The sequence below is a fragment of the Anomalospiza imberbis genome, chromosome 22 (genome assembly GCF_031753505.1).
Source record: "Anomalospiza imberbis isolate Cuckoo-Finch-1a 21T00152 chromosome 22, ASM3175350v1, whole genome shotgun sequence".
NCBI classification, from domain to species: Eukaryota; Metazoa; Chordata; class Aves; order Passeriformes; family Viduidae; genus Anomalospiza; species Anomalospiza imberbis.
In genome coordinates, this window is record NC_089702.1 from 84953 (window position 1) to 226521 (window position 141569).

A 141569-nucleotide genomic window follows, 5' to 3' on the forward strand; every position below is an offset into this window, starting at 1 on the left:
GGCCCGAACCCGGGGGGGCTCCGCCCGCTGCAGCGCATCACTGGGGCGGGGGGTCCGGGGATGAAGTGGGGGAGTGGCAGAAACGAAGCCCAGCCTGGCCAGGGCATGCCTGCAGACATCCAGGGATGGCTGGCTCCCCCAGCAGGGTACCCACGCAGCCCTCCTCACACTCCGAGTGGTCGCAATGCCCCGGTACGGGGCGGAGGGTGTGGGGGAGATGCCCGCGGTGCCGCCGGTCCCGCTGTGGGTCCTCAGCGTGGGACACCACCTCGCCGGGGAGAGCAGTAAAGGTCTGCCTTGAACTCTCACCAAACATCGTCGCTTGCACCTCTGGGTGCTGGGCAGTTATCTCATTCCAATCGCAGCCAGCCCAGCTGGATCCTCCTCCATCCATTCCTGTGGCATAGAGCTAGGCAGCTCCCAATCCAGCTGTGGATGCTGAAGTTGGATACGGCTCACTGCACTTTCCACCACAAGCCCAGTGCCTCCAGCCATAGGGTGCTGGTGCAGCTCTCCAGCTTCTTGTGCTCTGCTTAGGGCATGAGACAAAGAACATCCACAATATCCCACATCCAGGAGCTGAACATAAAAGGCTTTTAAAGAACTTTTAAACTTTTCTTTTCACACCTCCACTCTAGCAGGGCTGCCCATGGCCACAAAAGACACCCAAAGAAGGCAGTATACATGGAAAACACTGGAAGTTGGTATATTCCTGGCTTTTTACATCCATTTGGTGCACTTAGGTGATGCTCATGGTGCCCATTCTTGTGGGAATATCCCTAAGGCTGTAGAAGCCTCACCTTCTCAAACTCTCCTGGGATTTGAGCAGTGTAGGGAGGGTCAGTTAGTCCTTGACATAGACTGTGCCATACAGATTCAGGGGAGATGATGCTTTTGAGGAGACCAAGCTGATGGCAGAGCTCCCTTGAGCAAGGAGCAGGATCTGACCCCAAGATGGCACAAATCCCTGAGTGGGCGAGAAATGAGTGTGAGCCAGCCATGTTTTGGCTGTTCTTCAGAAAATAAAGGAATCTGTTGTTTCCCAGTGAGGCAGGAAGGACCTCCAGGCTGGTACCAAGGATGGGCTTTGAGGACACAAACCCTCTGGAGGGGCTAATAAAGCACATCAGCATCTGGGCTGTTGGTTTTTCTAAAGCAGGGATTATTTTTTAATTGAAGCAGCACTGAGAGAAAGGCCTTGCTGGCCCCCATGGCTGCCACAGGAAACAAGCATGACAGCCCAGAGGAGAGGAAGGAATCATCCAGATCCTCTCTCCTATCCCAAAAATTTGCAGACCACTACAGGGGGATGCCACCCACTGAGACATCAGTGGCTGGACATGATGGGGCTGTGAAGTCCCATGAGTGGGACCCTCCACACATCCTGGACAAAGCTGACATCCCTTTCAAGGAAGTTGAACCCATCAGAAAGAAGGAACATAGCAGAGTCAAAAGGCTTTGGATTCCACGGAGCATTGCCGCTTCCTGGCCTGGTTCATTCTGTGACTTGGAGGCCCCTATGCTGCATGTGATTAACAGATAATTAGCACTTCTTACAACACAGGCCAACAGCTCCTTACCTACTCTCTTCCTAATCCAGTTTAGTACCAGTTGAGTCGATACTCAGCAGTATCAGGAGGAAATATGTTTTTCCCTTGGGATATTTCCAGGCTGACTGACCCCTCTAGCCCTAATGAGTTGCTGCCAGGCAAGGACAAGGGGACATGGCTGCATGCAGGGGATGGCCAACTGCACCTCTGGCCACAATCTCAGGAGAGCTCCTTGCCTTGGAAGATCTATTTGGAGCAATGGGCTTATCCCAGGATTACCCAGAACTTGGGATATTCAGTGTCAGTAGCTGATTCCCACAATTGAAGCATCTGTATCTTGTCATTTAATTGGAAAAATAAATTCTGGGTTTTGGCCAAAGCAATATCCCATATAGGGAGTGGTCACAGTGCCAGGACTGCAGTGGGATGGGGTGAAACAGCATTGGCTCGAGTGAAAGTCATCCTGGAGAAGGTTTGAAAAACATTTCTGGAGATAGATCCAAGCAACATGCCTGCCTTTGGCTGGAGGTCTGACCTGGTCAGGAGAACTTGGGAGAAAGCAGGTCAGTCAGGATGCTCAGCAAGTTGCAAAATACGTCACCAACATGGAGTGGGACCCAACCATAGGGGTGGGGGAGAAACCTCAGATTTGGAGCTGGGGTGCTCGGTGGCAGTGAGGCACCCCATGACTTACTAAGTTTGGGGCTGTCATGGGGCACGTTTGGTGTTTGCTTATGCCAGAGGCATTAAAGGAAATTATTTGGGAACCTGTGGACAGCATCTATAGCCTTCAGAATTTTCTGAAGGAAGGGTCTGGCCATGTCTGAGGACTGGCAGGTTCTATGGGTCTATTTATTATATGACCAGGGAGGCAGCATATCCTGCTCTGTTGCAATCTTCCAAGGGTGTTCACCCCAGCCCATGGCTCTCTGCAGGACTGAGGGCTCCAGGAGAGCAAAGCCCTGCCTGTGGGCAGCTGCTGTTAGAGGGACTCTGGTGTCAGGGACTTTGCTTTGCTGGGGACCAGCAGTACCTGCCAGCTTCTGCCAAGAGCTCAGCATTGCCTTGGCCTCATTCTGGCCCCAAATAGGACTGGTTGGGCCAAGATCAACACTCACCTGGCAGGCATTGTGCACTGAGGTCACTGCCTGGGGAAGAGGCCGTCTTGGCATCTGCTGGCTCCTTCTCCCTTATGCCGGCAGCAGCAGCAGCAGGGAATGGCCATGTTGCTGTCTCTGTTGGAGACAGGCAGGAACAGCTAGTCCAGCTCCCTCTCCCAGCTCCAGGCTTTGCACCGCAGGCAGTGAGGGTGATTGGTATCCTCTCACTGGGATGTGAGGTTTGGTGGGGAATCCCATGGGGGTACAGCAAGGGACTCATCCCCGAGCTTTGCATTTGCACCCTTCCCTTTGGGAGAAGCCTGGGGACATCATGCAGAGGCTTAGCTCCTGCACAGCCCCAGGCATGTTGGTTGTCATTGGGGCCCCATACTGATGCTCCTGAGGGTTTCAACACCGCAACAGTGCTCTCAGGCTGGTGGCTGAGGCTCCACCAAGCAGGGAGTGTCGGGAAGTACCTCCTGTTTTCGTCCCATGCTCCTCCCCCAGGAGCTGAAGTACAATGTTTGGGATCAGCCCCCTCAACACTCAGCGGCCAGTAGAGGGATCCTGGCCAAAATGAAGGGCCTTTTCTCTGCCTCCAGCCCAGCCGTCCCTTTGGCTCTTGCAAGGAGCAGATGGAGCTTTGCCAAGGTCCCTTAACGTGCTTGGTCAGCCTCATTCCCCCCGACCTCCTTCCCAAATTTGCTGTCCCCCAGCACTGCAAAGGAGGTCCCTTTGTGGGCGCCCCACATGGCAGCTCTGAGACCTCTTTGCTGCTCTGTCTTTTGCAGCCCTGAAAAGTCAGACAAGTTCAAGCTGCAAATAATTTATTAAAACCAGATGTGCTCACTTGGAGCTGCCATGAGGAATTTCAGGGCGCTCCAGCCTTATGAAGACCAGCACCAAGATCCTGGCCTTACACTGTGGGGGCGAGACAAGGCTGGGGGCTGCCCAAGGAGAAGTGCTGACTTCTGAGCCTGTTGCCTCTCCTTCCTGCCTGGCTTCCCCTGGAGGGCTTCTGGAAAGGGGCAGAGAGAGAATTCCAGCCATTTACAAGAAATTTTCCTGTTAGAAAAACACTTGCTCTGCATGACTCAAGAGCAAATTGGCAGAACTGGGCTGCAGAATGGGGAGGGAAAGTAGCTGGAGAGTAGTGGAGGACAGCATATGCTGAACAGCATCTTCCTCCTGCCAGAAGAGGGTATGGGACCACAGAGCAGAGATCTCACCCTGTTCTCTGGCCCTTTCCAGCAACAGCAGCATGGTCCAGTTGGCTCCGAGTGCTTCATTTCCACCTCTGCCGCTGCCTTACCTCATAGCCACAGGCATGTTCCCTTCCACTTCCATCCCTCACCAGTTCCTTTAGCCTGGAGGGGTTTTGGCATCAATCCCAGCCACTCTCCTGGGTTTGGGTGTGAGTGTGTGGGTTTTCAGGATCAGTGGGAGCTGGGATGAGCCAATGCTGAACAAAGCAGGTTTGGAGTCCTGATCCTCATGTGAAGCTGAGCCAAGAGCAGGGCGGTTGCCGACAGGGCAGTGCGTGCTCGTGGTTCCTATGCAGCCAGAGCCTTCAATCGGGAGAGGAGAGCTCTAGATTTTTTCTTCCCCTGAATGCAAAGCAGAGCCAATCACTGTATAACTTTGCTGCTGGTGTTCCCCAGGGCAGCCCAGGTGGGAATTGGAGATCTGGCCTGAACATGAGGCTGAATCTCCCAATCTTCATCCTGCTGCTGCTTGCAGCATCCCTGCATTTTTATCTTAATTCCTGTGGTTTTACCTCCATCCCTGTATTTTAACCCCATTTGGACCATTGCACTGCTCTGCACCATCCCTACAGCCCAAGCAGGGAGAATGAGAAAGCAGCTTCTGGCCAGGGTTGCCTGGGGGCTGGTGAGCAGTGCAGATGGTGGATAACCTCTATTTTCAGGCTTTTCTGAATCAGCTTGAAGAACTTCAGCCACCCCTTCACTGAATGTGTTTGGAAATGAGTAGCAACACAGTGAGTGAAACACAAGCTGCAGCTGAAGGTGGAGGGAGAAGAAAGACTACAGTAACCCATCCCAGGAGGAGATGTACAGAGGGAGCACAGAGGAGCACAGAGGAGCAGGGAAGAGCACACGGAGCTGTGTCTTGGTTTGGAAACAGGTGTCTGCTAAGGAAGGCAGGAACCTCCCCTGAAATGGAAAAATGTAGACCCCTTCCCTCCGAATTGTTATAAAATTGAAATTAGGGGGGACTCTTAGGCAAAAATATGGGAGCAGGAATAACAGTTATTTATTAGGGAAGAAAATAAAAAGATAAAATAAACAATGCAGTGAACCAAAACAACACTGACAGAGTCAGAATACAACCTGACACCCTGTTGGTCAGGGTGTTGGTAGCAGTCCAATTGGGATTGTGGCTTCAGTCCTCCTGGAGGGACAGGTATTTTCTGTTGGATCAGTGATCCTGTAGAAAAGGGTGGAGTCTTCCTGCAGTGGAAGAGGCAGCTGTTCCTCTGGGAAAATCCAGCGCAGAAAAAGCTGTGCTTGTGTCCCAGAAACTCAAAGACTATATATGCAGGTAGGAATGCTTGGCCCTCTGGGCGGAGCATCTCACAATGGGATGTTATAGTTCTTATCAGTTAGGCAGTGACACTCAATGGCCCATTATCAGCAGATGTCTCCCCGGAGGGGAGGGAGGATTGATTGTGGAAGAGATAAGGAAAAACTGCCCACTTAACACAAGACAACTGTTATTCAGATGGCAAATGAATACATCTTGCTTCTCAATCTGGGACAAGCTGGTGGTAGCAGCAGCTCCCCACCATCAGCACATTCCAGCAGTTTCTCCTGGCCTTCACATCCCCATGCAGCTAAAGCATGGAATGGGAGTGTGTCTCAGGCCTGCTCCCAGAACAGACAATAGTGTCCTTGTGGCCAAGAGCCTGCTCCTGGGTGTGAATGTAGGAAGGGGAGGCCGAGCTGCTCTGCGGTTGTTTGGCCTTTTGCCCCCACCCAGGGTGATGTCCACGGGGGCACCCAGCTGCCCCTGAGGGCAGCACTGGGGTCAGGGAGAAGCAGGGACCATAGGAGAGCCACGTGCAGCTGTGGAAAAATCAGTGTCTCAGTGCAAAGATGCACCAGCATGTGGTAGCAAAGGTTACCTCCGGGCTTGGTAGGAGTCAGGGTTGTGCCTAAATTATGCTCCAACACACTCCAGTCTCCTGTTCTCCTCCAAGCTGTGAGTATGAAGGTTTAGTTTAAGGCTGCTTGAGCCAAGCCTGTGCAGCACCCATAAAAACAGCATCCTCCAGCAGCAGATCTCAGGCAGACAGTGGCAGCAGCTGCAAAGCCTACACTGCGGGTTTGCCAAGTCACAAAATATACTGGGACTGGCCCATTTAGTAGAGGGAAGCTCATTTATAGCATGACTCCTGTTACATGTATATGGGATAATTCATGCATCTAAAAATGTTATATATATCTTATATATATATTGGTAAGAAACAGTCTTATAAAAAATTTTTAAGCGCACAAGTCAGTGTCGGGGATTGCACCACGGTGTCGAAACCACCTGGACCTCATTTGCAAACGAATGAAAGGTAGCTAGCCTTCCCCAAGGTAATCTGAGGAAGGAGGAACTGCCCAGATGATTAATTAAATATCTAAGATTGAGATAGCCGCAGCCATCGGAGAGATACATCTCAATACTGGATTCCAGGGAACGCAATCATGGATGTTCATCGCTTCCTGGACATGGTTTTGTTCAGTTCATCAGAGAAAGAACTCCACATGAATATGTGAAGTTCTGAAAGGAAGAAAAGGGACTCTGGCTAGGGCAGAATAGACCGTATAGAAAGTATAAAAACCGCTCGGGCAGGACGGTCCGTGTGAACATAGGGGACCCTCTGCTGCAGCGGTCAGACCTGCGTCTCACCCAGTTGCCGATACCTGGGCTCGGCCCTGACCCTTTTTTATTGGATTGTGGCCATCTCGGACCGAATTTCAGTCGTGTAATAAAAATCTACTTTTATTAAATATTAAATTTGGCTCGATTAATTTTTAGTTATAACACTCCCAACTGTGAATGTAGGAGGCGAAGCAGCCCCTTGGTGAATCTTGATCCTGCAGGTGTCAAGGTGTGTCCCCCGTACACATCCCTGCACATGTGGGCTCCTACCTACCCACTGCAGGACAATGATGATGTTGCTGACGCTACTGAAGCACCACTGCTGCCTCTCCTGGCCCAAATCTGTCTCACATCACCTGAACTGGAACAGGGGGCTGGAAATAATCAATTGCAGCAGCAGGGAGGGAGTCAAGCTCACTCAGTGTTTGGTTTCAGTTGCACTTACTGAGTTTGACTTCAGGCACAGTGAAGGTCAGGTCAGGTTTGCAGAGTAACCTGGGGCCTGGTGACTGTTCATCTGAGGAAGCAGCTCTGGAGGCAGGTACGGCCCTGGCTCCTCAGGGATGCCTGTGGAGGAGCTGGATGCGCCAAGGACCCCAGCACTCCCCACTCCAGATACAAACTGACTCAACATCTTCAGCTGCCACCATCCTTTTAAATTTTCTGTTGTGTATTTTTGTAAAGTTGACAAAGCCCAGCCCCAAGAAATTAAAGGAGCTGAGTTTCATCACTGCTCAGGGTAATTATTGTGGGTGACTGGGAGGGGAGACTTGGGTGTCCATGGGCTGGGGAGTGGATGGGAGGTTGTGACCCACAGATTTTCAGCAACAGAAAAGGTGTTTTTTTAATGTCCTCAACATATATGGCTTCTAAAGGGCAGCTGCTATTCTACAGGAAATGAGGGACAAATCCACCCCAGCTTCCTAATTTATGTTCCAGGACAAGATCAATATCAGTAATTGACTCAGAAATTTTCAGCAATCCCCCCTCTGATGCAGAGATCTCACTGCTCTGAGCTATAGAAGGTGGTATGGATGAGGGGGTACCCTTCCTCATCCTTCTTGTGTAATCTCTGCAACCACTGCAAGAGAGCTTATGCCAGTGCCATGAGCAGAAAAACAGTAAAAGCCAAGCAAATCAGTTTCTTAAAACTTATTTTAATATCCATATCTCATCTGTTGGGTAGAGCCAAAACAGTCTGGCCTGGTTTAAGTTACAAATTCTTCATACAGTTTAAGTAAATGAACAGTGTGGCAATAGGGTCTGTTATTGGAAGTGAAACCCATCTTAACAAGGGAAGTGTTGCAGCCAGAATTCTACCAGGGTTCTTCCCTGCTATCAGCCCCAAAAAGCCGTCACTGTCCCCTGGCCCTGAATGGGTGTCGCACAGCAGGAATAAATGCTTTTGACACAAAACTAATCACACCCACAGAGATGCACACACTGTCTGGCCAAGAAACAATGGGACCAGGATAGAAAAAAAACCCTTTTAGAATTCTCCCTGATGTGGAGAGATAACAAATCACCAGTTTTGGCAAATGGAATGAAGCACCAACCCTGATTTCTCCTGACAGAGGCTGAATAAACATATTGAAGCTCCTTGCTGGACAATTATCTTCTGGCAGCAGGCATGGAAAGGGCTAAGAGAGGATGGCTGAGGATTTAAAGATGCAGTATTTCTGTTCTTTGTATAAAACACTACAGCAGTTTAGACACCATCCTAAATGCAGCTGCAAGAGAGTAAATCCAATTAAAAGCCCAAGAGTCACTACAAAAATAGTAAGAAAAATCAAAGCAGCAGAGTTCTCCACTTTCCTGGCCTGTTGCTTAATTCCAACAGACTGCTCCATTTCTCAGTTAACAAGTTCCTGATCAGGTTTAAGCACAGTATTTGCAGATGATGGCTTACAATAAGGCAGACAAGTGGCAGTTCTGAGTGCCTGATGGAAAACAGCACTTGCCAGGAGATGCCAGTGGGGTAACAGAGCCACCCAAACAGCCCACAGGCTGCCACAGCTGTGGGTACAATCCTGGAGGTGTCCCAAAAAGGATCCCCCAGCCCACAGTAGTCCAGGAACTGGGCTGGGAAGTGCGCACAGGGTGGTTTGTTTTTTAACCACCATCCTGAATTGCAGTTGTGCAGGGCTCATCTCCCCTCAGGGACAAACCCTGTTACTCGACACTGCATCTTTAAATATTTCTGGCTAAGAACTCCTGCCACATGTTAGGAGCACTCCAACCTGGCTGCCACATGTTCAATTGCTGCATTTTTTGTGTTTTCAGTTTTCCTTCTAAGTGGGAGGGAAAAGGAAGCAGAGTGGGAGGCTCCCATTTCACAGCAGGCAGATCCAGCTGAAGGTACAAGACCCCTCCACACAGATTACAGGAGGGAGACAATAATTAGGGTGTCTGCTCCTTTCAAGAATATTCATTCTCTGCCATCTGAAATCAGATGCAGTGATGGCATCAAGTTTCATGAGTCAGCAAGTTTGAAAATTGTTAAGGGAGAGAGGAAGCTTTGCTGCCAAGTCACCCAACATAGAGGAGCAGACAAGGCTTCAGCTTCAGAACACTCTAACGTGAACAAGATCAGTAGAGAGCTGTGTGGGCACAGATCACACCTGTGACACCTGAGCTGTGCTTCAATCCCCACCTGCTCTCTGCCTGCCAGCCAAGATCAGGCTTACAAGCGTGGAGAGCTCAGTATGAGCATGATGGACTGGGTCTGCAAAACCAACAGCACTTCAACACATTAAAATGGTGCAACCGTTGTGAAAACGATGAAGCAGCAGCTGGGACCTTGTGGCAGCCTGAGCTGTGATCCACTCTAATCACAGAATGATGCAGGCCTGTTCTCCCAGGGCTTCACCACCCTCCTCAGAAGGTAAATCATTCCTAAGAGGCCATCCCAAAGGAGCAGAAAGCTGCACCAGCTGAAGAATGGACACTGCCACAAACCTGCTAATACGGGTTTCACTGAGACCAGAAAACTGTCTTCTTCCAAAAAATTGTTATTTTAAAAAAATTGAAATTAATTAGGGGTAAAACACTAACTCTAGTGCCATGAACAGGCAGGATCAACTTTTTTCCCCTCCAAAGGGCAAAGAGTCATATACCATCCCCAGCTGAACCTTGGTGCTTCGAGCTTTTCAAGGAGATGTTACCTAAACTTTATTCAAAGAAAAAGAACAATGTTTAAATATCAACACTGGACTAGCCCAGTCTTTTTTTCCAAAGTCCACATTCTTCATATGAAGCACACACGGCGTCCTGGATTCCCCAAGGCTGCATGTTCAGAAGTTCACAGTACATGGAACCATGTCTTTTTGTATTTTTTCTTGAGCTTCCCCTCCTTGCTCAGAGCAGCCACCCTTTTGTGGTCACTGACTGGATAAACCTCAAGCCATCTCCTATCCACATGGCTTGGCCTAAATGCTGAAGGCTTTCTTGATGAGAGTTGATGTTGTCATGCTCTATGGATGGAAAAAAGCAAGAGAAAAAAGCACCTGGTACAGGTTTCTTGAGACCCTTGTGGATTCCTCTGTTCCAAAGGTGTTTCTGAAAGTCATTTTGCCGGTTTCTCAAGCAGTTTTTGGCTTATTACTCTGTCTCAGTTTGAAGAGCTGTTATTGGATGATCCAGAGGTTGAAGCAATTGCAGCTCCAGCTGGGCTGCTTGTGGATACAGATTTGCGGATGTGAGGCAGCAAGTAGGGGTCACAGGCCAGCTGCTGGACATCTATCCGGTCCTCCTTTCGATAGGCCAGACACCGCCTGATGAACGCCTGCAGCAACCCAAAGCCAAAGCAAGAATTAGCTTTTATGACAGAAACAGGGAGCTTTTGACTCTTTGGGAGCGGGGCCAATGCGGCAACCCCAGTGCTGAAATTCCTTCCCTAGACACAGCCCAGCTCTTGCACTAAATCTCATCTTGTACCAGGAGAAGCATGGGCAGAGGCACCCAGTGTTCAATGATCAGCCTGACAGCTGCAGTAATCATGGAATCACAGAATAGTTTGGATTGTAAGGACCTTATAGCTCATGTCATTCCAACCTCCCTGCCATGAGCAGGGACACCTTTCAGTAGACCAGGCTGCTCAGAGCTCCATCCAGTCTGGCCTTGAACACCTCCAAGGATGGGACATGCAAAGCCACTGATGACTGTGTGATAGGTGAGCATTAAACACAGGACTCCTGATGGTTTTATGAAAATCAGGAGGCTGGAACTGCCTGTGCTGCCTGACCCTCAAGCAGATTTACCTTTGCTTCTGGTGTGACCACTGGCTTTGGAGGGAACTGCACCTCAGTAGCTTTCAGAATTGTGTTCTCCTGCAAAATATCCTGTTGTGACTGGTTGTGACCAAAGGGCTACCAAAAGAAAGAAACAAGTTGTTAAAGGTTGGTGACAGGCATAAAACCTCCATAGCTCTACTGTTTACCATCACCTGACATCAGCATTTTTCCAGGCAAGCAGCCCACAACTGCTGGGAAGGTGCTGCAGATACCAGAGGACCAGGACACATTGCTCCCATGCTCAACTGAACAAAAGGGATCAAGCTGGAACATGCCTGGCTTGCCCAGCAGGGATCTTCACCTACTTCCAGACCTTGTGGGTCTGTTACAGTATTTGTCATCCATTTGAGCTGGCAGAGATTCACCCACTCGTCTCTGCTGGGCTGGTTCCACATGTCTGATGACAGTACTGAGCAGCACATGTGTGTCAGTCCTGGCTTTCACAACATTTAGCTACCAGGGACTCCCGAAAATAAGAACCCATGGAATCCTTTCCCTTCTCCGTCCTGTCTTTCCTGTTGTCATAAAGCTGACAAATCACCTTTTCCTGATCCACACTTCTCCCTTCCAAAAAAGCCATCCTAAGAACTTCTAAAGGGGGTCTTTGTATCTACTTTTTTTCCCCACCAAGCACTTGCAGCCATCAAGACCAACAAAGACTCAGGGCATGGAAAGTGTCACAATGAATGACACACCTGTCCTGCCCAAAACAGCCTCAGTGGGAACATGCCTGGTGGAAAGAGATGCTCTGCAGAATGTTTTTTCTGAAGGAAATGCTAAAGGTAGAGGACAACACAGCCTAGTCTATGCTCCCCACTTCCATTAGCAGGCACTCTGCCCTGGAACTGATGGCAAGGAGACAAGGTAGCACATTCTAAGTCTGTGGAGAAGGAAGCAGAAGCCTGGGTTGCCTCCCAAAAGGTTTGGAAAACACCACTAAGAAAAGAAATTAAACGCCTTCTTACCTTTCTGCCATAAAGACACTGATAGAAGATGACTCCCACTGACCAGACATCAACTTTATTTGAAATCTTTGGAGGTTCTTTCCCAACCACAAAACATTCTGGTGGCAAATACCTGATTAGAAGGAAGCGTTAAGAAGTTATGAGCAGCAGCTTCAAGTATTTTCCATTATTTCCTTTAGAACAGAAAATTCTATGATCAGATACTGGCCTGGGACTCAAGGGTCCCATTTAATTCCTGCGCATCTCTGGGCCAAGATCACCAATGCCTACTCCTTCTGGTAACAGTGATCCCAAGGACTCTCCAGATACTCATGTTCTGAGCTAGTCAGCACAGTCAGTTTCTTTTCACCAGAGCACTAAAACAAGCCGATTCTCTTCTATCTTCAGAACTCGTATTTGCTGTTGAAAAGGCTTGGCCAACAATTCCACAATGAAAAGCACACAGCCAAAACACATGTTTTTAGAAATACAACGCATGCTTCAGTTAAAGACACTCAGCTTCACTCAAGGTACAGCTAGTTTCATTTTTAGGAACAAAACAAAGCTGTACAACACAATGGCCCAACAAATTTTCTGTTGCCCATGGTGACATCTAAGAGTCACATTTGGTGGCACTCACCAAGGGTGATACAGCAACACTTGGCACAGAAGATAAAGAATTGCTGAAAACATGACATTCAAGTAAAGCTCTGGCTATAGACAACACCGTGAGATTTACATATTCTTTGAGACCTAACTATGGATCTTCACCTCCTAATTTCAGAAGAGTACTCTTTCCATCTCCCTGAATTTCCAAATAGGTACAGTATTTTCCTCATTCTTGCTTAAGATGTGAGATGGAGCCACTCTGGACTGTGAAAGAGCAGCCAAGCCCCACTCCAGAGCTCGCTATCTCAGCAGCATATGCAGCTTTTCACCAGCCTTTTGAATATGAGCTAGTTTTCAAACACTGACCTGTTGAACAGTGAAAAGCTGCCAGCCTCAAAAGGAGCTGTGTGACAACAAAAGCAGTTTGCAGGGTCTCAAACCTCCAGTGTTTCAAGCTATCACAGCTAATGGCAGCACACACAGAGCTGACACACTTCCAAACCTGTTTATAAACTGTTCTTGATCTTAACTTGCAAATGCCCCAGGCACTGCTTACCAGTAAGTACCAGCCCCCTGCGATGTCAGCTCCATGCCATCAACTGAGTTGTAGCTGTCATCATCCATAATTTTGGAAAGTCCAAAATCTGTGATTTTTATCTCTCCACATGCAGTACCATTGACTAGAAGAATGTTACCTAGACAGAAGAAGGAAACAGCCCTTAGGATACACATTTAGCAAGAATAAAATTGCATTGAGCCCTTCACTGCACAAGGACAAGAGACCTACAGTGAGCTGCACCAGATGTTTTATCTCTCAAAACACCGAACTTCAGAGACTTGGGGACAACCAAGGGCTAGAGCTGATCTGCTCATCTTGAATGACCTAGCACCTCATATTGCTTGGAGCCTCCAGATCCTTAGCCCTGTTAGCCAAATGAGCTTCAAGCCCAGGCTATTTTGATCCCTCATAAAGGTCTTGTTGGAAGGGCAAGTCAAAAAGGAGGATTAAGGAGAGAAGTACACATACACAGTTATGACTCATTCTGCCCAGAAGTTCTGACTTGCCCTGTCTTCTCAACATGCCACAAACTCTCCTTCCTGACAGTGCTCCTCAGTGACTTTCTAAGCTCAAAAAGGACAATGACTGCTTAGGCAAGAGTCTTTCATAAGCCCATCAAGAAGTCAAATCATCACTGTTTTTCTCCAAGCCTACAATAAAGTAGCAGAACTATGTGTGATGGCAGCGGATGAATCACAGCTCTAGGCAGCTGCAGGCAGAGCTCAGACAACTTGGGAACAGCCAGAGAGGAACGGGGTCACTACAACCAGTGCAACAGCACCATCTCCTGTACACATTCCTCATGCTGATGCAACAAACCACATCACAAACCAGTTACACAATGCTGATGAGGTGCCACCAGTACAGGGAGACAAGCCAGGGATAACTGCCCAAAGAGATGGATGAATTTACTGGACTAGGAAAAAAGCTATGTAGCCAATATGCATCATCCCAAAATGTAGCATTTCCATTTTCTCCCTTGTGGCTCTGCCCCAGTGGTAGAAGGAAAATATACAACACCATTTCGGGAGGATCTTCTACCCCGGCAGATGTAACTGAATTAACTCAAAGGCAAACCTGAGCAGTCTGACTGTGTGTCCTCAGCTTTGGGAGCTGACACACAATATGAAAAAACAAACATTTCAAAATTAGCTTCTGCAATCAAATTCTCAGCCAGATGATTACAGAAAGAATAAGCCAGAAGAATGGGAACATGAAGCACACCAGTAATTGTGGGAGCCTTTATGAAGCAGTAACAGAAGCTCTCAACAGCAGAATACAAACAGGACATTAAGAAAACTAACACAGCCGCTTGGTGACTCAAGGTCTCATTCTTGAAAATTTACACCTCCTTGTTTTACATGTTACACCTCCTTGTTTTATGTTGCAATTCTGGCAGACAACACCCTTTACACATTTTCCAAAGGTTCTATGCATTTTATGTTCTTTTTTCTTGTTGCAAGTTAGCTTTCCCAGACAGCCCTGTCTTCTTTTTGCTGTCTGAACAAAGGAAACTGCCTCATATTACACCTGCAACCCATTACATTTCCTTAGCATCTTTAAGCATGTCAGCACAGCATACCTGGTTTAAGGTCATAGTGTATGATGGGAGGTTTGATTTCATTTAAGTATTTTAAAGCATTCACAATCTGCATAATAATGGATCGTGCCTCTTTCTCTGACATTAGTTTGTGCTGTTTCAGGTAGAAGTCCAGATCATTCCCCTCACAGTATTCTAACACTGTACAAAACCTGAAAGAAAAACAGGAGTTGTTGCAATTAAGGCACCTGATAGAAACCAGAACACTTTGTTACTGCTTGTCTGTAACTCACCCATTTGGCCAGATTAAGAGTCCTTCAGCCTATGAATCCCTTTCTAAAAGTAAGCTACCAGGAGCACAGGCCTCAATGCTCAACAGTACAAAGGTCAGAGATCCCCCATTAAACACCTAGAGGCTGAAAGCTGTATCAGCTGTGGCCCAGGGCCAAGAGCAGGATTTACCAGTAAAGTACCACATCTGACAGAATACAATACATTGGTTTGTGAGATGGAGTCTCTAGAAAACTAGTGCACACTGGAAGTACACCTTGGTTATCTCTGCAGTAAAATCTAACATTGGTGTGGACACCTTCTGGACTTTCCTGGAAAGTTTTAAATACTTTGCCTTTAGTGAATTGGTCAAACCCTGGGAAAGGACAGAGCAACACAACTTACGAGTCAGTATCCAGTGAGAAGTAGTCGTATAGTTTAACTATTCGAGGGTGATCCAGTTCTTTGTGAATTCTGTACTCTCTACATGCATGTCTGAAAACAGCAAAGTCTGAGCATTAGTCATACAAGTGACTTAATTCTAATTTCTCCAGATAGTGAATCCAGACATACCACACAGCATCCAGCTTCAATCAAGCCCATGCATGTTCCTCAGACAGCTTCAGACAAATCAAGTGAAGAAGGAGCTGCACAGAACAGCTCTTGAGAACCACAAAACCCCAGTGCAGCTCCAACCCTGGCAATGCTACAAAATAAAATAACTCATCTTGATTAATGGTACTGCTTGCCAAAATAGAATAGGCTCATAAATCCTTAAGAGATCCAAGAGAGCTGAATACTAAAATCAGCAAGTTCTAGAAGAACTCCATGCTTAACAGCCTAATTTCCAGGCTTCAAATTCAGCTTCATTTTTCCCAGTGACTTGTTGGAGAATTAAGAACACAACTTTATCTTGGAAGTCCTATGGAGAAGGCTTGGCTGTCACTCTACAGTTATCTAACCCATGGCATTAAGGAGTAAGAGCTACCAACAGCAAAAGGCTTCCAGTAAAGAATTTCTTCCTAATATTTAATTTAACCCTGCTCTCTGTCAGGCTGAAGCCATTCCTCCCTTGTCCTGTCACTCCAGACCCTTGTAAATAAGTCTCTTTTCATCTTTCTTGCAGACTCCCTTCAGGTAGTGGAAAGCCACAATTACAATCACTTATTCTAGGAAACAAAGGGAAGGGGGAAGCTTCCAGAGAGCACAACGCAGGTGTGTACCTGAAAGATGGGGAGGAAAAACCATTGCCCTTGGAACTGCTTGAACATTTCAGAGAGAAGCCACTTCAGCACTTTCCTCACAGAGCACTGATGCTTTAAAATGCAGAGGCACAGGGCTTATACAAAACTTTCTGTGTGTACGTACACATTTAAAACATTTCTAATCTGACCAAAACTTTTGTAAGTAGTTACTGGGACAGAAAGTGGCTTTTGAAAAGTAGAAAAGACAGGAAAAAAATTGGCAGCCTGCTCACAGGCACTGTATAACCAAATGCAGGAGGAACTGGGAAACATTTGCTTTACACTACTTTACAAACTCACTTACTTGTGATAGTTTTCTTTCTTCTCATCCCTCCAGTTTTTATTTAACTGGTGTATTTTCACAGCTACATATCTCTGTTCTGTTAAATCAAATGCCTACAGAGAGAAGAGCTGAAAATCAGTAAGAATCACAGGCTCAAGTTAATACTGCAAAAGCAGACAAGCTCTAACAAACCAATATCTCCACCCAGGAAATCAGCATTAAAACAGTGAGGGAAAAGCAAACCCACATTTTGATTTAATAAGCTGCACTAATGAATTCAAGCAACTCTGAAAACAACTGAATATTCTGCACTTTGATCTGACCTTCCCCATGGGATCTAACTCACACTGCATTGACTTTGTCATTTTACTACCAGAGTTACAAAGGGACTAGGAAGACCAAATTACCAAAATATAGACAGTTTTTATATTGGGAAAGACCCTGCTATTATTCCCCCAAGTCCAAAATTAATTTTCTACACTTGGGTTAATAAAACACAACCACCAAAATACAGAAGATTTTTCAATGCTTTGTTTCACTGGTAGCTCACCTCTCCAACTTAAGAGCATAATGTTTCAAGCACATATAAAAGCTGGAAAATTCAAGAACTTAGCAGAGCTGTGTGATCTTGTGCTTTATCCTTCCATCTACTTCTTTATTATTTAAACAGTCCTTAAAGAATGGACCTCTGAAAATGCACTCACAATGCAATGCAGAAATCTTCTACCTCGCCTGAGAGTAGCAACAATAATATAATGATTTCCAGGACAGGACACAATGCTGTGGTAAGCAAACAGGCATAATGTGTGTTCATCTCAAAAGTTGTCTACTTAATTCCTAATGCTTAATAGATTAGCCAAGACCCTGGAGAGGAAGAGCTAAGCACTTCTTTGTTTTAATAATAGTTACAACTCTTAAGAGCAGGCAGGTAGGAAACATTCATGCCCTCTTGCTTTCATCTGTGGAGCCAAAACTTTCTGCTTACTCAGCAAAGCACTTAGACACAGCTCACACTTCCCCCCTCCCCCCCACCAAATCTGAGCAGTCTAGTCCCCTTAGTTTAGGTTCCTATTGTTGTGCTGCATCAAAACAATAAAACCATGAAGTTTCCAATATTTGCACTGGCATAATTATTTCCATTCTAGCCAAATTCAACATGAATCCCAAACTTCTGAGTACAACTGGGGAATACTGAGAACTGGAATAGCTCTAAGTTTAATAGTCAAGTAACAAGCACCAAAGTATCCCAGGTCTTGGCTGTTAAAGAGTGCTGACACCAGGAATCCTCAGCTTTAAGGAATTCCCAAAACTACACACAGTGCCCCCTGCTATTTCAGAGGGTAAAATGAAGGCACAAGAAAAAGAGGCACAAGAGCCATATGCCCCTAGGAAGTACAGTCTTTGCATTTATTATTGGCCCTATTTTCACTTATTTATAGACACGTTCAGACTTGCTCTGCCATCTCAGTAAGGCTTAGCCACTGCAGGTATCTGTGCATAGCATTTGAAGAAACAAGTGGTTTGCTTCTCTGTCTTAACAAAAATGGAAGACTTGGTGCAACACTTTTTGACACGTTTGAAGGAAATCTGACCCCTGAGGACAAGGCCAGCACTTGAAAATCTCAACTCTGATGTCTAATACAAGCCAGATGCACCATGAGCTTTGTACTCCTTTCTTCCCTTCATAACTTGTACAGCATTGAGAAAACAAATGTAAAATCTCTGCTTCCTGCAGATCCAGATCACATCAGATTGCCACTTCCAAGTTACCTTATATACTTCACTGAAGCCACCTCTACCCAGAAGATGTAGCAATAAATATCTATCATTTAGCGTTGGATGGTCTTTAAATCTGGTAAGAAAGACACAGTTTAAGAAGACAGAAATAATGATCTTCTCTGCGCAATAAATTACAGCTACCACACAGCTAAGAAATGACGTTTTCACTTTCAGACAGAGAAATATAATTGTGTTAATGACTGACAAATTTGATGCTATTTGATCACACTGCACCAATGAAAGTCTATTTAAGGATGCCTTGATGCATGTGGAAGCCTGTCTTACGTGAACTTCAAGCTTCACCTGTACCACCCCACAATCAAGGGACTATTGAGTTATAACATCAATTTAAAAAGGATTAAGTGAAAGATTATGAAAAGATTGTTTCTTGTTATGAAGAGAACAAATAAAAAATAAATTTAAGTTCTTATCCCTGAATCCCATGTGCTTACTGTGAATTATCTTCATTGTGTATCCTTTTCAATTCCCTGATATGCAGATTTCTAACCCTCTCTAGCCGTTCCAGCTCTGCCTGGATCTCAGCTTCTTCCTGCACAAGGAAAAACACAACACTCTGTAAGGTACTGCAGGTAGTGTTTCCACCTGATTTATGGAAACACAAATGAAATTCCACTTCTGAAGAGGTTATTGGCCTAAAACTTGTCTGGGAGATCAGAGAGATGGTCAGAGTCAATTTGCAGTCATGTGGTGCGCAACAGGAATGAAAACTGACTGGGCAGTTCTGTTCACACCTACACTGACAGGAGGAGACATTTCTTTACACCTCCTTGTTTATAATATTTTCTGTAATTAAGAAGCTTTGTTGCTGTGGTCTTGCTCCTTCCCTGAGTAAGTGCCATGCAGATGTTTTTGAAGGAATTTCAGTTCTGGTGGGACAAGAGAAAGAAGACAGCCCTCAGCAGTAAGAGCAGGGACGTCATGATGACACATGGAATAGGGCAGCATCTGGACAGGATGGGCAGTGTGAGAGAATAACATTATATTCTACTAGTGGTAACTGCTCAAACAGGTCAGAGTGTTCCTCAATGCCACGTGGAAGTTCTGTTTGTCTAGCTGGAAGTTCTGGTGCCCTGAGAAATGACATGAGAGTTCACATCACTGTGGCCAGGGCTGCAAACCCCAATTCAAACGTGCTCCCTGAGCAGTACAATTTGTGTATGTGACTCAGAGGACACTGTTACCCATCTGTCTTGTGACTCTGCTCCTTCCCTTTCCAACTGGTTCTATTTTTAGACATAAAGAATGAGCCAGTTTCCTAAAGTGGAGAAGGATAAGCACAGCTTCAGACAATGCCACGATCCCAACACATGACTTCATTTTCCATTAAGGTCTATTTCCAAATGGATTCCTCCATTCCAGGGTGGCATTGTTATACCAGGATAGATGGACCTGCAATATAGGAGCTATAGAGCCAGCATGCCTGCAGCATTCTCCAGCCTCTGTCACTTCTCTTTGTTCAGAGGTCAATAAAGCATAATGGGCAGACTGCCAGCAGATTCTGGGTGTGCAGTAACTTTCCCTTCCACAGAAAATAACAAGGAGTACAGACACATTAATGAGGCCTTGCATTCAGCTTGTGTGTCAAGGTTACAGGAAAAAAACTAAACGTAGAGCTTGAGCACCACCTGAGAAAGGAAAGGGCACTCCAGCAAGATATGTACTTCTTCTTTGGGTAATTTCCAAAAGAAAACTCCTTGGCCTTAGCAAATCAGGAAGTGGCAGAAGACATCTACCTTTTTTCCCCAGTATTTCATCTGTTGAAGTGTCCCAGAAAATGTATTTATAGGTCACTGCAATCACTTTCAAGGTAACCAACAGCTTATCTAAATATAACCTCACCTGCAGGTACAGTTCCTACTGAGGCCAAGGTATTTGAGAACAAATGCGCATTGCCGCTGCCTGAACAGGATTGGTTTGCAACAGCCAAAGAGATTTTACTGGAGTGATAATGTTGGTTACTCAATATTGCAAAGAACTGGAATAGTCAATGACTTGCATTCTTTTGTTGTGTTTTTATAATTTTCTTCCCTTAGTCCATTCCTTACTGTTCCCTCATGTTATACACATTCAGAGTCCCCCACCAGGCAGGTCACAGTGACAGAAGATGTATCAAAAAAGTAAAACTTCTGCATGAAATCTTAACTGTAAGGACAGAGAAAGCTATTTATTGAAGCAAAGAACATCTTCTGTGAATATCACCGCCTCAAAAAAATTATTACAAAATTCTGGCTATCCCTTTCAAGTCCAAAACCCTCTTGATTATCAAACAAGTACTGACCTCTACAGAGAAATGCTCTTGTTCACAGAATACTGCACAAAAAGCCTTTGTTGCAACTAGTTCTTACCTTTTTAAGATGACCTAGTCGGAGTTTGAAGATTTCCTCCTGTTCATGGTATTCTGCTAATGTTAACCTGCACGAAAAAGAAAGACTCAACACATTAGGTTTCCAAACGTGATAAAGTGAACAATCTGCAGAATGCACATTGCCAGTGGAAGTAACAACTCCACAGAGTAGATCAACAGCCAGCATAAACTATTTTAGATAAATTCTGCAACCTATATTTTTTAATAATCAGTGTAAAGGAGAACAAAAACTTAAACCTGAACAATATCCATTAATTTCAAATTCAAGTCCCTAATAACACCTATATAGGCTACTGATTGACTTTTAATGAAGACAGCTAAACCATAACATAAATATAGAAAAGTGAAGCCCAAATATTCCACATCTTATTTTTTCCATGTGAAGTTTGCTTTACTGACTCATTTTCAAATTTTTCTTTGTAATAAAAGCTGGATAATTCAATCCAGCTATTCACTTTGAGACTAGAAGCACACCTGGCCACACAGCCACTGCAAACAGAGCAATGACCTGGGATTCAGAACTCTTTCCTGTTTCAAGTTCTGCCAAATGGCTTCCAGGGAAACCTTCGGAAATTTACTTTATCGTATTTTTGACCTCATGGATAGTTACGAGGAGCAATGGGATAAGGGGAATAACCCCTATTTTATTGATTGTAAATTATGTGCAAAGTTTCTGCTCTAGGTGGTTGGTCAAAAGAAGTTTCATAATATTTTTGACCTCTTTTCCATGCAAGCATGCTACGTAGGACAAAGCACAGCCTTAAACTAAAACAGTGACAGAACCCATTGCTAGTGAAATGCAATGACACACTGAGGTCTTTAGGACTAGAAAAATGAATCGCTATATTAACTGTCTCATTACTACCAACAAGAAATTTGGTAAAAGCATCACATGTGAACGCAAAGCTACGACACACTTATCATTTGCATCTGTTCACTCTGTAAACATGATCTGCGTGTGACAACATACAAATAGCTTCTTTTAAACCTAAACTGAGTTCAAAGCATATCCCAGGAGGATTTCTGCAACAGCAATCATGCTCTACACAGTACTTTCACATAAGGTTAGTGCAGAAGACCTCCAGAGCATCAACACCTCTACTTCTTTCAAGGGGGACCGAGTCTGGTGTCTATGCAGGGAGACCTTACTCAGTAAACTGAGAGGGGAGCACATTCAGCTCATCAAGTGCTCATCTTGAAATGTCCCAACTTCCCTCTGTTGATAATGAAGAGAGTCTAGGTACTTGAAACAAGGCCTAAAGCATTTACCAGATAAATTTAATGAAAAACTCATAAGCCAAGTTCCCTATGAAAGAATCTTGAGCAGAAGGAACTTTTACTACAAATTAAAGATACATAAAATACAAAGCCAGTACCAAAGATGGTCACATGCTGTCTCATTTCTTACACAACTACTGACGGCCCTGAGCTGGACTTGAGGATCCTCGGGAGTTACCTTCAACTCAGAATATTCTGTGATTCTATGATTCTAATTCACACACACAGCCTGAATTTTAATTAGATTCAGATAATCTAAAAGACCGTCCCAAGAGTTTAGGTCTTCGTGATTCTGTGATTCTTTGGTTGCTGTTGTGTAAAGAATAAAGAGAAAACTGAATAAACCAGCAACAAGGTTTGCACACATGTTCGCGCACAAATAACAAACACCATCAGTCTACTCACTAGAGCAGTGATGTAACAAGCACCACCAGGCTAACAATGCCCAAAACAGCTGCCTATCACAGTAACCATCACAAAAATCAAGGGGGCTCGGAGACAAACACAGCCTTGTTTCACAGAAACGTGCTAGAAACACCCTACCTACCTCTAGCACAGCTGAAGGCTGCCCTAATGAATCTCAACCAGCCCCAGCAGAATTAAAAAAACTCTTTTCTCAGTCACAGGCCAGAAAATTCATTTTGGGAGAGCTTGCGTTTAAATTTGCATCACAGGACCTTCCTCTCCTTTTTAAGACACAGTAGCAACCATAAACCACAGAGGAACCAAAAATAAAAAAGGAACTTGGCTGTCTGCTTCTCATTCAACTTTTAGAAACATTTATATTTAAATTGCCTAAAAATCAGCCTCTGTAGAAGTTCCACAATGAAAAGCCTCTCTCCAGAAGTCATAAAATTTTGTTCCTGATACACAATGGTCCAACAAATGCACTTACTGGATAACTAATGATTATCAAGCAGTCAGTCAGTCCAGTTGCTACAGCTGACTTGCAAAAACCCCAGTGTTTTCACATAAGCTACAACATTCCACATGAACCATATCCATACCCTGGCAAGCAGTTTTTATCAAGTACCTGACAAGAACCTTTCTAAATCGAAAATATCACCCTAAAATGCACCAGTGAAGAATGATAAACCAGCAAGAAACAGAGAAAAAGTCTTGGGAACCCAAGAGGCTTCCTAGCAGAGCATGGATTATGCCAAGGCAGGCTCAAAGCACAAGCAGAAGCATCACTGACGTGACCAGGATTCCCAGGGCACACCAGGACCTGTGCTGCAATGTCTCCAGAGTAAGCCACGCTACAGCTGCACCAAACTGCTGGAGAAAAAGAAGCCCACAAAAATGGGGAAAACTCATCCTGCTCTTTGGAAGTGAAAGATTGCCACAGTGAATAGCAGTGTTTCAAAAATGTCCATGTACAGACATTCCATTTGCTTCTCCCAGCTCAAACCTGGCAATAAAAAGGACGACTTTAAAGTTTTATTTAGTTCTTTTCAGGTTCCCTTGGCCAGAATGAGGGGAAAAGGTCTCCAACCAACTTAGTTATTTGCAGGAAGCACAAAGTGCTCTCCAACACAACCCACCCGATCTGCAGGTACCTGTATCCCACTCTGAGGGCACAGCCCTGGAGCTGAGGGCTCCCTGAATATCAGGATTCACATAGCCTTGTGCCATCTCTGCTGAGACTGTAAAGGCAGTGGGAGCTTTTGCTTCACATGTCCTTTTAAAGATTAAGACCAAGAATTCAACGGGCTTCTGGAACTTTGAGGTCAAGTCAAACCCAGGAGATTTAATAATGAAAAATGAAAAGTGTCAATGAGGGTTATGGCATTAGCCTACAGCAAGAAAATTAAGTCTATAGAGGGAACTAGGAGAAGGTAGGGCTAAGTCTCTGACTAAATGTATTTCCAACTCACAAAAGCTTCTGAAGAAATAATGTTCTAAATTTCTTTCAAGCCCCAGCTTTACTCTAGAAGAATAACAAGTCTCTTAGAGCATCAGGTAACTTCAAAAGAGGCAGGGGGAAAAAAAAAAAAAAAAAAAAAAAGAGAAGAATAGCACTCCCACCATTTCCCTGAGTCAAGTATGTGTGAAGAACTGTTTTGGAGAACAGGCCAATGCTCAATGCACTATCTCCATAGAGAGCATCTTACTGCTTCAGCATCCCAAATGAATAGTTTCAAAACTCTTAATTCAGAATTCTCCACAGTAACTATACAGAAATCAAGGCTTCTAAATGTGTACAATTTTGTTTTCCTTAAAAAAAGCACCACATATACCCTGATACTGATACCAATTCTGAACTTACAACACTAAAGTCAGAACCCACTTTTCAAACCTGACCACAACAGGAATACTGAAAAAATTACTGGACTCATAAAAAAATAAAGTTAAGCTCCTACATAATCTGGACTTGGCAATGATCTTTATTTTACTTCAAAGCACAACTATTTAGAACTGGAGCAAGATGTTGGTGAATGCCGGGCTAATGCCACAACATTCATTTCTGCATGGAGCGAAGCCTGGAGGCAAGGGCAAGATTCCATTTCCCAGGAGATATTTTGTGCTCTAATCAAAGCATGTGGCTTTGCCATGCACCAAGAAGGCCACAGAACCTACGTTTCATTTTCTGCTCCATTGGTCTTGTTCTTGCGCTGCTTCTGCTCGGTGCTTGCTGGAGGGGTTTGGCCCATTGCGGGTGGCTTCCGCTTTGCTAACATTTTTCGTTGTCTTTCTATTTCTTCCCGCTGGGAATTTATCCTTTCCTGTTGCCTGAAAAGCAGAGAGGAAAAAAAGCCACGACAGATAACTAAGGGTGCGCACTTGGTTGTCTTCAGCATCTGTTCTTACCAGATTGGACCCATGAATTTCCAATCATTTGCACTTGTAAGATTTGTAACAAAATATTTTTGTACAGAAAAGGGAGATGTGCCAAACATGATGAGTCAGAGTTTTAAAGGTATTTTTACATAAAACGGGATTCTTTTCCTGGCTCACAGAAATCGTTCATTAAGTGAAAGGTTTAATTCATGCAGAGGACATCCAAAGGAGTTGATAACCCCATGGAAACCTAGGATCCATGGCATGTCACTAACTTTCCACACACTTTTTCCTAAAAGTCTCTGTTTGAAACCTCAGATTTTCCTGTTAAAACTATTCCTGAAGTCTGGCAGTGTCTGAGAAAGTATCCTTAAACTTCAAAAGTACAGTTAAGCTATCTTAAATTCTCTGGAATATAACCAATATCATTCCCAATTTCACTAAGGAACTGTCTCTCCTCCAAGATAAAAATACTATCTCAAACATTTTACAGTGATAAAAGCACACTTGAAATTTCAAGTCTAAATGACCTAAGCATTTGCTTACCTATTTCCCTTTTAAAAAGGGACTGAGACTGCAGGTAAGTATTCCAGAAGTATTTTTGCCATGACTTCCAGCAGAAACAAAGGAAGAATTATGAAGTCCCTAATCTGTGCCTAACAAGAGCTGCACCTCCCTATCAGACTACAGAGAAGTGGTGTGATTTTTAAGGATCACACATAACTCTAGTGCAAATAAATTGTCAAGTCCTACTTAAAGGTCTAGACCAGGTGGGAATTGACTGGGCATTTCCATTAACATACTGCATAAAGGGTCTCTGATCTTCATTTCCAGGTTTCTGCAGCCCCTTTGATCACTGTTACCAGAAGGCAAAACAAGTTAAATAGTATGGATTTTCTCTTTCAAGCTTCTATACTTTCGAATTAAGGGGGGGGAAAAAAGGGCAAGCTAATTAGCCTACTTTGACTAATATATGCAAGGATGCAAATCAAATTGACTCACAATATATGTGAGATTTTGGTCCACCCTTTCACCCCAAGCACTACACAGCCAGGTGGATGCACTGAAGATTCCCAACAGGTAGCAACAGTTGGCCCAGAGGCCAACTCAAACCATTTCATTCCAGTTCAAGTCTCTGGATATTTCAGCGGAAATGGATTTCTCACTTCAGTGTGAAAGAGTTCCTCGTTGTCAGGAGTTCCTATCTGATCCTTCCATGCATCAGTCACACCATTCTCACATTCTGATGTGCAAGACATCACACACAACTGGTAGGGTTTTTTTCCCATTTCTGCCTCTCAAGTTAAAGACAATCCTGTTTGTCCTCACTTGATAAGGTTCTGGAAGGCATAACCATCTGTCCACTGCTCGGTGAAGGATGCGCCATGCCGCACGGTGGTGAAGTGCCCCAGCCTCAATCGATCCTGCATGCTCTTATCTCGGCATGCCATCTTCTCCTGCTTTGACTGAAAGCAAAATAAAGCCACGTAAAAATACAAGCCATAAATTACTAAGGGCTGTGCTGCATTTTAAATCACCACCAATTCTTTCGCCTTTCTATTATTTCAGTTCTGAAATATTTCAGATCTAAAACCCAGCTGAATATCATTGATCAAATTATTGCTGGTGCTTCACACTGGTCTGGCAGGTATTTGTTCACCTCCATCATGACATTTCAGCCTCACTCTTCCCTCCTGATGACTGCCTGGGCAGCTCATCCATCCTATGATCAGTTGAGATCAGCCTGGCAGTAGGATTAAAAACTATCTCTTTGTATCAGTAGCTTAGATAGACTGCAGGCCCAGCTCTGACCAGGCCCTTATTCAGGAGATGAATAAAGAAAATGTACCTTGAATCACTATTAAGACTAAGATACAGTGATCAGCCAGCTTAGTCCTAGTCTCGTACATGTGCAGAAGTGACACAATCTCAGCAAGGTCATCACTCTGGAGAGGGGGAGCCCTGCTCAGCCAAGAACAATCAGCTCTGTGACAAAATCAACTCAAACAGACAGCATGTCCCAGACAGCACCCGGGTAGTTTTGCCCATCCAGTACCCACAAACAATAGGTATAACTGGCCAACAGGTGAAAGAGCAAACAAACCCCCACACTATTTAACAACCAGGAAAGCTGGAAATCTTTCCGTAATGAACCAGGCTGGATGCTGGTGAACCTGGCACTGTCCCCAGTGTGTTGTTTTCAGTGTTACACAAAGCAACGATTTCCTACTTTGCCATTTGAAAGAAGGTCTGCATCACCTGCCCATGTCCCAGAGTGTATCTGTAATTCCACTGCACAATGGGACACTGCTCCTGCATTCCCAGAGCTGCACAGCGTTGCATTTCAAGCATATAGGTTTCCAAATCAAGCAATGCCTGCTGCATTTAGAGCTCTTTCATTTAAGCAAGAGATCACTCTGCCACTGTGGAAAGAGACCAAATCTGAACACTGTGAACCACTTCAGTCTCTGGATTACATTCCTATCTGCAGAGAAGTAATTCAAGACAAAATTCAGGTCATCTTTTATCACTGAAGCAACAGGAGCAGGTTTTTACTGCTAAGAAAATAGAGATATTTTCAAGGATATGAACTGTGGCTGCAGAGATGTCCCCTGCTCACCTTTTCTATAAGAAGCTTCTTGCTCATCGTTACACATCGATTCAACCGCTCCTTGTACTTCTCCAGCATCTTCTGCTGCTCGTCTATCTGCCGTCTCAAATCACAGTTGGCCTAAAAGAACAGAGAACAAAGCCTGTGACTTCAAACCACTCAGAAGAGCCAAACTAAGCATCACTTAGGAAGAAGTTTCTCCATCGAGCCATGGGGATCAGATTAAAGTCAGAAAACCAGCAGGATAAAAGAACAGGTTTTGTTTAGCAAAACATCCAAGACAAACTCTTGAGTTTTTAACTCACTCACATCTTAACACCCCTCTAGAACAGGGAAGTTCTGTCATCCTGGTTTACATGTAAGGAACTAAGGTACAAAGAGACTAAATACAAGCAAAAGTATATATATATATATTTTTTTTGTTAAGCATTTAAGACCTTGCCACAGCAACCAAGTCTCAAAATAGCTTAGTCATTGCTGGACTATCCTCCCACTTTAGCAATATTGGCAGAGTAAAAGCATGGGGGAACTCTTTGTATTTTCAGGTAAATTCTTGTTTGAGTCACTTTCCATCAGCCCTTCTACACAGACTGCTCCCAGTGGCAGCTGCTGGTTCACACCATCACAGCATGCAGAGGACTGTATGTGCCACCACTTTCATTAACAGAGTTAAATTTAACCATTTCCCTTCCAACTAATAGTCTGGTAAAAGCAAAAATAACAATGAAAAAAAATCTATTTCCTGCTTCATGGATTGTTTCCCACAAGCATACATGTGCCTCATGTCTCCAATGAGCTTGACTGAGCTCTTTCAGGTGCTGAGACCAGACACACACAAAGTCTTCCCTCTACTCCCTTTAATGTGCTTTCTAATGCTTTTCAACACTTTACAAAAGCTCCCTCTCCCAACTGATGAAAGCTAAGTCAATTAGAATTTCTCCATTAATACAAGATCCTTGGTTTGAAGGTACTTATCTTTTACTGAAGAATACTAATGGGTTAAGAACTTTATTCTTTTTGTTTGGCCAAAGGATATTCTCATTGCTATACATGTCCCTGATTCTCCTGAATGAGCAGTTCAGAATACGGCTTCCCAGACTACTGAGAGGCTAGTGAACAGAAAGCAGAATCAGCTCCTAAGGACTTAGAAGAGGGGAGTAACTGGATGGAGGGAAAAGGGAGTCACCATCCCTGGAAGTGTTCAGAAAATATGCAGATGTGGCACTTAAGGACATGGTTTTGTGAGAACATGGTGGTGCTGCTATGTTGATGGTTGGACTCTGTGATTTTCAAAGTCTTTTCCAACCTCAGTGATTCCATGATTCTGTGAATTCTGCAGAGAAACCTGTTAGGTTAACCAGCAAAATACACAAGTCTGCAACAGATCAAAGGGAGGCCAGCACTGCTGAGGACACAAACAATTGAGCTACAACAACTCTGCATTGTACAACCCTGGACACTGCTTAGGTTCAAGCAGGCCCAAACAGGGTCCACAGGCCAGACAATCATCCTGCTGGTAAGGGATAATTGGATTTGTTTTACCTTGCAGGTGTTGGTTCTACACCTGGTAAACAAGCCCCTGCTCTGTAGCCTGGCTGGCACAAGCATTCTAAGTACCTTTAAACAGCAGCATTTAGAAGAGTTGTCCCACTTTAAATACTTACTCTTAATAAGTCATCTATCCTCCCCTCCTTCTTCTCCAAGTCAGAGTTCTTACTGTTTTCTAGCGCAGATATTTTTTCCATTGTGAGGTCAGACTGCAGGGAAAAATCACCATAAACCATGTTTAAGACAAATGGATAATGTTTTGAATATTCAGCACTAAAGTCCCAGCATAACCCCCTGCTGGGTCTCAGAAGAACTGATCCCCTGCATCCTGGCATTCAGGGGAAGAATGTTCTCCATTTTTCATTTTGTTGTTGCATGGTGGGCTCCTCCAGCACAGGAGGTGCAGTCAGCCAGCACAGAGCTCTGAAGAGCACAAACTGGTAACTCTTAACAGCCTAAAATATCCTCTGTGTCCTGTGAATTTTACATTTATAGCTGAGTTTTGCACACTCTTTGGTGGTCCCTATGAAGGAGGACTTGCACAGAAAGAAGGCTTAAGAAAATAAAACCCACACCAAATCCCAGGCCTTAGATGGAGTATCAAATTTATGATCTTTCATGAGCACAGACAACCATCAGCAGAAAAAGACAACACCTGTGGGCTCTATAGTGGTCCTGACAGAAAACACAGGTATTCATCTTAAAATATTGTAACAGATTGACAGCAAGAATACTGGGGGCAAGCTTTTGTTTCTGATAAACTGATGTATTAGTACCCACTGGGGACAGGAGCTTTATAGCTTTTGAGTGAAAACTATCTGGAAAGTTTTATGGGATGCAGAACATCTCAAATACCTTCAGTGAAGCAGTGAAGTGAGAGTTATACCTAGGAACAGAAGACACACACTATATTCTATGAATATTTCAGATTCAGCACTCCAATTAAAGGGTGAGGGAGGGAAAGGATTCAGTATGTACCTGAACACAGAATCTAAAACAGTCAAGTCAACATAGAGGAAACTCTCCAGGACTGTATACACAGATTTCCTGCTTGTGGTTAGCAGGCACCTATTCCATTTCTGAGAAGAGATTGCAGAGGCTTACCTGTGGAGTTGTTATATAACTATTCTCCAAAATTCAAGCTTGCCTGGAAGCCAACACCATGGAATAAGAGACAAACCTGGCTGACTGTTGCTTCTCAACATATGCCCCAGTATGGAAAAGCTCAAACAGAGCTCCCGCCAGCATGGCACATCAAGCAAGATGGGTCTAAATCCCAAGAGACAAAGAGGTGGCCTGGGCAGGTCACCTCACCTCTGACTCAACTTGGTGTATGCTTCCTTGCCTGCAGGAAAAGCTTTGCCATGGGAGGCACTGTGCAGGACGTCTCTGGAAAACCTGGTGCAGCTGGTAGCCAAACAGCAGAAAGTTTCTTTAGTAAGTGACTGTTATTTCACTTAGACAAGTGCACAGACATGCTCACCCCATGTCAGATAAAGTCAGGATACATACCCTTACATGTGACTTCACCCAAGTCACCTCAGAGCACTCGGGCCCTAGCACTAACTGAAAACACTGAGGAAATCATGCTGATTTGTTTTTGGCACTGCCACAAATGATTCAAGCTGGGAATCATTGAAGTTTATCTATTTTTTAACTCTATCAACTCCTAACAGGCTTGGAAGGGAAAAACCAGGAATGTGTACAGGACCTCCTCATGCCACCGAACATCTTCCTAGATTCTTTCCTGCACATATATGCCCCACCTAGACCTCTGGGGAATATCACGAAGCTGAACACTGGCAGAAAGCTTGTTCAGATAACATCTTGGTAAGAACACAGACCTTGTGTTAAGCACAGAAGAAAATAAAACCACCTTGTTTTTTCCTCCAGGCGGGACCACTGTTTTAAGCATGGGTGTTGGAACAGCAAAGATTAACATAATCTCTGGCAGGTTCTTGAGTTGTGGCATCATTCTTACACACAGACCTCTCCATGCACTGTCAGGAAACAGGGATCTTCCCAAGCCAATTTTAACAATACAGATGACAAATGCGACCCTAGTGACAACATAGAGCCCAGACTTGAGCAAGTACCCCCAGAGAGGGGATTGCTGTCCTTGAAGAGAGAACTTGTACCACCTGCAGGGTTAATGGAGAATGGACCTTCCCAGCAACAAAATCATCTCTGGCACAGACTGGTGTGAGGAAATGACTGTTTAAAAATTGCTCAAGGGAAGACAGAGAGAAATCTGAGATGAAAATCCAAAGAAGACTAAAAGCAGGCTTGGAGAAGAGATAACCAGGTGCACTGCAGATAAAGCCGGGCACCCTGGTAAGCAACAGAAGATGACACAGCTGTAAGAATCTCAGTAATTTAAAAGGTAGCAAAAAGATAGCAGTGCAGTCAGAACAGCTACTCCTCTTACTAACCCCAGGTCAGTGAAGTTGCTTGGAAGCACTTTCAGGAATACACCATGTTCCACCTTGACAGGACAACTATTCCACAAGTGGACTCTGCAGAGGTCAAAGAGCTGCCAGCAAGACTGTGGTGATTTGTACTGTACGCAACGTGATGCACCCATGACCCAGCACCTGAACAGACCCAGAGCCTGAACAGAGACATTCACAACTATCACTCAGGTTTCCTTCTCACCTTCACTTCCAGAGGAAGAACAATGAGGATACAACAGAGCAGAAACAGACAGAGCTGAGGTGCTCCTCTCCCAGGCACAATCACATACAGCTGAGAAACTGCCCACAGCACTGACACAGAAAAGCCTCAGTAGGAGATTGGACAAACTCTAGCAGCAGCAACTGAAAACACTCTTTACAGGATGAGGAACAAAGCTCAGAGAAATTAACTTAATTCAGCAGTTACAGATGGAGTTGGGAATACTGGCTCTTCTCACTGGAAGCATCATGTCCACTACCAGCGGCACCCTCTAGCACAGCAGACAACTGCATCAAGCTTCAACCTCACATCCAAGAGCTATGTTGTCTAGTGAGCTATACCTGTGACTGTTTGTGCTGGATGGAAATCTGTTTTTGGGAGGTGCAGGAATGCTCAGTGTTCCCTGATCCGGTAGAAGATGGGCTGCCTTGCTGGGCCTGTAAAAGAAAGTTGGGTATTGTTACATGTCCCTTAGCACGACCACCAGTGCCTGTGCAGATACATTCATCTCCACACTGGAGCTGCAGTCTGGCCTGCACCACACTTTCATGCTCAGGTTTAAGGATGCTTTATAGATACAGTTCAGTAAAAGCAGAATCAGTTTCTCCCAAGAAGCCTGGCCCAACCTGCTGAAGACAAAGCTTTTAAAAGCCTGATATAATTCACAGCAGCTAAGATTAAGCAAGGCTAAACCAAGCACTTCTCGCAACAAGACTATACTTCAATCTTTTGCTTTTCTGCATCTATCACGTTATCCTCTCGGATGACATCATTTTGATCTAGGTAAGATTTTGAGCTGTTACCTTAAAACTCATGCCATTTTATTAAAAAATCAAAGCCTGGGACTAAGAACTCTTCAAAAGGAAGATGAACTTACCAGAAGGTGACAGCAAAAAGAAAGCCGCACTTGGGCAGAAAAGCTTCAAATTCCCCATCCCTTAACTAGACACATGCCTTAGGATTCAAATCTTTTCGGAGCTGCTCACCGAGACAAAAGTAAAACAGAGGCCACCTCCCCTCTGTACCAGCTGCTCATTCTCTAGCCGCTGCTTCGCCAGCATCACCGACATCAGCGTTGGCAGAGCAGAGTGTTCCTCCTGCGGCTCCTTGGCTGCGCTGCCGTCTACCCCATACAGCGGCTGCTCCACTCGCCGCTGCAACACAGTCAAAAAACAGACAATGAAGTTGTTTTTTTTTTTAATTAAAAGAAGCGATTCTCTGACTCTGCCAAAACTGTTGTCAGTGAAGCAGCAGCTCAGGAATGAGCAGGCAGCATGGTGAGGATCTGATAACTCACACAGGACTCCTGCAGTGATTGTTCCAATGGCAGACAGCAACAAGGAAATGAAGTTAACAATTGAAAAAACCCTAACAAATGAACACACAGGACAAATTTCCTTGTCAGTTAACACATCCTCTTCCTTTGCAAATACATGTGCTTCAGAGTCAGTGGAGCTAAATAGATTGCAGGTCCAAAAATCTACATTGGGATTTTGGTCAAATCATTTACAATTATATTTTTTAATGTTTCTTAAGGACTCATTTTCAAACAGCCAATTTCATGATATGATGCTATTCTGGTAAAGCAAACTGAGTCAGAAACGCTAAATGGCAGCAACCTAACCATGTCTAGGACCCAGACATCAGGGTATGCTCAATTCTATCATTACAGCTGGGGCCCATCTCCTGCAAGATAAGCGAAGTACTTATTCATTCCCAAAATCATTTAAAGGTCCATTACATCTCTTAAGGGCCAGCTCCTTTCTCCTGTAGTAGATTAGTCTTCCAACTGTGGTAGAGGAACTGAGTTTAACAAGAAGAATCATCCGAGCTACACTGATTACAGCACACGACATCTCAATGCCCTGGTTTCCAAAGCCACACTATCACTGCTAAAACTTGGCAATCTGGGTAATAATCATGCAAGTCCTTCCAAGCTGTAACTCCAGGCCAGGCAAATGCCTCCAAGAAAGCAAACAGTCAGGTCAGGCTTCATTTTTTCTTAAAAATGTAAATTACAACCTGTTTTCTGGTTAACATTACCAATTCCAAGAGTGTGTTTCCTTCCCCAAAAGAATGCTTGTGCCTGAGAGCAGCCTTGCAAGAGTCTCAAGTCCTGCAGATCATTCTAATCAAATGAGAAGTGAGGCAATTCAAATCGGCCAAGAGATTTGAAGAGAAGTAGTTACATCCTGAGGCCATTACAATTATTCTGCAAGTTCTGATTGCAGAAATTTTCCAGTACAGTACAGATAAATTCAGATCTGGAGGAGGTTTCACATATCATGTGAAAGACATTTTAACACTCTGCTTCCTTCCAAGATCATTACTAACACCTGTAATGGGTAAGATACTCAGTTTCCTCCAGTTTTCACTCATCCCCCCATTTTTTGGGGGATTAGATCAAACCATTGACATTCCTTTTGTAAGGAGAAGACAGATCTTGCAAAGGCCCAGAATAGTTTGTTATGAATAAGTAAACATCCCAGATTTAGCGGCAAGAGCAAAGAACAGAAGATAAGCACCTGTGAAAGGAGACAAACTGGCCTAGCGGAAACTAACTGTGACATCAATATTCAACAGAAACACTCTGTTTAACTTTTACCTACTCCACATATACAAGCATAGAAGAAGAAAATCAAAGGAAGAATCTACTTGTCACATTGTGGGTTATCTAATCTGCTGGAATATAGAATTGTCCCTAATCCCTCACACATCTGCAATATTCAGAGATACTATTTCTTCATTAACTTCTCTTTAAAGAGATGTATTAGTGAATTGATACATGATAACATGAAAATCCATTCAATTAGTAAGATGTATTTTAATTTTTAGAAACATTAAAAAGTATCTAGAAGTGTATGTGAAGCTCTCCCTTCAAGCAGCATTACAAAGCTTCTGACCTCTATGAACACAGGGAATTCTGAGTAGTGTTTAGTGTTGGGGTTTAGTTCAGTACATTCAGGAACTGCGCAAAGGTCTCTGCAGAATAATGTGATCACTAAAGACTTTGCATTTGGCTTTGGAAATATCAGTCTTCCCCACAATGTCTCCAGTCTTTTGTGACACTCAACAAATGCTGAAAATTTTTAAAGAGGGGCCCAGCCAATGGTCAATACTAAAGCCCAGGCAACAGAGCCTCTGAATACTGCTTTGCTAGTTGCAACAAATTTTTTTAGCTGCTCTGTCCTAAAATGGTTTAAAAACACTGGTTATTTCTTCACATCCAGACCTCACAGAAATGCTACAAGTAAAGTGTAATTTCATGCCAAAACCCAGCACCAGCTGGGCATGTACACACATTTCTCTGGAAGCTTTTTCTAATGCCCCTTGCAAGTCATGTGCACACGAACAGAAGTAAAAGGCCTTCCCAAAATAATTATGGTGGGGACATTGTTCAAGATACCCAAGGGATCCAATCAAGATCAGAATAATCCTGACTAGTGCTGCACAAACACACAACATACTCCCAACTCCATGGAGAAGTTCAAGTGCTACAGTAGAATAAAGGGTAACTTACAGGTCAGTTCCACCTTTATTAAGGACTGGCATCCCTCTGTACTCAAACAGAACATTAGAAACATTCATGCTGTATAATTTAAGCTCAGATCTTCATGACAGCTACGGCTGGACTAGCCACTGTCTCAGGGTCCTAGACATGGCTTTGCTCTCAGAACCCAGTTTCAGATTTAAAATGGAGAACAAGCCAAATCACTCACCAAGAGACATTTCCCTGTCCAGAACCTTGTATTACCTGTTTGAAGCATGGCCACGAAGTTAACCGATGCCGGGCCACCAGCTGTGTCCCCAAGAACACTCACCGGCAAGGGGTTGGACAGGGAATGCTGTGGAGAGGATCTGGCAACGGGCGGCACGCTTCTACCGGGACTGGTTCCTGGGCCACTGCCCCCAGCAAACTGGGTACACAAACAGATTTGATCATCAGGAATTCCACAGAGGTACTACATTTAACCAAATTTAACACAGACAGAAGAAACACATTCACCTTAAAAACAAAGCCGTATAGGCTTCAGGGAATAATTTACATAAACTGAACAAATTAAGAGGAGAACCTTAACAGTTCACGCAGAGTTTTCAAAATAAGGGAAGTACCTAAGACAAAAACTTCTATTTGCACCGAGTACATTTCCTTTGTAATACAAAAAGCTATAAACCTGCCTGCTGGGCCATATATCAGTTACTTACTCTCTGGAATTAGAAAGCCCATTCCCTGTGAGGAGAAGTGTCTGATGTGCACTCTAAGAGTGGTAGGAAATGCTCATCTCCACTGAAGCACCTGTGCCAGTCATTGTTAAGAGGCAGGACAGGTAAGGAGCTGGGGAACTGCTCCATTGGTAAAGAAACCCCTACAGCATACTGCTCATAAAAAAATGTACCCAGGAAAGAAGTAAGCACTAATAAGCATTTAGTTTCTGACTCCAAGTTATTCCATAAAATAGAGAGCAAAATTAAGAGAAAAGCTACAGCTCTGGATTGTGCAGACCTAGAAAAACTTCAGATATCATGCAGTGCAAAAAGAATACTGAATTTAGAATGTCCATCACTGTTTTGGGGAGGGGTCTGGACCCTATGGCACCAGGCTACCATGGGAAGTTTTTCTTAAGAGGGAACCCTGTAAACAACTTCCCACTCCAATCAAGAGGATTGTGCATGTGGGCTCTTTTGCAACACAGGATCCTTATCAAAACTGTTTGCAAACCTAGAGATATCCTCAACTGAGATACAGGTTCCATAGGAAATCAACCTCAAACCCCTCAAACCCATACTTAAGTGAAAAAATGCCCTATCAACTGTTCAACTAAATGTTAATTTAAAAATAAATTTCCTCATGTCCTCTACCTAATCAGATATGAACATATCAGCCTGACATCATCAATCCATGATCCCAATGACAGATCAGTAACACGTCTCATTACAAATTTCTATGCACAGATTTTGCAAAATGTGAATTAAGGCAGATTTGTCAATGAAAAGATTCTTACCTCAAAATAATCACTAATTTTATGTCCTCTAGGAGTGCCTTTCCCTAAAAAGGAAAGCAAAGGATTAAAATAAGAGTTGTACTTTAAAGGAGAGAAGTTACCATGCCATCCTAAAAATCTCCTCCTACGTTTTGACACTCCTTTTCCTGTTCAGTGCAACACCTATCACAACAAAGCTTCCGCACAATAAAAGCCCGCCCCAGGGTTACAGCCCTTGTGCTGTTTTTGGAGGCTCTACAGTTGACAATTCAATTAACTCTCCATTCCAAACATGTCAGATCCAATCAAACAGCATTTGCACTTGCTGAAGTACTTAGAAAACACTAAAGGTCTTGACTGTTGCACAGGTTCTCCAAAATTTCCTTCAAGATGAGGAGAGAGCAAAGGGTACTTTTACTCCTCCGCCTTCAGATAAATTACTGCATATTAGATCTCTCACAAGCATTCCTGTAAGAGTTTGAGAGATAATTAGCAGTGGCTTAACATCAGCTCATTAAAACCTAGTCCTTTTTTCTTACTATCATATTATCAAAGCAGTTCTGTCAACACAATTCTCATTCATTTCTTGCTGAAGAGTGAAAGAACTCAAAATCTGCCCCTCTGCCCATTTGCTAGAAAACGTGAACTTGGATTGAACACACTGGGTTTTCTACTCAGGACAGCACTGTCTGCTTGGGCACAGCTTGTTCCTGATTTGTTGTGGTGAGAACTTGCTCCAACAAGGCAGGCATGTGTCTTGGAAAGCAATGAAGAGAGTGCAGGCTGTATTCTGAAGTCTGGCTGCTGTATATGTAGCAACACAGGACCAAAACAACACTTCAGAGCAGAATATGAAACCTCTGGGCAGCCTGTCCCATAAAAATGCAAGAGTTTGTACAAATAAGCCAAGTATTTTCCTGCCAATAGAGATAACAAGGCTCCCAGAAGAGAATACACCACCATGGAGTAGTTTATAATAAGCTGCCTGACACACCCTTGAGAAGAGCCATCAGTTTCCTAGGACACTGCCTGTGCACATTGTGCCCAAGTTACCAAGCAAGTGGCAATCCTATGGCAGGGTTGGAGCATGGATTACCTTGACTGGTCTCGTAGGCTTCTGCTTTTCTCTTCCTATTCCGCTGGTCATTCTGCTTTTTCTCGGGAGTCTGTTAAACAATACTTCAAAATTAACGTTACTGCAGTTATTCCAAGATTTAAAGAAAATGTCCAAACACAATGATCTGTTCCATATCCCCAGTGGCCGTTTCATTTCTCTGCTTAATTTGTTTCTATGGTTGGTACTTAAAGAAACAGCTGCTCTTAAAGAGTTGCTACCTTCTCACAGATGTGCTGCAGGAGGGAGAGAATGTGGTTAACAAGGAGGTAATTTATTTTTTCTATTTCAGCTGTTGCAAGCCAGTGACCTTACAAGGTTAGCAGAGCAAGCTCAAACATTTATAAAAGCCTATGTAAACCCCTTCAAGGTGGTCATAGTACTGGTCCAAAGGGAATAATGACGAGAGGTTTAAGTACTGACATCCAAATCTGCAGTCCAATCACAGCCTCTTAACCAATTCACTTTGTCTGCAGGTAATGCTTCTTCTTGAAGCCCACTGCAGATGGCTGCAAGAACTATCCCAGGACAGCAGGCAGGACAAAGCCATTACAGATGCAACAATTCACCTAAGCTTCTCTTTGCTCCTCAACAGCTCTCATTGAAGTCATAGGTCAGTTGCATGTGCCATTTCTGTGAGCACCCAGAGACCTGATGGGCAGCTGATCAGTGGATTTATGCACAATCAATTTATTTATGCACCGGCACAACATGGAGCACAGCTGACAGGCTTGAGGGCTCCAAAAGTGTCAGGCCTATCTATCTGTATGAGGCTAGCAAGCCTAAAAATGAGAATGGAGGAGACTGGTGCTTTCCCCCTCATCAGGGTCACATCTGTGGTCAAACCTGCTGAAGACATTGGGAAGCACTGCTGGAAGCAGCTCACTGAGGTTGCTAGAAAGAGATGTCTTGTCATTCTCATTACCACTGTCATTTTAAAAACATCTCTTATACCAAATAATTCCCAAGCTGTATGTTCTCCAATCACTGCAGCCACCACTGAACCATAGCCTGGGGGTGGGGAGAAAAACACTGTGCAAAACACAGCTCTGGAGGAGGGAAAGCCATGGCCAGAGAGTCTGTGGTAAACCTAAGTTTCATGCTCTTTGGAAACCCAAATCTCAAGTACCCTCTGTAAAGATCTCTACCAAGACTTACACATTCTAAGCACAGAAATAAATCTCCCTCCTTTAGTAAGATAAAAAGGATAAAGTTGAATCTAAACCTGGCTGTGTTGCCAGTGGGCGCTGGACATCTACAGCCCCCTGTTACCAGCTGGGCACTTGCAGAGAGAGAGCTGCCTTGGTAAGAGGATGGAGGGGATGTTAAAACAAAGATGGTTATTGTGTCTGCAAGGTACTTTTTTAGAATGAGGGGACTGAAAACTCCAAAACTACCTAGAAACTTGCTGCTCCAGCCCCTCTGTGTGTAAAAGTCAGTGACATTGCCTCCTCAGTGTGTAGTTAAGAGCAGCTCCTGAACAGCGTTGGCGTGACTCTAACACCACAGGCTCCATTACAGCCTCCATGGAGCTGTGAGCATATTAATGAGAATCAGTTTAAGTTGTTTTTCCATTCAAGTACTTACATAAGAAAAATTACACAAAACATTATCTGTTACAGACTGAAAAAGCAAGGAATGGGAGATTTGAGTATGTCAGCTTGGTCAATTTGTATCTCTCCACAGAAGTTCATTAAAAAGAAAAACAATTAAAAGAATGAATACTCAGATTTTCACTATTAACTACACTTACTTTATGGAGTTTAAGATACTGCATTCCCAAAAGCCCCTCATACCCGTATTACCATATAATAGAGGGAAATATGACCCAAAACTTACCTGGTAACTACGGGGGAAGTTCGTAAGAAATGCGTAAGAAAATGCAGTTAAATTTGAGGTTTTGGCTTATTAACACAGAATTTTAGAATAAAATTAGATTTAGATTTTAGAATAAAAATCCAACTACAATTCATTTTGCTGCTTTAATGAACATTTTGAAATAGTTAATCCTAAAGAAGTGAGACTAACCACGGACAAAACATCAATTTTCACCTCCCCACACTTCCACAGAATAACCCATAAAATGCTCTGCCTTGTACAGGCTTAGGCAAACTCACATTTTTGATAGATATGGCAAACTTTACCATTAATGCTCTCTGGCTTTTTATGTGTATCCAAAAATGTATCCCAGTGAGCTGAAAAGAGTTTCGCAAGCTGAGCTTTATGAATGCTTTGTTTGGGACTGGGTAAAACCTTCCTGGAATGGTGGGAAGCTTTGAGGAAGAGCTTCACAGAGAAGTTGAAAGCCTGCAGGGTCAAGCTAAATACTTCCCTGGTCCCTTTCACTCTCCAAACTAAGATGACTGTCACTGACTCTCACAATTTCTTCCGTGCTTTGAGATGGATCATGTTCCCCAAGCAGTTGTGCCTGCTTACCTCCAATTCTTTATCACTCAGAGAGCCCACGCTGCACAAGCTCTGGTTGGAAGACTCACTATTTAACGGACCCTAGTGAAAATCAAGCAAAGACTGTTAAAAACAACTTCCCTACAAGGCAGACCCATCCTAAAAAACACTGAATCTCTGGGCTAACTACTATTACAGCAGCACCACGGGTCAAACTCCCAGACAGGGGATGGGGCACTAAGAGCCTTCAGAAGCCATTTGCAGCAGGACAGTTGGATTGTTCAACAATTTTTTCTCAGGATAATGATCTAGCCTCTGGAGTATTTCTGCATCAGTTCATTTCCTAACTGGTCTATTTACCCACATCCACAAAATAGCCAAGGTGGTATTTATAGAAGCCTAAGGCTTAAGGAAGAAAACCCGATTTGTTGAGTAGCAGGAGTTCCAAGCTCAGCTCTCTAGGCAAGCATCTGCTTGACCCTGAGCTAAGCATTTAGACGCATCTTCATCTGGCAAGCCAGCTATTACTGTTACAGAAAATGGCTGTACCACTGATTTAAAAGTGTCATTTTATGCTTTTTTCAACACTAGGAAAGTGAACAAGTGAAACTTGTGTTAACAGCAGTACAGCTGGTACCCATAATACCACCTTTCCCACTTGGCTATTTTATGGACCCATGTGTGACCTGCCTGCAGAGTAGCTGCTCCCACCTGGCCAAAGCAGAAACTCAAGAGATAAGAAAAGATTTACCAAAATTGTAACCAGGTACCTCAAGAGTCTGCTGCATCTTTGCAGGCTCTGCTGGATACACATCTGCATTTTTACATATCGAAGTAGTTTCAAAATTATTTAAGATCTCTATTAAAACTGGTTTTAAAAGGAAAAAGTGAATCATGCAAAGTCACTGTGTTTTATCCTGACACAAAAGTATCCTCCTACAGATCTAACTTAAGAAATTAGACAAATTTGACAAAGATGTAAAAACAAGATTCATAATTAATGATGGAATGTATTAACAGGAAGAATGACATGATAAAGCCAGTTCTCCATTAATAACTTGTGAGCATCTTTTCCCCAAGATGCATTCTATTTTAACATTTTTAACTTTGCAGTAACCACTTCCCACCAATCAATCTTTCCTCAAAGAAAAGCCACTTCTCATTATACACTTGAGCAGAAGACTCCAGTGGTGGAGTGGGGGAGAAGCCTTAACACCACAGAGAAACCCCACACTAGGCAATTTTTGAATAGATTAGTTCCCCCTTCCCTGTATAAGGGACAAACACCACTATGAAATTGTAACATAACCTAGCTCTTACTAACCGAAATTCCCAAGCAGGCATGTGCTGAAAGTAAAGGTTTACCTTCTGTGTTCACTGTGAGAGTTAAATATCAAATTCAGTTCTCCTAAAACAATATGCTCAGTTGCTTCAACAACAACAACAAAAAAAAAAAACCACCAAAAAACCCCAAAAACACCAAAAAAACCAACCCCTGAATAGCTCAAGTAACAGAACATTTAGGATTCCCTTAAGGAAAAATTTCAGGTGTCCATTCTTTAAGCCATACTATTATCCCTTCAAGGGATCACACAAATAGCTCAGGACCAGAAAAAACGTTTCACCTCATCTTTTCAGCAATAGCTTCTTTTAAGCAAAACAACAGGCTCCTTACCACCCAATGTGATGACTCACAAATGTTATAGGTACAACTCTTGGTTATTCCAGGAATTTACTCCTGGGCCAACAGGACTTAACAGAAGTGCCAACACTAACCTTGTAAAATCTTATGGCAAGTGGCAACAGAAAGTGAATCCTTTCACCCATGAAAAAACTTGTTTATGAACTGCACAAATGCTGCTCTCCAAAATCTTTCTGTTCTCTCAGGAACTCCAACCCCAACAGCACATCCGAGGCACCAATTAACCTCCTGTGCCAGGTGAGAACTCTGAGATACAGGAGCATCTCTCCAAACAAGTGTTTGCTGGGCTTGCACTGGAGTTCTGACATAATAAAGATGAAAGTGAAAGTTGTTTCCACATTTGCTTAAATCTCGCTGCCTCCATTTTGCAGATGGATAGCAAATGACAGGAGCAGCTGCTTCAAAAACATCACATTTGAACTTTCCATGAACATTATGACTGAAGGGGAAAGTCAATGGCTTACATAGGACAATTCTTCTGTAAGGCCCTTGTTTTCTGGGATCACCTGGAGAATAAACTGATGGGACCACTTATAGCTAGAAATTATACTAACACTTTTTGCAGAAATACAAGTTTATCTTGTCCAGTACAAGAAATCCACTCAGTCTGCACCTGAATGTAAAGTTCTGGGAGGCAAGCAGCTGGAAAAATGCCTAATACAAAATCCACAATATTTTTCTTACTTCTAGGACTGCAAGTACCTGCACTGACTACCCTGCATGGGAAATTTTTAGGTCTACCAGCTGGAATCAAAACAGTGTCTTGCATCAATGAAAGAGGAGTTGAGTGCTGGTCAGATTCTTGAACAGAAAAAAGCCCTTTTTTTTTCTTTATTTTAAACCTTCCTCTAGAACCTTCACTGATGATGTGGTAAAATTCAACTCAGTGCAGTAGTAGAAAGGGTGAGAAGGAACCAACTTCTTCATTATGGAACTGGAACAGAACAGCTTGTCATTGTCTATAGGTATCTAGCAATTTCACTGTCACATGTATTGATTTGTGAACAAATGCATAATTAATTATTTGTAGACATGTTTTTGACCATAGAATGGATCAAATGCATCACTTTCCCTTTCCCCTGCTTACATTTAAGAGGACATTGACACTTTTCTTATTCTAAAGGATAAGACCTTTACAGAGAAGAGCTGAACTTGGCAAAGTTGGCAAAAAGTCTTGTCTTGAAGCATTTCAGCTATGGAAACCCAAATTGTTCACTATAACGTGCTGTACTCAAAGCAAAAACGATGCAATACTTAGGATGCTTCATACCTTGTGCTCAGCTGCACCTCTTCTCATGTAGTGTGCCAAGAGAAAGGAAAAGCAAGTTTTCCTGATTATCCAGATAACATGGGGTTATACGTGAAATTAGGTATCGACTGCTTATAGCAACAAGTTTAGGCATGGATGTGAGAAACCATATAGCCAAGTACATCCGTTCAGCTAACCGTCAGTTAGTGTGCCTATAAAAAATGCTTCAAATTTATATTTTATCATTCTTGACTGTTTAACTCAGCAACTGACTTGGGATAAATATTCAGCACTTAATTTAGCATACCATTTTTAAGTGGACATGACACAAAAGGAATTAAAGGAATGAATGTGAATTTTGGGAAAAAAACCCTGAAGTAAGCAAAGAACATTAACATGAGTATATTGCCAGGGAAGTAGCATAATGAACATGCAATAGTTTATACAGAAAAGACTTATGAATTTTATTCCTGATTTTTCTAGAATAGACCACTTAGAGATAATACTGCACTTCTCTGCTCTCACTTCCAGCCCACTAATCCACTGTGCCCTGTCAAGGCAATTGGTGATGGGGCTCAGCAAAAATTCAAAATATGTGGGTCATCTGAAATAAGCTAATAGTTCCTATAGTATTTACCCAAATGACAAGCACAAGAACAGTACACACTTCCTCCTCCACAAGGAATTTCTCTCCAAGATAAGTTGGCATGCTTTCTTCCCTTGTGATTCACCGATCAACTGCTGCTTCAAAGTCTGTGACCTACCTATGCACAATAAAGCCTCCATGTTGAGAATTGGATTCAACAGCAGCAGGCACTTTGAAGACTCCTATTGAAGACTTCTACTCTAGAGGCAAGAATTTAAAATCTGGCCACTCACAGGAGCTGGTTACTCATTTCTCCCTTCGCCAGAGCCCCTGGAAAGCTCGCAGTGAGGCTTCAATGGCTGAGACTTCTAAAGAAGCAACTTATCCTGCTAATAGCTCCCACCAGATCATCTAGAACACCATCAAGCTGACTCAGCCCCCTTACCATCTCCTGCCTCCCATGACTTGTGCATTTCTACAGCCTCCCCAAGTCCCCAGAAATGATCCATCACTCCACAACTCAAGCTGGGCAACCTCCATTTTGTGCTTGTACTGAAAGGGAGCTCTAGGAATTCCAGCAGCCCAGCCAGAGTCTCTAACACTGGCTTACAGCAACATGCACTGCAAAATTCTCTTGCTGCATAAATGAAGGAGACATGGAGATAGACATGCTTCATTACCTCAAGCCAGGATAACCAAAGTTCTTCTGAATTCTGTAGCAGATCAATGGATTTCAAAGGCAAATAGTCAATCCTTCGTTCCACTAAAGGTTAGTGCTGACTCCACACAGGTTTACACCAAAGTGAAATGGTCAAATGGTTTCACAGTTACTCTGGTCTAGTGCTACTGTGCAAGGTTAATTTACATATTATTATCTTATTTCAAACATCACGTAAGTATGAGAATTACAACCTGCTTTTTAACTGGACTTTCAGAAAAGCTCAGTATTACTGCTGATAATGAAATCCCTGAATCACTGAGGTCTTTCTGCCACAAGAAGTTAATCTACTCTCAGATGTTCACAGGTAACCCCCACTCTATCAGATGGGCAAGCAGATTTGCAGTAGGATTTGCTTGGCTTCCATTATGCTTCGAGAGTTCTCTCTGATTGGAAATATGGTATTTTTATTTTACTGACCGCAAACCAGACAGAAGGGTCACACAACTCATTCTAATCCTCAGATCAGGAGCAGAGAGTTTGACAGCTATTTAAGATTTGACAACTATTTCTGGTCTCTAGCAGCCAGACAACACATTTGAAGTAATGTTGCACACAGAAGCATCCAAACAATTTTAAAGTACCTGGCATAAAGTCCTGCCAAATTCTGTGGCAGCTGCAAAATTCAATTCTAAGTTTTAAAACTCTTATTAACTGGTTCTTCTCATGGACTATGACACCAGTTGGGGACCACCACTGTGCAGCGCCACTTCCCTCCAAGGAAGACATGATTATTCTCAAACACAAATTCTCAACATGGTAACTTTGCTGATAAAACTATTGCTGAGTACATCACAAAACTGGAGTTACTGAAGTGATCAAGACTTCAAAAGTTACAGAGAATAAGTAAAAACCAAACTAATACAAGCAAATACTGTTCTTTATGAACATTTTTTTGGCAGCATATATCCTGTATCATTACCTCAGAGCAGAAGGAAAGGGAGCACTAGCTACCAAGACCAAGACTTTTTCAATTCTGGCACAGTCAGATGAATCTACAAGATTCCTACAGCCCAGCTACACTCCCTAGACCATTCATCCCTTCAACCATTTTAGTTTAACAATAAAAGCGGCACACAGAGCTTGGTTCAGAGATCTTTTGAAAACCAAACTTGTAGAAGATACACGTGCTGCTGTGAGGATTCACCCTGGTTAAGCCTGAGACAGGCTGTGTACAAATACAGGTTCACCCATCACAATTACTTATTCAAATCCTTAGCCAGGAAAAGTCTGTGGAAAAGACACAAATCCCTTCAATTTAACCCAATTGATATCTTAAAGGCAACACCCAAATAGGAGGAAGGGAGGCAGAAGATGAGAACAGACTAAATTAAACAATATTATCTAGAGAAACAACTCACATTTTTGTCTCCTGGGCCTCCTGATCCAAGGAAGATGTCTAGTCAACATAATGTCTCATAGGAATACACTTAGGTTTTCCCAATATGTAAATATAAACAGGCTAAATAAGCAGGAACAGTCAATGTCAGTGTCATGTGTTAATTCAGGGACTTGCTCTGGGAATTTGGGGAAGAATAGCACTTCACCATATGGCAAGAGCAGACATCTAAAGCATCACCAGCTTTATGAAGCCATCTAGTGACATGGGTGAAGCACAGGAGTGTAACAGTTGCCTAGAAACATTCCTTGCTCATAAATTTGATTCAATGAATTAACTCCAAGCTTGTAGTAAAATACATTCTTCAGCTACTAAGTAAGAAACTTCATCAGAGACTTGCAACAGAATTTTGAGGCTTTTGGAGCTGCAAATGACCCTGGTCATTGGGTTGTGCCTTCAGCTACCACAGGAGGTGACAAGCACACAGCTATTTCCAAAGTAGTTTAGGATTTCTGTCCTCTACTATTGTTACTGGAAAGTTCTTCCAGAATCCCATGACTCTGATGGCTAGAAGCTTTTTTCTAGTTTCCAGCCTGAAAACTTGTTCTAGATCAGCTTGCTCTCATTCACACCTCAAAACACTTACAGCTGCTCTTTAACAACACAGAGGAACTGTGGAATTGAAGCTGAAGTTGTATTAAGGTATAAAATGAAAGCATTCATTTATACAGGTCCAAAATATATCCTGTGCCTCTAAACATTAAAGAAAGAATCCATACACAGCAAGATACACCCAGCGTGAGGAAGGCAGGGGCTCAGTACAACCACCTGCTGCCTTCACCCAATCACATCTGAGATGACATTTCTTCCTTTTATGCAATAAACAGCACCAGATACCTTCCATCCCAGGAGGATGGGCCAGGGCCTGTCCCACTAGATGGCACTCACTTACTCCACAGTTCTTTCCTTAAACATTTCATTGGAGCCAGCTAAAAGTCCTTGCTGAATAACACAAAATTGTATCACAGCTTTCCCAATATATTCCCTTTAAGACAGTGACCTACCAATGCCAGTGCGGAGCATGACGGACGGAGGCTTGGGGGGGTAGGGAGGGAATTTGAAGCACCAACCTGGGAGGGAATGTAGTAGCTGAAATTAATATTGCAACCAAAATTTGCTGCAACATAGTAGAGTCATGTTAATTTATATCAATGGTTGGCTGATCTATTGCAAATTAGCAAGAATGCAAGTAAATAAATAAATAAATATATTGTTTGCAGTAAGTGTCATGCGCTTTAACAGTTTACTGGCTAGTACAACGTAAAACCACGTAACAACAGGTAAAAATAAAACTCAGTAAAAGAACAGCTTTACTCAAAGTGAGGCCTCCAACAAATGAGGCTTTTTTCCCTGGATTGCTTTAGAAATGAGTTTTCAATATTCACCCCTACAGAAAAGGGCATGTACTTTCTGCTCCAAACATACTGGAAACATAATTAAGATTTACTTTCCTGTATCTCTCAAAGGTTATTCTTTTAAAAGGAAGAGTTCCTAACATTCTTTGTGAAAGCTGAGTACATTGGCACTGCTTTAAAGCTATACCAGTGTCTATGCTTTTAGCTGTTCTAGTAAGACGTTTGGGTTTATCTGTACTGGTACAGCTAAAGATTCTGAAGTGACAAAATGGAGGAAAAGAGGCAAGAAACAGGTGATAAAGTACATGAAAAGTTGTAATGTTGTATGAAACAAGATCACAGTACAGTAAATACCATCAACTTTCATGCAATAAAAAGAATACCTTAAGTCTTAAGAGTAGGGGAAAAGATAAAAAATCCCCACACTCTTACTTCAGCAACTGAAATTGTTACCTCAACTTCTGGTGTTAATCTTTTCTACAGCTGAGCATTTGGCTTCCTTGTGCTCTCTTCCCAGACTCAACTTTGTCTGAGAGGCAGAGCAGAAAGAAAAGTGAGAATTCAAACAAAACTCTTTCAAGTTTTGAATCACTTTGTGTTTTTCCAAGAAATGCAGAAAGGTTTTATCTCAAAATAATTCTAAGTGGCTTCAGAAAATCATATATGATGTGTTGCTTTACCTTCATGTTCAAAATTCAGTATCTCCCTCAAAAATTAACTCATTATCCCTGACCTAGTTTAAAATGAGTTCTGTCACCACTCCACTTCATTGGTCAGAAAGACTGACATTAACACTACCAGCACCTTGAGAACTCACAGCTTAATGCCAGCACACCAAGCAATGACACAAGGTTGTTTCTCAGATGCTTTGCTTTAGATAGCTCCTGACCAAGTGGAAGCTGTACATGAGGATAAAGATGGGATTTTATTGGCAGGTTGTGGATCAGACACAGGAGAGCTGCCATGCAAACACTTTTTTTGTGTGCTCCATGTGATGGGGTAGACAATTTTAGCTCCTGCATCCCAAAGAATAGGACTCAATGTTTCAGTCTGGTTATGGTGTATCCAACACACAACACTTGAAACTGTATCCCATCAGCAGCCAAATTCAGCTCTCAAAGGTATTCTTGGAGAAAGAAGAGCCAGATGAGATTCCCACTTCCACAAAGTTGTCATGGAGTTTTTTGGGCATACAAGCTGCCTTAAGATGGAACAATTCCTAAGAACTTAATTAGATCCCAAAATCTTCTGTACAGCAAAACATCTGCTCAGAGATCCCATTTTCATTCCTCTCTAACATATTTCACACATATTAGAGCTCAAAACACAGCAAGTGACACAATTTTTTTGCAAAGAAAAATTATCCATGTAGAAATTAAAAAACTCAACCAAAGCACAAGGCATGATGGCTAGCCAAGCAGTCATATCTGTCACCACAGGTACTCACACTCACCTTGGCAACCCCAACCCCGGTGAACCTGGCCTCCAGGAGCTCCTGCCTGCGTGGGTCCAGGCTGTGCAATTCTTCCATCATTTCTGCTGCTATGGAAGAATAACACTCAGATTATGCAATGCAAGGAAAGGAGAGAGACATTTAATATTCTGGGCCACTGACGAGACTTAAAAGTGCCTGTTCTGCAGCACAACCGTGTAGAGAGCATTTTCTTGCAAGAGAAATGCAAGATTACCATGTAGTAACAACATGACTTTGCCACCATATTATAGTATTAAAACCATAACCCTGCTGGAGTCTCCTCTCCTCTATTGTATCAGCCATTTCAAGATCTCTAAATCCAAGAAACTAATTATGTCACGTTCTCCCACTGGATGCTTTATTAAAACGAAAACATGGGACCAGAGTGTTATGACTAAAAGCTTCAGAGCTTTTCATCTGTGCTGCATGACTAGAAGAAAAAAAAAGCAACATTCTTTACCCCATAATTTATTTTTGGCCAATCCTGGAAATACTCGAGCTCCACAAACTCCAGATTTCACTGATAACAGCTTTGCTTCTTCCACAGAGTGGGATTATAAGAAGAAAATAATGTATGATTAAACCTTTTAATTTACAAGGTAAAGCATTAGATACTTCTAAAATAACAACAGCTTTTACACCCTGGATGTACCTGGGGTACCTCTTGGCAATCCAACACTATGGATGCCTTATTTGAAGGGTTAAAAATCTACCCTGCATAACTATGTAAACAGGTTAAAAATCAGGAAATACATAATTCAAATCCGGAACTGAGAAAAAATGGGACAAAATTCACTGTTCATTATAACTGTGAATCACATCTTCCCAACAGCACCAATCAAGTTTATTTCCAGAAATGTCTGTTCCAGTTTCATTTTCTGGACTAAGGTAGGAAAAAAAAAGGCCAGAAACAGAAGATAAAGATTTGCTGTGTAAAGAGCATATGCAATGAGGAAAGTTCTTGAAGGGCAGCAAGTGCCCTCTAGAACAGGCAGTGCACAATTCTTCCTTTTATGAACTGTCCATTTTGTCCCTGCTGCTTCCTCCAAACGCTGCGGCTCCAAGTCACAGGGGCAAAGTGAATCCATCCGGGGGCATTCTCAACTGCTCTCCCAAATCAGTCCCAAGCTGCAAAAACTAATAGGATCTTAAACGTCGTTATCAAACAACCATATTTCTGCCACGGGCTCTAAAAGCCCAACAAAGCTCTCAGCCCAGTTTTCAAAACAGGAAATCTGAGCAACGAGGAAAATGAGAGACAAGCCGCAAACGCCAAGATGATCAAGTGCTCTCAGGGCTCTCGTCCATCATGAGGCGATCATCCGCAGAGAATCGCATCCCCACACAGGGATGCTGCTCTGGGGACGGAGCTGACACAAGTTCCCCCCGCCGGGGGCTGCTCCGGGACCCGTTGCACCCCTACAGGCAGGGCTGGCATTTCCTCCTGTCCTGGGAGGAGATTTCCAGTACCCCTCTCCTACCCACTCGGGACGCAGAGGCACCAGCCGCCGAGCGAGCAGCCTTGCCCCGCTGCCAGCTGCTGCACCGCCTCGGCCTCTTCCTCCTCCTCCTCCTCCCCTCCAGCACCGCCTCAACCCTCATCCCAAGGCTTCGCAGGCCATGTCCAACCTCCGCCGCCCCCAGCTCTCACCCCCGCCCGCCAGGCCGGGCCGGGTCGCGGGGCCTGCGCTGCTCCGTGCCCGGCGAGGGGCCCAGGCCGCGCTGCCGCCGCCCTGGCTCTCAGGCCGCGGCCCTCTCACCGTGACCTGGGCCGGCCCGCGGTACAAGCCCCCGCCACCGCCTTCCCCGTGGCCGCCCCCACCCAGTCTCGGGCCGGGCGAGGACGAGGCGAGAGGTGTCCCTACGCTGCCCCCCGCCGCCCCTGGGGGTCTCACCTGGCGCTGCCGCTCCTGCCACCGCCGCCCGGCCCAGCGCTCCCGGGGCACCGCGAGGATCCCGCCACCGCCGGGGGCAGGAGCAGCAGCAGCAGCAGGAGGAGGAGGAAGAGGAGGAGGAGGCGAAGGAGGGAGGGAGGGAACCTGCTGCGGCGGCGGTTGCGGCGGCACGGGCGGGAAGAGGAGGCCGGGGGCGGCTCCGCGGCCTCCGCCGCGGGCACCGGGGCTGAGAAGGGCGGAGGGGAAGGGTGGCGGGGGGTGGAGAGGGAGGGCTCCGGGCTGGGGGTAGGCCGCGGATCCCCGGCCTCGCGTGAGGGGCCTAGCCGGGCTGGAGCGCGCGCGGGCCGGCGGCGGCAGGACAAAGGCCTCGCGGGAGGACCCGGCGGCCAGGTGGGACGGGCAGGCGGGGCGGGGGGTGCAAGGGGCCGGCGGGCGCGGTGGGGCCGGGGCAGGTGCGGCCCCTCGTCCCTCCCGCCCCGCGGCGCTGGGCCCGGCCCGGCCGATGGGGGCACACGCGCTGGGGAAACCGCGCCGCGTCTCGCGAGACCTGAGCGGGGGGAGGGGGGGTCAGAGGGGGCGTGGCTTGAATGGGGTGGGGCCTAAGGGGGCAGAGGGCGGGGCGGGGGCGGCAGGTGGGGGGGTCAGTGGGGCCTGGGGGTCAGGGCAGGTCTGAGGGGGCAGGAGGAATGGGGGGGCGGGAGGTGTCACACAGGGCACGGGGGCAGCAGGGGCCAGAGTCCTACGGGATCCGGGGTGGGGCTTGGCCGTCATGAGGACCTGCAGGTCAGGGCAGGTCTGAGGGGGTAGGGGGCATAGCAGGTGTCACACAGGTCTGGGGGAGCAGCAAGGGCTCAGGGTGGACCATGAGGTTACGGGATTCGGAGGGGCTGAAGGGGCAGCAGGCTCAAGGGCAGGTCAGATCTAGTTTCAGGATGGGGACGGGTCTGGGTGGTACTGGGGAGTAATGCACGTGTAGAGAAGAAGCAGAGGTTCAGAGTCCCATGGGGTCAGGGTGGCTGGGGTGGTAGGCACAAGGTGGGGTCAGAAGGGCCTGGGGGTCAGGGCAGGTTTGGGGGGTGCAGGAGGTATGGAGAGCGGTCATACAGGGCTGAGGGGCAACAATGTCAAGGTGGACTATGGGGTCAGGGCAGGTTTGGGGGGTGCAGGAGGTATGGAGAGCGGTCATACAGGGCTGAGGGGCAACAATGTCAAGGTGGACTATGGGGTCATGGAGGGATGAGGGGGCAGCATCCAGCCTTGGGGTGAAGTCAGGGCTAAGGGTCAGCAAGGTGGGGGCAGGGGGTGATCACAGGTGGCAGGGCAGCAAGGATCAGGGTGGGCCAGAGAGGCTAGGGCATGACAGGCACAAGCAGGGGGGGTCAGATCCAGCCAGGGCCTGGGGGGTGGGGCAGGGCAGGCCTAGGGACATGTCACCACCAGGGGAGCAGAGGCTGACCTACCCCCTGCCCCAGAGAAGGGGGTGCAGGTATGACATCCATGCACCCCCTAGTTCTTCACCTCCTCTCCAGTCTCCATTTTACACACCCACGAACAATCTCACTCCCCAAACCACCCTCATTCCCCCGAGGGAGGGTGCAAAGGCACCTCAGCACCCCCAACTCACCCCGCTCCATCCTTGCCCCCTGGAAACACCATCTGGAATGGGCTGGGCCCCCGGTTCAGGGCTGATCCAACATGTATATCACCTGTGAGACACAACCCGGGTGCCTCAGCAGCCCCCAAGATACACAGTCCACTCTCGCCTTTCTAAGGCCAAACTGCTACCACACTCAGGAAAACGGGCCCCAAAATTAATAAAGACAGGGCTTGTTCCGGCTGGAATGGAGCAATTCCAATGCAGTTCATTTGGCTCATTGCAGGCGGCAGGGGCAGGACCCAAAGCGCTGTGGGTATTGCACCCCCTTGCTCCAAGGCTGAATCAGCTTTCTGAAAAGCAAACAAGCAGGAGAGGATTGTTGGGAAAGGAAGTGGCCAGGCCTGTCCAAGGGGAGGCAGGCGTGGATTAGCAATGGGAGCGGAGGTTCCAGGAGCTCAATAAAGGATTTGCCAGGGCTGAGAATGCGGAGAGACATCCGTCACCTCCCCTTCACTGCGTGACATCGAGCGATTTATAAGCAAACCGGAACCGACTAGTTTGGCAAAAGGAATGTGGAGAGGAGCCGGCGGAGCATCGTGGAAAAACTGCTCCTCCAAGGCGATAGGGGAAATTGTGTTATTTTAAAATTGCTAATTTATCGTACTTTGTTAAGTTGGTACAACAAATGGCTCTGGGAGTGCTGCCTGCTTGTGCAAGCTGCTTTTCCTCTGCTTTAATCTGTTTTTTTTTTTTCAGTACAAGAGCCACTCCAGTTTCAGCTCCCGCTCAGTAAGTCACATTTTCAACACGATCAGTGGCAGGAATTTGTAAAATAAATAATTAAATAAATAGTGGTTTGTGTCTATGTTGGGTTGATTTTTTTTAAAGAAAAAATCCTGGAGTAAATATTCCATCAGCTGGCTGCTAATTACAGCCATTTAGGGAACGTTAATTAGGACCACTTGCAGTGAACATTGTTCAAGGAGGTTTAAATTTCATTTCTGCATTTCAGTTTAATTTTGGGTAGAGAGAGGAGAAGTTGTGGAAGCTGTTACACCCAATAAAGGGACTTACTGAACCCCCCAGCTCTTCTGGACTCCACTGCCTTAACACCTCCAACTCCAAAGGGAGCAGTTCACCCCCTCGGATTGCCAGAACTGGACACCAGTAACAACCAATCTGTGGTACTGTCCCCCACCTTTGTGTTTTAGGGGTGATGGGGGATCATTTTGGTCTAAATTTTCCTGTGTTTTTTGACAGCGCTTGATGGGGCACTTTCTCCTCCTTCTCCATACATTGCCAGGGACTGCATTGCCAGGTATCACAATGTCATCAGTATTTCCATGTAGGCCACCAGAAGAAACTTTTACTGTCACAGAATCACAGAATGGTTTATGTTGGAAAGGTCCCCAAAGCCCATCCTGTCCCACCCTCTACCATGGGCAGGGACATCTTCCACCAGACCAGGTTGCTCTAAGCCCCAGCCAACCTGGCCTTTTACACTTTCAGGGATGGAGCAGCCACAACCTCTGTCATTTCCTGATGGTCGTTTGCTCACTGTCATTTTTACTGAAATCACAGACCAATGCCTCTCTTCTCCTTCCCTCCAGCAGGACCAAATTCCAAGGGAGAGCCTCCTGGAGAATCCTCTGCAGCCAGGAATGTTTTCCAAGACATCCCTTTATGCACCGCTGAGTTCCAGGCCTGACAGAGGACCCATGGCAACAGCCCTGGGCTCTGCCGGGTCAGGCTGGAACAGGAGGTGGTGACATCTGATAAGGAACACATAAACTGAGGTTGCACTATCCTCCTCTTGTGACTCCCCCTCTCCTGTCCTGCATTCCTCTGAAATAACTAGGGTTTCCTCTTCTCACTTTCAAATTCAGGACTGGGGCACATCCCCTTCAGCACATTCTGTAAAGGCAGCCCTTGTGTTTTGCAGTCCAAGTGCTCTGCTAGCTCAGCTCTGCTCCTGGGTGTCCAGCAACTCATCCTCGGCTGTAGTCATATCCTTCCTGACTCTCTTCTGTTGCACACTCAACTATGGTCCTCTCCACCTTCATCCTCTGAAGAGCAGCTCAGAGCAACACTTCCAGCTGCAATTTCCTTTCCAAGATGCCAAAATTGCACCTCACACCAGACATGGCAGCTGGTCCCTTTGTGGCACAGAGAGGGAAGGAATCAACAAGTTGTAACTCTATTTCTGGCCGTAAGCAGGAATTTCAGAGCAGCCTTTAAAGATCCCACTTGATGTCAGCAGAGTACAGGTAGGTACAAGGGACTTTAGAAAAGTTTGTCAGATAACAGTAGGAAGGAAGTTACTGGATACATTTCCCAGTGATCTCAGAACTTTTTCCTCCTACACTCCATCAGGACACAGCTCTGAACGGGGATGCGCTGCACAGCCCAGCCTGGTACACCAATTCCAACTGTGCTGTGCCAGCACATGTGAGATTGGGCTCCCTGCAACAGCAAAGGTCTCTCAGGTTAAAATATAATTATCAGTGTTGACACATCACACTTGGACTACCTTTTATGACATGTTCTCTCCTGGGAGCTGATCCCTCAGGTTTGGACTCAGCAGAGATTTGGTGGAATGATTTTTTGTTTATGTTGGGCTTTTTTTGTTTGTGTTTTTTTGGTTTTTTGTTTTTGGTTTTTTTTTTAATGAGAAAAGCCAACTTATCCAAAGGTGCTTCTGATCAGAAAAGGTCAGCTTGTTTCTGTTCTTACAGGGAAAGGTTTGCTCTTCAAAGTGGCTGGAATATGTAAATAGTTCATTTTGTACAGGAAATTTTCTGATTCAATTAAAGATTCTAATGTCAACTTCTAAGATACTACTTCTAAAAGCTTATAAAGCCTCAAAACTAAAACAATATAAGGTTAGAAATCAGGATTCTGTTGACCTCAGCTTGATTTTTCCCATCATATTACAGTTAGGGAGCAATTTCTGTGTACTTCACATTCTGGCCCAGCAAGAGAAGAGACTATTTGGACCTCCAAGAATTCTCATGCAGGAAAACTCCTCCTTCCAGCCCACACCTGAGTGACATATGAAACTATTCTGTTTTCCCCTTTTCTCATTAACTTTTTAAGAATTCCTAAGCTCTGGTCCTTTCAGAGGAGCTGGTTATGAGTAACAGAGTATGTACATGGCTGACCAAATATTATCTCATCCACGGGGACAAGCCAGCTCCTCCAGCATCAGCTCTGCCAGATCGCTCCTGTGCACATCCTGCTCTCCTGCTCTGCCATCAACCAGTGTTAATGTCTCTGATTACATTGCTGTGGTAGCTCTCCTCTTGTCTCAGCCTCCTTGGATGTCAGTAATATCACTAGTACACAGCACTTGTGTCATGTTTTGAAGAACGACTCAGCTGCCACAGCCATTTTCTTTGTCAGTGGAGCTTGGAGCTCCCCTCCACAAGCACAGCATGCTCAGCAAAACAGCAACAAGACCTGCCTTCCCACCACAGCCTCTCTGCTAACCCATGTTAGATTAGACCAAAGTTGGGTAAGATCTTACAGAGATTTTAGCAGAGCATATAACAAGTTCCTTCTGCCTTCAATTTTGAAAAGATAAAATGTCAGAAAATTCTGATCTTTTTAATGTGTTTTTGGTGACTTTTCTTTGTCTTTGCTTTCCAGGCTTGTGGAATACACTAACTGCATTTTCCCAAGCATTTCTGTACTGCCATAAGGTCTCAAAATCTACTGATATAAGGTACACAGCAGAAGAGCTGAGATTCCTCAGTGGTTCTAGGACACAGACAGCTGGGGACTGGAGAAACCAACAAATAGCCTGAATTTTTAAAATGTAAAAGCTGGCATGAGTGATCTCAAATCCAAACATTTTGTAGCACTGGGGAAAAAGAAACCCCAACCAAACCCCACAAGAGTACAACACTCAACAGGCTTTATAAGATTTTAGCACCATGGGATGATGTCACCTCCAGGCATCACATCCTGAAGAGGCCTACCCTTGTCTGCACAGCAGATAGTGTTAGAACTAATGAGGCATGAGCTGCCAGTGAAGATTTTTCTAGGCTTGGGGCATTCAAAACATGTCGCCCTTGTGCAGATTCTTGTCTATTAAGGGAAGGGCTTCTGTCACACTAGGAACATTAAAAGTGTCTTTCCTCATTTTCCTTAGGGAGACAACTGGTATTTGAGCGCCTCAAAGATAACATGCCATTGCCTGACTCCTTCCTGAGGCCATTCCAAGAGTCTCCACCCTCCTACACAATGGAGTTTACCTCTGAGGTTGTTCCTGCCCCTTCCTCTGTCTACACCTTCAGGTACCGCATTAGGGAGGCTTTGATACCCAAACCTAGTAGGAAAGCATCCATGTCACTCAGCCTCCACAAAAGCAGCAAGCCATGTGCAGCCTCAGAGCCCTGATCCAAGGCAACGTGTGCTGCTGCTGGAGGAGGAAGGCAGCTGTGTGCAGGCACCTGGAATCGTGCAGCCACCTGGAACTGCGCCACCGCCATGGCCCAGCTGAGGGGAAACAAACCTCGCAGACAGGAAAGGAACACCTTTGCGATCCCAAAGCACACAGCACTGGAAACATCTGCTGGTTCTGCAACCATCTGAAACAATGGGATCCTCCTGAATGGACCAGCAAGTCCTTCCCTGTCCTTGCTCACTCTTGGATTCCCAGAATACAAGAGGGCTTTATTCTCAACAGGGATTGCCCCCTGCTTCTCTTTCTTCTACATAAAATGGGCAAAACTGTGGTCAGAGATGGGATGGAGCTGAGCTGCAGGCTGTGGCACGCACCTGCAGGAGCACATCGGAGCACAAATAAGCACAAGGCAGCACAGAGAGGCTTGTCTCTGCCTGACCTTGGAGGGAGGAGGTGCCACGTGGCAGAGCCAGGCAGAGAGGAGCCTGCCGGAAGTTGACAGATGGGTGAACAGCTGTGACAACCCCATAGAAGGACAATATTTCTTGATATCCTAGAAGACCTCGTTCTGCCCTGCGTCATCAGGTGGAGCCGTGTTGCGGTGAGCAGCTGGAGCTGAGTGGGCCATTTGTGGTAGCGTGTTCCCTCTCTATTTGCCCTCTGCGAGAGTGTGGCAGCAGCAGCAGAGGCAGCAGCAGGAGGGCATGGGGAGTCGCAGGGGCGCAGTGCTGTAGCGGTGGTGGTGAGTGCAAGGCGCTAAGCGCATGGTGGAGAGCACGTGGCAGGGCTGTGCCACGCTGGCAAGGATGTAGCACAGCCAGGGGATGACGGCGAACGCTGACATACCAGGTCTGGTGGGATGTGTGTGGAACCAGGAGCCTGATGGCACTGGCAGAGGCAGTGCCACGTCCCTGCTCCCTGCACATGGCAGGGTTTGCCAAGGGAGACGAGGCTGCCATCTTCTGCAGGGGTGGCTGCAAGCTCGGCATAAAGTTCCTGAGCTGGTCTGTAAAACTCTGCTGTTTTTGTTACTCAGAATGTTGCCACAATCTTGGAGCCTATCTCAAAGATTGCTTTTTTACCACAGCACCTTGTGACTCCCTGGATTGTTGTAATTGCTTTTTGTTATGGATGCTCTTGTATTTTTAAGTAATTTTTTGCTCTTGTTAAAAACTAACTTTTATGTTTTCACTAAGCTGTAGATTTTGACGTGACTGTTAATTAGATTTAAGGTTAACTGGGTGATGGTATTATATTTCTGGATCCAGACAGCATTAATACATAGAGTTTTTATGAAGGGCTTTAGTTGTAAGATAATTATCTAATGTTACTTATATGCATTATTTTGGTTACATTAATAAAGGTTTGCTTGTAGATATTTTGCGGAAACCCTTCCAGTCAAGGCTTGGGCCCTGGCCTAGCCCTGGCCCTGGCTAGTTAGGGAAGTATACCATCAAACCCAAGTATTTCTGCGCTAGAAGTGTAATCAATTAATTTTGACTTGCTGATTTGGTCTTATAAAAGCTGGACCCACTTCTGAGGTAAACTTGGAAACCTTGTCCAGGAAAGGTTTTCCAGGTCCTCACTGTGAAATGGGTCTCTGTGGTGGCAAACAGCAGGCCTGTATAAGGCCTTGCAGACTGAATCCTAATTTGGTCCGACATAGCTGTGAGGAAGCTAACAGCTTTTCATGAAAACAGAAGCCTGTAATCGCGAAAACCAACTTGTTTCCCTGCAAAAGAATTCTACAGATTAGGACTGTTTTCTTGTACCTGTTTCAACAATCCCAACTGTCTCAGCAAAATAATGAAAACTGTATCTCACAAACAACCCTTTCTTTCATGTAGACACCTTGTCCAAGACTGACCAATTACTATGGGGTAACAGCTTATTAGTGACCAATAGGGGATAGACATGGGAGGGTTTATAAAACTATATGAAGGGATATATAAAATAAGGTGGTAGCTTTTTTCATGCCTTGAAAGAGCGTGTCTTGTCTCTCTGAAACGAGGTCAACAGTGACAGGGCTCTCCAGCGATGGCACGCTCTGGGTGACGGTAAAGTATTTAGGCAGTTAAAGGTATTACCTTGCTTGTTTTTGCTCAGTAGTGCATGTTGCTTTGTAGATGCATTGTTTTACTGGGTTGAAATATGTTCATGTTATAGTTGTTAAAACAAAAAAGAGGGAGTGTGGGGATGGGCTATATTCCTCACAAAGGCCTTACATGTTCTTAATTTTTACAATCACATTCAGAATGACCTAACCTCCGTCCAATGACATTTTTGTGAATCACAAGCTCACTTAGACTTACTAAGAATCTTGAAAGTAGAAAATGAGAAGGACCTTTTCCATTGATAACCTGGGGGCAAAGTTATGCTTGTGTTTTCACAGATTCCAGTCCATGATGGGTACCTGCAAGAGTGATCCAACCAGCCTTGGTTGTTCTGGCTTTATCATCAACTTGTAGGGAAGCTGAAAGAACAAGATGAATGGAGCTTGTTTGGTTTGGGTTGTGGGCCAATGTTGGGATGTTCTAATGTTGGGAGTGTTTTGTTTAGTGATTCTTGTTTGTATAAAACAAAAAAGAGGGAACTGTGGTCAGAGACGGGATGGAGCTGAGCTGCAGGCTGTGGCACGCACCTGCAGGAGCACATCGGAGCATAAAGAAGCACAAGGCAGCACAGAGAGGCTTGTCTCTGCCTGACCTTGGGGGGAGGAGGTGCCACATGGCAGAGCCAGGCAGAGAGGAGCCTGCCGGAAGTTGTCAGATGGGTGAACAGCCGTGACCACCCCAAAGAAGGACATTAAGAAAGCGTGTTGCTGACGTGGCAATGTGTGATCGGTCGCTTAGTGAGAACTACCATAAAAGGAAATACTGTGTCTTGAAGAAGTGTATAAAAGCAGCTTGTTTCTTTGAATAAATGACTCTGATTCCTCACTGGTCTTAGTCTGTGCCTCAGTTGTTACACATAATAACACTCTACCTTACAGGGCTTTGGAAAGCACTAATTAGACAAACTGCTCTGAGATTTGTCTAAGAGAAAAATTAAATCAACATCTTATTATAAAACTGGAGTTACTGCACACACTTTTTCTAAGTATATTCAGCCTCTTTGTGAATGTCTGCAAATGCATTCCAACCTTCCTAACGAGGCTCATCTCAATAGGTAAGAAGTCACTGCAGATGTGGAAAAGTCAGATTTAGTTTTCTGCATAACCTCCACTGACCTCTTCACATCCACTATTTGCACCGAATGTGGAAAAAGCTATGTGGCTGTGTAATTACAGACTGCAGTGAGATGCCACTGCCCAGGTACTGCTCCCCAGGTGAGGGGGATATGCAGCATGCCTTGAACCTGGTCCCAGGGATGAAGGAGTCTGAGGGGAGATCAGGCAATTTAATCTCCAAATGAGGAAAGCTACATCCAGTGACTGCGGGGAAAGGTGGTACCTCTCTCGTTACACCTGAGCAGATCCCCTTGTGTTCCACACACAGCACAGAGGTGTGAGCCTGGCCCCTGCAACCAGGGACTACCAACAGCAGCTTCCTGCTTCACAGGAGCTGAAAGTAAGTTTCATATTCCAAAGATATGGCAATCCCCCAGAACTCCCTAACTTCCACATAACATGAAATTGCAAGAGTTACAAGGGTCCTTATCCAAAGACAACCTGAATACAGCAGTCATGCTCCACCCCAAAATCGAGATGCTGATCCATAGCATGATCCCATGCTATGTTTGTGCTTGCAGTGAGCATTTTTTGGGGTTAGCACCAGAGAGCACAGTTTAGAACAGCAGGGTCCAAACCTCACCAGGATTTTCTTCTTTCCTGGAAACTGCCAACAGGCTGGGAGCTGCTGGCAGGTGCTGACATGTAAGACTTGCCAGTGAGCTTTGCCATCACTGCTTTCCAACCGCTGCCATTTCCTGCTCATCCCACTGTGGGTCAAAGACCAAGAATAAAAGCCTTCACTGGCACGACAACTGCCATGCCATACAATCCCTGGGCAGGAGGGAAGAGCAGAGGCACACATGGCTCAGATTCCCTTGCCTTTCCCTGCCTGTGTTCCAGCCAAATGTCCAGGCCTGGCTCATGCTCTTCTGACTCATGCTGTATCTTATTTAGTTCAGATCAGCACTCAGAGCTGCCTACAAAGGTAATTTCCTGCAATATGTCCCACTTTTTAAGCAACACAAGCTCCCATTCAGCCAGCCAGTTATACACAGGAACTTGCTGCCTTCAGCAAGAGCTAAAAGCACAAACTCCAGAGCTTTGCTGGTTAAGCACAGAGCCAACAACTCCTTTTCCTCTAGAGCACTTCACTTCGTAGAATTCCTCCTAATCATAATTTTCCTGGTAATTTCCATCTTGCCCTGAAACACAGTTAAAATCAGAACTTCTGTTGAAGTCAGTGTCTAGGGACACTACATACAAGAATGTGTGCCAAGCACCCCTGTCAAGGAAGAGAAATAGTGACAATAGCAAAAATGGTCCCGATTGTGGCATCCTCCCTCATGGACTTATATTCCCCAATATGGCAACAAACCAAAAATGGTGGCACTTCTCTGATGGACAAATCAGATCTTGTTGACTGATCAGAACAAAGACTGCATGACTCAGCTTCCCTTCATCTGTGTTTACAGAGATGGAAGGATGGTCCCTGAATCTTGTAATAACTTGATCCCTGCAGCCCCATCCTCACTTCTAGGCAGTAAAACCTGTGCATCTTTCAGCAGTGCTCAGGAAAAATAGTTAAGTTCAGTTTGGGGCTGCAATTCCTGTAGGGAATCCAGTGGGGACAAGCCAGAGTTCATCCCAATGTCAATGACAGGAAGAAGCTCTTCCAGCTTTCGCTATGATGCAGTGCCAGAAGCAGCTGGTGTGTGCACAAGGAGGTTCCCTCTGCTCACATGTCTACTGTAAATAGTCAGGTCTCATTTATCCCAGAGCTCTAGAACTCACTGCAGATTAGAAATGTTGGTGGCATACCCAAAGAAGGCAGAACAGAATTATTTGGGAGAGAAGATAATTGTGTCTGATCTCACATGCTCCTGGTCAAAAGAATTTGATGATCGCTGCTATAACAATTCAAATCACTATGGATGACTGCTGTTCTCACTTTGCTGTGCTGTCAGGAAGATAAGGTGAAAGCTCCGACTTGCAGTGGAATTTACAATTTACTTAATTTTGAAGTGATGGCATCAGAAATAACCCTCAGCCCCTTGTTCACATCACCTCCCCAGTTCCCTCCTGCCTCCCAGTTCATAGCCTGTCTGTGAAACCACAATGCTCTGAGAAGAATGGTGTACCTGGGGAGGCAAAAGCTTCTTTGCCCTTCACTGGAGCCAGTGAAGGGAGCCCTCAGCACCACAGCTGGATCAAAGTCCTTTCTGAAGGACTACCTCCAAGTCCAAATCAAAGTCACAGGCTTGACGGCATTATCCCTACATGAAAGGATTATGTGAGGGGTCACAACAGGTGATGATAAAGTTCCCTTCCAGCCAAAACATTCTATGAATCTCCAAGGAAATTCATCATCTTCTAGCAAGACTCAGGACTAGATTTTCCAAAGTGTAACAATGCCTGGCTCCCAGGTCGCCAGGGCAGTGCATGTGAAAAACTATGAAATCACCTTTTCTGCTTGGGAGGTTCATCAGGCCACACTGACATTGCCTGTAAGCCACAGACCACAAGACCTGGAATGCTGGGAACAAAACAGAGCAGAAACGCTCAGAAAGGCTTTAGAGTTAACGTTACTCTGCTAAGAAGGAAGAGGGGAAAAAAACACCCCACTAATGGCACTTAACCTGTCTTTTCAGCATGGTAAAAGTCAATGTGGAGATTTCCTTTGAACATGCTGGAAAGCTAGCATGCTTGAAACCCCGCCTGCTCAGCAGGCCCAAGGCAGGAATGGCAGGAGTTGCTGCAAGTCAGGACCAAGGTACCTGAGCAGAGCTGTGTGGGAGGCAAGGCCTGGAGTGGCAGGAGAGCAGCAGATTCTGAGAGAACAGGAGCTGGTAGGGATTAGTTAAGGAAGCTCAAACAGTATCTGTCTGTAGGAGGCCTGGATCAATTCAAGGCCATTAACTTGTTGCTTTCTGAACAACACCAAGAGAACAGGAAACAAAAGCATGTCGGCCCAGCATGGGCCCTGCTGAGTGACTGCTTAAATACTCCAGCAGAACTAAGAGCATTAAGAAAGGCAAAGAGCCACTTTCAATGGCTCCAGGCTCACAGGACTGCAAGTTTTTGCTTGAAGTCCAAGTTAAAACCAGGCAACTGGGATACAGCCTTGAAAGCACAAACAAATAAGCCTTCATTTTCTCCCATTCAGGAGTTCAAATTTAAAGGGGAGTCCATCAACTTTAGATAAATCATGTTTATGATTAAAAACATATTTTCCTGCACTGCTTACAAACCTCTGGATGATTAATAAGACATTTTTCAAATTACTTTAATTTGCACTAGTTATGCTGATTGTGTACCCCAATATTTTTTTCTTGCAGGGAGATAAAGCTATCCCAGGAGGAGGTCTTCCTTCAGTGACCTAGAGGGAAAGGACCCCAGGGAACTGCCTGAGGCCCCAGTAACACAGAAGTCTGTCACTGAGGTGGTTACACGAGTCATGTCAGGTCAAATCCTCATAGTGCTCTTGCTAAGCCTGACTATGCACCTGGATAAGCTGAGGAGACTTCAGCTTGCTTACCTGCTTCCAGAGGACTTGAGCTTTTGTTTTGCCTAGACCTTGGCTGAAGCATCAGCTTTGCCAGGGAACCAGACTTTGTAGGTTTAGCATGAAAACATAGCAGTGACTGCAGAGCTGGGGTGGGTCAGGCTTGTGCTCAGCAGAAGCCAAATAGGAATCTTTACTTACTGGATTCCCAGAGGACAAGATCTACATAACCACCGCTGGACCTTCAGAGGAAGACCAGACCATTCTACTGGATCACTGCTTCAACAGAACCACATCTATCACTTCAAGAAGACTGCAGTCACCATTTAACGGGACTATCACCACCCTGACCAAGTCTGTCAGGTCAAGCCTGTGTTTCTTGCCTTTATTTACCTTTCCTATTAAAATTGTAGTTCAGATCTGGCATCTCCTGTTGGTTTGTTTTCAAACTAGCACAGCCTCTCTCCTCTAGTTCAAGATAGCAGTTATTTCATAACCTATGTGGCTCTAGAGGTGACAATGTCAAGCTCCAAATACGAGTGTCGGGCTAATAAAATACAGGGGAGCTGTGCCCCAGCCAGGACACACACAACACATCTTGATGCTTCATGAACTAAATTAAGGTAACAGATACCAGCCAAGGCTTTTTCTTCTTCAACTAAAGGGCAGGCACTAGTGAGACTTGTAACATGAGAAGAAAACTGTAGTTCCCTAATGGTGGCCCAGGCTCACACAAGCACATGAGGTTTTTTGTGGGATATGAGCTATAACTGTTAAACTGCTGAAGTTGCTAAGGCTTATGCTCACCAGAAGGCCCTGTGGGAAAGGCACAGCTGCAGGCTGGATGGTTGGAAGTCGCCTGAGGGGTGAGAGGCAGTTCTGAATGAGGAGAGAGTCAGCTGAGTGACAGCTGGAGGCGAGGTTGTGATTGGCTGGAGGAGCGCGTGGACAGTGTAGAGCAGGAAGCTGATTGGGTGACAGGACATATGGACAGCAGCACTGCAGCTGAGCCAGCCAATGGGTGCCCTTCTTCTCTTAAGTTCTGTTAGGCCTCGGTTTGGTTTCAGTTCTGTCTGGTGGAGATTAAAGGTATAAAAAAGGGGCGATTTCTACAATAAAGCAATCTCTTTTGGATGCATAAGGCCATCTGTGCTGCTTTGTTATCCATTGCTACAGAATAGCTGGCCTGAATCGGGATCCTTAAAGTGGTGCAGGGTGTGTGTTATCGCTCTGGTAGCAACTCCCACTGGCTCAAAGGATGGGCCGGCCAGGGAGGTTCTGGGAAGGGATCTGGGGAAAAGGATCTGGAAGAGTTTGGGAAAGAACTGAATCAAAAGAATCAAAAGTGCACGCACCTCACCTAGTATAGGTGAGTATACCCATGGAAAGAATATGGGAGGTGGAATACCTCTGGAGCAAAGCAGGAGCTTGGACCAGGTATGGTGATTCCTACATCAGCAATCTATTAATATGGCTGATGCAAAATTGAGCACCCTGCTGGACTGGGTGTCTAGTCATGTTAAAGATTTCACTTTAATGGGTCCCTTTGGTCAGACTGGCAAGAGATGGAGCAGAGACTTTTTGATGCCACCAAAGATGGCTATGCTGAAGATTGTGAGCGCCTGGCCACATGGGGGACAATCATGGTAGCCATTATGCAGCTTCAGAAGTTAATTTCTCCGAACCTTCAGCACCACCAGACCCCGTATATGACCCCGAGATTAACCCATACTCTAGAGAATTGCCTTACTCTGAGATTAACCCAAGCCCCATAGAATTGCCTTACCCTGATGGAAATCCTTGCATAGTTGATCCCCGCAGTGTGGAGTTCCCATGCCGCAGGTGGGTGGCGGGCTCTCTCCCTGCCCAAAATGGTGATGCAGTAGTCCAGTGTTGGATGAAATGCAGGGAAGCCACCATGAAGGAGGGCGACTCGGCGGGTGTTACAGCCTGCCCAGTAATATATGCGCCAAAATAACACCAGTGTACCAAGAGCTAGACTAAAAAGTAATTAAAGAACTGAGGACGCTAGTAAAAGAAAGCGGCATATCTTCCCAATACGCCCTAAACTATTAGAGTCTATCAGAACTGCGTTTGTCCTCATAGCTCATGACTGGAAAAGCATAATGAAAATGATTCTAACAGCGATGCAGTTTGCAGTCTGGCTAACCAATTATTGAGAACTGTGTACAATCCAGGCGGAAGCGCTGTGAGACAGAAATCCACCAATTGTGATGCACAGCTGACCAGAGAAGGTGCTTTCACAGTCCCTACAGTACAGGCAGGCCACCTGCGTGATGTGCATGATATCATCACTTACCTAGCTTTGCAAGCGCTGCAGCGACTCCCAGGGACAGGTATCAAGTCTAACATGTCGTTCACTAAGATTTTACAGGGTCCGGTGGAGTAGTTTTTGTAATTCCTGGACAGAATTCGTGGACAAGCTGTGCTCTCCTGGCAAGTTGATAATGATGAAGCCAGAGTTATTCTGTTGTGGCAGCTTGCTTTCACAAATGTGAATGAAGACATTCTTCATTCATGAAGATAGGCCTAGAAAGGCATTGCTTGCTGTTCACAACCCACATACTTGTGACATAGCAGATATGGTTAGAGCATGCCAAAATGTGGGAACTACTGCTTATAATACTAACTCTCAAGCAGCAGCTTTAGCCCAACACTTCCAAGTTTTGGACACGCGGGTGGGGGGTTGTTTTAAATGCAGGTCAATGGGTCATTTTAAAAAGGATTGCCCTCAACAAAGGGATAGGATAAAAATACCACCTAGAGATTGTCTTCGGTGTGGAAGAGGGAAGCATTGGGCTGCTGAATGCTGCTCCCAGTACCCTGTAAAAAGGAAGGCTACACAGCCAGGAAGCTTCCGGTGGGGGGCAGGTCTGCACACCTCAGAGAATCAAAAAAATGCAAGGCAAAACATTTGACAAGCAAGCTCCTGCCTGCAACCACAGGCAGTGCAGGGCTGGACCTTGCATCCAGAGAATCAGTAACTCTTATGACATTTTCAGTGCACTTAGTTCCTAGTGGAGTGTGGGGACTCCTTGGTAATAACATCCATGCTTTGCTAATAGGGTGTTCCTCTGCCACTTAAATTGGGACTTTTTGTACTACCTGGAGTTATTGATTCAGATTATGAAGGCAAAATACAAATTATGCTATGGACTCCCGTGCCACCCTGCTTTATACCTGCAGGTCAATGTATAGCACAACTTACTCCCTTTTCCAACAAAACCCCTAGTGGCAAGGGTAAATGTGGCACAAGTAACTTTGGTAGCACAGGCCAGCCACAGGCTTTCTGGACAAGCTCTATTAAAACAACTCACCCAACCTTAACTTGCAGTATAGATGGCAAAAATTTTAAAGGGCTTGTTGATACTGGAGCTGATGTCTCTATTATTAAAAGCAATGAATGGCCTAGTAATTGGCCCACAATCAGCCCACATCAACCCTAACTGCGGTGGGAGGAACACAGTGCCTTAGACCAAGCATTCACCTTCGGCTTGTCCTTGGCTCTGATGGGCAAACTGCCTGAATTGCCCTATTCACTGCCTCTATACCATGCACATTACGGGGAAGAGATGTTCTGGGATAATTTGGAACAACCATACAAAGAGACTCAACTTCACTGGAGAACCTTTTTTCATAGGGGCCATTGATTAGCCATTCCAAAATCAAATACTGGAGATACGTAAACTCACAGGGCAGACTGAAGACCCTGTTTGGGTCAACCAATGGCCCCTATGAAAGGAATGTCTACTAAATTTAAAACAGCTTGTGGAAGAGCAATTGTCCTTAGGCAATATCTGCTCATCTTCTAACCCCTGGAATACCCCTATATTCTGTATACCTAAGCAAAATGGCAAGTGGCAATTATTGGAGGATCTATGGGCAGTAAATGCAGTTATTGAACCTATGGGGGCTCTGCAGCCTGGGCTTCCATCTGCCACAATGATTCCCCTCAATTGGCCCTTAGTAATTTTAGACCTAAAAGATGTTTTTTTCATCATCCTTTTATATCCTGATGATGCACTTTGGTTTGCCTTTTCTGTGCCTACCCTGAATCATGCATAACCAATGAAGAGATTACACTGGACCGTGTTGCCACAAGGCATGAGTAACAATCCAACTACATGCCAAAGGGTAGTCGATCTTGCCCTACAGCCTGTCCGTCATAAATTTCCAGCAACCATATATCAATTATATGGATGACATTTTACTCGCACCTCATGATCAATCCATCTTATGTTCTCTTCAGGTAGCTGTCATGCAGGACTCATCATGGCACTTGAAAACCTGCAATGTGAGTCCCCATGGCATTATCTGGAGTGGAGAATTATTCTGCAGACTATCAGCCCTCAGCCTTTAAGGCTCTGTGTTAAAGACACCCTAACTTTAAATTAATTACAGAAACTGCTAGGTTCCTTGAATTGGTGGCATCCTGTTTTGGGTCTATCTACAGAACTTCTACACCCTTTATTTGACTTACTCAGAGGAAACCCCCACCTGCATTTGCTTTGACAGCTGATCCCAGAAGCTAAAACTGCCTTTGCACACTGTGCTCAAGCACTAGAAAAACGACAGAATTGGAGGTGGGATCCTGATAAATCTGTGTACCTTGTTATAATTGCTAGCAAATGTCAACATTTTGCTGTTCTGTTTCAATGGTTTGTTAATGATGAAGACCCTTGACATGTGTTGGAATGGTTATTCTTACCTCACACAGCAACAAAGACTGTGTGGACTGTTAATGATATGTTCTGGTATTTAATTAAGAAAGGCAAAGAGCGACAACAAACTCTCAATGGCCAAGATCCATGTACCATTTACACACCTGTAAGTAAAGACATGGCAAGAAATTTGGCATGGTTACTATTAGAAGACACTATTTTTCAAATTGCACTTGCAGATTTTTCTGGACAATTATCTATCCATTATCCCTCACATTGTTTATGGACAGAGACAGGTAATCTCCCCGTGTATGCAAAGTGTTGCTGCAGCATGATCCCCGTCCATGGACCAACTGTTTTTACAATGCATCCAGCAAAATTAACAAAACTGCAGTGATTTGGCATGGAGGTGACTCTGCCCAGTGGCATAAGAGGGTATTAATATTAAAAGATGCTTCCATACAAATTTTAGAATTGGCTGCTATCCAATATGACTTTCAGTTATTTTCACAGGAACCACTTAACATTGCAACTGATTCCTCATATGCTGCCAATGTTGCATTCCATTTAGAATCTTCCTATTTAAAGCATGTTAATAACCATCTTTTGTTTACAGAGTTAAGAACCCTGTGGACTTCGATTAACAGCCAGCAGCATGATTTTTATGTGTTACATGTTTGCTCCCACACAGGTTTACCTGGGCCTATTGCAGAAGGTAGTAACTATACAAACATTACTGTGATGACAGGTGCGGTACCTGTCATCACTTTTGCTCAGGCCAAGTTATCTCATGACTTTTTCTACCAGAATACTTGTTCTCTTTACAAACAATTTCAATTGACCTTCTCATAGGCTCGTGATACCCTGTTGTCTTGTCCCTCCTGTATTGGGATTGCTCCTGCTCCTTTAAGAGAAGGTACTAACCCCCAAGGTTTAATAGCTAACTTCATTTGGCAAACTGATATTACCCATATCCCAGACTTTGGTCATTTAAAATATGTTCATGTTTCTATTGACATCTATTCCCATTTCCTAATGGCAACTTCTCATACCGGAGATAAGGCCTGTGATACTATCCGGCACTGGCTCACTTGTTTCACCACTCTGGGCCTTCCCAACACCATCAAAACTCTGGGCCTTCCCGACACCATCAACAGATCTGCCTACACTGCAGAGCGAGTTGGTAACTTCTTGCAGCAATGGGGTGTGTCTCACCATACAGGCATTCCCCACTCTCCCACAGGGCAAGCTATTGCTGAGTGTGCCCACAGAACCCTAAAAACCATGCTTGAAAAACAAAAAGAGGGGCAATTGTGGTGCCCTCATGGCAGACTAGCTAAAGCCTTATATGTCCTCAGTTTTTAAAATTGGGACGAGATGGGACAAACTGCATGCAAAAGACAGTATTCCTTCAACACAAAGGCTCATCTAAGACCTCCAGTAATGGTAAAGGACTTTGGTAAATTAAAATTAACTGGACAAGGGAAAGGACTCCTGGACTTAATGACATGGGGAGGAGGTTATGCCTGTCTCTCCACAGGCCACCAGGTGGAGAGGATTCCATCACGGTGCGTGCGACCTTCTGTCATACCATCCTGATTCTATGTGCATATAGTTGCTATGTTATAAACACGTTACAGTTTTTGAAAAGCTTTTATAGTTATTATTGTTGTCACTGTTATTAATGTTTTTAGGAGTTGTTTAGGTTTTTTCTAGTAGGCTTTTGTTGCCTAATTTAAAAAAAACGGGGGGAGATGTGCGAATATGGGGGTATAATTATTAAAGTTGCTAAGGCTTATGCTCACCAGAAGGCCCTGTGGGAAAGGCACAGCTGCAGGCTGGATGGTTGGAATTCGCCTGAGGGGTGAGAGGCAGTTGTGAGTGAGGAGAGAGTCAGCTGAGTGACAGCTGGAGGCGAGGTTGTGATTGGCTGGAGGAGCGTGGACACTGTAGAGCAGGAAGCTGATTGGCTGGAGGAACGCGTGGACAGTGTAGAGCAGGAAGCTGATTGGCTGGAGGAACGCGTGGACAGTGTAGAGCAGGAAGCTGATTGGGTGACAGGACATATGGACAGCAGCACTGCAGCTGAGCCAGCCAATGGGTGCCCTTCTTCTGTTAAGTTCTGTTAGGCCTCGGTTTGGTTTCAGTTCTGTCTGGTGGAGATTAAAGGTATAAAAAAGGGGCGATTTCTACAATAAAGCAATCTCTTTTGGATGCATAAGGCCATCTGTGCTGCTTTGTTATCCATTGCTACAGTTTTTGCAAGCCTGATTTACATGAATCAAACCACCACTGAAAGGCACAAAACTTATTCTTATACCTGTCGTACCACACCCTAAAAGTAACAAAAGAAAACAAGCTGAGATAAGAGGTATTTGCTGTCAAAGACAGGGAAATACCTTCTGAAAGCCACAGTGTTGGCCTCATCTTAAGAAATTAAACAAGAGTGCAACAATTAGATCTCCTGCAGATTTCAGATCAAAGAAAGTGTCTCATGTGTTTTGGTTTAGCACATCACCATGGCAGGGCAGTTTGTGACCTGGGAGCTGCAGCCACTAGGAAAAACAGGTAATTATTTATAAACCCTGGTCCTGTTAGCTGCTTCTGATCTGCTGCACTCTGAAGGTGCCCTAAAATCAGCATCAGTACCAAACTTTTGAAAATTTGAACACTGCCTGAGAGGAATTGATAGCACCTGAGGTATTGTTTACTGGCTCCCTGGGAGGACATCCTTGTGGACAGTGAGGGCAGAGCAGCATCATTTCCTTTCTCCACAGGTTATCTCCACACCTTGAATCATCCAGGGAAAGCTGGTATAGAGAGACTCACATAGTCTCTCAGTTCCTGCCCTCAGATCAATGTATTTTAACTCCTGGATTGGCACACACCTGAATGACTAGGAAACAGCTGCATAAGATAAGCTGGCCAAGGGATTCATATCAGTGATCAGTTGCAGAGAAGAGCAGGTTTATCCTTTGTATGTTTGTTGCCAAGACAAGAGTACACAAGACAGAGATAAGGTCAGAGTTCTCCTGTTTCATGTGGAAATCCAGAGTATGAGCAAGTCACTACTCAATTTGCTCAGCTGCTGTAAGACACCATCTCTTAGGCAAAACCATAAATAATTTTTAAAACTCAGACCAGTACCATGACATTTAAAGGACTTCCTTCTCAAGCCTGTGCTCTTCAACATCCACATTAATCACCTGGATGCAGAACTTGAAGGAATACTAAGGAAGTTTGCTCTCTACACTGAAATTGGAGGAGCTGTCAAGTCTCTCAGGGGGAGAGAGGGCCTCCAGAGAAACCTTGACAAATCAGAGATATGGGCAATCACCAAATGTGGGAAGTTCAACAAGGGAAAGTGCTGGATTCTGCACATGGGAAGGGGCAAGCCTGGATGTGTGGGTGGACTGGGGAATGAGGCTGAGAGCAGTTGCAGGAAGGGACTCAGGAGTCCTGGTCCATGGCAAGTTGAACAGGAGTCAGCAGTGCCCTGGCAGCCAAGAAGGGCATCTGTGTCCTGGGGCTTTAGGTAAAGCATTCCTGGTCCTGCTCTGCTTTGGGGCAGCCCCACCTCAAGTGCTGTGGGCAGTTTTGTGCACCACAATATAAAAAAGACATTAAGCCACTAGAGACCATCCAGAGAATGGCCATGAGAATGGCGAAGGGCCTTGAGGGGAAGCCGTATGAGGACTTGGTCTGTTCAGCTGGAAAAGAGGAGACTGAGGTCAGACCTCACTGGGATCTTCAACATCCTCCTGAGGGACAGCAGAGGGGCAGGAACCAATCTCTTCACTCTCCTGACCAGGGATAGGACTTGAGAAAATGGCTGGAGCTGTGTCCAGGGAGTGTTAGGCTGGATATCAGGAAAGGGTTCTTCCCACAAAGGGTAGTTGGGCACTGAACAGGTTCCTCAGGGAACGGGTCATGGCCCCAAGGCTTCCAGAACTCAAGGAGCGTTTTGGACAATGCTCTCAGACATGGGGTGGGATTGTTGGGGTGTCCTGTGCAGGGCCAGGAGTTGGACTTGATCTTCATGGGTCCTTCCCAACCCAGTATATTCTGTGATTCTATGATATCTAAAATGCTTGCCGTACTCTCAGGGCATTCGTCCTTAGCAAAACTCACTTGAAGTGATGCCAGGCATGGTACAAGGCACTGAGGTCCTGGGTGTGCAGAACTGCATCACACACAGGTCACCAGGAGATGAAGAGGCTCCAGTCCAAAGTCCACATGCCTCATGGCTGAAGGGTGGTGGGTTTGCAGTACTTGCACTGGATCCACACCCGATACATCGTCATCTGTTTCCCACGGTTCACTTGCAATCGCCGATCAACAAGATTCTGGATTTTTTCCAGCCCAGCTGTGGTGAACAGATGATCTAATTCATCTGGAAGCAAACAGAAGGAAATTGAGGAGACTATCGTTTTTCTGTAACTGATACCTGCTCACACTGAGTGCTAAGCTAAGCTGAAAGATGGGCCAGAGGAAACCCAAGGTCTCACCCAGGCAGGGACATGATCAAACAAGACTTAACTACTTTACTAGGGGAGGTTAACATCACAGTTTTTCAAGTTTTCCTTCTAGCAAAGAAGGAAAAAATTATTTGGAGTACATCTAGAACTAGAGACTTGACAAAGGAAACAGCAGCAGTTTCAAATAAGGGTACTGCTTGTTGTAACCAATTAAGGAACATCTTCTGGCAAGCTGGGACAGAGCCATTCCTTCTTCCCTGCCCAGAGGAATTTCAGAGTCCACAAGAGAAAAGAACAGGATCAGACCTATGCTTTTAAATAGTGGCAGTTAGATCTGTGCTGCCTAGGCTGGAGGGGAATGGGATTCATTAAGGTTAAATCTGGAAAAAAAAAAATCCCTAAACCCCACACCCCGTTGGGGCCCAATTAAAGCACTAAGAGCCCTTAAGGCTTCAACCATTCCACTGGCAGGTAATCCTAACCAAACAAATAAGTCTCACAGTGCCCCAGTCCTGCTGAACAGCAGAGCTTACTCCCAGAGCACGTGGCTTGTCTGGAGTTTCTGTAGGAAAAGTCCGACAGGTCTCAGCTTGTGCTTCTTTATCAGATGCTTTCAGTTGTGAGGTGTTTGCCAAACATGCATTAAACATTAATTTTGTCTTGTGCCAGACAAGACTCGTGCAATGGGGAACAGTTCAGTTGTGCCACTGCTCTAGAACTGACTGCATAGGGGCCTGTAGTGGAGGGACTGGAGGCGCAGCTGGTGATAAACTGGGAGAATAATTGCTGCTAACATCAAAGAGCAGCAGAACTGGAGGGGCTGCCTCAGCTCCATGCTGGACCACACCCTTCTGATTTCCTTATAGGAGAGCAGGAAAATTAAGGGAAGTTCTGCTAAGTGGTATCCACCTCTCTCCCATCATCTGCAGCCAATATACAAGGAGATGTCCTCCAATCCCACCCCTCCCAGGGTAGCAAACACACCAGTCTTCCTCTTAAAAGATTTTCCACTAAGGAAATTGACCATGCCATGCTTGCACCAGGAGCTGACAAGTCCAGGTCACTGTTTAATTGGGAGATACTTAACATTTCACAGTGCTCCAAGAAAGAGGCTGAAGAGATCTAGTGGCCAGTCTGGAGGGCACAGGGACAAGAAGTGGCAAAGAGAGTCAGAGATATGTTTTTTGATGGTCAGAGGCATGTTTCTGTCCTCCTACCTTGTGTGAAGAAGTAGACTCTGGTGCCATCACCTCTCACATAGAAGTTATCAGACAGACACTGACCTAAGAGCAAGACAGATATGAACAGTTACCAGTGACCACTTAAAAATCAACAAGTGCCATCCAACAACAGGCCCTCCAGCACACACTGTGCCTTGCGGAATTAATGAGCTGCCTCCAAACAGGGCAGGCACAGCTCCAGAGAAGCAGAATCTAATAGTGATGGGGCAAGAATTCCCAGGGGAAAGGAAATACCTTTCTTAAACCGAAGTTGGGCGAGATCATAACGGCCATAATCTCGTAACAAGATCATTCCCCCTGGTTTCAGAAGGCGACTCAGTCTGGTCACAATGCACTGCATTCTAAGAGAAAAACAAACCAGAAACACTCAACAAACTGCAAAATCATGCTTATTTCCTTCCAAAAAGATAGAATAAAGTTATATATGTTTCAACTTCATGCAAAGAACTACCCAAAGCCAGCAGCATTCTGAGCTCTCCCAGAGTCAGGTGGGTTCATTTTATTTGGCCTCTATTTTTTGACATTCCCAGATTTTGCTTTTTTTCCTACAAGGATAACATCCTGCCACAGCAGGGATTAACTGCTCTCTCTTACTGATTACAAAAGAATCTCCACTGGTTTCTGCAAAACAAGTAGTAACCAAACTTGAAGAGAAGTGTTGTGAAGTAAAACTAAAGGGAGCAAAAAAGGAGACTAGTGTAGGTTGTAACAATTATCACACTAAGACCACAGCGCTTTCCTTACCTTTTTTCTGAACCTGAACCCTTCCTTCTTGCTGCCTCCCATGTGAGAAATTCGTCTACCCTTTGAGCCTGAAAATCCAGCAGAATACTTTCCAAAGTGAGTGCTCATTGTGGCTGGGGCTCAGAACAGTGACGCCAGCAATGATCACTTGCAGTCACTTAAAATCACCCTGTCCTCTGTCAGAATTGGTTACAACAGCAACAGCAAATACTTGCAAATTTCGTTTTCTGAGGCTTCATGGAAAACTGGACCACAAACAGAACAAACTTTAATTTTCCTTGATAGGAGATTATTAAAGAACTCCGGTTGTAGAAGAATTATTTTCTGCAATCAGAAGGAATTATTAAAACTTACTTCTCTGGGAGAATTGCTGAGAGGACAAAGATAAGAATAACAATGTCAAGACTCTCCTCTGGCATTGGGAAAGGACTTTGGTCATTGCACAGGTCATGGACAAACGCAAAGCAGCGAGAAGAATCATATTCTGCATTGTTCTGTATTTGAGGGAGAAAAATTAAGAACATTAGTAGCAGACCCTGATCTCAGTATTAGATCGACTATATAGATTATTAGTATTATATGGAGTATTTTAACTTTCACATTATCAAGAGGTGTGTCCAGAGATCTGTTTCAGTCTCATTGGACTTCTGTGTCAGGTATGTTCCTTGGTCAGGCAAGGAACAGGTGTGAAATGTGGAAAATATTTACACACAGGAGATTTACAAAGAGCTTTGGTCTTGTTACAATCAATCAGCACTGAAAAAAAAAAAAAAAACCGCAAAACTGGATCCAGGGTTTATCACAATTTTAAGGTCAGAATTTCCACTAACAGTGGTAAGAAATGAGAGATTTATACTGATAAATTGGAAACCTTTACATAAGTGAGAGTGTCAGGGCACCTCTCTGCATCACTGAAATCAAGATTCATTTCATCTACAAGCAGATATTACCTATAAACCAAAAATCAAACTTGGTTCCCTAAAGTTTCAGTCTTAAAAATCGATTTAGACATCTTTTAGAAGTTGCGTATTTTTCTAAAGCTGCTGCTACATATTGCAGAAGTCTCTACAAACAGTGCTTGTGTCAAAACCAGAGGACGAAATAGATGCCGACTGTGGTTCTATGCTCCCCTCTCATCTCAGGAAGTGACTGATTGCATTTGATACTTCATATATTCTCAGTTCTCCCTTGACCTGAAATTTATCAGTGGTATTTGTCCTTCGACTAAATCCCAACCTCTTGCACCACAAACAGGATCCCTCCTCAGCTGCCTGTGCAGAAGCAATTAGACCAAGTTCCCAGAACTGTGGTGACACTAACACACACAAACCAAAACCAGCTTCAGTTCCTGTTAAAAAATAGCCTGAATGTTTTCAAGGTTTGAGTTTGTTTTCAAGTTACTCACCTAAAAGAACACTGTATTGAGAAAAGCACTGTCAACCACAGGGGAAGAAAATCTGGCTGACTTGTTTGCTGCCAATATGACATTTTGACAACTTTTACTTCCCTAATTTCTACAATCTTTGATGGCTCATTTTCCAGATTTCCCAGTGCACCAGGGCTGGCTAAAACCAGAAAGCTGCCAGCACAGCCAGAGTCACTGGCAGCTGGTATAGATTTGTGTTAATAGGCAATTGGCCCCAGATACTCCCCACATTTTCATAAGTTACCATTGAGATTACCTGGACAAGATTCACAGCTGTTGTAGAAAAATCACAGCAATAAACAAACAGGCCAGGGTTGCTGCAATAAATCAAAGAAACTTGTCATTTCTGTCGAGGAATTAAGGAGTGTTTCAAATGCACAAACCCCAGAAATCCTGGACTTCAGTTTTTGTGCAAATCTGGTGGATTCCATTGCCCCTTTATGCCCATTATTCTCATAGGAACTGACTGCTTCCTTTTTCTAAAGGAAAAAGGGCTAAAACCAAGGGCTTCCAAGCTCAAAACACAATAACCTGAAGCTGCAGATGGCAAAGATACCATTTGCATTTGGCTTTTCTCTGAGATTGTCATGGAACATTTTTCCAGTTGTTTTTCAGAGGCTGGTATCTCATGCAGGTAAAAGCCTACTGAGAATTACTTCACAGAATCCCAGAATGGTTTGGGTTGGAAGGAATGTTAAAGATCATCCAGTCCCACCCCTGCCATCGGCAGGGACATCTTCCACTAGACTAAGGTGCTCCAAGCCCTGTCCAACCTGGCCTTGGACACTTCTAGGAATCCAGCAGCCACAGCTTTTCTGGACAACCCATGCCAGGGCCTCCCCACCCTCACAGGGAACAATTCCTTCCCAATATCCCATTTATCCCTGCCCTCTGGCAGTGGGAAGCCATTTCCTCTTGTCTCTACTTACTTGTTGGTTTGTAAAATTGGGAAGACTGTATTCCCAGCCCCACAGCCAACCTGCATAAACAGAGCAGATGTATACATTGAAAAGAATTCCTTCAGCATGTACACACAGATGTTTTTCAGTCATCTCTCTACAGCCATAGAACGAAGAGCTATGCATGAGTAAAGCTGAGAATGGCATTTACCATTCTTAAGTGTCCATGGAAGACCCAAGCATGTTAAGGTCTGAGGAACAGGATTACATGTGTGGGAAACCACTAAGCAAGCTTTTGTCAAAAATCTTAATAACCATCTATACATTGTTACTCTTTTGAAAGCTGTTTCTGCTGGAATCCCAAGCATAACAACCAGTATGAGTCACTGAAACACTGGCAAAGGCCATGGATGAGTTACATTCACTTCCAAAAAAAATAAGAGCAACAGAGAAGTTAAGTTTGCTTTAATTACTCCTTCTGCTTGTTCCCATTTGAAGAGATGATGGCTCACACAACTGGATTTAGGGAATTTGCCTCTGAATGTTTAAAGAATCAGTAAAATTGAAACAGACTACACCCCACGACAGGGGCTTTCTGAAGTTGCCATCTCTTCAGAACAGCAAGAGGTTTTATGGTTTAATATTCATTTCTTATGCCTGTGAATACTTTGCTTGTTAAAGAAACAGTTTTTTTCTATTTTTCTCCAAGAAAGTATTTTCCTGAGCCAGTTGGGGGAAGGCCACTTGAATCTGCTTTCTAGATAGACCCCTTTGGAAGTTTCCACCCAAATTTGCCCTAAACCAGGACACAAGGGAAAGCTTTATATAGAGTAGAAGAATCAGCTTCTTCAAAAGATGACTTTTAAATGCTTGTTTGCACATCTGATAGCAATAGTTTGGCTTTTAAACTTGTAAACTTCTTATGGTCCTTGTGCTCTGTTAATTCAAGAGTCTGAACCAAATGAATCCAAACAGATTTAGTTCCATTGCAAACTGCCCTCTGATTTTTGCATTTTACTGACTGAAGGCAATTATCCACTCCCTTGCTGTTTGGCAGTGACACACTTTTTTATGTCCCAGTCACTGACACAAGGAAGGTTTTGATGTGTGACTTTGATTTATAGATTTTACCTCTAATATACGGTAAGATGCAGCTGATCCTGGGTAATGCCCATCACTCTGACTCAGCTCACTGTCTTTCTGTGCAGCCAACTCCTCTGTGTGGCCTCTAGGCGGGCTTTTTATCAGGTTTAACTGACTCTCTGTCCTGGTTTCCAATGAGCAATGGCCATTTTCACAGCTTCCCAGCCCTTCATTTTTTGATTCTTCCGTGTCATTAAATCCATGCACAGAATCTCCATTTTGGCTTGAGTTCCTGTTAGGTGCCAGCTCAGGAAATTCAGTGAACAGCCAGTGCCTGTCCTTGAAGAAGCCATTTTCGTGGATTTTATAGAAGTCATCCCAGTATTTCTTAGCATTCACCTCATATTCCTCTGTGAACACAAGCAGAAACATCATCAGGCATCAAATCAGAAGGTCTCAGCGTTTAATCAGTTCAGAGAGTGAGGGATCACTGCAGGTATCTATGCACCAACCTGCTGTAATAAGTGACAATACTGACTGAAAATCACCTTTATTTAAATTTGCAATCCCACATAGACAATCAGCCTATGTCCTCACAGTCACTTTATTAGGACTTAAAAAGAGAAAAGAGAGACTCTGTCTCCTGGTAGGATTTAAAGAAAGTTGTCAACAGAAAAAGTCTCTTTGAAGGAGACTGGATTAAAGAAATCCAGATGGTTTTACTTCCATCTCTAACACTGACTTGTTCAGCTCACTGGAACAATTAATTTGGAGCCTGGTGATGTTAAGTGTCAAGCACAACTCCTAAGGAATTTTCTGAGAGTTGCCTGGAGCTGAAAGCTCCTGTCCAAAAACACTGCTCTTATTTTCAGCTGGAGAAACCAAAAAAAACCGAGTCAACTCTCCAGGCTTGGCAGGAAGCTCAGTTAGAATTCATGCAGTCCTGCAGGTAACAGGACAGCATGTTTTCCACATTTTGCTGGAGTCCAGTCCAGATAACTTCGCTTTCCATAGTTCTGTGTGTGTCAGAGCATCACACATGTATGAACTAAAACAAAAGAGGGGAATCAACAATGACCACTGCATTAAAGTACCAGTGGAGCGCTAAGGTGGACAGGTGAACAGAATTAATTTGAGCAGCAGCACTTTCACATCAAATGGTTCATTCCAGGAGCAAGCGAGTATTACAGGGAGCTGGATTAACTTTAATAAAGCCATGATCAAGAAATTTGAGTCACCTGCAAACTTACTTCCATACACTTTCACAGATTTCAGATCAAGTACAGTCTGGGGGAACTATTTCTTCCACGGGAAGCTACAAATCCAGGTGACTTTCTATGACTTCATCAATGTGATGAGTTCTCTGTCCTGGGAATTAACACCTAATTATAGCATCCTATGCTTGGAATCACCTACAGACATTAATATCCATGGCCAGAAATCCCAACTGCATGCCAGCAAGTAACTCCTCAACCATCTTTGGATGGCAACAAGTGCATTACTGAATAAAAAAGACTGGAAGGCATTATTAGCTGAACTGCTGTTTATTTATGAGTCTTCCTGAAGAACATAAAACTGTTTCAAAGGGAGACAGTAAAGTGAACCCAGAACACCTGGAAAAATATGTAGTCTCAGGCAAATATAGACAAAAATGGCTTTAACAAAGAAGCACTAATCAGTCATATGTCTATTTTTAGTAGGATCTATTCCTGCAGCACAAAGAGCTATCTATAAAAGTAATCTCTTCACCTCAACTATAAGGATTTTCTCCTTTTAAGAAGCCTGGTTCTTAAACCCCAAGCCAAAGGAAACTTTAATGTCTGGTATTAGACACAAGCAGTAAGTTTGTGCCATGATCTCACTGTAGGTCACAGTGAGCAGGGCCAGGTCATTTCACTATTTGCATGGAAGAAGTCAATGACTGCTGATGCTGGAAGAAGCACTATTGATCCAAATCCTCGCACACTCTATCCTGACCAGTCTTTCTCCCACGTACTAGCAGGAATACGCAAGGTTTCTGAGGCTGAAACGCTCTTTCACTTAACAAAAATACAGATCTTGATTTCCGCTCATCTCCAACAATCCCATGACAGCCTGACTGCAGTACAATGCTTACCTGAGATGCTGGGACAAAATTCCAGCCCAGGCATTTTGGATTGCCCACATTTTTGCCACATTACACTGGTGAAGAAGACATTCTACTCTTCCTTTATTACATTAGTGTGATATTCTCTTGGATGCTATTGAAGAGCTGTCATACTCCAAACCACATGTGGGGAAGCTTTAAATAAAGTTCACTTACCTTGGAGCCTGCTGTTTTCAAAGCCCTGAATAAAGGATCATTAACAATATAAATACAAAAAATCAAGGGCCATCTGACAAAGATCATAAAAGAAACAGATTTAAGTGAAAATATGACCATGTTGATTTTTCAGGAAGACTTCCTGCCAAAAAAGTTCACATCATACTTGTCTCAGGACCTTTTTGGGGTATTAGCTCACAGTGCCATCGGTGTGCAAGCCAGATTCCTCCAGAGACTTTCCTGATAAGGACTCCTGACTTCCTGCTCACCTTTGTAAGCACACCCCCAAAGCCAAGCCCATACTCACCTCTTCACTCTGCAAAAGAAGAGCAAACAAAAGTAACTGTTCAAAAAGACCAGAAGAGAATCAGAAACCTCCTGAATTGCAAGGGGGCTAATCATGGAGCCTCAAAAGAAAACCAAGAAACTTGGATTTCTTTCTCTTTCTTTTCCCAGCCAGGAGACACATCTTCCACATACCCATAGAGCTTACCTCCTTCTTCAGAACAAATCCTGACATCCCCAAGTAGTCCACAGAATAATACAGCTATAATGACCAATATTCTGCCTTTGTTCTCCTCCTTGGACATCCTGATTCTCAAACTACCAGACCCTTCAGGCACATTTGCCTGGGCTGCTTTCCCTACTTTCCAGCCATCCCATTGTCTCCACATGCTTCCCAGTGAATAGCAACCATCAACATTTGACTGGCCTCCATTGTTCAGTCTGGGAAATACATCATGGAGCTCTGACAAATGGCTCCAACAGCAAATTGCTCCACAATTTCCTAGTAGTATATAGGTTCTCAAAGCATGACAGACAGCACCCTTTAATGCTGACCAGATTTTAAAATGAGCTCAACACAATGGGCATCACAATGGAAAACCGCTGGATACCTCTAAGAGTCCAAGAAATGAGATGGGTTACTCTTTGGTGTAATTAAATTTGCTCTTGTGAACACAACTGGAAGCTATATGGAACTGTCTCAATAGTTCCAGTAGTGCTCAGCATCATCTTATGGGTGACACACTCGATTTAATTTGAACAAAAGGAGCAGATACACCCTAGAGCTCAGAAGGGTATAACAAGATCATCATCAGACAAGTTTTTTATCGCACCAAAGAACCATTTCACCAACATTTGAGGGACTGGATGATCTCTACCATGCGTGGAGAAAATGCATTATTAACCACCTCAGAATGGCTTCAACCATGACTTAACCAAAGAGCTGAGCTTGATTCAGAGACAAGTAAGCTCTGTATTTTGGATTGATAAATATCCTTTAAATCGTATAAAACAAAAACTTTAGAATCCCTTTGTTGTCTATCTGAGGGTAAACAATCAAGATAAAATAGTTTTTCTTTCTCTGATGAAATTGTTCTCATGCAGTTTGTTTACTCTGTAGAGACAGATATGGACATTACTTTATCAGACCCTTTAAAGAGAAAATCAGCTTAGATCAGGGCTCACTCCACAGCAAGCCAGCAAGAAGAGACTGACTACTAGCTTTAAAAAGCAAAAATAAGCAGAGGCAACAACTCTACACACAAAGATGTTTGTTGACAAAGAACACTAACAAGTACTTAACATATGCAACATGACAAAGAAGCTCAACCCAATCTGACTCCTCCCAGCCAGGAGGAGTATCTAATGAAGGTGGAAGAGTCAGAGAGATAAATTAAAAACAGAAAGGTTCCTCCTCCTCAGTTTCCCATTATCATACATGTGTTAATGCCTCCTGAGTGACTGGGAGATGGGGAAGAGGAGCTGATGATGTTCTGATGTGACTCTGGCCAGGCTGTTCCTGGCACAAAGCCAAGACTCACATGAGGACACTCTCCAAAAGTACCTTGTTTATCTTGTGGCAATAGCTGTGAGCTGTTCTCTTGAACTTTACTCCTGGCACTGGCTTCCTGCTCTTCTGACCATTCCACATTATCCCTGTTGTGAAAAATAAGATGAACTAGAGCTAAGCATGGTAGGAAAGAGAAAGGTCTGGAGAACCCTCCAAATGGACAAGGGTGCAGACGTGATCCCCAATTCCAGCCCAGCACCAGCACAACAGCCTAGTCAGCACATGCAGGTCCTAGTCCAGAAGGAACTCATGGAATTGAAACAGAATGGATCCTAAATCTGTCCCATTTTGCATGCTCAGCCAAATTTCAAGGGAATAGATCCTTGCTAAAACCTGAAGGCACTCAGCACAAAACTCCATCATCTTTCTCAAGTTAAAACAAAAAGGCAGTTGGGTTACTTGGAAGGTAACTGTTAAAATTAAATCAAATTACCAGAAAATTATGGGAAGCTTTAAAGCATTATGAATTATTAATAACTTCAATGCGCATACACAGCTATGCAGTCATTAAAGTGATTCACTTGGCCTTTTTTCATTAAAACAAGCCAATGAAAAGCAGAATACAAGGCCCAAGAAGCAGTTCTTGTCTCAAAAGGAATCAGTCTTCTGATTTTAACTCACAAAACAAAGGCTTAAATATTAAGTCTGTGAAAAAAAATGATTACTAAGAATTTCTACATGAAAACTAAGGATATGCTTTTGTAACATACCTTCTGTATGAAATAGATACACCTTTTGTATAGAATAGTCTCAGAAGGAATGACAGGCTGACACATATAAATATTACTTAATTACAAATTAAACACACCCGATTCCTAACATGGTATAGCAGCCAGAGACCAAAAGTGAATCTATTTACCCCAAAAATGCAAAATACTTCAGTTCCCAGCAAATTAGAGAATTTGGATGTTTAACTGACTTAAAACAACTTCTGTATTAAGAGCTAATTAAGAGCTCCTGCAGGAATGGCAGGTTATGGATTTCTGACAGCAGGTAATTTACCTTCATTAAACACAGCAATAAAACAATTTCTACAAACCACAGGAGCCTGAGGAATGCTACTGCTTCAGGAAGGGTTAAGAATGGCTCAAAACTCCCTGTCGATCAGTCCTGAAGATTTAGGACACCCCTGAGGATCAATCCCAAAGATTCAGGAGCCTCCAGAGGATCAGTCCCCAAGGCTCAAACCCCGCAGGGAGCAGTTCCAAGAGTGCTCAGGACCCCCGGGGGATCAGTCCCGAATGCTCAGGACCCCCGGGGACCAGCACTCCCGACCAACACCGGCCACATAGGGCAGTGCCCTGCTCGGGAGATGCCGGTCCCCGCCCGATCTGCAGTCGCCTGTCTGGCCGCCAGGCACTACATCCACCGCTCCCTCAGCCCGCTCCACGCCTGAGGGCGTCTCTCGAGGCACGTCCGGAGAAAAGGGACCCCGTGAGGCGGAACGGGCAGGATGCGGCTGGCCCATTACACAGCGCTTGGCCACAGACACCGCAAATCGGAGAGACGACGGCGAGCCCGCCCCGGCACCCCACCCCACCGCCGGGCGCGGAGCGGCACCACAGGGCAGCAGGACCCCGGGCGGCTCACGGGGATCTAGAGCGGGCAGCGGCGGCAGCCCTCACGCACCAGGCGTTGTGCTGGAAAAGCCGGGCGGGGTCGGTGAGGAGCCGCCTCCCGAAAGGCCGCCGCTCCCCCGCCTCGCTGGGCGCCGCCATGCCGGGCCGGCCAGCGCCGGAAGCGGAAGCAGCGCCGCGCGGTCCGACCCGAAGGAGGACTGCGGGCGGTGGTCACGTGGGGGGTGGTCAGGTGAGCCGGTCCGCCGGATGATGTGGGGAGAGGGCCCCGAAAAGGCCTTTCGTGGAGTTTAGCTCTCATTTCAGGGGGTTCCGGAATGGGGCAGGCTGGGAGAGACCGCAGGGGTTCCTCTGGTCCAGCATTCCTGTTCCAGGAGGGTCATTCCAGAGTACACGGCACAGAATGGTTTGGGTGGGAAGGGACCTTAGAGACCACCCCGTGCCACCCCTGCCGTGGCAGGGACACCTTCCACTAGCCCAGGCTCCAAGCTCCAGTGTCCAGCCTGGCCTTAGACACTTTCAGGGATCCAGGGGCAGCCACAGCTGCTTTGGGCAACCCATGCCAGGGCCTCCCCACCCTCACAGGGAGGAATTTCTTCCCTATCCCAGCTAACTTCTCTTTCAGATTGAATCCATTCCCCCTTGTCCTCTTACAACGAGGCATAATGGGTTCAATTTCAAATTGTTTGAATGGATTGTCCAGGGACTGCCTCCAGACAGTTCTGGAGTATTTTCCAACAATGAAAGCTCAACACCTCTGGGCAATCTCTTCCAGTGCTTGGTCACTGCACAATGATGAAGTTCTTTCTCATGTTCAGGTGGAACTTCCTGGGCATCAGTTTGTGCCTGTTGCCTCTTGTCCTATTGCTCAGCACCACTGAGCAGAGTCCAACTCCATCTTCTTGGCACCCCTTTAGAAATTTATTTATTTATTTGGCTTCCTGGGAAGAGGGAGGGAAGATGAAGGGGGAAGGATGGAAGTTGAGGAGGCCACCCGGATTATTTAGAAGGCTAGAACACCTCTTGTGCAAGGAAAGACTAAGAGAGTTTGGATTGTTCAGCCTGGAGATGGGAAGCTCTGGGGTGACCTAACTGTGGCCCTTTCCAGTACCTGAGGGAAGTCCCAAAAAAAGATGGAGAGAGACTATTTACAAGGGCCTGGAGTGGCAGGACACAGGGAATGGCTTCCACTGACAGGGGGCAGGGTTAGATGGGATATTGTAAGAAATTCTTCCTGGGAGTGTGGGCAGGCCCTGGCACAGGGTGCCCAAGGCAGCTGTGGCTGCCCCTGGATCCCTGGCAATGCCCAAGGCCAGGCTGGATGGGGCTTGGAGCAATCTAGTCTAGCGAAGGTGCCCCTGCCCATGGCAGGGGTGGGACTGGATGGGCTTTAAAGTCCCCCTACAAACCATTCTGGGATTCTGTAATTTTGTTCATAGCATGTACAGGGAGGCACAGGGTGACTCACCTCTTTCCAAATTTTGTGGGGCTTCTTTCAGCAACAATTGAGGGAGTCTCCATCCATCCACACTGGCTGGTGCTGTCCCTGAGCTCCTGCGAGTGGCAACCAGAAGACAAAAGTGAGAGACATTTGCTTGTGAAAAAGCCCAGCCCCACTCAGCACCAGCTGCTGCACCCAGGCTTTGGAGGGATGTAGTATCTGGGGAGTTTAAACTGTGCAGGGGTGTGACATGCCCGTGGTGGCACTTCCAGCAGGGCCTCTGCAGTGCAGAGCAGCCATGGCGATCTTCTGGATGTGCAACCAGATATAAAGCTTTTCTGGAAATCTCACCTTGGGGCCCCTGTGTTTTGTGTTTGTTCTTATATGAGGCACAAATACCCCAGTAGAGAGGGGCACTTCCCTCTCTATCCCACAGAGGCAAGTCACCTGATAATCTGAAACAATTCTGCTGGGGCAGAGTTGCCAACTCCACCCATTTCCCAAATACTTTGAGGTGGAGGATTCCTCTGATAATTGAAGCTGCCTGAGTAAATTTTCCTGTGCACTGAAGAGGAGGAGAGTGGTCAGAGCTGTGACTGAGCCTTGTCCTGCTTTCACAGAGCTCAAAGGGAGCAGAGATCCCAGCAGCCTTGAGAAGATCTGGACAAGTTATGCCATGGGGATCCATCCCTATTTTTCACAGTGCTGGTTAGGTATTTGGCAGGGAGGACAATTCCCTGCAGTTTATCATTAGCCAGAAAAGGTGAGGGTTGACTCTTTCTGTGTTCCATCTGGTAAGGGAAGAGCTTGGCCTCTGCTCTTTTAGCCAGGAACATCTGAAACAAACTGGAAACAGGGAAAAAGTGAGAGTCTGGACTAAATCCAGGGGCAGAAATCCCCATCATAGCATGATGCCTCTGTGGTACCTGGAGGTACAAAAATAAGGTATTAGACCCTGCTGAGACAGGGGAGGATGATTTTACTGCTGGAGGAGCCATGAGTCCCTCACCACCAGAGACTTGCTTCCGTGTTTATGCCATGTGTGTGGGAACCACTGCAATATTTTAAGGGAATCAATTGCCTCATGTTAACATCACATCCTTGTCATCTGACAAGCACCAGTACAGGCACACAGGAGGCTTTTAACTAATCTGTTGGTTCCCAAAGATTTCTAGTTAGATACCTAGCCTTACCTTCCTCTGTCCTAAGGCTTCCAGCTTTCCTTGCTGGTCAGGTGAACCCTGCTGGCTGTGGAGCCCAGGATGGAGTTGAGGTCCTGGGTGTCACCCTTGTGCCCTAGGAAAGTGCCCAGGCAATGTTTGAGTGGAGCAGGGAGTGTTGCCAGCACTCCAGGGAGATTTCAGGCTTCGGGAGTGACAGCAAAAAGGCAGCTGGAGAGACTCCATCCACAGAATCCAGACTTGACACTTCCCATGGCTCTGGGATCAAGTGAGTCTCCTCTGTGACCAGGTCAAAGCCCAGATTATCCACAATGGTTGCGCTCTTTGTAACAAGAAATTGTTGGAAAACGGCCCTGCCTGCTGGCAGTCAGCACAGAGAGACTTGCCAAAAAGAGTTTATTATTAATAATAATAATAGTGACTCCTTTGCCTTTCACCCACTCCATCCATCTCAGGATCTAAAGAAATGTCGCCACAATAATGCAATGAAACTCCCTCCCTCCCAGCAGGGTTGGATGCTGAGGCCAAGAAGATTAAATTACCTTTCCATGGCCAGTCATAACCCATCACTTCCTTCAGTGCTCCAGCAAGCATACAGACACAGCCCTTTCTCCTGTGCCCCACTGAGGGGTGGCACTGCTGAGACACACCGAGTTCCCACTGTGCCTCTCTGCCATATAATGCAAAGCAAAAATTCAACCCAAGATTAAGGGAAGTGCAAAAACAGAGAGAATTTAAGCTGTGCTGAGTGCATGGTGTGTCCCACGCCAGGGTGACCCAAAGAGAGTTGCAGACACCCAGCAGTTTCCCTGGGTTTCTGTCACTGGGTTGCTGAAGGAGAGGCCAGGTAGGAGCCAAGAGCAAGGAGGGGAATGCTGGTCCTCTCCTGTGGTGTATCCTGGACTTCCTGCACCTCCTCGCTGGCTAAGGGGATAGCTGGAATCTACATTGTGGATGTCAACCATGTCCCCAGGACTATGGAGGAAGGTGGAGTGAGTTAGAGTCATGGAATGGTTGGGGTTGGAAGGGATCTTAAAGACCATCTCATTCCATCCCCTGCCATGGGTAGGGACATCTTCCACTCAACCAGGTTGCTCCAAGCCCTGCCCAACCTGACCTTGAACCCTTCCAGGGATGGGGCAGCCACAGCTGCTCTGGGCACCCTGTGCCAGGGCCTCCCCACCCTCACAAGGAGGAATTTCTTCCCAATATGCCATCTAACCCTGCCCTCTGGCAGTGGGAAGCCATTCCCCCTTGTCCTGTGACTCTAGGCCCTTGTAAAAGAGTCTTTCTCCATCTTTCCTGCCAGCTTCTTCAGGTACTGCAAAGCCACAATTAGGTCACTCCGAAGCTTTGTTTCTCCAGGCTGAACAATCCCAATTCTCTCAGCAAATATGTTTGAGGAAGGGGAGCCCAAAATACAACAACCTAAATTATTCTGTGATTTTGTGCCAAGGAAAATGCAGCATTTTAGCTTTTTGTTTTTAATTCCAGTTCTTTCTTCTCTTCTCCAAATCTTAAGCTTTCTGCCCAGCAAATGCTCCACATCCTGAAATATCCTGAAGTGCCGATGTACTCACCATCTACAGTCATGTCCTTCAGGACCTCCTGGAGACTCTGTTATGGAAAATGGATTTCCATTGAGAATGTTGGGACTTCAGCACTCCAACACTGACCTGCTTCCCTAGAATGAATGGGGAGATGTGTTTCATTTCAGAAAATTCCCTAGACACATAGAAAACCCCATTCTGGTTTGTGAATCAGAAAGAATGCACGTTTGGCATCTTCTGTCTGTATTGGAAGTGCTTTGCTCATTTTTGGGGTTTATTAACAGAAAACAGTTTACAAAAGGAGTTGATGGGGTCCAAAGAAAGAGTACTTCAGTGCTTCCGGGAATTAAAGTAGCAGTAAAAAGAATTCTGGCCTTAAGTGTTGCTGTAGGAGCTGTGTCAGTGGGATGGGTTTCAGGGTGTCCTCACTCCCTGGAAACCTCCGTGGGGCAAATGTCCCTATCCAGTATGGGAGATGATCACTCAGCAGCCCAGAAGGTGGAAAGCTTGGGCCGAACACGTAGACACCACCATCTAGTGGTGCCGGGCTCCAACAGCCTCCATGTAGCCCGGAATCGGCACGTTCCACAGATTTGGACCTACTACAGCTCCCAAATGGCTTCTCCCAGGGAGCTGAGAGCAACCACAAAGTTCACGGCCTGCCCCAGGAGGGACCTCCGTCTGCTCCCTCTCCTCTACTCTGGCCGGCACAGCGACACTGCCTTGATTTTGGGGCAAAACATCACTCCAGACTCCCAACAGCTGCTCATTGTGGTCATGGGCTTGATCCTGCAAATAGCCATGCCCCTGGCATCAGGGGGCAGTGATCTAGGATAAACTAGGGTCTTGCCTCATCCCACAGCTCCATGGGAGATGGAAGTCTCCTGCCTGAATAGCATATGTGCAATCGTTGGGGTTTCTCCAGTGGAAGCAGTCTCAGGCAGCCTGAGGGGGGCTCATCATGCTTCTTCATGTTGCAGCCAGGCTCTGCCTTTGCCTTTACCTTTCCCTGAGCACTCTGGCAGATAAAATGCTCAGGCTGGGGCCAAACCAAGCTGGGCCTACCTCCACTCAAGCCCAGATTCCACTTGGGTGCTGTAGTCACCCACTGAGCTCCTGCCTGGCACAGCTGGTGACACTGAACACTGCCCAGGGTGCCTGAATACAGTGTGGGTTGGGAGCACCTGGTAGCATGGGGTGTGTGTGGGGTGTCAAAGACCCAAGCAAATAGGATGTGGCATGCTGGGGTTCACTCCACTTGCAAGGGAGTGAGGTGCTGCCAGTACCATAGTCTGCAGTAGCTCTGGCCCTCCTTGTGCCCCCCAACTTGTTATTGACCCTGAGGAGGGAACCAGTAACAGAGCAGAGACCCCAATGGGGAGCCCACAGCCCTGTTTGCCCAAGTTCTGCTATCTGTCAACCCATCTCATCTCAAACCAGCTCCCCCAGTTGTGCTGGGGTGTCAGGGGCTGCCCTCAGGGCAGAAACATGGGCATAGGCTGGGGACCAAATTGATAGTAGTCTGAGCGGTGTTTTTTTATGTTTTTTTTTTTTTTTTTCCCTGGTTTTTATTTGTTTGTTTGTTATTATTTTTATTTTTGTGACGTGAATCACTGGCACTCTGGTGTTGCCCATCCATCCCTGGCCCCCCTCCAGGGCTCAGCCCCAGATCCCACCCAGCACCAACCGCTGCCCCTGCTCCCATACTGCTGGGACAGGCCAGCCAGGGAACACAGGGCCACCACCAGCTCAGCCAACACACTGCTGGGGCTGTTGGGGCCAACCTCATGATGGGAGCAAGGTCACTGTTGCTTTTTGGGGCAATTGAGGGGAATTGAGCCATGTGCTCTGGCAGGGCAGGGACCAGGCAGCAGTACTGTTCCAGCCCAGCACTGCCCCTGGGAGAGCTCTTTGTTTTCCTCTGGTGACACACAGCTCCAGGCAGCAGGAAATAGCCTGACCCCTGCCTGCTCTCCTGGAACCCTGAGCCACACAGAAGTCCAGGGATGGTGCAGTTACACAGTCCATAAAACACAGTAAGGGGAGAGAGGTGGCCAGGCTCAAAGGATATCAGGTGTCATGACCCTCCCGAAGCAGCTGCTTGCACATCCATGTGTGCTGTGGCATGGGGACAGTGGAGGCAGACAGGAGGAACTCAGCACCATCCCAGGGGCTGAGCCAGGCTGCAGCTGGTACCAGCACAGCTAATCCTACATGGAATTGGCAGGTGGTATAGACTGAATGCACTGGAGGGAGCGAGGGAGGGCACTGTTATGTGGGGCACAGCTTTTTACTACCCTGGGTCACAGCAGCACCAGTGACATATGGTTGCAAGAAGAAAGGAGCTGCTGAGCTGCTCGAGCAGTCTCCTGAACCCCCAAAGCCAGTGATGGCTCCTGCCTGCTGGCAGCTGCCCTGTCCTGAAGGAGAAGGTTCCTGTGCCCAGAGGGACTGAGGCCAGTGCAGAAGGGGACTCCGAGTGGGCAGAGCTTCACCAGCACAGGCTATGGAGGAGAGCACAGCTCAGCATGTGGTTCAAGCAGCTGCTCCTGAAATTCCTGTGGCCCGATGAGCAGCAAAGAAGTTCACAGACTGACAGAGATCATCCCATTTCTCTGTGTTCAGTGTATGGGGGGCCGGTGGCTTTGCAAGCAACCCGCTGAGGTAAGGACCGAGGTTTGCCATGGAAAGCACATCCCTGCAGTTACAGTGGGGTGAGAGACAATATGGGTTGGAGGCAGTCAGGGACTGGTTAAATCACATGCAGTCATTCACACAGGCAGACACAAACAAGCTCTTCTGTAAACTGGGTTCCAGGAGATCCCACGGATCATCAGCTGATCCCATGGCCAGTGCTGGATGTGGCATCCTTACATGTTCCCACGGTATGTAATGTTGGTGAAGGTAGATGTGGCCTCTTTATATAAAGGGTTATGGGTCTGGAGGAAGAAGGAAGATGGAAAAGAACATCATCACTTTGTGCTTGGCATCTGCATTTGTTCTACTTAACATCTGGGGTAACTGAGGCACTGTCTCAGCATGGAGTGGTGGATCTCTGTCTCCACTCAAGGCTTTGGATGAGCAGTTTAATGGCTCCCCATAAGGTTTCATGGGGCAGAATAGGGAAAAGCTGCTGTGGAGGAAAGGAAAAGCAGCAGGAGCTCAGGAAGAGAGAGACCTCTTGAAAGAGCATCCCATCCCATCCCATCCCATCCCATCCCATCCCATCCCATCCCATCCCATCCCATCCCATCCCATCCCATCCCATCCCATCCCATCCCATCCCATCCCTTTGTAGGGGGTTAGGAGATGGAGGAGAGGTGGGGGACAGGTACCAGTGCTGTCTGAGCCCCCTCCCTTGTGCTTGGGGTTCCTCAGTGCTTTCCAGCATCCTGTAGCAGGAGAGACCTTCTACCTCACTCATGGGATGGAAACACTGCTGTGAGCAGTGAGTAAGGGGGTCATGCTGCTGACAGGTGCTTTGGATATGCTGGAGGGGGGAAAATAATCTAGGACATCTCCTATCACCTGTGCACAGCCCCTGGGACCACAGCAGGCTCAGGGAAGGGGTGTCCCAGCTGGCAGTGTCACCTTGAGTGCTGCCTGGGACACTGTCCCAGGCTTTAGAGAGGAATGGGACAAGCTGGCTGTTAAGGCCCATGTCATGGGACAACAGTCAGCAGCTGGGCTCTCATGCCAGGAGCACTGGGATCTCGATACCTCAAGGCACAGGCTATGGGGTTTTGGGGCTCCTGCCCAGTACACCCAATCCACTGTCCCTCACCGTGTCCCACTTGGCTCTGGCCTTCTCTTCCTCGAAATGGGCGAACTCACGGCGGTCATGGATGGTGATGAGGAGCTTCCATATGAGCAGGGCGGCGAGGCCGATGAGCAGGATGGCACCTGTCACTGAGAGCAGGACCACCAGGATGTCTGGCCCCTTTGGACAGTCTGGAGCAGAGAGGAGGGCAGGGTTGAAGGGAGCTCAGCACCCCCAGGGCAACTTAAAGCAGCTCTGGGGCTACCTGGCCATGGGTACATGGAGGTCCTTTGGTCTCAGGAGGGCATCATCCTCCTCTGACAGCAAGCAGGAGCCTCTACCCTGAGCACACCAGGCTCTGTGAAGGAGGTTCCCATCCATGGGGCACCTGTGCCAAAATACTTGAGCACCTGTCTGTAGGGTGGGGGTCTGCACCCAAGCCTGGAGCCAGATCAGGGGCATCACAGGTCCCACCCACAGTGAGGGATGACACCGGAGACCAAGTCCTTGTGCTTGTGAAGTTTGGCCCAAACCACCAGCCCACTGACACCCCACCCCAGCCTCTGGCTGCGTGTCAACACTGAATTGGCAAATGGGGGCAGGGAGATCCAGTGTGAGCCTCTGCTGCTCCTGCTCCCTCTGCACACCGACCCAAGCCATGTGGCCACCCCAGCCTTTGCCCTGCCTCTCCTCTCCCATCTGGCTGTGGGGCTGGGAAGTGTGGGCTGTACCCTGCCCATGGCAGACAGCTGCAGTGAGAGCTGGTGGCTGCCTTCACGGCCCTGCTTCTGAAGGATCTGCAGCCACACAGTCCCAGGCTTAGCTGAGGTCAGTGGAGACCTCAGAGCTGCTGATGGGAGCCTTCTCTTATCTGCTTCCCAAGAAAAATCACCCCCACAAAGTCAAACACGGGATCAGGGCGGTGGGAAGGTTGAACCCCCATCCTTCGCCTCAACGAGGGGATGAAATAACTTAGGAAACATGATACCTGAGAGGCAGGAAATCATGGCCTGCTGGCACTGAGCAGGGGACAAAGAAGTTTTTTTATCCCTCTCAGCCCCCAGCTGTGGTGCCCCATGAGCCTGGCTGGAGTGGGAGATACAGAAGGAACTCAACATCCCCTTGTTCTGCACAGAAACCCAGCACAGTACATTCTGCAGCCCCCAGCCTAAGCATGGCAGCTGGGTTTTACCAGGCTCCTCGATGACATAGAGGATGGACTTGCCACTGGAGTCCTCGTAATACTGGAACCTCATCACACAGTCATTCTCATCCTTATAGGTGCAGTTCACGGCATCCTTCCCCCTGTCACCTGCCAGAGGGAGAGGCTCAGAGTCCCCATGCTGAGGGGTGCACACACAGAGGGAAATCATGGTGGCACACACAGCCCCCTGGATTACCACGTATTAGGACAGGGGTTGGGTCTCCTCTTACTCAGTTCCTGCACCGTCTCAATCTCATCACGGCACATGCGGCTGCAGGACTGCTGCTCCACTAGCTTTCCCCGCTCAAACTTCTTGCACTCCACGCAATCCCTGCGGAAGAGGAGGGAGGTACCGTGAGCTTTTCCATGTTCTCCTCAGGGAACTGTCACACCTTTCAGTTTCAGGTTGTGGAAACCACAGCAGTCCCAACCCTACTAGGCTGCAGATGGTGAGAGCTCCTGCCACCAGTGCTGCCAGCTCCATGAGGGGATATGACCCTTCTCAGCTCTCTACCAGCTCCCCAGTGGAATATGACCTATCCCAGGTCCCTGCCAGCCTGCCAGCCCACAATGTGGTATGACCTGTCCCAGCCCTCTGCTCTTTCTCACTTTTTGATGGTGCAGGCATCCGGGCAGGTGGGGCACTTCTCGCAGGTGTCTCCATAGGAGCCGGGTTGGGTGCACTCGCAACGGCCGCACACGCAGGAGCCATGGCCGCTGCACACCAGCCCATTGCTGGACATGCAGGTGTCAGTGCGTGTGGTGCAGTTGCAGTAGTCTCCTGTCCAGTCTGAGTTGCACAGACAATCCCCACAGCTGCACTGCCCGTGGCCTGGGGACAACCAAAAGGCATCAGAACTCTAAGTGTTTCCCAGAGCCTGTTAGCAATTCCCCATATGGGTGCCTAGGACCCAGAGTGGCAGTTCACCCTCTGTGGGCACTGCAAGGCAGACTGGCCACCTAGGACAACTCCTTTGCACTGTCCTTGGGGTGGAACACAGAGAAGCTCACACCAAACCCAGACCTTTACCATGTCCCAAACACTCTTATCCCACCCAAGCAAGATCAAACTCCCACATTTCAGGCTGAGCTGCCCCAGCTCTAGCAGCTCTAGCAGCAGCAACTGGAGATGCTCCATCAGATCTGTCTCTGAGCAAGTCAAGTTCTTTCTGTGGCTTTGAATTTCACATTGAGTCACGACATATGGTCAAAGTCCCCAAGTCTGACTCCTTTCTCAGGCCTGGACCAGACAGGGAAAGCTGACTGCTGGGAAAAGCCCAACACATGCTCACTGAGACTGGTTTAGTCAGACAGACGGACAGGCATGCTCAAATCCTGCCAAACCCTGGAGCTATTTGGATTGTGGTTTATTTCAGCTCAAAGATGAGACACAGCAAGTGGTGGAAACATTGTGGAGCTGCAGGCGCTGACCTGTCCTAAGCCCTGAGCACAGTGGGACACGTTGGGAATGCTGCTCCGGGCGGAGGATCGGCTGGGCACCATCCTGGCCATGCCTTTGGAGGCATTGGCATGTGAAATAATTGTATAACCCCATTAATGAGGAACTAGGGCTGAGTCACAGGAAAATAGTGCCACGCTGGGTGACAAGGCACGGAAACAGACGGGTTGGCTGGGGAGAAGTGGCTCTACGGGGTCAGAGAGTTCAGATTAATTAACAGCCCACCCTGGCCAGGGGCAGCTCTTCATCATTGCCCTTCACCCATCCTGGGGACCTGCAGCCCTTGTTCAAACAGAAACAGGCTCCTTGAGGACACTGACTACTCAGGGTGGGGGAAACCCAGCGTTTCCATCTCCATTATCAGCAGGCTGTTAAGATAAAGGATCAATCTGAGCAGCACAGAGGCAGTGTGAGCCATGAAGTTGGCCTGAGGGGCAGGTGGGATCAATTTGGGGTTATCATGGAGCAAGAATTGAGTGTCATCTGGCCCCAGGTTTCACCTCATCCAGGCTGGGCTCCAGCAGAGTGGAATCACCTTTGGCCACTGATGTTTTCCTGGGGATTTTTGGGATTTCAGCAGGGAAGCGGTGGCTTTTTTTGGCACTCTGTTAGCAGCTACCTATTCTGGGCCTACAGAGGGAGGCTGGGGTTAGGAATGGCAGTGGCTACCCCTCTCCCATTCCCCTCTTAAATCAGTTTTGGGGTGCTCTGCTCCTGGAGAGGACGTGCCACAGTTTCATGCCTCATTCCTACGCACTGTCGCCTCTCTCATATCCCTTAAATACATGAGATGGGCAGAGCACTGCAATTCACTCAGATTTTCAGTGTTTACTGGAGATGTGGGTGGAAGGAACCTTAAATGAAGGTTCCTGGTAGGTAAGAGGCCCTGGCCTATCAGGACATTTGGAACTGCTGTTGTGATGGGGTTTCTGCAGGAGGGCTTCTTCCCTGGGAGGGGAACCAGAGAACCCAAGGACCTGGTCCTCTCTTTCCAGTACTGAGAGCAGCTGGACTGGAGAGGGGAAGTCTGGGAGCATGTGGCAGAGATGAATATTGAGGAGGGGAGATGCTGTAAGGCCAGCAACTAGGGAGGATTTACTTCCCCAACACTTTAGCCAATAGGAAGTCTTCCAGAACTGGGTGGAGGATAAAACCCACCTCTCCCCACCGCTCGCCCTCCACCCTGGGGTTTCCTCCTGCAGAGCAGTACTTCTGATGTGTTTGAGCTGTATGGTTCAAGCAAGGTCCCTGCCCTGTACACCCCAGAGCTGCTTTGCTTGGTCCCCACCAGCCCTACCAGGCTTCCTTTTTAACCTTCTAAGCCCATCCCCGCTCCCAGCTCTCAGGCATAGGAGGTGATATCAGTGGCCAAAAAGGTAATAATTTCCCTTGCATCAGTTCAGACCAGGGCTAGTGCAGGGATGGCTGAACAAGTCAGAGGTGGGGACAACTCACAAGACAAGCCCCAAAATGACTGGTGTCTCCCTTGCCCATGATCTCAGGCAACCTAAACAGCCCTAAGCTGCCTCCCTGCCAAGCCCAGCACTCACCCGAGCACATCTGGCCCTTGAAGCGAACACAGGAAAAGTCGTCACACTCGCAGTACTTGCCCGTCACCTTCCCAAAGTCGCTGCTGTGGCACATGCACTGCCCGCAGATGCACTCGCCACGCTGGCTGCACAGGGGCTGGCCCGGCCGGGGGCTGCAGTTGTCCTGCTGTGAGGGGTTGTACTCCTCCTCCGAGCACTCACAGTGTGAGCCCAGGCGCCCAGGGTTGCAGCGGCACACACCGCACTCCAGCGTGCCATTGCCATGGCTGCAGGATGGGCTGTTGGCCTCGGCGTGGCTTTCACAGGAGCACTCGCAGTTGAAGTTCACCACCACAGTCAGGCTGTCCTTGAAGCCCACAGGTTTGATGGTGAAGGATTTCTGCTGCTCCTGGGGGCAGCCCCGCACTTTGGCCTCGATGCTGAAGCTCACCTGGAGGGCAAAGGTGTGTGTCTGGATGTCAGTATCTGCTCCAGTCCATGCCCCAACTTAAGGAGCTCAGAAATGGGAGCCACCAGATCTCTTTGGGCTCATCAAAGCTTATCAAAGATGTCCCAGCACAATGTGGGCTAGATAATGTGCTTGCCACAGTAACCAGGCAAATTTTACGTTCGGTATTCGAAAAATTTCTTCACTGAGAGGTTTGTCAGGCTCTGGCACAGGCTGCCCAGGGAAGAAGTAGAATCACTGTACCTGGAAGTGTTCAAAAACCATGTAGATATGGTGCTTAGGGATGTGGTTTAGTGGTGAACCTGTCAGAGATCAGTTAGTGGTTGGACTTGATGGTCTTAGAGGGCTTTTCCAACCCAAATGATTCCAGGTTCCCATGCCCTGTGGGGAGCAGCCCAGGTTGAGCTAGAGGGATCACAGAGTTTTGCATCCAGCAGATTCAAAAAAGCATTCTCCTCCTTGCACCCACCCTGCTGGACCTCTCTCCCTCTAGTGATGAGATTCCAGGGTCCGTGTCACCTGGGAAGTCATGGGACAAGCAGATGGTGCTGGTGCAGAGCAACAGATGGCCTGGCAGTGCTGCTATGTAGAGGGGAGAAAAGCCAAGCCCATGAGTGGGATCCTCACCGTGTCCCCGATCTTGAGCCCCATGCAAGACTTGAGCCCAGGGATGACCTCGTCATTGAGGCAGGTGGCATTGAAGGTCAGGGACAGCTCTTCAGGGAGGTCACGCACCTCCAGCTCCACTTTGGAGCGGATTTTCTAGGGAAGGAGAGAGGACTGATGAAGACACAGCACAGGCTGGGCAGGGCTTAGCCCTGGTGGGGTCCTCCCCTGCCCCCAGCACCACAGTGATGCTCCCATGCACATGAGAAAGGAGCCAAGTGCCCCAAGTCTTTCTCAAGCCTCAGCCATGTCATTGTCTACAGGGAAAAGTTTTCAAGACAGGAAAGGACAGGTGGTGAACACAGTGATCTCCTGCCCCCAGGGTGCCTGTACACATGGGTGGAGGCAGATGCTCACAGCTGTTCTAGGGAGAATGCTTAGGACTGGGGGAGCTGACAAATCTGTGGGTTGTTGGCAGTGGGAAGCAGTGGCTGTTTTGTTAGGGAGAGTGCTGTTGTGGGGCCATTACACTGCACACTCACCCCATAGGAGTCTACTATGAGCTGCAGGACGTTGCTGGAGTCTCTGGACAAGGTGCCCACGGTTGTGCCTGGGATCAGCTCACTGTAGTTCTGTAGGAATATCATAAACAGGTTCTGTTTGTGATGGGCAAATGTGCCATGGCTGGGTGAAACCCTGTCCAGGAACATGGGAGTTTTGATAGGACAGACCACCAAGCCATGTCCACCTACCCATGGCCCACCAGCCCCCCAGAAGGGTGGCTTTGCAGCTGGTACCTGGTAGAGGCCAACAACCGTATCTGTCACAGCAAAGATCAAGTTGATGTTCTTCTGTGAGAGTTTCTCAGTCATCAGGCCCAGAGAAGGATAGTCCTGGGGAATAGGAGAGCTATAACCTAGGAACATGTACACCCCCCCACCTTGATCCCCATCATGCTCTCCAGCCATGGCTGAAACACCTTTCCCATCCCATGGGGACCCAACGGGTGCTCTGAGCTCCACAACCTCATGCCTGGGTCAGGCTTTACCAGTGTGGTGGTGGCAGAGTAGAAATTATCCTTGTCAATGTGGCACTGGGCATCATTGGGCTGCACGATGCCAGCCAGCCGCCCGTCCAGTGCGATGTGGGTCTTCGCGTCTGTGGTGAAGACGAGCAGATGGGAAGCATCATTCCTCCAGCCAATCTTTTCCTGCAGTGAAAGGCAGCTCCCAGTCATGTGTCAGCACATGCTGAGGGCAGTCCCATGTGCCAGCACCCCACTACTGCCTTTGTGCCAGGGGGTAATGGCTTGGTCATAGAAACCAACCTCTGCACAGGGAACCAAAGTAATTGCTCTCGCAGGGAAGTGCTGTGGGAGTGTGGGGTCTGGAAGGTGGGCATGGGCTGCTTGTAGGTGGAAGATGAGTTTTAATTGGTTAGAGTGTTAATCAAGGTGGCTAATGACTCAGGGAAGCAAGATCTCCAGCAAAACCAAGGTGAAGGTACAGGAGGTGTTGTCCCTTCTGGACTGGTCACTGCAGGGCTGACATGGGATTGTTCCTGAGCACCTGCTCCGCTCCTCTCCCCTACCATGATCCCATGAGCGTCCTGCTCTTCCCTTGACTATTGGGCTGGAAATGTCTCACTTGAATGTTTACCCTCTCCAGAAATCAGTCGTACAACAACTCAACAAGGCTTATGATCATGTCCTGGAGGGATTGATTGGTCCCTGCCAACCCACCTGGCCCAGCCTGGTGACCCTGTCCTGACCCCAGCCAGGCCTTCCTGCCCCTTACATCGCACACGGTGGCCTGGATGATGGCATCAAAGCCGCCCTCAGGCGCATCGCGGTTCCGGGAGACGCTCTGCTTCCGCACCTCCTCGTTGAAGCGAGTCACCTCATCCGTGAGCGACAAGACGTGTTTGTACCCAAACATGGGCAGGCAGGTTTCCCCAATCCTGTGGGAGGAGAGCACTCAGGGCACAGGGCTCATCAGGCTCTTCCAGCGCCTATTCCTGCCCTACAGCCATCCCACATCCCATGGTCCTGCCCAGGATGTGCTGGAGGGACCCAATGCCCTCCCAAGAGCCTGAGGCTGGTGAAGCACCTTTTAAATAAAATTAATGTTGAAGGGATGCTGGGCTCAGGTCAGCTCCCAGCCTCAGTTCTGCTGGGATTTTTAGGAGTAATTTTCTTCCAGCCTCAACATTTCTTTTGAAAACATGACGCAAAGTTTTTTTCCCTCAAGAGCTTTCCTGTGATAATGATATTTCTAATTTAGACCTGCTCCTCCTCCCTTTGCCAGCAGAACACAGATTGCACCAAGGTTTAAACCCTGTCCAGAATCAGGCACCCACTTTCTCCACTCCCCTCTTTTCCTCTCAGGCTCAACTTCACTCCTCTGCCCACCCCTCTCCTAGCAGCACAGGGGAACAGGGAATGGGGGATGAATTCAGTTCCTAACACCTCTGCCATTCCTTCCCCCTCACACTCTTTCCCTCTTCCAGCCTGTTGTCCTTCCCGTGGGAGACAACTTTTCAGGAACCTCTCAAACATAGGTCCTTTCGATGGGCTACAGTTCTTCACCAACTGATGTGGATTTCCAGCCATATTGCAGTGGTATCCCATCAACTTCTGGCCCTTACAGGACTCCCTCAACCTGGACTTACTCATAGCAAGGGTTCTTGACGGCTTCTGGAGGAGATATGTACATGTAGGGGGAAATGGGTTTGTCCACAAAGGCCCCAAAGCCGATGCGTAGGTTGCTAGTGAGCTTACGCATCTCACTGGCCAGTTTTGTGCCCAGGTTCTGGATGTTCCTCAGATCATCCTTCATTGAGTTAGACAGGTCCATGAGGTAGTAGATGTCCACAGGGTAATCTTCCACTTGACGCACTTGGACATGAAAGACCTGGGAGTCATCTGCAAAGTGACAGGGCAGTAGAGTGAGATCTTGTCTCCTGGAAGGGGGGCTCACCACAGTATTGGGGGGGGGGGGGGGGGGGGAGCAGCAGGAACCCAAGGGGATGGTTAAAGCTTCTAAGAGGAGAACATTACCTTTAGACAGAGGGACAAAACCCTTAGTCAGGTGCTTGCACAGGAGATGTGCTGTGCAACCCTTGGAAGTGTCCAAGGCCAGGTAGGATTGAACCTGGAGGAACCTGGTCTAGTGGGAAGTGTCCCTGCCCATGGCAGGGAGTGGAAGAGCATTGTCTTCAAGGTCCCTTCCAATCCCAAAACCATTCTGGAATTCTATGGCAGATGGGGGTTATGTCTCCTGTTCTCCTAAACTCTCAGTGCTGGAACACAAGCAGATCTTCTTGTCCAGGGCTGACCTCTCAAGATATCCTATAAGAACAGCTGGATGGAATGAGGGAAACACCCACTGTGCCCAGTGTGTGGGCAGCAGGTCTTAAAGGGAGCACAAGGCAGGCTGCAAAGCTTCTTTGGACTTCTCTGACCTTCCATGGACTTTGACCATTTTCTGCACCCTCCCTCATCCCAGTTCCTTTCCTCTCCTCTTGGCTCTCCCAACCCCTCTGAGAAAATTTTGGTGCAATGTTCTCCATTGAAACAAAAACCTCCTTAGAAAGAACCTTCTGGGAAACATCCCAGTTTTGATGACTTTTGCACATAAAAAAAAAAAATGTTGGAAACACTTAAGGTTGATCTTTCCTTTCTGCCTTTTTAAGAGACACAGGTCCTTTCTTCTGATCTTTGAAATGGTTTCTTTGAAACATAACTCAGGGCACAGCTGCAGCCTTGTCGGAACACCTCACATGTTGAGAAAAAAAGGCCTTAACTGAGCTTAAATTATTATTATTTTCACATTTCTGTCTAAATCTGCATGCCGCGTTCTTTCAGGATGAAGAAAGTTTCAAAATTTATGATAGCCCAAAAAGCTCCATCCCCTCTCCAGCTGTGCTGGAGAGCCAGGGGACTCACCATGGAGCCGGGGGTCCCATTTTTGTGCTTAGCAGCTGTTTGTCCTCACTGAGAAGAAACCATGAGGATTCTGAGCTTGTGGGACATGAGCTGTGACCTGTCCTGCTTGCATCCTTCATGATTTGGTCTTGGTTCATGAGTCAAGGCAGATGACTTATGCCAAACCTTCTTGGTTTGGCAAAGATGGTATCAAGCTGGGGGTCTCTCCTCTTTATTCCAAGGAATCCTTTATTCCAAGGATTGACAGCCCTCAGAGCAGCATACTCACCAGCCTCCTGACAACAACCTTTAGAGTTAAAGAGAACAAGGGCCACTTCGAAGCTCCACGTCCTGTTTGTGTGGAGATTCCTCTGCCTGCTATCCTTCCAGTGGGGCAGGACTCCTCCTGCCCATGCCCAGGGATGTGCACAGAGGCCATGTGCCCTATTGTTTTGCCTCCTGCCTGGCATCCTTGAAACTCCTGAATGCTGGTAAAGGACCAGAGCCATTAATTGGCTCCAGCCTGTTTGGCTGAACAGAGCCTGGGATATTACAAGGATCTGGTGGCAGCCCAACCCTGATAGCTGCTCCGTGGCTTGTTAGATATGAGCTGACATCTACCCAGGCAGAAGTCTGAGCACAGCAGCTGTGCCTCAGGTCTGGGCTTTATAAAATACCCTATGTGTTGTTGAAGTCGCATCCTATCCTGCCCCTCAAATACCTCAGGATCGAGGCAAGAGAACGAACACAATGATCAGAGAGCTCAACTGCCCACTAGATATGTTCTGGAGGATTCTGTGCTGCTGGCAGCCTGGCCTTGACCCTGAAGGATACAAGACCACCTTGGCCAGTGAGGCAGAGTGATGCCTCTGAGCCCTTTGGGTTATTCCCACTGCATCTCCCCCTTCCTACAGCAGTCTAGGGGCTCTTACCTGGCCGCAGGTTCAGCTGTATTCTCTGGGGGCTCATCTGTGTGGTGGTGGACCCCCCTGAGCCCTTGTTGCTGAGGGGCCGGTCCTCCAGGATGGTGACGCTGCTGCTGGGGGACTCAATGTGGTCCTGCCCGCAGCCGTTGTGCAGGAGGTTGGCATGAAGGTCACAGCGAGGGGCCGAGTGTGCCCAGACCTGCGGGGGAGGGACACAGTCAGGAGCCTCCCAGGACTATGCTGGGAGAAGGAGAAAGCACCCCCCCACCTTTTCCCTGGAGAGCCCCTGCTTTATCACACCTAACTTCAGAACAGGATCAAAGGCTTCTTGGGGCACGTGGTCTCTTGCCTGAGGAAGGCAGCAGACAGAGGGGATTTGGGATCAGCAACTCCTGCTGGACCAACTCCTGCAGAAGCCCATCAGCCCTTGCCAAGGAATGATGGATAACAAATCCCTGCCAACCTCCTCCTGACTCTTGGCAGCTGGAGCCTTAGGTTTGGGTTTTGGCAGAGCTAAAAGGAAATCCTGTCTCTCTGGGATGGCTAGAGGAGGGTGCGGCAGGATGTGAACATGGCAAGCTGGGTAGAGGCAGTGTGGGACTTTTATAATTATTTATTACTCTGACAAAAGACAAATCACCTTTCCCCCCATTTTTCCAACATGGGCCCTTAGAAATCCTGCCATGAGCAAGGAGTGTGTCCACTGTGGGTGAGCTCATTGCACAGAGCAGTGTTCAGTTCCTGTCTGGAAGTGGATCAGACTTATCTCCAGCTCTCCAGCTTCCTAATGGATGGATCCGACTAGGGAAAGGAGCACCAAAAAAGGAGTGAAAGAGTGCAAAGGCACTGGGGCTGCAGGAGAAGCCTTGAAGAGCCTGTCAGGGGTAGGAAGCACAAAGTGTGGAGTCATGGTGAGCTCCAGCCTTGTCCCTCCTTTCCTAGAAAGCTTCTGGCTTCTCATCCTTATCACAGAACATTCAGGACGGTTCCTATCCCTTTGGTTGCTTATGAGGACAAACACGGGAAGAATTTCTCTCCCAACCCAACATTGCTGTGATCTGCTGCCGCCTCATGTTCCTGCTCAGGAAGCACTCACCCTCCCCTCCAAAGGGATTCTTTATCTCCCTCCCTCAGCCCAAATCTTTCTATATTAGAGTCCTCCAGCAGAGGATCACCATAGCCTCTTCCTGCAGCAAAGGGAGGTGGCACAAGCCCTGGTGGGGCTGGTTCAGTGCCCTCCCTGCTCCTGGGATGCTGGAATCCAGTGCTAAGCCTTCCAGTGCTAGAGAAGTCAGAGAAGTTCCCATACAGGATATCAACTGCCCTGAACTGGGTTCAGGCTGGTTGAACCCAGGATTGAATTTGTATGTTTTACACAAATAAGTAGAAAAACACAAATGGTGTCAGGAGGCCCTGGCTGGCCCACGGCCCTCTGGAAACTGTGGCCAAGCGATAGCCAAAAAAATACATCAGCAGGCGTGTTCCTACCCTGCCCCCACCTAGACAGTGTGCTAACAGAGAGGAGGACAAGTCATTCCTCCATATTAGTTCCCTCACACTCACCCACCCATAATCTTACTCCACAGGGCTCCCTGCTGTGGGAAGGGGTGGCTGGTTCACTCCAGATCCCATCAATCATCATGTACATTCCAGTCAGGGAAATCAGTAGAAAAATATGTAAATGAAAAGCATGCTGGGCAGGTGGATTTTAACCATGGTGCTCAGTGATACCTGGAGATCCTAGGGAGCTCCAAGGATCTCAGAGGCCGCATGGCACCTTATGGGATTAGCAGCATCATTCCGGCTGTGAGATTTCCATGGAGAAACTGTTTAACCCCAGGGCTACATCCTTCCCCTTTGTTTGAAGCCCTGAATATAGTGACTGACTCTAGACTTAGAGGAGCCTCTCCAACAACAAAAACTACCACAAAAGTGGGACCTTTAGCTACAAGGCCCTGGCAGCCCCCAGTCTATTTTTGATCCCCAGCTCTGCCACTTTGCTGACTCTGCACCTGGGGCACAGCCCCTAGTTAGGAGTGACCTGGAGGCAGCCCAAGCTTTCTGGTGACAAACTCACATCACAGGAATTTCATCCATGAGAAACCCATTCCCTGTCAGCACAGTCCTGATGGCATCCACTCCCTACACGGAGATGTGTGCACCCTCTCTATCCCAGCCATCTCACAGCCCTTCCCAGAGATGCTTGCCAGCTCTCCCTGCCCTCTGTCCCACTGCAGAGCAGACATCTGCTCATGCTCCTTTCAGAATGGGAAACCTGATTATTTTATCCCAATCACTGCCTCCAGAGCTGATTAGTGAGGGCAGAGTCAGGCAGGGCTCTGGCAGAGCCAATTCCATCCCTGAGCTCCCAGGGCAGCAGCCTGTGGGAATTTGTGTATTCCCCAGGACATCTCTGTTTTCATCTCGGACACAGCCACATGCAGCATCAGCTTCTCTTCAGGACAGCTCTTGGGAGTGCTCAGAGCACAGATACTGCCACAAATTAAGCTAAAAACTTCTAGCATCTTCTCTGAAATCCAAATCTGGTCCAGTCTAGCCTCCAAGAGACCCAGAGTGGGTGACATTTTGGGTGGGTGAGACCCTGAAGGATCTGTCACAATAATCTCCAAAAGGAATTTAGAGATCCGTCTCAGTGTTACAGCTTGGCTGGCTTTTTCCAAAAAAGCAGATGAGGACATCTATTTGTTGGTAAGAGCAGTCAAGGTTTCTGAAAAATAAATAAAACTCAACTCTGCTCTGCATCAATGCTCGGTGGGGGTCAGTGTTCACAAGAAACCACAATGAAATCCTTCTCCAATCCAAAACCAGGACGGAGCAGGAATAAATCATCAACCCAGACTCCTTGTGAAGGCAGTGTGAGTGGAAAAGAGCTGTAGTGGGAGCAGAAGGGGCACAAATATGGGCACTGTCCCTTTAAAAACAGAGGGGGTTGCAGTATCAGAACCCTCCCCAACCCCAGGGAAATGAAACAAACCCACAGAAAAAACCTCATTTGCTAAATTAAGACATCGTGGTCCAGATGTTGGAGGCAGAGTTGCTGAGCAGAATGCACAGCCCAGCTCTCCGGGGGCTGGGTCTAGCAGCAGAATGGCTGCCTCACTCTCGTCGTGTCTGCCCGGGAGCACAGCTCAGAGCAGCACTGGAAATATTTCCTTTTTTGGAAACCTTTGCTGATCTGGAGGAAAAAAAAAACCCATCACGGCTCCCTCTGTATCGTCAAGTCACCAGTGCAGCCCAGGATCAGCGGCCGGGAAGGAAGAGCCCAGCCCAGCTACCATTCCCCCTCAGAGGGGGGAATGGAGAGGGAAGCCAGGCCCCTTATCAAGCTGCATGTTTCAGCCACTCCTTGCGGGAGATAAGATGGGCACAAACATCTTTATTCACACCACATGCCAAGCGTCAGATCTGTTGGGCACAGCAAGCCAGAGGCCTACCCTCCGGATATGCATTGATTCCAAAGACAATTGCTGGCATTATCCAGCAGCGTTTTCCAGCTTGGATCACTTTTCCCAGGTCTTTTCCAAGTCCCAGTGGGCATTATGGACACAGCTGCAGCTGATAGAAGGGGGTCTTCAAGGACAGAGAAGGAGAAAACAAGGAAAGCCTTGAGGGTTTCATCACCTTTCCCCATCCCCATCCCCATCACCTCCCTTGGCTCTGCCCTGGGGCTCCTGTCCCATCCCCTTGGGAAACTCCCTCCTCTTACCCAATGGATTAACCCCCAGGGCAGCATTTTTGAAGGGCAGCGTGGCAGATCTGCTTGGCTCTCACCTACTCAAACAGAATGATTAGAGAGCCACAGCTCAGCACTCACATCCACTTTTATCTGAGTAACCAAAACCAGACACCTTGTCTTCTCCCCTTTTTTCTAATGAAAAAAGACTTTAAAACCCAGCCCTTAACTTCTGGTGAGTATTTTCAATTCCTCCTTGCAGGCCTTCCCGGCACCTTTCCCTTTTCAGCCCTTTCAGGAATTAGGCTCCTTCAGCCAGTGCTTTACAACGGGTTTCCAAGAAGCAAACCAAAAGTAAACCAAGTTTTTAAATGTACATAATTTGAATGATAAAGTGAATTCCTAGTGGACACACCACAATTTCCCGCCAGCTCAATGTAGCTCCCACCAACACACCCAGATAAGGGGCATATTTTTGGAGCAGGACAGAAGCAGTGCCCACTGACCAAGTGCCTTGATCTGAGGTCTGAGCCAGGTGCCACCAAGGAATCTGTTTAGATATAGTGGGAACAGATGGAGACTGAGCTTGTGGCTGTAACCTAGACTCATCCCAAAGGTTCTTCCCTTCCTTTACATCCCCTGCCCTTCTCAGGGCCCTGCTCCAGGCCCCAGCTCTTACCTCAGCAGAGCACCAGGCACAGAGGGGACTGACAGCCAGGCACTGCTTGCAGGAGTTCACCCCACGGGTGGTGCAGATGTTGCCCCCTGAAACAGCAAAACAGAGTTATTACGGCCCACAGAACCCAAACTCACGTATGCTCAGCCACCAGCTTCTGAGCAGCCAGAGCCCCACCAGGGCCCTTCTCTAATCCCTTTTCCCATCTGCAAACCCTGGATGTTACCTCCTTGCTCTGTCCAGCCTGGGCTTCATCTTGCCCAAGGCTGAGCATCATTCCCTATCTCCCAGCTCCTCAAAGGGCCCTCTCACACCTGCAGCATCACATGGCTGTTGGAGTGAAGCCCCCTGGCAGGGGGCTCATGTATCCTTGCCGACACTCCTGCAAATACTTTGGGGCAGCAGGAGTGGAAAGGGTGAATTCCCAGGGGTGCAGGGTGGTACCCACAGCCCTGCCAGGGATTGTCTGCCTCTTCCCATCACCTTGACCCAAGGTGGTTGTTGACACCTTGAGCAGACACTAAACTCAGTGTCTGGTCTTGGCTCGGCTTCAAATCCAGGGAAAGGAGGGTAGTGAAAGGGCACAAATCCAGAAATGTGCTGGTGGTGGTTGGCACCAATGTCCCAGGAGAGCTTGGACTCTGTCAGTGGCTGTGGGGACTCTGGGAGATACCTGCTGCTGCTAGTCCTGAAGGTCAGAGGCTGGTGAGCCTGTGGGGGAGAATTAAAGGGCCACAAAATGCCCGTGGAGCCCAGGGGCAGGAGGAGCTCCTCTGACACAGACCAGAATGGGCGGCCCTGCGGTTCCTGCTGCCAACGGCTGATGTGACAAGTGGCTGGGACATCGCTGCCATGGCGTCACCCTTGGCTCTTCTTCCCTCCTGGGCACAAGCATCTCGGCAGTTTTAGGATTCCCTGGGCAGATAAAACTGCAGCCAAGTACCCACTTGGCTGGGACACACTGCAGCCTAGGGGATGCTAGCGGGGAGTAGTGGGCACTAGAGCCTCCCCCTCTGCCCTGTGTTCCCCCATGGTTGCCCAGGGCTGTCCCAGCAGTGTCCCACAACCACAGGAAATGGAACACAAAGCAGAAAGAGGAAATGGTGAAACAACATCGTCAGATCTTTGAGCAGAACCACAACCACAACACCGTGAACTCCTGCCTGCTGGCATGTAGCCAGGGAGTGTACACACGTGTTCACACCTGTGTGTGTGTGTTTGCGTGTATGTCTATTTGAGGGTGGTGTCACAGGCTTTGGCTGTCCCAGGGGCCAGTGGCTGCTTAGGGATGTGCCTCAGAGCATCCCCATCGCACCTCTGACACCTGCAGCTCCCCCTTGTCCCAGACTAAACTAAAGGCTGAGGCCAAGTGCCTTGCTTAGCGCCAGTTTTGGGGTGACACTCATGCCCAGAACTCTCATCATACCCTAAAATACCTGGCTTCATGTGAGGACAGATTTTAAATGTAACATTGCCCAAAAGAGTGACAGGTTGGTCACCTCAGCAATGTGGCAGCAGCAACACTGGTCCTTGGGTGGACAGGGCTAGGAAGAGGACAGGCAAAAGGCTCTCTGAAAACAGCAACATCATCACCTCCCACGACTCTCGCTGGCTCCTGCTGAGTCCATGTGAAATCCCTCCTGCCCTGCCAAGTGCCGGTGGCTGCAGTCAGAGCACGTGCCATGGATTTGTGCTGTGCTGTGCAGCTGGGAGCCAGCTCAGCCCTCCAGGAACCAGGGAGGCACTGCCCAGACAGCCCTCAGGGATGGAACAGGCTCCTGTTTAATGCCAGCATGGGTTTTGTCCCCTCATGGTGGGTTTTATCTGGTTTAGTCACCTGGCTCTGCCCCAGCACCCACCTTGCTGGGGAAGGGCAGAGCTGACAAGGTCTCCATGAGGGCTCCAGGACATGAGACTCACCAGTCCAAATCCTGCCTCAAACAGGTTTTCCCTGTGACTTGACCTAGTCCCTCAGCCACTCCCTGCCTCAGTTTCCCCTGTGCAGTGTTAACACTGGTCTCAATGAGACCAGGTTCCACTAAAACTCCCTGTGGAGGATTCCAGGGAGTCGTGTCTGCTGACAGAGCCCCAGGGTGCCTCCTCATGCTGTGAAATCTGATCTTGAGGCTAAGGAGCCCCAGGACCCTCTGAGCTCATCTGCTCCTCACCATTTGGTACAAATTACCTCCTGCCTGTGTGCAGCCCCTGGGCCCTGATGGTTTCCTTTCCGCTCTTTCTGCTGCCACCCCAAAGCCCAGGGGTCCTTTATCTGGTGTTCCCTCTCTTTGCTGGGGATGTAAATCCAGTCTTCTGGTGGATTTTGGAGTGAAGGCCATAGACCTAGGCAGAGCACTGTCGTGGCTGGGGAACTGCACATGGGCTCAGGTGGGGCTACAGCTGGGAAGTCCCTGTGGGAGGGATGTTGCCATTCCCAAGGCTGCCCTGGGGTCTGACGTCACATCATGCCACTGTGCCATTGCTGGTGGCTTTGCCTGGGGGGTCCCTGGAGGTCTGTATCTGCTCCCAGACTCACACAGCCCTGTGGTCCCTATGGTGTCCATCACTCCATGACCAAGACACTTTCCTGGAGATGGAGGACCCTTCCCTTCCTTGGAACCAATCTCCAGCACTGTACAGGGCCATTCTTGGCTGCATTTCCATGGGGCTGGATGGAGCAGGGCCTGGGCAGTTATGACCATCCAAACATGAGGTTGGTCCTGCTGTGAGCAGGAAACTGGACACCCCCACGATGGGGAAATGTTCCTTTTTTGGCATTCCCAGCACTGGTTGCATGGCTGGATGCAGGGATGCAGTGTTGGGAGAGTTTTGTGGGAGCAGGGATCTTGTGAGGATGCTGGAACAAAAACACAGATGGGTAGAAGTGAAGGATGTGGAGGAGGTGGAGCATGTGAAAGATGGGGAGGATGCTGCAGCTGGAGTCCTCTCAGGTTTTGGCCCTGTGAGTGCCTGGCAGTCCTTCACAGACTTGGACACTACCTGGCTGTGAGCAGCTCAACACCATCCCAGTACAGCATATACTAACAAATTCTGTATTTTTTGTGACTTCCCCCCCCCCCCCCCCGCCATCTTTGGAGCTTTTTTCCTTAGCCATAAAAATTAATAAACCCAAGCACAAAACCTGCATTTTTAAACTATGATAGCAGCTGCTCTCACACAATGAGCTGATCCCAAAGACTCCAGTTTTTGAAAAAAAGCAAACCTGAAATACAAGGAAATGGGAGATAAACTGCACAGAATGATGGGAACCACCCACCTGGGCTGGCAGAGCTGTGGTCCTGAGAGAGGTGAAAGCAGGGCATCCCAGAAAGTGACCTTAAAGCCCATCCAGTTCCACCCCCTGCCATGGGCAGGAACACCTTCCACTAGACCAGGTTGCTCCAAGCCCCATCCAACCTGGGATTGAATTTAGGGGAAGTAATGCACTTGAAACACCCCAGACATCTGTGGCTCAACGTCTCCCTGTCCTGACTGGAGAAAATTACTCAGTCCCAGTGTAACCTCTGTGTGGTGCAGGAACAGCCACACACTTTGTTTTCCCCCTCTGCCAAATTGAGCAAGAATGAGCACAGACCAAACCTGATAAAGACATTTGAGGAAACTTGATAAAGGTACAAACCACATCCTCTCCAGCCTTTCCGTTTGACTAAGTGATAAGGATCTGGGCTTTCTTGGCAGATCCCCGCCCTACCATTCTGGGGGTGTTTCTTCTCTCGAACCTCTCCCTTCCTGCCAGCATCTTCCTGGGAATGGGATGCCCTAAACTGAGCACAGGCACCAGAGATATGTGCACAGCTCCAAACTGCAGCTCTATGAACTCAAACTCTTGCAGGGGTTATCCCATGTCCTGTACTAATGACAGCTCCATCCGGCAGCGAATCAGAGCCTCAGGCTGTTCCTGAGAATTCACTAAAATCTGGAATTCTTTAGACAGAACAATGTTGCCCCAAATCCCAAGTCTGGCCGTGAAAACAATGTGACTAATTTATAAATCACCATATTGCAGTTTCTAGATTTCCTTTCAGGCCTAGTCACTAGGAACACACCTGGGGGGGAGATGATGCTTTTCCAGGCTTTTCTGTACCTCTGACATTGGAAAACTTCAAAAAATACAAACTATATTTATTCTGAGATCATATGATGCCAGAAATCAGATTCCTTAAAGAAAAGCATCAAAAAACCCATGAGAAAAATAACACAGGACAGCAATGCTAACATAAATGCCTCTCACCCCGCCCTTAAAATGTACTGACACAGGGAGGGATTACTTGATGTGACTTCTCCCAGAGAATTTTCTGTTTATAAAGGATGAAGCCCAAGTCACACCCCAGTCCTTGCATTACAAACCAGTAACCAAAGCCAAACACAAAGTAGGTAGATCCAGTAAGATCTGCCACATCCAGTAAGAATAACCCACTAAAGTATGTCTTGATCCTGTAACATCCTTAAGAAGTTCCTGGCCCCGGCCCACATGAAGCCCAACCGGCCTGAGCAGCACTTCCTATGTGGGAACGCACTGTAGCTCAGGCTGCCAGCTCCCCCTCCGAGTGATTTTCCCACGAAATCACAGACCCTGGGAATGCAGAAAGTCCTGGGATTTGTAGAAGTAACAGGCAACATCTTCACTAAATGTCTATAAGCAGTGACAGAAGCGACAGAGTAAACCTACCCCAGCTGCCAGCAGCGCAGAGCAGGAGGATCCCGAGTGTCACGGAAAGTTGTCCCATCTTCTCTGAGCCCCGGAGTGGGGAGACTGCTTGGACCAGCCCCTCCATGAGTGATGGGCAGCGGCTCTGGAGTAGCTGGAGGCTTTTAGCGGCTGAGGAGATGAATCATAGGGCTGGGTGAATGACACACATGGTGAGTGGGGCGGCCGGAGGAAACTGCTGCCTCGTCGCTTCGGAGTCCGGAGTGTCCCCGCCCGCTCTGCCGCCAGCTTCTTATGAGGTTTTCACTCTCTCGGCTTAAACAAGGACCTAATAAACCCTGGCAGCGAGTCCTACCTCGGCACTGGTGACCTGCAGCCCCGGAGCTTGTTAACGGGCTCTTTCCCATAGGCTCTTCCGCCTGGCTTTAATTCCTTACAAAACCTTGTTCACTCCTTCCTTTTATTAACTCTTGAAAGGCAGCTGGTTTTAAACCCCGTCTGAGCTGCTGGAGTTCAAGGATTTAAGGAGAAATAGAGCAAATACACACTAATATGAAAGTGTAGGTTCTCAGCTCCCTCACCAGAGAGGTAATGTCCCTGCTAAAGCAGAGCTGGGAGCTGAGGGAGACCCAGCCAGGAAGCACACCTGATGGAGCCAGCAGTTTGGATATAAACCTGGACATCTCAAAGGGAGGGAAGCTCAGCTTGGGGTCACATAATTTGGACCTGATTTTCTTCTCACTTGTATTGTTTTTTCCCCTCTGTGTCCTCAGGAATCTATCCTGTGCTGAACAAATCCAGGGATTGGTATCTGCATAGGGACTGCACCCACTGAAACATCAGAATTGCTTGTGGGTGTCTCTCGAAGGTGTTTTATAAACCTCTTGTTCCCCTGCAATACCAGGGTCCTAGTCAGAGCTGTGGAAACTGAGGCACTTGGAATACACATTGGGAGCAAAATGGAGAGAAGAGCTGGAGTAATTTCCCTGGGATGCTCTCTCCCACTGGGAGACAGGGGTTGGGGGCAATAATGACACAGCCCTGGGTCAAGACAACCCAGCACACAGAAATACCAATCTGTGAAATACAAGTTTTTGTGGGTGCCAAGAGCTGCAGCCACATTCTAGAAGTGTTGGAGACCACAGACAATGTGCACAGAGCTGTACAAGAGCCACAGCCCCATGCTGGGAGATGGGGATAACAGCACTTGTCCCAGACCTGGCAGCTGTCCACAAGAGGTAACAGTTTTGTGAAGATGAGGTAGAGATACAGACTCTTCCTCAGGACCTGGGGACTTTCCTTGGCTTTAAAAGAAGTTTTGGCACCTCTTGGCTTCTCCACATCGCCTCATCAACCTCAAGGATGCTGCTGTCCTCCTCAGCGGGGATCACTGTCCACCTGGGATCCAATTGCCTCTCTAGGGCTTGTTAATGAAGATTTGGCAAAGGGGACTAGGAGAAGCCCATCAATGCTCATGCAGTATCAAACAGGGCTGTGCCTTGGCTGAGACAAATCCCAAGCCTGTTTTTGGGCAGTTCGAGTCTTGCCCTGCTTCAGATCCTGGAGCCATATCTCATGGCAGACCCCATTAGCCAGTTTTAGGGCATCCAAATTCCTTATTTTCCTTCCTGGACATCCTGCTTATATGGCCTTTCCCATCATGTGGGGCTTTCTGCCCACATGGTTGCCTGTCCCCATGTGCTGCGCTGTCATCCTGTGACTGTGTCTGAGTGTTTCATGGAAAGGAAGATGAGTCTTTACTGTCTAGAGAGGACTATGGCATCCTGTTTGGCTCTGCACAGCCCCAGATCCAACCTGCCATCCATCTCCCAGGCCCTCTTCAACAGGGACTCATCCTGCCCAGCTCCTGGCTCCCCAAACTGGCAAGTGCTGCTGCTCCCAAAGGACATATTGCTCTGTATGTCCTGGAATCCCCTGGCCAGTGTGGGCTGTGATACTTTCAGCATAGTGCAAAAATACTAAAGAAAAAGGGAGAAGTTTTAAAATGAAGTATTTGACCTGCCTTCACTTTCCTGGGCTGGTCCTGCCTGAGGACAAGGATGGAACGAATTCAATCCAAGGTGTTTTGGTGGAATTTCTCTGCAAACTGCAAGAAGGTGCTGCTTGTCCTAAAAACATTGCTGGGATGTGAATGTCCCATCCCTGGAAGTGTTCAAGGACAGTTTGGACAGGTCTAGCAGAAGATGTCCTTGCCCATGACAAGGTGTTAGAATGACTTGAGGTTCTTTCCAACTGAAACCATTCCAAGATTCCACAATGTTACCTCCAGGCACCACATAATAGACAGTGGGACGGTCCAGATTTTGGGGTGCCTGGTGGGATGAAGGCAGAAGCCAGCAGGGGAGTGTTTGGGAGCCCTAGCTGACCCATCACCACAGGCTGTGACCCAGGAGCAATGGATGCAGCCCAAATCCATGCTGGAGTGTGCTGGGAGAGGAGATGCTGGAGCTGGAGCCACCAGAGGGAGCAGAAACTCCTTTAGTCCAAAAGCATGCAGGGAGAGGATCCTCAGTGCCAGGCTGGGACACTGGGTATGCTCTGATTTCCCGTGGGATTTTCCCAGGTTAAACACAAGCAGATGCTCCTTGGATCAGGGATTTTCTCCTCCTTCCTGCATAACTTCTGCTGCAACTGCCTTAGCAGAGTGGGCAGCAACCCAGAGAGAAATACCAAATCCAGAACAAGGAGGAAAATGCAACAAGTAAACCCTGAACTGAACAGGTCCGAGCCCCTAAAGTCACAGCAGCAAATCAGGGGATCCCAGCTGCCCAAAAGGAAGATCACTTGACACTGTCCCTGCCAAGCTGCCTGCCACCCTCAGTCAGCCACACATCCCTGACTTGAGCTACAACTCATCAATCCTCATTTTTGTTTTATTAAAATCCCCTCGAAGGTTGGGCAAAGGAAACAAGCTAGTATGTACATGGATAAACCAGGGCAAAGTCCTCACACTGTGCTTTGGGGGTGATCTGCTACTCTGGGCCGTCCAGACAGATTTCCAGGCAAATGCCAACAGGCAGGAATCTTGGACATGGCAGTCCTATGGGCACAGCCCTGCGATGAACAGGAGTAGGAGTAAGCCTGACAAGCTGGACTCCTTGACTCATGGTGTCACTTTGGGAGCTTATGCAGACACAGAGAGGGGAGTGATGGTGAAACTTCCCCTGGGATCGCCTTGGTGGGGCTGAGGGGCCTGTGATGCTCCGGCCCTGGATGCTGCAGTGACGCTGCTGTCCCAAAGCTGGGGACAGAGCAGAGATCAGGGTGCAGTGTCTCCCTTTGGAGGAGCTAAAGTGAGAAGGGGAGGAGAGGGAGACCATGTGCCCTGAGGAAGAAGCCCCCAGCCAGAGGAACAGGATGCAGAGAGGGGCTGTATCCAGCTCTTCTCTGGAGGCACAGGACAGGCATCACCAAGCAGAGCTGGGGGTGGACTGGCTGGATAGGGCCACACTGCTTGGAGAAGGAGTGGGTGGCACGGAGCAGCAAGAGGAGATCAGTGACAGCAGTGCTGATCTGAGGCTTACAGGAGCCTTCAGGGGAACAGGGGCCTGCCAGCAGTCCGGGATGAACACTCACCATGCAAGATGCTTTTGGGAGCAGGTGGGAGGGCTGGAGGGAGGGATGAGCTAGGTACCACTCTGCAGGGCCTTAGGGGTCAGCCTCCACCTGGGGGTGGCACAGGGGTGGGTGTGGGCACTCGTGGCAGGGCAGAGATGGGATGTGCAGCATGGGGAAGGGGTGGGCAGCAAGGTGAATGTGAAGGGGGAGGAAGGCGGGCTTGGGGAGAGGCTGGAAGGGGGTGGAGTTGCTGTTTTTCCTTTGAGCACGGTGAAGACTTTCGCTTGTAACTTGCATTTGTGGAGCTCCCAGCCGGCAGACACCAGCTCTCCTTCCTGCGGGAGAAACCTCGGGATCCAGCAGTACTGCTTCGCTGTTTTGGGGGCAGGCTGGGAGGGCAGGGGGCATGGGGTGATCCCCAGCTGCTATCCTCTCCCCCACATCCCTTTCTCCTTTCTCTCTCTCTCCTTTTGCTTGTTTGGGGGCTCATGCTAATGCTCTGCCAGGAGAGACCTGGGATCCAGACATCTGTCGGCTGCACGGACTGGCTTCCCACCTGCTCACAGCCCTGAGGAAGTTCCCTCTCCATCCCGGGCACTGAGAGAGGAAAGGCAGGAGGTTGCTTGGAGCTGGCAAGCCCTGGCCTGTGAAGGGTGGACAGGGGGACAACAAGCTTCCCTTTTACCTTTCCTGAAGATTTGGGGTCACACATAGACCATGAATGGATCCTTTTTCAACCAGACTCTCCTGGAGCAGGCAGCTGACCCCAACAGGACTCAGGGCTTGGGGATGCTCATGGCCTGCTGCAATGGGACCAGCACAGTGCTGGCGACTGATGGCAGCTCCTTGGTCCTGGCACCCGATGAGAGGAGCCTTTTCATCACAAGGGTGGTGCAGATTGCTGTCCTCTGTGTCCTCTCCTTGACTGTGATGTTTGGCATCTTCTTTTTGGGCTGCAACTTGCTCATCAAGTCGGAGAGCATGATTAACTTTCTGGTGAAAGACCGAAGACCTTCTAAGGATGTGGGCGCTGCAATCATGGGACTTTACTGAAGCCACCGGGCTCTTGTAGGCAAGTGAACTGTCTGGACCTGGTGTTGAGATGCACATTCCCATGTGTTTGGGGCAACTGGGGGGAGTAAGAAGGGGGGAGGGATCTTTTAGTCCATCTGTGTCCATGGGAAAGCAAACCTGTTCTTCCCAGTCAACAAAATGTGGCGAATGGGAAAACCACCCCAGAGCTGTGTGAAACACAATAAATGACCAGCATTGTGTTGCACACAGAAATGGCTTAAGTTTTGCATGAAACTTGCAGAAACAGTGATAGTGTGGAGATCTGGACTCCTTACTGCTGTTACCTTGGATACCGCTACCTAGGATTTAGGGCTAAAAAAAAAAGGCAAATAAGTCATTACAAAAAGAAAACAAAAGAACAAACTAATGGGAGAGCAAAATACAGGGCACAGCCCTTATCTTTGAGAGGGGCAGGGGAAGAGAAGTGCCGTGTGGATCATAAAACAAAGTCTGCATGCTAAAAAATGTTAGTCTGTTGTGTTTTGGACCTCGAGCATGCATCTTCTGGTTGTTTTGTAACAGGGAAAGCATGTTGTTCCTTATTTTCCTGACCTATCCTATTGAATAAACTGGTACTTTATTCTTTTATGCTATGGTGGAGGAAGAAAAGGACATGGATAACTATAAACCCCTTCCCACCCCTAAAACAAAAGCATGCTTGTTTTTGTACACACCAGCCTCTTTTACCAAGTGCTACATTGTTACAGTCTTTGAGGTTTTGTAATTTTTGAAAACCGGTGAACATTCAGGAAAAAAACCAACCTGTTTCAACAGAATTTTGTGCTGTCTGTATTATTTCTCTCTGTGTGTATAATTCAGGAATTTCAATCCTAGTTCCAGGTATAATCATCTCACCTTGAAGTGAAATGTAATTAGAGATATTTCTTTAAAGCAGAAACCACTATCATTTTTTTTGCAGGCAAGTATTATTTTCTATGAGCAAATGAATTAATCAAGAACTGTGTATTCCAGGCTCATGTCGAATACCTGCACAGTGCTGAAACAGAGACTCATAAAAATGCTCTGAGTGCCTCTTGCAAAGCAAGATTTCAGCCTTTGAGTTAAAACCTCTAGCTTCTCTGATCCTGATGACCTGTCAAAGCTGAATTATGTGAGAGGAGGAAGACTCCTGACCTTTATTCTGTGATGGAATTACAACTCTGGCTGTGGGTGTGAGATAGAAATAATTTGTGTTTTGTTGCACCAACAATATTCCTGCTGGGTTAATTTCTGTAGTGGGAATGCAATCCCGGATACTGGAGGAGCTGATGAACTGAGGCACTTGGATGTAAATCTAGAGGAACAGATGTCTGCCTTTCCCAGAGGGAAAAACATGATTAGAGAATGTTTTGTAATTAATCATTATTTGCTGAGTACCTTCTCGAGGTTCCCACATGATGCAGCATAGTGCTGTCTCTGATTGCTCCCACTGACCTGTTGCATGTGTCAGCCTTAGGAGCACAGTGACAATGTGGCAGCAGGGGCTGAATTTACGATTCAGAACTCTGAAATGTCCTGTTGGTACCAGTGGAACAGCTGAATAGGCAGCTCTGCTTTTTGTGAGCAGTTGCAGGTCTGCAGACCTGAGCCACCTTCTCCATGCAGAGGGTCTGCTGCCCTGTTGCCACATGTAAAGTGGCCTCACACTGCAGCCTGGAAGGGGATTTTGGTCCGTTCTGCTGCAAGGGGTGTTGTGGCCATTGATGTGCTGGAACAGACTGCTCAGAGTGATGCCTTGGATGCAAACTGGCACAGGTTGCCCAGAGCAGCTGTGGCTGCCCCATCCCTGGCAGTGTCGAAGGCCAAGTTGGTTGGGGCTTGGAGCAACCTGGGATGGTGGAAGGTGTCCCTGCCCACAGCAGGAACTGCTTTAGGATTCCTCCCAACTCAAACCATTCTGGGATTCAATGTTTCCACGGTCTCTTTGCTAGAGTGCAGACCACTCCCATTGCAGGAGCACAGCCTGGTCAAGATGTGAGAGTAAGACATGAAAAACCCCAAAGCATGCAATGACCCAGGTCGACAAATACTCGGGCTGTACTTGTGTTTGTAACCTAAAGGTGTATCTGCATCTCCAGGCTGCTGTGCTGTCACAGGATAACCCAGATGCACTCAGTGAACTCCCATCCCATCCTGCTTTCAGCTGGCATTTGGTCCCTCTTGTCAGTCCATCCACCAGCTGTGGCCCAAATGCAAAGGACAACTCACAGATGAGGGAAGAAACCTTCCAAAGCTAGCAAGGAGAGCAAGGCACAGGGAAAGCTGCTAATGCAATTAAAGGGTCAAATTTACTTTTGCCCTGCAGCAATACCATGAATGAAGCAGCTCATCACACATCTCAGCTGTCCTCACCTCTGCCAGGGCTGTGACAGCTGGTGTGTGGTGAGGGTCCTGCCATGTGTCCTTAGAGGCCACATCCAGGAATGAGGCATGGGGGGTCTTCAACCCTTTTGTGCTGTGGAGTATTCCAGAGGTAAAGAGAAACATCATCCATGAAAGGGTCATGTACACATGAGCTGGAGGAGCAATGAAACAGCCCAGAAAGCAGAGCTGGGCACCTGCTGAGGCAGGTGGAGCTTGCTCAGGACTCAGCTGGGAGAGGGAACATTTTCCACATGGGTCCTTGGGGCAAGAGCCAACTTGACATTGACTTTTCCATCCTCTGGTCACACTGTGGCTCTTTCCTGGCATCAGGGATATGTCTGCATTACCAGACTGTGTGGACCAAGAGGAGGGTCCTCAGAGGAAGCAGTTAGTGTTGCCATCCACATTTGCCATATTACAGCATGTGTCCCCGTATGCTTCTGCCTTCCTTTTGCAGGGGTTAAGACACTTAAAACACTTGCACATGTCCTTATCCCATTAGATTCTCAATAAAAGGCTGATTACCCCACTGAGGAGGAATTATTTGTGGAAAAGAAGGCTGGCATCATGAAGGAACCCCTTGGATCAGAGGTTATAGGTCTAAAGACCATCTTGAGGTGAAGTCATGGTTGCTTAAGGGAAGGTACTGAGGGTACCACAATGCTCCCCAGATCTCAGGGGAAGAGCTGTGATCTCAGATTCTGAAAACTCAGCTGTCCTGCCCCAGAGACATGAGTTCTGCAGCTGGAGGATGAGGTTGCTCCTGGAGGGCTTGTTGAAGAAAGCAGACCATAATGGCTCTTTCTGCTGCCTCTCCCCACAAGCTGTAGTTTTTCATCTAACACCTACTCATTTAGCATAAGCTCACAAGTGCCTTCCAGCTCCCAAGAAAATGCAAACAGGTTTTTTGTAACTGTTATTTATTACTATATTTAAAAATTTTTTTTTGTAATTGTTACTTGTAGCACAGTAACTTCCAGAGTGCCACTGGGGTGCCAGGAGCTGTTCAAGCATGACTGAGAGACGCTGCTGGAGGGACAGGGATGGAAGGGATGTGCTTAGATGCATCATCACATCAGTGGCACACTGAGGACCAGCCATCAAGTCTCATCTAAGATCTCCTCCTAGCAGTGGAAAACAAGGCCGTGGGACTGGTTACACTGGTCTGAGTCACTGGTCCATCTGGTCTGCATCCCTTCTCTGAAAACATCCATGATTTTAGTCAGTACATGGTCTTGGAGGTCCTTCCCAACATTAATGATTCTTTGACTCTGTGACTCTGTGGTCAGTCAACTTGTCCTGCCCACCAAGAGCAACCTGCCCTGGATCTTCACCATCCTCCTCCTGCACAGCTGCCTGTCTCTGGGCTGGTCCCCACTTGCTGTGATTTTGTTCCAGCTGGATTTTCTTCTTTCTAGACAGGCAGCAGGGAGACAGCAGAGAAAGGCAAGTAATAGCATTTTCCCCTGCTGAACTGCCTGCAAATGGAAATCCTCTGCTTATGGAATCACTGGCTGTACAATTGCAGAAATAGAGGTGGTTTGACCCACCTGGAAAACGCTGGTCATACAGATGTCCCTGTGGTAGGGAAAACACTAAAGTCCCAGATGATACCCACCTCTTTCCCCTGCCTTGGCAGTCTGGACTGAGGGAATGGAAGAGTTAAACATGATGAAACAGACAGATTGTGGGGGGAAGAAGGATCCCATCCTGAGCTTGGCATCAGATGTACCGGTGCACCTGCACCAAACATACACAGTCTTTAATAATTCCTGAGAATCACCATGGTAATAAAGCACAGTCAGGTTGTTATGGTAACAGTTTGGGTGTTTTTTAGGCAGGGAGGCATTACTCAGGTTGCAACCTCAATCCAGACTGAACACATTTCTGAGAGGCCAGAAAATAAAAAATAAGTTAAATGAAATCAAATTAGATAAGTAGCAGTTTCCTGTCTCTTTTCTGGCAGTCCTGGGTTTGTTCTGTAGATAGGTGGAGGGAACCAGGTTGTTCCAGACACGTTGCCCTGCAAAGCCCGAGGAATAGCTGGAGTGGACCTCTGCAGGTTTGAACTGGGTACTATAAGGGGTAAGGGGCTGAACCCCTCTCATGGGTGGTTCTGGAATGATGGTCTGCCACCACCTTGGCTCCTTGCCACACCTCCGGCCTAGGTCCAGGTGTGTCCCCAGCTGGCTAAAGGGAAGGACACTCTTGTCTTTGCAGGTGTGCACACACAAGGGAGCAGTGATGAACAATCCTTGATCCTAGCTGGGCCCACAGCAGGGTGTTGTGGGCCCAGGTAACAGCCTGCCTGCGTCCCATGTGATGGATGTCCCAAAGCTGGTCTCCAAGATAAGACAGGCATTTAGGGGCTGGAAAGGAGTAACAGACCACTTTTCTAAATCCCCATGACAGACTTAAGGAGAGAACACATGTTTCCTGGCTCTGGCAAGGTCTCCAGGCTGCTGTGCTCCCCAGAGGGGCATCTATCAAGCAAGATGGAAATTTCCTGTGTCTCCCTCCTGCCCTCCCAGAGGTGGGCAAAAAGGCACTCCCACCTTCCCTCCCAAGTCAACAAGTAGCTCCAGCCACCAGCAAGTGTATGAGGTCTGTCCAGCTGATGCTCATATGGAATTTTAATGCAGTCCTGGTTAAAGCAGCAGCTTTGTCACCCTGTTTTCTCTGGAGGAAGCTGAGGCAGTGCATGTTGGGTCCACTTAGCAGAGACATGGCTTGAAATCTGCAGTGCCTTTACTCAGGAACATTGCTCCATAAATCCACTACCCTCAGTGTGGGTCTCTTGTATCGACTGTGCAAGGGCCATTAGCCTCCAGATAAAGCCTCTGTAGTCCATTAACTCTGCCAGAGAGGGACAAGTTGATGCCATCAGAGTCAGGGACTCAAGGGAGACTGAGGCCAAACAATGACAGAGTTCAGAGCCAGCTTTGCCCTGTTAGAGACTTTGCCTGCCAGCTTCTCTGTTTGGAAGGGAAATATTTCCCTCTTTCTGTGTCTGCCAGCTGCTTTGCCGCTGAGGCTGCTGAAGGCATTTTGGCGTGGAATTCCTCAGATTCCCTGCCCTGCCCTGGCCCCATCCTTGAGGCTGACTGGAGCTGCCAGCCTGGCACTGGGCTTACTCTCTACTCAGGTTTGCAGAGCACCTGGTACCCACCAAATACCTGGGGCTGATTACTTCCAAATAAATGTGATTTTGCCAAACCAGAGATATTTTGGGATTCTGTAAGCATTTAAAGCCATCCTTGGAATAAAATGGATCTTACAGCTCCTTCTGTGCCAGAGAGGTGGAGAACACCAGGAACATTTCTGGGCATGGGAACCTGACTGATGATATTGTTAATGTGTGAGAATGGTTCTGGTGTGGTTCAGATCTGTGCCAACAACCTGACCTGAACAGTCGCTGGGCAGTGTCAAAATGACAGAAGTAAAAGACCACAGAGGACTCGGGGACATTGCTCTGGGCTTTGCTGTCTGTGCACAGGGAGTGTCTCATTAGATTTTGCAAGTGTAGATGCCTTTAAAGCAATTGTTTGGCTTCCTGAATCCAACGTAGTGTCCTTAAGTATGAATGACGGATTGGAAACCTCATTTAATTTTAGTCTGGAGAACATGTCTCTGTAGAACAGTGAATACAGGGAAGAACTAAACCTCAATAGCCTTGAAAACTGCCTGATCCAACTTTCTGTTGGAAACACCTTTGGCTTCACACTAGTTCTGCTATTAAGATGACTTAGCCAAGCATTTCCCCATCAATCTGGCAAAATTTGTGCTCCTCTGATTTTAGAGACAGGCAATTTCTTGGACTTGTTTGTTCCATGAGCACAGGGTTATGGAAACTTGAGTTTAGAGAAAATCAGAACATTACCAGCAAAGAGTATGGTTTGGCACATCTCTGAAACTGTCACTGGTAATGTGCTGGGAAGTGGTGGAGGCACTGGCAACACTCAGAGACATAAACATGTATCTAAAGTGACTGTCTCTGATCTGAAAGATGCTGCTCATCTCCATTTATTTCAGGTTGCACGTGAAACACAAGTCTTGCTTCAGAGAGGCCTTTGCAGCTATCTTCCCTGCCAGAAGCTCATTGCTGGGGATGGCATTTTCATAGCAATAATTTAAGGCAGGTTAATCAACAACAAAGCAAAAATGTCTTTCTGAGAAATGGGTCTGCATGGCAATCTTGGCTGTAGGTCACAGGTGCCTTCAAGGTGAAGGCAGCAGTTTTGTTCTCTGCTGGGGGAGGGTCCCTGCAGTCAGGGACCAGCTTTTAAATCAAATTGATACTCTTTTTTTTGAATTAATAAGGCCTGCCTGAACATGTCTTCTCAGAGGAATGGGGTTCTTCTGTCCCAGTGACAGCCTTTGAAGACACCACCTCTGAGACCAGAGGACTCAGAACCAGAATCCACAGCTGGATCTGCTTTTTCCTTCCGTGTGGGCTCAATGACTGTTTATAAATTTCAGCAGCACCAGCTGTGCCAGCTGACATGTGCTTTCAGAGAACACCACTACTTCTGCTTTTTGGAGTGACTCTAGGGGGAAAGGAGACAAGATCAGCCTTCCTGTGATGCTCCACTTCTGAAAGGATCAATACTGTGAGGACATGAGTTACCACTTCCATCTAACTGCATGTGGGACACTGGGCAAGACAATAAGCAAGAAAAAGGGAAGCAAAATAAACAAGGAGAAACATCTGCCCCTGTGGCATCAGGCAACTGGAGTGGCTTTTCTAGAAAAGTGGCCATTCCATTCTGCTGGAATGGCAGAGTCAGACAACTCTGATTCTCCATGAAAGAGCCAATTTTGTTGCCTTGGTGTGTGTTATTTTTCGAGGCTAATACACGTGGGTGTGAGGGTGGACTCAGGTGCTTGTGCATCTTCCAGGAAAACAAGGTGAGCATGAAGTAAGCCCAGGGCACTGTTCCTTTTCCATGGCAGCTGCCTGACTGGTGCTGGAAGCTGACTCTCTGCTCTGGCATGGCTCAAGCTGTCACACATGCAGAGTTAAATTCAGAGTCATCCTTTTTGGCAAGCCCCACAAGCATTCCCATCTTACAGGTTTCCAGGCAGCTGTGAGTGCTCCCCTCCTGCTTGCATCCCCAAATGCAGGTTTAATAGGACAAGACAGATGAAGAACCAGTCAAAATGTAATTAGACTTTATTAAGCTAAGTTCTTTCTCTCAGATAATTGAAAATCAGACTAATTGGTTACAATGAATTCCCAGAGCAGCCATTCATCCAGCTTGGTGTGTGCTCTGCCAGCTGCTATGAGGACCAGCCTGGAAACAGAGCACTGCTCACCACTGCTCTGCCATACTCGGCAGGGCCCAGCTCCTCAGCTCCAGAGAGGTGTTAAAGGCCTCAAACCCCTCAGGGTGAAGCCAGGGAGGTTATTGACCCATGGGCACAGCAAGGCTCATCCTGCCTCATCCTGCATTTCACAAACCAGGGAGCACAGGGGCCACTAGATCTCATACCCCAACACTCCCATGTGACAGGACATACCCTTGGACATCTGCAGCAAGCCAGAGGGTCATAGCTGGAAAGAACAAGGGATTTAGTCTCCACTTGCCCCCATCATGACCACAGTGTGCAGGCAGCTGACTGCTCTCAAAGTCTGGCTGTGAGCAATCAGTGCTGAACCAGCTGCTCATCTCTACTCCTTCCTGTGCTGCTCACTCTGCTCAGCTGGGGGGTGTTCCAGAAGCTCTGGTTCAAGGTCAGGGCTGCCCTGGACTGATGGAAACTGCTAGGCTGCAAGTTAGAGGTGGCAGTGACACTTCTAGATCAACCTTGGCAGTGATTTCTGGTAGCAACCCACAGATTTAGTATAGAATCACAGAATTGTTCAGGCTGGAGAGAGCTCCAAGATCACCAAGTCCATCCATCTACCAGCACCACCATCATGTTCACCACTAAACCACGTCCTCAAGTACCTCATCCACATGTTTTTTGAACACTTCCAGGCACAGTGACTCCACCACTGCCTTGGGTAACCTGTTCCAGTGCTTGGCAACTGTTTCCATGGGGAAATTTTTTCTAGTCTCCAATATTTTCCCTAATTTTCCTTATCTCCCTGCCACAACCTGAGCCCTCTGGCTCTGCTGGAGCTCCCTTTCACATGAATGAAACTAAAGATCTCCACCATAAATGTTGATTAAGAAAGTGAAGCACCTTCTGGCTGAGGAGCTTCGGGAAATAGGTTGCTTTGCCCAGGTGCACACAATTTTTCTAACAAGTCCCTTTGAGACTCCACATCACTGTTTCATGGAGCAAAGGCTTGGTTTCTGGTAGAGATGGCAATTCCCAGTGGCTGGGAATGGTTCAGGGAGGTTGAAAAGGTAGGAAAAACATCATGATGTTCTTTTCATTGCAGTGCTTGCAAGATCATGCCTAGAAAAATGCTGGACTTGCTCTGTGGCCTTGGCTCAAGTTTCCCTTCTCCCTTCCCTCTTGGCAGCATGCTGTGTGCCAGGTGGCTGCATTTCATTACTTAAAGTTCCTGGGGAAACAAGGAATGAGGAGATGAAAAATCTGTACAGAAATGTGATGATCCCTGGGCTGGGCAAAGGTGCAGAAGGGGAACACTGATCACATTTACATTCCTGTAGGTCATGGCTTTTTTTTTTTTCACACCTCCTGCCTCGGCTGCATCACTAGGGATATTTCTTTCGATTTGGGGTTAAATCAGTTTCTAGTTTTATGTGCTTCCCACATGACTGGAAAGGAAAAATAAAGAAGGCAGCTCTGCCATGGCAGGAAGCCCTGGATATTTCTATTTTCAAGTCAAGACCTGACATCTGATTTTTCCTTTGGGTTGCAAAGCAATTTCAAAGCACTCCCCTCCACTGACCACAATTCACACAGGTAGAGGGGGCTCTGCCCACTCACCCTCATGGGTTTGAGGTGCTGATTTCAACGCACTTTGCTCTGGAGCTGAATTCTCCAGCATGGCTGGATGACCCACAAGAAAAATTGTGTGTATCAAAAGTAGTGTGGCAGCAGGAGCAGGGCAGTGAGTGTTCCCCTGTGCTAGGCACTGCTGAGGTCACAACTCAAGTTCTGTGTTCAGTTCTGGGCCCCTCATGGTGAGAGAGACATTGAGGGGCTGGGAAAGGAACAGACCTTGGAAGGAGCTGGAGCCCCAGGAGCAGATGAGGGAGCTGGTGGGGGAGGGGGGCGGGGGGAGTGGGGCTCAGCCTGGAGAAAAGAAGGATCAGGAGGGACCTTCTGGCTCTGCACAATTCCATGATACGAAGGTACTACCAGGTGGGGGTTAGGCTCTGCTTCCAGGGAACAGCAGAACAAGAGGAAATGGCCTCCAAGGGAGGTTTAAGCGTGACATTAGGAATAATTTCTTCATGGAAAGGGTGGTCAGGCCTTGGAAGGGGCTGCCCAGGGAGGTGGTAGAGTTCCCATCCCTGGAGGTGTCCCAGGAAGGACTGGACATGACACTCAGGGCTCTGGTTTTGGTAACAAAGTGGCAATCAGTTACAGGTTGGACTCAATAACTTTGGAGGTCTCTTCCAACCTGGATGATTCTGTGATTCTCTGAAACCCAGGCTCCTTCTCCTTGGCTCAGCAAAGGCTGATTGGAGGGAGAAGTTAGTAAGAATCTCATCTGCATAGGAATTTCCACAGGTGCAGCTACTGTAAAAGGCTCAGGCTCTGCCTGCAGGTGCCTTATTTCAGGGTTTTGGGATGACTAATAGCTCCAATTATTTTCTGCCAGTATTTACTGGGTTACCCTTTAACAGACAGAAGGGGAAAAACACTTGGCACCAAGGAACAAAGAAACCCAGCTGCCAACTGGATGCAGTGGACCAAAGGCCCTTTTTATAGCTCCCTCCTCATGTGAGTGGGTTGTGAGATGAAAGAATAGAAGAGCAGTGATGCCAAAACTCAGCCTCAGCACTGCCCTCCACATTCTGATGGGAATGCCCAGCAGAGCCCTACAGTTATGGACATTTTTGGAGGAGGGGATGGTTTAGGACTGGGCTTTTATCTGCTAAGGCTCATGGCATGAACAGCCTAGAGCATCCCCAGCTTCCTGCGTCCTTGCTGCCAACATGGCAATCCCACACAAAGGGGAACACTGTGACCCAGATTAGGGAACCTGGAAAAAACCCAACATAGTAAACTAACACTAAACATCATTTCCATGTTGCTCAGGTTATTACCTGGTTCACCAAGCAGTCCCCAGGCATTACTTGTGGCACAAGAAACAGGAACCTCTGGATGCTTAGGAATTTGTCATGTGCACAGTTAATTTAAATGTCTTCCTGCCTGCTGTAGGGAAGAGGAAGGAAAGGCTACAACTTTGTGAAAGGTATTTCTCAAGCTCCCCAAGAAATAGCTTTAGAAGAGTTCTCCTTGAGATTGGATCCACTAAAACCCCAGGACCATTCCTGTGCCCAGCTCGCTGTTCCTCACCCATAATTCATGGAGGTGATAACCATGGCAGGTTTGCAGAGCTCTGCCTTTGCTCCTAGTGAACCCCATTCTAAGGCTAATTCAGGGGCATTTCTGGGCTATTTCTCTGTTTTTCTGGGCTCATTTCAAACTCTCATCCTGCCTATCGTCTTGCATTTCTCACACCTCTCCTCCCAATGCAGGGGTGTGCAAACATATTACACATCCTGGAGCAGATGAACCCCGTTGTCCCTTCCAACCATGCACCTTCGGTGATTTTGTGATTTTGTAACTCTGGTCTCCTTTGCCCAAACCATCAAACAGTCCTTGTGCAGAAGCCCCTTGAATTCTGGCAGCTTCTCCCTCGCTCTTCTTTTCTGGGTGTGATGAGGTACTTTTGGGAAGCACAGGCAGCATGGCACAAGTCTGCCACCTTCAAGTCAAAAATGCCTTGCCCAAAGCACCTTCCATGAGACCTGTTACTCCCTTACTCAAAGCTGTCTTCAGTGTAGCTCAGCTCACTGCTGAGATCACTGGATCTGGGAAATGTCACTCCCACTTTGAATTTGGATGACAATGCAGAGATGGTGGGAGGATGTGGCACTGGTTTCCTGCTGATGGATTATTTTGGAGCTTGGGAAACAAACAGAAAGAGACAAAACATTAAATTCTTGTGATAAAACTTGGCTTGCTTTGCCATAGTTCAGCTGCCAAATGGTGTTGCCATTTCTCAGGCTTTTTCTCCCTTCTTTTAGTCTCCATTCATTGCACTGTGACAAGGAAATAACTTTCTATTACAGAATTGGCCCTTGTCACTTTGTTTATGTCAAAATGCTCTTCTTCCCCCAACCTCATGTTTTCTCCCCATTTTCCTTCAAATTTGCTCCCTTTGTCCCTGGGACAATCTTCCTGTGAATCCAGACAACTTCAAGGAGATGATTCCACTTAAAAATATTCCAGAAGGACTAATTCTAAGACCTTTTTGTCATAGATTGTTTTGTGTGGGTCTCCTGCAAGATATTCCAAACTCAACAGAAAAGAATTACCTGTCTTGTTCCCTGAGGAATAATTTCAGCTGGGTAATGAATTGCCTGGGAAATGACTATGGAAGGTGCCAAAGGCCTCCAACAGGACAGCCTCCAGTTCTGTGCTATTAATGCTCCTCCTGAAATGTGTCGAAACTCCACCAGCCCTTGCTGTGTCTGCTCCGGGGATGCTGCCTCGTGACCGGGAAAATGTGAAGACGGCGTGGAAAGAGTACCCAGGGCAGGGCTGGAGGGAAACATCTCCCAAAGGCCAGGGAGCTCTGGCAGAGCTGCTGGGGTCACACAAGGAGCTCCTTGCACTGTGCTGGGGTGAAAGTGGCTCTCAGCACCTCAGGCTGTGTCTGCAGAACCTACCAGGCTCTGAGTGTGCCACAGTCCCCGAGTCAAAGACCCACTCAGCTGCATCATTCTCTGCATTGACTGTGGGCTCAGCCAGCTGGAATCCCAGAGTCATTCCCTAGAGTTATCCTTCTGTACTGAGCATTGCTGAGGCAACCTGAATGCTGCAGTCAGTTCTGGGTGCCTTGTGACATTGAGGGGCTGGAGTGTGTCTGGGGAAGGGAACTGGGGTGGGGAAGGGTCTGGAGCCACAGGAGCAGTGGAGGGAGCTGGAGGGCTCAGCCTGGAGAAAAGGAGGCTCAGAGGGTCCTTCTGGCTCTCCACAAGAGGGTGCAGCCAGGTGGGGATCAGGCTCTGCTACCAGGGAACAAAGGACAGGACAAGTGGAAACAACTTCAAGTTGTGCCGGGGAATTTAGGTTGGGTATTAGGGAAAATTTCTTCACCAAAAGTGTTGTCCAGTCCTGGCATAGGCTGCCCAGGGCAGTGGTGGAATCCCTGTCCTTGACATGTTCACAAAATATGTGGATGTGGCACTAGGCAATATGGTTTAGGGGTGGATCTGGCAGTGCTGGGTTAATGGTGGGACTCACTGGTCTTAGAGGGCCTTTCCAACCTGAATGATTCTGTGAAGCACGATCCCACACTGGTGCAGGTAGTGGGTTTCCTTCTCCCATCCCCTCTCCTGTGTCCATCAGTGAGGCAGATCAGGGAGTTGATCTGGCTGAATAGAGAGGGATTTTTTGTCCTCAGATCTCTGGATCTGCTCCCTGCCCTGACTCACAGAGAGCATCCACTTGTTGCCAGTTCCATCACAGGGGAGACAAGTGGGAACATGGGATCCTTCTCTGGCAGTGCCCAGTATCTCCCTGCTCACAGCACCCAGATCATGGTCAAAGCTTCAAACAAACCAACTTTCCACCATGAGGGTGAAGCAGAGGAGGAGCCCTGCAGCTGCAGGTGCTGGACATGGAACAGTAAAGATCTCAGAATCACAGAATTAGCTGAGTTGGAAGAGACCCACAAGGATCATGGAGTCAAACTCCTGCTGGTGGCTACTGCAGCAGTGACTGAACCCCAGGGTGGCTTGGGGTGCATGGGGCACCTGCATCCTCTGTCGTGTCCCATTGATGAAGCCACTGGTCCCAGTGCAACACCAAACAGCCCTGTGCTCTGTGGGATCTGCTCCTACTGGATGATGCTGAACCAAAATAACTCCCTGTTTTTCCCAGCCGGTGCTGAGCTGGGATACATTTGGGAAGGTGGCTGCGACACTGTGACAGATGGCCAAGAAAGCAAATGCTGTTTTTTATGTCACCTCCATGTTTCCTCCTCTGCTGTCTCCTGCACTGGAGGTGGTGTTTGGAGATGGGTTGTGCTGCCAGCACATGCCAGAGCCGAGGAGACAGCAGAAGGTGGAGCAAAGTGCTGGCCACCTCACACACATTTCTCCCCCAGCTTTCTGATGCTTTTTGACCTTCATCAAAGCCTTCTCCTACAGAAATTTATGATAAAGGGGGCTCAGAAGTGGGCTGATGTTTGAGTGGAGTGTTTGCTCTTACAGAGCTCCCTGACTGTGAGCCCTGTTCAAAACCTCTGGCAGTAGTGCTGGCCCAGGCTGGGGGATTTTTGCCCCAAAGAGACTGATAAGCCAGGAAAGCTTGGCCAGGGGATCCTCCTGCCAGCTGGTGACCAGTCCTGGCTCTTCTTCTGTGGGCTGAATGCCAGCTGCATATAAAGAGGATCCTGAGCAAGTCAGAGCTTTGATAAAAGTCTTTCTGAAACAAGGCTGGGTTGGAAGGGCCTAGAGCAACCTGTTCTAGTGGAAGATGACCCTACCCATGGCAGGGGCTGGAACTGGATGGTTTTTCAGGTCCTTTCCTATGCAAAGCATACCATGATTCCATTAAACTCCTTGATGTGCAGCAGCCTCTCCTCCCACTTTGCACTCAGGATCTTTGGGCAAGAGACGTCTCTCCTCCTGGGGCACAAACATCATGGCAGTGTTGTGGAGGGCTGGACTAGTTAGAGATGGAGCCCTGGATCCCTGACATGCAGTAAGAATTTAGCAGGAAGAGCCCGCACAGCAAGAGAAGGGAGGAGAGGGAAGCTGGTGACTGTGAACTGCTGTCCCTTGGGTTGTAGCTTGGAGGAAGCAGAAATAGCCAGCACAGGGACACAGGCATGAACCCACCAGCCCATGTGAGTGGCTGCTGCCCCACGCTTGGGCTCTGTTCCCTGGCAGGAGGAGACACTTCTGCTGCCATCTTAGCTGCCAGGATCCAGCTCCTTTCTCAGCCTGCCTGGTGAGGAAGGAGTGACGGACATCACTGTTGGCATGGCCTCTACCTGCCTCCTGTTCTGCCATGTTGCACTTGGCAATTCTCCCCCTTCTCCCTCTGTTTTTCCAGCAGGAGAGCTCACAGTCCTCTGCCTTAGCAGTGGGTAGACAGACAAGAAGGGCTGAACAGACTCATGGCCTCAAAGGCTCTCCTGTCTATCCCTGCCTGTAATGAGTGTAGCCTCCCTGAGTTCAAGAATCCCTGAATTCAGATCCCTGAATTCAAAGACATGGTATTAAGCAGGAGGGATCACTGGTGTTTGAGGTACTTTTCCTAAGTGTCTTGGTTTGAAAAGCCAGGTGTCTGCTAAGGAAGGCAGGAGCCTCCCTTGAAATGGAAAATGTAAACCCCCTCCCTCCAAATTAATATAATTTTGAAATTAAGTAGGAATAATAGTTCTTTATTATGAAAAAAATAAAAGAACAAATAAAAATAAAAATGCAATAATACAAAACAACACTGCCAGAGTCAGAACAGCCCTGACAACGCTGTGGGTCAGGATGGTGGCAGCAGTCCCATTCCATGGTGGCTCAGCCCTCCTGCAGTGCCAGCTGTGCTTCTGCTGGAGCAGGGATCCTGGACAAGGGTGGAGTTTTCCTCTGAAGCTCCAGGGCTGCTGGAGATGGGCCTGGGCTTCCTCCGGGAATGCAGTGGGGAAGAAAGCTGCTCCTCTGGGAATGCAGTGGGCAAAGGCTGCTCTGGTGTTGCAGGAGTCAGATTCTATCCAGGTAGGAATGCTTGGCTCCTCCCCTGGGCAGAGCCTCTCCCCATGGAATGATGGAATTTTCTCAGCCATGCAGGGACACTTACTGGCCATGAACAGCAGAGATCTCCTGGAGGGAGGATTGGCTGTGGAAGAGATAAAGAAAACTGCCCAAAGAACAGCAGATACCTGCCCCAGCTCTGACAGATGGCAATGGAATACACACCCCAGACACATCTTGCATTTCCAACCTAAGACACTAAGATAAGAGAAACTGAATTCTGAGAGGTTGATGAAAAATCAGTGTCACTCGAGGTGACAGAGTTATGAACTGGTCTCATTTCCATTGTGAGCTGGGAGCCCCCGTCAGCTTAGGGAGCCCCAAAGGGCTCAGCACAGCAGCTTCCAGGCTCCCATCCCTGAGGAGCAGGAGACCACAAGGGAAGGGTGAGCAGCTCTGCTTTGGACTGCTGTGCTGGGCTCTGCCTGCTACCTCCTTAAAACCCCCCAGGAGCAACTCAAGCCCCATTTAGAGATAGTTCAGGAGAATAAAGCAATAGAGACAGTGGTGGACAGATGGGGAGGTGACACAGGACAGAAGCAATGACAGGAAAATTCTGTGGAGAAGCAGCATAAAGTATGGAGAGACAGAGAGGAGCTGGTCAGCACCCACACACCCAGGCCCAGCCTGGAGCAGGAGCATTGAAATGGAAATTACTTTCTATTTACAGTTCCATCATCCTCCCTGCTCCCCCCAGGAGCCAGACTGGGACGTTCCCTGCCTGTCTTGGGTGACTCTGTGGAGGGAGCAGAAGTATGCTGGCACTCTGTGTCACAGACAGGTGTGTGGGGGGAACAGGGATGCTCTGAGGTTTTGGGAAGCAGGCTCAGCTCCCTCATCCTCTCTGGACAGCAGAGACCTGTAACAGTGGGCAGCATGCTCATGGTTAAACACACACTCTGCTCTCACCACCGCCCTGGGTCACTCCATAGTCATGCAGGGGCTCAGGAACAAGGCAAGTTGGGACACACATGGGCTGGGCAGGTTCACAGCTTTCTCCAAGTGGCAGAAGAGCCCAGGAGGTATTTCAGACCTCCCTAGAAGAGCCTGATCATTATTCTGCACCATTATTCTGATGTGCAGGAAGACATATGTGGGAGTACATAAAAGCAATGTCAGCCCACGTCCGTGCTTCTTTTACCCACAGAGGCAGCACTGGCAGCAGAAAAGAAACTTGTTCCTGTGCTGTACCCTCATGGCCCCAGGGCAATGACTCCATGCTGTAAGAGCCAGTCCCCAGCATCTGCAACAGGTGCCAGGGAGCAGGAGCTGAGGCTGAGCTGTGCCTGGAGCCAAAACCCTCCCCTGAGCTGTTCAGTGGCTGTGGAGGTCTCCCAGCCTTCAGTGGGCCCTGGAGCTCAGCCTCCTGGACACAGAGCGTGGAGCAATATCAGGGATCACTGGGATGTGCCCCTAGATGATGGATCCTTTGAGAGCAGGGGTGAGAGAACACAGAGCCTGGGGACAGCACCCAGATCTTCATCTTTCTCCACACTGCCACACACAAAGGGCCTCAGGCCTAGAAGAGGTAAATACCACTTGTGCGTCACTCTTCAAGAACTAGAAAGGTGGAACTGAAAAGAGATGATTAATTAGCAAGTGTGACAGGGATACACGTCAGTGTTTTTGTGCCCTTCAGTACCCTTGTTTGTTTGTGGAACCCAAGCCATTGACAGACTCCATGGGGGTGAGAGGCCCTCACTAAGACCTCCTCACTAGCACTTTTCAGCTGTAAAACAATCCCTGATCTTCTTTTTCTGCTGAAGGAACTTGTACAAGCAGAGCTGGGCCATCCATCTATTCCCTGTTACTCATGTGCTTCAGTAAGCAGCAGTGCCACAGGCAGTGCTGAGCCGCAAACCCTTAACTTGGACCCTGTTTGCCCATTCTTATCTCTATGTACTGCTCAGCCCTGCCGTGAGGAAGAAGAGGCAAATTCCACACCTGTCTGCTCACCTTGGTTGGCTCAGGGCAGGCATTTTAGGACAAGATTTCCTTGAATAACTCTAATAACTCTTCTCATCTACCAAACTCAAATTAAAATTTGCTGCCAACAGTCATGAGTCCTCTCCCTCTCCTTCCTTCCTCTCCTCTGTTTTTTGGATCATTTTCTTTATTAAGATAAATGAGTGATAATATCATGTTATGCATTAAACACCGGTCCTTGCAGTCTGTGAAACAAACAGCATGAGGGAACTCTGAGATTACAGCTGTTGCTAGTTCATTTACATTTGGGCAAGTCAGCTTTTAAAGAAATTCCTCAGAACAATTCTTTCAGACTTCTTAAGGAGCCCATAACATGAAAATTTTTGAGAAAACAATATCACAGAATCACACTATCACAGAATGGTTTGGGTTGGAAGGGATCTTATAGATCATCCCATTTTACCCCCAGCCATGGTCAGGGACAACTTCCACTATCCCAATTTTCTCCAAGCCCCATCCAACCCAGCCTTGGACACTTCCAGGGATCCAGGAGCAGCCACAGCTTCTCTGGGCAACCTGTGCCAGGGCCTCACCACTCTTATAGTAAAGAATGGCTTCCAAAAACCCAATCTAAACCTACCCTCCTTCAGCTTAAGGCCATTTCCCCTTGTTCTATGGCTCCAGACCCTTGTCCAAAGTCCCTCTCCAGCACTCCTGGAGCCCCACTGGGTACTGGACGGGACTCTAAGGCCTCTCCAAAACAGGCTGAATTACCCCAACTCTCTCAGCCTGCGAGCTGTGAGCCCCAGAGCCAGAGAAGTCCTGGAGGGCGTGCTGTTGATGCCTGTTTTGTGCAGGGGAGTAGGCTGGTTCTGGACTGGAAGAAGCTATGTGGGTGAGAGATCCCCAGCTCTGCATGATGCTGTTAGGTTCCTGCAGTGGGATCATCAATTTTTGACCATCTTTAAGATGATGCCAGTCTGCTTTCCAGGGTAAAAGGTCCTACTTTTCTGTACCCATTCCTGGCACTTCCTTCAGTGTGCTGAGTTTCCCAGGAAGAAAATTCCTGCAAAAAAAGGTCTGGTGTTTTATTTGACAGATTTTCCTGTTGCTTGGAAATCTACAGAAGTCCTGGGTGCAGTGATATAAACCTACTTCTGCAACAAAATTGTTCTACAGTCTTGAAAAAGTGAAAGGAATGGCTCAATGGGTGGCTTCCACTGGGGAGTTAGCGTGGGCTTTCATCCAGCAGCCATATGCTCACAAAGCCAGCAGTTCCCTCTTTCCCTCGTGGAAGCAGCCACAGAGCAGATCAGACAAGTGTGAAACTTCCCAGCAGCTGGGTTTCTGGAGTTCAGACAACCCTTTGGCTCCCAGAGGCTCTGGGAGCAGCTGTGTGTGGATGAGTGTCCGCAGAGCACAGGAGTGATGGGAAGGGCCCCACTGAGGCACCAAGCAGGAGAGGAGATCCTGCTAAATGGCCCAGCCCCACCACTCGTGTGCATCATGCACACCCAGCCCTGGCAGCCCCGCCAGGAGTGGGGGGCAGACCCATATCCATGGCTTTCATTTCCCATCACCTCCAACTGGTCTATTCTAAGAAAGTCTGCCTAGGATTCACCCACCCAAAGTGTCACACTTCACAGCTTCCTTCCCACGCAGAGCTTGGTTCCTTGCTCTGAATAAACATCACTTCCCTGCCTGCATCCCCACAGACAGGCTGCTGCCTGCCTCCCCCTGTCCCCTAGGGAAGTGTGGCATGTCTAATCCATACCTTGAGAGCTGTGTCCTGCTTCCCACCATGTGAGGGAAAAAAGAATAGGGATAAAAACGACACCAGCCTTATTGGTTTTCAATTCCAGTCAAGGCAGGCAGAGGCAGGTACTCCTGGTACTCCCAGATGGCAACATCAAAACGTTCTGTGCTCAGGGATCTGATCTCAGGCAGGTTCCAATCCACATTCCAGTGAGCAAATGCTAGTTTTTAGGGCAGCAGATGGTTTGTGGCTCCTGAAGAGTTCCCTTTCTTGACACAGGAAGGGCTGGCACTGTTCAAAAGCTCCTGAATGATGCCCAGAGGATGGTTCCAGACTCCTTTTGGTGGTGCCCAGCACCAGGAAAAGGACCAATGGCCATAAATTAAAACACAAGTTCCACCTCAACATGAGGAAGAACTTTCCATGGTGGCTGGCAGAGCCCTGGAACAGCTGGCTAGGGAGGGTGTGGAGTCTCCCTCTCTGGAGACATTCCAAACCCACCTAGACAAGTTCCTGTGTCACCTGCTCCAGGTGACCCTGCCTGGGCAAGGGGTTGGTCTGGGAGGTCCCTTTCAGCCCTAATGATTCTGTGATTCTGTGATGTGGGTTTTGTCCCAGTTGATATGCATTTTGTCCCAGTCCTTCTTACAACAGAAACAACTAATTTGTGTGAAAACTCCCTGTTAGTTCCATCACAGCACCAGTGTAAGAGACTCAGAGAACCTCCTGAGGCATCTCAGACGTTACCACAGCCAGAACCTAAAGGCAGGTTCAGAATCCTGCTTTTAGGAATCAGGGTAATGAAGAAACTGTACTGACCCTTAACACAGAACACCATCTAACTCTGGAAAGACACTTGAGTAAGCAAAGACTTTGTGACAGTGGTTCATCTGTGACATATGCAGAACAAGTTTTTCAGGAAAGAGATCAAGAACTGTTTCTGTGAGGACTGATGGGATGTGAAAATCCAGGGAAAAACAGAGAGATTTGGCCACTTGGGGAATGTATTTGTGGGGAGCCCAGATACAGGAGATGACAAACTGAGATGGATGAAAGGACTTAAGCTACACCTGGGAAAGTTCAGGTTGGACATCAGGAGGGATTTCTTCATGGAAAGGGTGGTCAGCCTTGGCAAGGGCTGCCCAGGGAGGTAGTGAAGTCCCCATCCCCAGAGGTGTCCAAGGAAGGACTGGACATGGCACTCAGTGCTCTGGTCTGGGTGACAAGGTGGGGATTGGGCACAGGTTGGACTCAATGGTCTTGGTCGTCTTTTCCAATCTGGATGGTTCTGTGATATCACCACAACCAGAACCATTAAATAGTGAGACTGAATATTTCTATCTTGTTCCAAACTCTCACAGGGATAGTTGGCAATACATGAAAGCTCCAACAAGCCCCATGTTGCAGCCTCACAAACATAATCATCCAACACATTGTGTTCTCCCAATGCTTCAGTTATGAAAAATTCAGAGAGAACTAAATTCACCATTTTACCACTTGCAGCTATCAGCTCAATGTCAGGCCAACACAGGACAGGCAGTGGCTCATATTTCTATAAATCTGCTATTTTTATGTCATTTAAGCCCTGAGATTTTAACCCACTTTGGGCTGAGCAGACTTCAGTGTCCCCAGGCTGATACCTGAATAACCAAGGGGAACTTTTTTCTCCTCTTGCCCCTCAGCTTTGGCTCCAAAGGGCACTCTGCCACTGTTGCATTTAAAAAACCCCAAAAACCAAAAAATAGCCACCATAGTGTGACAGATGGTCTGGCCCAGAGCTTTTAGCAGGCGCTCCTTGAGGCAGCTGTAATCACTCATTTAAATCTTATTTATTTTTATTTTTATTTTAGAGGGCTTCCTAACAACACAAAAGATTTCTTTCCTGCATCTCATTGGAATTGTGTGCACATTGCCATGGCAACACATGCCCGAGATTTTTGTGGTCCACGACCCGTCTTATTGGTTATTAAATATCTGTGCAATAAGAAAAAAAAAATATACATATATAGCTTTGTTCTCCCATATGTCTGTTCCATCTGTTTATTTCCCAGTGAAATACAACCATTTGGCTTGGCCACAGCTTTCTCCCTTTCCTCATGCGACTGGCTGAAGGAAACAGAGATGCATCTACTGGTGGTCATGGAAGTGGTGGAGGGGAGAAAGAGGAATGGAAGACATTGATGTGGACACCGACCTGACCTTCACATACATAGGAAAGCCTTTAACTGATGACAAAAGCTTGTTATCTTTAACTTTCCCAGTTATCTCCCAAGTGGGAAGGGGAAGAGAAGCTCAAGAGGACTTTGGCCAACATATTCTCCATCTGCTGCTGGTGGAGCAGCAGTGTCCTGGCTGCAGCTCAACCACAGCAGGTTTGTTTCCTGCCACAGGGTCACTGGGGAAGTGGAGTCAAACTTGGGTCACTGATCAGCAACAGGAAACATTACAACTCAGCTGCTTCCACTGAGAGTCCTTCTTACCTTCCCAAAAGATAAGCACCAAAGTGTCACTCCATCCCAGTACACACTGTTCTGTGGAATGGAAAAACATCAGTAAAAAGATCTCTATGATGAACAGATTGTGTTATTCCCAATAGACTTTCTGTGCCACACTGACTGTGTTCCTCTTGACAGTCTCCTCCATGCTGAACTGACCCTGTTCCTCCAACAGCCCTGTGTGCCAAAGCGGCTGTTGCTCCGGACAGTTCCCTGCCTGGATCAGAACCCATGCCGACAGCTGTTTGACATCCCCCCTCCCAGGCACTAATTCCTCCAGGCAGTGTTTAGCTTGCCTGCCCACCCCCACAGCTCTGCTGGGAGAGAGGATGTGTTCCCAGCCTCCCAGCTCCCTCTCATTATTTAAGCTGTCAGTTGTTAATTATAGTGCTGCATTTCAACTTGATACTTCCCAGGGGGCCAAACCATGCCAAAAGACCAAAATTGCTTCCCAGTGGAATATTTTTGGAGACTCTGCTAGAAGGTAGCCAGTGCCTCTATCAGCTAGGGTGAGACATTACTGACTGCTCTCAGGAGACTGGAACTGCACTTGCTCTAAGACCCACACCTGCACTTGTTACCCTTCAGAGCCAACATTCCCACTCCCTAGATGGGAGTCATAGTTTTCTTAAGGATATGAATATAAGGATATATTGTTTTTAATTGTATAAAGCTATTAAAAAGTGTCCGAAGGAGGACTATGAAGATGGGGAAGGGTCTGGAGGGGCCACACAAGGAGCAGCTGAAGTAATTTGACTTGTTCAGCTGGAGAAGAGGAGACTGAGGGGAGACTCACCGGGGTCTGCAGCTCCTCCTAAGGGGCAGCTCTGATCTGTGCTCCCTGTGACCAGGGACAGGACCCAGGGAACGGCTGGAGCTGGGCCAAGGTAATTGAGATGGATCTTAGGGAAAGGTTCTTCCCCCAGAGCATGCTGGGCACTGCCCAGGCTCCCCAGGGAACGGACACAGCCCTGGGGCTGCCAGAGCTCCAGGAGCGTTTGGACAGCGCTGCCAGGGATGCCCAGGGTGGGAGTGCGGGGGGTGTCTGTGCAGGGCCAGGAGTTGGACCCGATGATTGTGTGTGTTGCTTCCAGCTCAGGATATTCTGGGATTCTCTGAATCACACAACCATGACCATCAGGCCTGTGAGACCCACACATTCCTCTCAGTGAGGAAGGCAGTCCCATGAAGTTGCCAATTGAGTGGTCAGGTCAAGTGAGAGCAAACACCTAAGAAATAGATGTGATGCGGATATTCTTTAGCTTGTAGCAACATTACCCAGCCAAGTTGCCCCTTTGCCTCGTGTGACCACAGAAACCTCTGCTTCAAATGCAGAAACAAGTGAACAAGTGCAGTGATCAAATCATCAACCTGCTCAGGGCAAGAGCATGGGGGGAAAAAAGGAGTAGACTCTATTACCAGGAAAGCCTTGACGATCTTGACAGAAGAGCACCCGTCTCCCTTGACTGTGTTGAGACATTGCTTTGCGGGCATTTTTTTCCAGGAGAATCAGATGTGATGGGTCAGATGTGCCAGAGGAAACTTATGGGCTGGATGAAGAGTGCTGCAGAAAGTACCTGCTGCTGGCACCACCTACCCATTGTGGTCACTCAAGGCCAGCTGAGCACCACAAAACACAGCTCAGCCCAGGCACAACAGCCAGGAGAGTCCAGCTGTGTCGCTGCCTCTCTCATCTGGCCAAAAGCATTTTACTCAACATTTACAGAGAAATCACTGAAAGAGAGTTCACAGCATGTTTAACAGGATGTAACTCATCCTAAAACCAACAAAAAGCAGAAAAGAGGCAATAAATGAAAAGAATTAAAATAGAAACATGAAAATTGTATTGCATTGAGCTGTAACTATAGTTGAGCACAGCCTTTGCATCAGGAGATTCAGGGCAGCTGTTCAGTTCCTCAGTGCTTTGCCAAATTTGCATAAAAACACCTCAGTAATTATAATTTCATCTTGAATAGGTATTGTTTTAATTGTGACCGCTTTGCCTGTTCTGCACTAACTGCAGGAATCACAAAATTGCAGCAGGAGGGCTGTGGATGACTTTGGCTTCTTTCTCCAGCCACCTCAGTGACCCATCAAGATCCTTGCTCTGACCCCCCAAAGTCTGTGCAATGCAAAACAAACCCTACAGTGCTGAAATAATTACAGCCCCTAATTACAGCCCCAGAGGGACTATGCAAAGAAACCAAGTACCATCCTACCCAGGACAATAAAGCTCCAGCAAAGCTGCCTCAGAACATGATGCCATGCACAAAAACACTGTGGCACTTTGTGATGATGTCAGCAACATGAGCTCCAGGTGGTTTCACTTAAAATCAACTCCTCTGATAGGCCACTGGTTCTCAGAGAGCTTAAATCCTCAGCAAACCCTCAGAGAAACCCCCTTAAGGTATCACCCACTGTCATCTGAGTTCAATAATTTAATTCTCATTGCATGATAATCTAATATCCAGCCAAAAACCTTGGAACAGCCTGGTCTACTGGAAGGTGTCCTTGCCCATGTTGGAGGTTGGAACTAGATGGTTTTTAAGTCCCAACCCAACAACCTATAATTCTATAAATTATGCTGATATTCTCACTTGTCTTTCAGTGTATGTGATCAGTCATTTATAAAACACCATTTCTGGGACTGATAACCCCTGCCCCCTTAACCTTTTCTGACCTACCTGAACACACTTGACCCTGCAGTTCTGTGGAGGGAGTGGTTCAGGCACCTCTCTAATTTGTCATCTTTCAAGGCATGATACTTAAAAAAAGACAGTGTCCAGATGAGAACTCCTCAGCAGTGAGCAAAGTGCATTAATTATTTCCTTCATCTTGCACATGACAGTAAGTGCTGTATCCTTGGAGGAGGAAGAGCAGACCAAGTGGTTCATGGTCCTTTTGAGCTTGAAAGAAAAGATATGCAAAATTACCCAGAACACTTTTAAGTAATTGCTGCCTACTGACAGTGCTGGCAAAGTAGCCCTTTGCCCATCAGCATTCAGACAATTAGCTCTGTCCACTTGAGATGGTGGAGCAGCTCTGTATTTATTCATATTTTGGATGAGTTCAAAGTTAATAGCTTCTGTGATTTATTGTCTGCACAGAAGAATCTCTACATCTCATTTCTTCAAAGAGTGCAGTCTCCAGCTCAGGGATCAAAGCACTGCCAAGGAAACATTCTTCTCTGGGGAGGGTCAGGAATGAGTTTTCCACTTTGTTGGTACCTTTCAGCAGGAGCTGTCTGTGACAGAGAACCTGTCCTTAGAATCATAAAATGGTTTGGGCTGGAAAAGACCTTGAAAATTATCTCATTTCACCCCCTGCCACCTTCTACTGGACCAAATTGCTTCAATGCCTCACCCTCTGGAATGTCTGTCTATTGCCACTGATGCCAGAATGCTGAAGACATTATGTAGATTTTCCTCTGGAGCAGCTCACCCGTGTGCCGCCCCTGGCTCATCCCATGTGTCTTCAGGACATGCACTACAGTCCTTTGGCCCCCTCAGAGCCCCAGCAAGGGGGGCAGTCCCAGCAAGGGGGGGCTCTATTGCAGGAAGATAGTTTGAGCAATTCCTGAGAGCACAGAAGGAGCAGTTGTCATGGATACCAACATGCAATGGGAGGCTCCAGTTCAGCTCTGCTCTGCCTGTCCTCCCTTGGCCTGTCATGTGGATCTGTGGAATACCCATTCCACAGCACGGAGGTAAAGAAAATTGAAAATTAAAATCTGCATGGGAGCAAAACCGCAATATTTAAGGGCAGAGTCCCCAGCCTTTCCAACCAGGACAGCTATTCCCAAATACACAAAGCCAGGACATACTTTGGGGTACACAGCTGCTGATCAGCTGCTGAAAAGGAAAATGAGGGAAGAGGTACAAGCAAGGAAAGGTGTTTGGCATCTTGGGGAGAAGATCTAAATCCTGAACTTATTGAGGAGATAAACCTTTTCTCAGCTGGATTCAGGCCTCTGCAGAACACTAGGCATCAGCTGTACTTGGCACTTTCCCCCTGTCTGTGTAAGACTGACTCTGTGATCCCCAGAAATTTCACCATGTTTTCATTTTTGGAGAAAAACCTCTCCTCAGGTATACAGCTGACAAGTCTGATTATTTTGTGCTGAAATGTTTTGTGTTTCCCATTTGAAATGAGTATTTCTATTTATCCCGTACATTTTGTCTTTCGTTCTGGCCAATCAAATTTTCTCATTGCCTTTTCCCCACAGAGTTCATCACAGTGTTCTGGTTGGAATTTAGGCATAAAATAAATTCTGAACTAAACTACTTTTTGTTGTTGTTTGTTTGTTTGTTTTAAATGGCATTTATTGTGAGACCTAGGAAAGATGAAACTTTGGTTTCTGAATTACTTCTGTGCACACACATGCACAGAATTGCTCTAACAGAAGACATTTTTGGATCCAGCAGGACTGAAATCTAACATAAATTAGAATATTTCCAAGATGATTGCTTGCAAACATAAGCATCAATTAGTTATTCTCAGTCTGGTTAAGCAGCAGCATGGGCAGATGATTTCAAGTAGTTGTGTTGCTGCCACTTACTGCCTTATCACCCCACACCAAAAATGTCTTTGGTTTTCCTAATGATCTTGGTCTTTTTCTTAGATCCCAGTCCAGAGAAGCATCTAAATCTACATTGACACAAACAACCCCAAATGCTGAAAGTAATGTAGGTTCTTAACAGGCTTTTGAATTAAAGCCAAACAGGAGCAGCCTTTGTTTATCACATTCATTAGGAACGGCAGCCCCAGGAAGGCAGGGGGGTTTAAACTATCACATGATTTAGGGAAGCACCAGAAACGCAAAAAACTTGATGAACCAAAAGAGGTTTTTCACAGATCCTAGGACAGAACATTCACTGCTCTGTGTGCCAGACCTGGGCTTGTTTCAGCCATGCTGGACATCTGCCCATCTCCAGGCCACCAGTCCTGCTCTGCTCAAACCTCTTCCATGGCCTGGTTCTTTGAACCCTCCAGGAGGAGACTGACGGGTACTGGGAATTTCACTGCCAGGCTTTTTGCTCAGCCCTGGACTGTAGGGGTGAACCAGCTTGTATTGAAAACCATCTGCTCCTTCCCCATCAACTTGGACTCAATGATCCTTATGGGTCCCTTCCAACTCAGAATATTGTATGATCTGTGAACTCCCAGTCCAGCCCACCCAGCCGGAGCA

The 141569-nt window shown here is 47.1% G+C and overlaps 4 protein-coding genes and 3 long non-coding RNA genes across 26 annotated transcripts; 3 read left to right on the forward strand and 4 right to left on the reverse strand.

Moving 5' to 3' along the window:
* Nucleotides 1-7678: 7678 nt before the first annotated feature.
* On the reverse strand, nucleotides 7679-63821 carry TLK2 (tousled like kinase 2). Of its 14 annotated transcripts, none has more exons than XM_068212408.1 (23): nucleotides 63705-63821; nucleotides 48303-48391; nucleotides 46499-46564; nucleotides 39871-39942; nucleotides 37417-37486; nucleotides 36342-36385; nucleotides 35160-35255; nucleotides 32325-32492; nucleotides 31680-31775; nucleotides 28782-28874; nucleotides 27127-27237; nucleotides 25836-25972; nucleotides 24306-24458; nucleotides 20428-20494; nucleotides 18514-18611; nucleotides 18053-18134; nucleotides 16304-16395; nucleotides 15161-15250; nucleotides 14528-14697; nucleotides 12943-13081; nucleotides 11799-11910; nucleotides 10801-10908; nucleotides 7679-10325 (listed from the first exon to the last, which is right to left on the reverse strand). In XM_068212408.1, exons 2-23 carry the CDS (start codon nucleotides 48381-48383, stop codon nucleotides 10152-10154), a joined length of 2319 nt encoding a protein of 772 aa, XP_068068509.1. In that variant the 5' UTR covers nucleotides 48384-48391; nucleotides 63705-63821; the 3' UTR covers nucleotides 7679-10151. The 14 variants fall into 14 exon arrangements, with proteins under 14 accessions (XP_068068509.1, XP_068068511.1, XP_068068508.1 ...); XM_068212410.1 differs by lacking the exon at nucleotides 63705-63821 and adding an exon at nucleotides 50219-50629 and having other exon boundaries at nucleotides 48303-48388; XM_068212407.1 differs by lacking the exon at nucleotides 63705-63821 and adding an exon at nucleotides 50219-50629.
* Nucleotides 51648-56378, forward strand: LOC137486869 (uncharacterized). 6 transcript variants are annotated; one of them, XR_011005803.1, is made up of 4 exons: nucleotides 51648-54082; nucleotides 54189-54301; nucleotides 54752-55539; nucleotides 55969-56378. It is a non-coding gene; the product is annotated as an uncharacterized lncRNA (long non-coding RNA). The 6 variants fall into 6 exon arrangements; XR_011005805.1 differs by lacking the exon at nucleotides 55969-56378 and having other exon boundaries at nucleotides 51648-53559; nucleotides 53702-54082; nucleotides 54752-55677; XR_011005807.1 differs by lacking the exon at nucleotides 55969-56378 and having other exon boundaries at nucleotides 51648-53133; nucleotides 53426-54082; nucleotides 54752-55677.
* A 25-nt stretch (nucleotides 63822-63846) lies between the features above and the next one.
* On the forward strand, nucleotides 63847-79186 carry LOC137486870 (uncharacterized). Its single transcript, XR_011005808.1, has 2 exons — nucleotides 63847-69501; nucleotides 69584-79186. It is a non-coding gene; the product is annotated as an uncharacterized lncRNA (long non-coding RNA).
* LOC137486866 (tRNA N(3)-methylcytidine methyltransferase METTL2-like) lies at nucleotides 68194-83384 on the reverse strand. The gene is made up of 9 exons (XM_068212416.1): nucleotides 83237-83384; nucleotides 81602-81693; nucleotides 77499-77860; nucleotides 76398-76447; nucleotides 75725-75785; nucleotides 74397-74536; nucleotides 73533-73639; nucleotides 73275-73340; nucleotides 68194-71972 (listed from the first exon to the last, which is right to left on the reverse strand). Exons 1-9 carry the CDS (start codon nucleotides 83323-83325, stop codon nucleotides 71821-71823), a joined length of 1119 nt encoding a protein of 372 aa, XP_068068517.1. The 5' UTR covers nucleotides 83326-83384; the 3' UTR covers nucleotides 68194-71820.
* LOC137486871 (uncharacterized) lies at nucleotides 80002-81595 on the reverse strand. Its single transcript, XR_011005809.1, has 2 exons — nucleotides 80946-81595; nucleotides 80002-80909 (listed from the first exon to the last, which is right to left on the reverse strand). It is a non-coding gene; the product is annotated as an uncharacterized lncRNA (long non-coding RNA).
* Nucleotides 83385-89958: 6574 nt separating the features above from the next.
* Nucleotides 89959-111407, reverse strand: ITGB3 (integrin subunit beta 3). 2 transcript variants are annotated; one of them, XM_068212459.1, is made up of 15 exons: nucleotides 110292-111401; nucleotides 105608-105693; nucleotides 101241-101433; nucleotides 99054-99306; nucleotides 98180-98342; nucleotides 97432-97593; nucleotides 97181-97276; nucleotides 96926-97015; nucleotides 96405-96539; nucleotides 95330-95759; nucleotides 92930-93152; nucleotides 92551-92651; nucleotides 92309-92428; nucleotides 91141-91307; nucleotides 89959-90295 (listed from the first exon to the last, which is right to left on the reverse strand). In XM_068212459.1, the coding sequence occupies exons 1-15, from the start codon at nucleotides 110395-110397 to the stop codon at nucleotides 90227-90229; spliced, it is 2394 nt and encodes a 797-aa protein (XP_068068560.1). In that variant the 5' UTR covers nucleotides 110398-111401; the 3' UTR covers nucleotides 89959-90226. The 2 variants fall into 2 exon arrangements, with proteins under 2 accessions (XP_068068560.1, XP_068068561.1); XM_068212460.1 differs by lacking the exon at nucleotides 89959-90295 and adding an exon at nucleotides 91382-91504 and having other exon boundaries at nucleotides 91174-91307; nucleotides 110292-111407.
* Nucleotides 111408-114112: 2705 nt separating this feature from the next.
* Nucleotides 114113-115699, forward strand: RPRML (reprimo like). The gene has a single exon (XM_068212105.1). The coding sequence runs from the start codon at nucleotides 114567-114569 to the stop codon at nucleotides 114900-114902; it is 336 nt and encodes a 111-aa protein (XP_068068206.1). The 5' UTR covers nucleotides 114113-114566; the 3' UTR covers nucleotides 114903-115699.
* The last annotated feature ends 25870 nt before the right edge of the window (nucleotides 115700-141569 follow it).

What these genes read in the sequence shown, in the direction of transcription:
- LOC137486866 (XM_068212416.1), bottom strand. Translation starts at nt 83,325, where the DNA reads ATGGCGGCGCCCAGCGAGGCGGGGGAGCGGCGGCCTTTCGGGAGGCGG. An exon ending in CCAATTTTACAAACCAACAA is followed by an intron (nt 75,786 to 76,397) that starts GTAAGTAGAGAC and finishes GATTTATTGCAG; the next exon opens with CAACCCTGGCCTGTTTGTTT. An exon ending in TCAGCAATTCTCCCAGAGAA is followed by an intron (nt 73,640 to 74,396) that starts GTAAGTTTTAAT and finishes TTTTTCTCTTAG; the next exon opens with AATGCAGTGCATTGTGACCA.
- TLK2 (XM_068212408.1), bottom strand. Translation starts at nt 48,383, where the DNA reads ATGATGGAAGAATTGCACAGCCTGGACCCACGCAGGCAGGAGCTCCTG. An exon ending in CCGGGGTTGGGGTTGCCAAG is followed by an intron (nt 46,565 to 48,302) that starts GTGAGTGTGAGT and finishes ATTCCCTCCCAG; the next exon opens with GTTGGTGCTTCAAATTCCCT. An exon ending in AAGAAAGAAAACTATCACAA is followed by an intron (nt 15,251 to 16,303) that starts GTAAGTGAGTTT and finishes TGCTGTTTTCAG; the next exon opens with ACATGCATGTAGAGAGTACA.
- RPRML (XM_068212105.1), top strand. Translation starts at nt 114,567, where the DNA reads ATGAATGGATCCTTTTTCAACCAGACTCTCCTGGAGCAGGCAGCTGAC.
- ITGB3 (XM_068212459.1), bottom strand. Translation starts at nt 110,397, where the DNA reads ATGGAGGGGCTGGTCCAAGCAGTCTCCCCACTCCGGGGCTCAGAGAAG. An exon ending in ACAGCTGAACCTGCGGCCAG is followed by an intron (nt 99,307 to 101,240) that starts GTAAGAGCCCCT and finishes GTCACTTTGCAG; the next exon opens with ATGACTCCCAGGTCTTTCAT. An exon ending in TGAGACGGTGCAGGAACTGA is followed by an intron (nt 92,429 to 92,550) that starts GTAAGAGGAGAC and finishes TCCCTCTGGCAG; the next exon opens with GTGACAGGGGGAAGGATGCC.